Source organism: Lepisosteus oculatus, chromosome 6 (assembly GCF_040954835.1).
Source record: "Lepisosteus oculatus isolate fLepOcu1 chromosome 6, fLepOcu1.hap2, whole genome shotgun sequence".
Classification (NCBI taxonomy): Eukaryota; Metazoa; Chordata; class Actinopteri; order Semionotiformes; family Lepisosteidae; genus Lepisosteus; species Lepisosteus oculatus.
Genome location: NC_090701.1, coordinates 34,771,048 through 34,881,138, shown reverse-complemented (window position 1 = coordinate 34,881,138; position 110,091 = coordinate 34,771,048). Strand labels below are relative to the sequence as shown.

At 37.2% G+C, this 110,091-nt stretch overlaps 3 protein-coding genes across 6 annotated transcripts; 2 read left to right on the top strand and 1 right to left on the bottom strand.

Moving 5' to 3' along the window:
- Positions 1-4,719: 4,719 nt before the first annotated feature.
- Positions 4,720-21,109, bottom strand: cry-dash (cryptochrome DASH). The gene is made up of 14 exons (XM_006634261.3): positions 20,895-21,109; positions 20,204-20,376; positions 18,934-19,027; positions 18,673-18,803; positions 16,390-16,538; positions 14,403-14,491; positions 13,720-13,793; positions 12,535-12,624; positions 11,139-11,218; positions 10,051-10,110; positions 9,677-9,834; positions 7,492-7,611; positions 7,026-7,202; positions 4,720-6,314 (listed from the first exon to the last, which is right to left on the bottom strand). The coding sequence occupies exons 1-14, from the start codon at positions 20,955-20,957 to the stop codon at positions 6,201-6,203; spliced, it is 1,572 nt and encodes a 523-aa protein (XP_006634324.2). The 5' UTR covers positions 20,958-21,109; the 3' UTR covers positions 4,720-6,200.
- A 3,075-nt stretch (positions 21,110-24,184) lies between these two features.
- On the top strand, positions 24,185-96,615 carry map3k22 (mitogen-activated protein kinase kinase kinase 22). 4 transcript variants are annotated; one of them, XM_015354300.2, is made up of 19 exons: positions 24,185-24,597; positions 50,453-50,537; positions 51,149-51,193; positions 52,168-52,212; positions 63,864-63,973; positions 68,010-68,047; positions 72,225-72,324; positions 72,855-72,965; positions 73,766-73,883; positions 80,418-80,551; positions 81,495-81,556; positions 82,981-83,048; positions 84,202-84,276; positions 84,733-84,909; positions 86,823-86,971; positions 89,353-89,484; positions 91,210-91,339; positions 92,300-92,477; positions 93,641-96,615. In XM_015354300.2, exons 2-19 carry the CDS (start codon positions 50,519-50,521, stop codon positions 93,867-93,869), a joined length of 1,920 nt encoding a protein of 639 aa, XP_015209786.1. In that variant the 5' UTR covers positions 24,185-24,597; positions 50,453-50,518; the 3' UTR covers positions 93,870-96,615. The 4 variants fall into 4 exon arrangements, with proteins under 4 accessions (XP_015209786.1, XP_069047319.1, XP_069047318.1 ...); XM_069191217.1 differs by having other exon boundaries at positions 24,186-24,597; positions 68,007-68,047; XM_069191218.1 differs by lacking the exon at positions 51,149-51,193 and having other exon boundaries at positions 68,007-68,047.
- Positions 96,616-100,693: 4,078 nt separating this feature from the next.
- Positions 100,694-109,405, top strand: acaa1 (acetyl-CoA acyltransferase 1). Its single transcript, XM_006634195.3, has 12 exons — positions 100,694-101,033; positions 101,729-101,822; positions 103,005-103,062; positions 104,277-104,356; positions 105,455-105,497; positions 105,933-106,031; positions 106,651-106,731; positions 107,079-107,269; positions 107,771-107,950; positions 108,251-108,306; positions 108,516-108,661; positions 109,279-109,405. Exons 1-12 carry the CDS (start codon positions 100,860-100,862, stop codon positions 109,352-109,354), a joined length of 1,278 nt encoding a protein of 425 aa, XP_006634258.1. The 5' UTR covers positions 100,694-100,859; the 3' UTR covers positions 109,355-109,405.
- The last annotated feature ends 686 nt before the right edge of the window (positions 109,406-110,091 follow it).

Here is a 110,091-nt window from a genome sequence, read left to right as displayed (position 1 = left end):
GCTGCTACCACTAGGAAGACAGAGGTGTATGGAGATATGGGATGATATCAGTGATAAGGTGGAAGGGAAGCATCAGTGGAATACAGTTCTGCGTCTGGGGATTCCTTGTCAGGCTGATTTTCTGGGGGATTTTTTCTGTGTAGGTGACTCTTGCTCAACCAACTAGCATCTCATACCACCGACCACCTAACCTGCACAACCTTCTTGGCCACAGTTCCCTTAACTGCCCATAGCCACCATTCATGTCAGACATCTTTTGAAGTAACTTAAACCACTGCATCACCTGCAAATATGTCTCCAATGTCTCCAGTGCATACACACTGCCCCTTTGGCCATTTTAAAGATCACCTAAAATCTCTCACAAAAAATGCAGAGGAAGAGGACTTTCTTGATTGTTTCAGGAAACATGTCAGAGCAATGAGGATCAAAGATCTCTTTCAGCCAGATGGTTCATCATTTCACCTCTCACTGACCAGGGATTTCAGGACTCCTACTCCAGCAAGATATTAGCAGCAAAGATTATCCTTAAAAGTGGATCACATGTTCCACCTTCTGTCGTAGATGGACTCATTGCTTTTTAGAGCCTCTTCATTTGTTTGCAGATTTCAGCTTTACAAACCTCTACACCAGATATCCCTTCATCTGGATACACTTTCTCTTCTGCTCTGTGCCGATTCTCACCTGCTCTGTCCTTTGTTTCACATGGTTTATACTCCTGCTGTCTTCCTCTCTCTGCTTTACACCTGAAGATGTCTTAACAACAAAGCCATTGTGCCTTTTCTTTCTACATTTCAGTGTGACCTTTTACTTGTTCCTTTACAGCCAACGCACACTGACACAGCTAACTTGTACCTCTGCAGTGTTCCTTCAATGCCCTTAATGTGAAGTGCCCTCAATGAGCAAAATAGCTGTGTTATATGCCATCCATCCAACCATTTTCTAACCACTTTGTCCAGTACAGGGTCATGGGAGACACCAGAGCCTAACCCAGCAGCAATGGGCGCAAGGCAGAAAGTATCTTGGGAGGAATTGCAGGGCACACACAGACAAACACACACACAGACTCACACCAAGGCCAATTTCTCCCTGAAGCCGATGAACCTACCAATATGTATTTGGACTGAAAGAGAATCCAGCACCCAGAGGAAACTCACATGCACATGGGGAGAACATACAAACTCTACACAGACTCTGGGAACTGATGTGAGGCTGCAATGCTAACCTTCAGTGTCAGATTAAGTAAGTACAAAATTGTGTTTGATTTGGGTGTTCTCTTTTGCAAAGTGTTAGGCGAGTATCTTTTAGCTTAAAGCATACTTTAGTACTAGAATTAAACAGTTGTGATTCCAAAGGTTTTAGAACATTGTCCTTATGCCACTCCAGATTGCTACCTCGGCATATTTCTAACACTAGTGAAATGTCACAAGCAGCAACTACTGTCTGTTGCTCGTATCAGCATACAAAGCAAAGACTGCTCTTCAGCTGTGGGCAAAAACATGTAATTATAACTTATTTCAAAATCTTGTTTGCTTTTATATCAAATCAGTTTTTGTTATATCCTTTCATGATGCAAAGCGCAATTATCAGTCCTTTAGAATCAACAAAAAAAAACTTCTCTTTCCAATGTTACTAAAGAAGATGTTTATTCGAGCCATACATCAAATTGATAATATGACGCAAAATTCCCTTTTCTAGGAACGTACTGACCTTTCCACGTATCTTTGGAGCCATTGTTAGTATCGGTACTCATAAAATATCACAGCTCTGGTGTGCTGCAAAATGTATAGAAACAAATACAGAGTTCATGTTGTTACAGGAGGCAGAGAAAAGGGATCTGAAAAAAGGATGTGCTAAAAAAAGGCACAAAGGCCCCTGAAAGTGGTAAGCAGGCAGTGGTTGTGATGAGTTAAAGGGAGAAGTGAAGGTATTCTTGCAGACAGGGGGTGGGGTGTGTCATTTGTCATCTTAGTGTGGCCCAGTGTTTAGCATTGCTGCCTTGTACTACTGCCCTGGATTTAATTCCTGGGTTGATAGCTGTGTGGAATTTGTTCTGTCTGTGTTCTCATAGGTTTCCTCCGGATTCCCCTGTTCCCTTCCACCGTTCCAGGGACATACTGATTGGTTAATTGGCTTCTGAGAAAATTGTCCCTGGTGTGAGTGTGTGCATGTCGGTGTTTGTGTGTGCCCTGTGATTCCTGTCTTGTGTCTGTTGCTTGCTTGGATGGGCTCTGGATAAAGCAGTTAAAAAATGGTTGGATGGATGCACTTTCCAAGGCCTTTGAGGTGTTTATCTAGCTTCAGGCAGCCTGAGAGGCGGGTAAACATACAGTAGATGATCAAAGGAGATGTAATTAAATTAGCTTCTTGGTAAATCATTAGAAGTTTCAACACACTGGAACACAGGATGAAAAAGCAAGGAGGGAGTGAAACTGAGGAAAAGACAGAGAAACAAAGTGGGTGCGGAGAGAGAAAAAGTAACACCATCACCCTTCCCTTCCTCTAAAGCTGAGCTGGACGAGAGGACCTTGTTCTGATCAGTCTTAGAGATCAGATTGTGCCCAAGTAATGTGAGCCTTGTGATACAGAGCTTGCTGTCCTATTTATTTTAGGAAGTTCTGATTTTCTGTTTTGTGGAATCCTCAGAGTAAATACGTTTTTCCTAGTTTGACGATGGATCTTTAGAATAGGAAAACAAATTCCCATTTGTCTTTGTGCATCCATCTTGTAGTCTTGGGTCTTGTGTAGTATAATATTATATCCTTTCATTTAGGACACAGTTCATTTCTCTTTTAGGCCTGTCAAGTATTGCATGGTGTTTCATATTAAAGGGGTATAATTCTGTCTGTAGGATGTAGGCCTCTGAATCACAGAGATGTACATAGTTTTGTGTTATGGATTCATCTTCTCAGGCACTGGCTGCCGGTCTGGCTGCGCAGCAGAGGCGCAGGCCACACAGATGGCTGTAACCAATCACGAATTGACTGGTGTACCAAGGTCTCAATGCCTCACTTCCTCAGTTCTATATAAACTGAGCTCTCATTTCCTTTAGAGCTTAGTTTGGTATGTGTCTGGGTAGAGCTTTGGGCATCACTTGGCTGCTTTTTTTCCCCTGTACTTTATCCTATGTCTCATATAATCCCTGTTCTATTTCATTACTCGTGTTTTATTTCTCATTGGATTGCCTTGATGGTTCCTGAATTTGGCCTCTTCCTGGACTTTAAGGATTTAGTATATTAGTGTTGTTTAGCATCTGTCTGTTGTTACCTGCACATTCCCCTGTTCCCTATAGCTGTCTAGGCTGCCCCTTATATTTTGTATATACAGTATAGTGTAATGTTCAATGTTGTTGTGTAATTATTTAATTTGTTAAGAAATATTTGTCTATCACATTTTGACTGTAGTGTCACTACTCTGTCAGCAGAGCTGTGCCATAAATTGCACATCAAGAACTTCCTCCCAAGAACTAGGCCTCAAATTGTAACCTACCACTTTTTTAACTAATTATAGATTTTACTTTAGTGCTCTATTTTCCTGAATCCCCTCGTTTGTAACAATCTTGAACAAGTTTCAATATAGGTGGTGATCAGAGACAAAGCATTTAATAAAAATTTACTTTACACATGGCTCATCCATTAGACATTTACACAGAACACAGGTTGGTATCTGCATTTCAGGCGTTGTGATTCTTTGCTGACAATAACTGCGATTTCCAAGGTGATCACTTCCAACTGGCTCAAGGTGATGGCAGATTTTATTCCACCCAATGATATTAAATCACAAATCTTTCTACATTTAGTCATTAATTTTCTTCATCACTTATGTATCCTGTACTTATCCTGTATTTTTTGCATAAGCAGGATGAAGATATCGATACAATGTACAGTAACTTACAATTGCACATTACTTTATGTCTTTGGTTTTATAGAAAATATAGTGGCGTATTAAACCTAAGATGTGCCAGAAAAGGGAGTATACGTTAGTTCATGTAGTTCAGGTGGGTAGCTGCGTCGGCATAAGTCGGCTGCAAAGGAACAAGTAATAGGTTTATTCCATGCTGAAAAGAGAAGAAAACCCAACATTTTGCCTGTGGAGCCTTCTTGAGGAGTGTCTCACACCTGAAGAAGGCTCCACAGCCGAAACATTGGGTTTTCTTTCTTTTATTTTCAGCATGGAATAAACCTTTTACTTGTGATGATGTATGTAGTTTTACCTCTGTGATATTCAAATTAGAATGCCTTCCAATATCAAATGAGAAATTCTAATTACGCTCAGTAAAGGTCAGGTCCATCTATTCAAACAACACAGATCATCACTGACTGAACAGTGAAGTGACACTGACAGGTCACCAGAGATATAATACACATCACAACATAATTTCATGACTTTTTTCCTGTGTGGCTTATGAGGGGGGAGCAGACTTCGGCATGACATTATATGTGTTCGGTGGATTTCATTGATCAGGGTTTTTTTAACTTTCAGAACAGCAGCAGCTCACAGGATCTGACGGGCACTCCAAACCTGCAAACTGAAAGTATGTAAACGGGGAGCATCAATGTCTTTCTCTCAGTTCAGAGCTCCTAGTTATATAATCAAGTGAAAAACAATCTGCAATTCCAAACTGGGTGTGGATAAACTAGACAATAATGATTCTGAAATTATAGGACAGAAGATGCGTTTGTGTTATCCCTGCCTTAACAGGAGAACACAAGCAAGGTTGCAAAAGAGTGGAGGCTTGTTTATTATTAGCATCTTATTGAATTAATGAACGAAACTTCCCACAGAGTTTCAACAATGTGGCTTTGTTAGGAGTATGGTTTCAGATTTTCATAGTCCTTGGTGTAAAGAAGCGTCTTCCGGTTTCTGTCATAAATGCTCCTTAAATAACCATGTGTCTCTGTGTGTACAGCCAGATCTGTTTTCAAACATCCATAGACATTCACAATATATATCCTGCTCTTTCAAAGTCATTCTATTTCAAAACTAAGTTTCTAAGTTCAGCAAACACATTTTTATAAATATCCTAACTTAATACAGCCACTGGTCTTCCACAAGTGCCATCAGCAAAAAAGCCATTTCACCATACTTATACAACTTTTTCATTACTGTAACAGACACTTATAGACATATTCTGCCTTGAGTCCCATATAAGAATAAAAAAACCTACTGGAACCAAAACCAACAACATAAGGTATCAAATTTAATTATTACTGTATATAACAGTATGCAGTGTATATATTTCCGATGTACTTATTACAAACAATAACAACAAACCAAATTATGGTTTAATTAAGCTATTTAATTTCTCAAAATCTTGTAAAACGAAAAACAAACTTGACCTATGATTACACTGTGTTGTGTAAGAAAAGAGAAATAACTACAGATATGACAGGAAATTGCTGCTAGTTCACAGGGAAGATGATTCTGTGATCTAAGGAGAACACTTACACTTACTGAGAACAATGGTCATTTTTATCTTTTGTCAGAGTAGGTCATTAAGTTCATAGAACAATGTATTTAGGTTGCTAGCTGCATTCCCATTCACGGCTAATTTGAAAGCTGATCCATCCTTACACTGTTAAAATAACCCATTTTATGTTTCTTGGCTTGACAACACCCACTTTTGGGAGAACACCCCCGCAACACAGATGTGGATCACCTATATTGAGGATAGGGGTGTCAACCAAATCCTGGTCAAAGTGGAGGAAAACCTACTGAATTACACAATGGGGTTTGTACAGGTGTGTGAAGAGTGATTAATATGCATGCAACCCATGTTTCTTTTTTTTCTCACCCGTTTTATATTATGCGTGCATCTATTATTGTTTTATACAACAAAACATACCCTGATTTATTTTCCTTTGTGCAGTAATCCAAAACACGTTAATGGCTAAATCACAGAAATGACTATCTGCCTAATCTCCCTGATGGGTATATAATCCTTTTGATTGAGAAAGAAATCCTCATAGCACTCCTATGTAATGTAACATATTTGCAATAAAGGTAGCTCTGTTAATCCCACTTCAGTAAAAAAATATATTGGTACTGGTTTTCTCTGTGGCTGCCCTGTGTCCCCCACATCCTGTAGTGCCTGTAGTTTCGGCCTCAGTGCTTTATTCCACTTTTCTTGCAGATGCTGTTTGCCTGTCTAAAAGGAATATAAGCATAAAGTCCAACAGTGTTTTCACAGGCAAAATGTTCCCTCACTGCAGTTTTTTATTATTCCTTGAGAAGTAAAAGTCGATTCCTCGATCTCTGTGTTGTTTTGGGGTGTGAGATGGGCCCCTTTTCCCCTTCTGACTCAGTCCCCCGCCACTCTAGAACAAAAAAAAAGAGAAGAAGCATGATAGACGATTCGTGGTGTAATAGCAGGGAAATCTACACATAAAAAAAAGTGTTGTCGAATTATACAATTAGATAAAAAGTCTAATTTAAAATTAAATTTAGATTATTTAAAATTCATTCAATTATACTAAAGGAGAATTATAAAGGGGTGTTGTAAAAATCAAAATAGTACACTAATTGTAAAGTATTGGATACGTGGAACAAACCTGACAATAATATCAAATAAAAAAACAGATTTAAGATGAGTTAAATTCTGAACAATACACTTAAGATTAGTTTGATTAGGTGTAAAGGAGTATTGTACTTGGGTGAATGGCTTCAGTATCAGCATTAAAGTTAGAAGAGGGATTTTCAAAACCAATAGGGAAATCTAAAAATAACAGTCCCAAAAAACCCGCTTAACGTTTATACCATGGTGAAAAGAAAGAGACGCAACGTTGTGTCACTTTCCTTTTTAGGATGGTATAAACCGCTACCTGCTCCTTTGCAGCCTACCCATGCTGATGCAGCTCCATACTTGAACTCTCCCAATTACATGTACATGTTAAAACTCATACACAAACTGTTAGAAGCATTGTTTAAAAACAGAAGAATGCCATAAAATAATCCTATTGATTACCAACAGAGGATGACATTCTGGTTCCTCACTATGCAACGGGAAGGGGATTAAAGTGCACACTCACTGCCTTGCCGGTGGTGTGCCGGCTCCACTCAGGAGCAACGACCACGGGCACGGGGTATGTCTGGTTCAGAGAGACCTCGGCGTCGGCCAGTGAGGCGCTGCTGAGGACCCAGGGAGCATGCACATCTCCTCCCTTCAAGCCACGCAGCTCTGGGACCCATAGCCGCACATAGTCTCCCTGAAGAAACACAGCAGAACAGCCAGGGAAAAGGGAAAACACAAGAGCGTTTGTAGATGAGGGGTTAAAAAGATGAATTTTTCACAGTAGGAATTCATCTTTCTTGTGATACAATAAGCAAAGCAGGAACATCTCGTTTTTGATTGCACCTTTTCTATAGCTTTACCATTCTAACCGAAATTGAAAATTACTGTAGAGACACTTCAATCTTCAATCAATTTCTCTCCATACTGACAAAAAGGCCGAACAGACTGTTTTGCTTCCCAATAGGAGTGCAATCAGAACTTACGTTGTTGTCATAGTCCAGCCCTTGTTTGATCATGTTGAATTTCCTGTTCTCCCGGGGGTCATTTCCTATGCCAGCACTGTACAGCCAGTTTCCATAGTTACTGCACACATCATAGTCTACCTGCATCAGAAAAATGGTGTGTAATCAGTTGCAGTATTTGTTCTGTTTAAACAAAAGAGGAGCTTAAACCACAAGGTGACATTTGGATACGTTTGAAGTAGCAGGCAACACATAATAAAAATGTATTCATTAAAGTTTACTACATTACTGTATGTATATACCATATGTTTACAGAGGACATATGCAATGTTAAAATACTGTTAAAAGGGGAGGGACAAAATCAAGTGCTCACAACGGATTGCTATGTAAGCAAATTAGAAAGATTAATTATAATTTAGTCCCCTAAAGTCGGGGAATACACATATTACAGCACTTGATTTTGTTTGCTCTCCAGCATAGCTGATGGAATGGAATGGAGTGATGATCGGCTATCAAGCTTCAGAAATAAGTTACACACATACAACATTCAATGCTTATCTATAACTTTGATTACAGAAATATTTCAGATTCTGTGAGTACCAGAGCCCTGCCTTCAGCAGCTCTAGAACACACAACATTCTATCCCCACAGCTATAAAACAAAAACATCTAGAAAGGCAGTGAGGTAACCTGAGTACTGTTAAACAAAAGGAAGGATCCTCCCCAAGACCAAATTGCTCTCTCTAAATGCAATGAATGGATACCTATTTCCCTATTCCAAACAATGCATCACTAACCAATGACAGATGTTTCTCAGCCAGTGGATTTTGTAATACTGTACAGGAAATCAGAATTTCCACAAATAAATCAGACAGCAAGCCTGTTCTGATTACCTGGACAGTATCTGTTTTCCCATCTGCTTGAAAGAGGTAAACAATGTCATTAACAAATCTTTTTCATTCCCTCTGATAATGATGACGATATTCCCCCCCTCTCTCCTCTACTCTCCTGTGCTTACTGTCTTGCTGTATTTATCCTCTTTTAAGGCTCATTTCCTATGTCCTTTTCCCATGAAAACTAGGATAATGACCTAAGTAGGAACAGTCTGGTCACTGATAAATATTTATGTTTTAATATGGCTGATTTAATTATTTAAAAGAGAATTCTTTAAGCATCAGTTAACATTTAGTATCATTCTTTTGATCATCAAGATCTTTGGCCATGCCTCAGGAATCAAGGACAGCTGCATAAACCCTTAAGACAATGACCACTGTATCGAACCTGCAAAACTGAGTAATTCATCTGTGAAGTACGAGCATTCAGCAAACCTTCAAACATGCAACAACATTGTTTTGAAAGATACAGAATTTTCTTCTGGTACCATCATACAGTACATCTGAGCTTGCAGAAGGTCTTTTTCTACTTTATAATAATAATAATAATACAGTTATATAGCGCTCTTCTGGACACTCCACTCAAAGCACTTTACATGTAATGGGGACTCCCCTCCACTACCACCAAAGTGCAGCATCCACCTGTATCATGCGACGGCAGCCATAGTGCGCCAGAACGCTCACCACACATCAGCTATCAGTGGGAAGAAGAGCAGAATAATCAAGCCAATTCATAGATGGGGATCATTAGGAGGCCATGACTAATTACACCCCTACTCTTTTTGAGAAACGCCCTGGGAATTTTTTATAACCACAGAGAGTCAGGACCTCAGTTTTACATCTCATCTGAAGGACAGCGCCTGTTTACAGTATAGTTTCCTGTCACTATACTGGGGCATTAGGACCCACATGGACCACAGGGTGAGCGCCCCCTGCTGGCCCCACTAACACCTCTTCCAGCAGCAACCTTAGCTTTCTTCTGCTTACTGTAGCTTCAGTGGGTTGCCAGTTGTGAGTTACAGAGTGATATGGCTGCTGGCGTAATACGCATACGTAATATATCCTGACTGAATTGTACGAGTGTCATTCTCCACAGATACCATTTACTGAGAGCGCGCAGTTTCAGCAGGTTTTTACATTAAATTCCTTAACATCTGCTGGAGACACATAGGGGAAAGTTTTGGCAGCTTTTCAGAAATCCTAGCGTGAGTTACTGAGTAAAGCATATTAGTTGTTTTAGGAATGAATCAATACTACTAATACAATTGTATTTATTTAAAATTGATCACAGAAAAAAAAACTATTCATTCTTACCAGGAGAAACTCAAACCACTCAGCACCCATCCTCCAGTCTATCCCCAGGTCCTTGGTGAGGAAGCTGGCAACATTCTGTCGTCCCCTATTGGACATGAAGCCAGTCAGTGCCAGCTCCCGCATGTTCGCATCTACAAATGGAACACCTGTTTTTCCTTCTGGAAAACATTGGGAATAACAAGTTCATTATATGTTAATATAATGTTAATATATACGTACTGTACTGATCAAACACTAAGGTAACACATTCCCTTTTATGGAATAGTTGCTTGGTTTTTTTTCTAACAGAGGTAAGGGGATGACCAGCAAAACAAGATCAATTTTCAATTTACAGCAAAAAAGGATACAGAGAATTTTAAATGTATATAAAGTACCTTTCCAGGCATCAAAAAGTTTAACATCCTTCTTCCAAGATACAGACTTCTGTTGAAGACCTAAGCAGGAAAGAAATAAGCATTTTATCACATGGAAATAAACAACAGATCCTTTCATAGATATGTTACAACATACCACCTGCCATCATTATGTTTCTTCAGCTTCTGAATATTTGCAATGAAAATATTGCACAGCATTGATTAATTATGCTTACTGAACCCTTAATTGATCCAAATGTTTTATTTTTTACCATTTACTGGCTTCAGTTTCAGAAATAATATACTGTATGTGTATTATTTTCAAGAAATGTAGTAAACAGATTACTATTTAAGCTTGGTATAAAAGCAACTGCTTGGTGACTCTCTGGGACTGGCACTGCATCAGACACTTTTGTGTACAGGCCCCTTGATTAAACTATACCTTGAAACAATAAACCTAAAGTCAGAAATATGGGTTCTGGGACAGGGTTAATTCTAATTTCTTACCTGATTAATGCTCATTTCTAGTCTGACACATAGGCTAAAAATGATTTAAAAAGCAAAGTTTCAATATGCTTTAACAAATTAAGAGCCTAAATTAATCAAGAGCTCAGCTGCAACAAAAAACGGAAACTAGAACCACAATGGGGAAACTGCTTTAAATAGAGCACACTTTTCGAAGGTACAGTACATTACTTAATTCACTGCAGAAATCCAACTTCTGAGAGTGTGTGAAAAGCAGAAACCTGAAGCGTCAACAGGGGTCTTTTATTAATTAAGGTTATTGAGCTTTGAAAAAAAAGTCTAATGTCACATGTCAAATGTCAAATGTCAAATAATGCCAATTGTCCTGTTATCTACTATAGTGCTCTTTTGGTATTTTGGTTTAGGTTCTGTGGTTTCTTTTTTATGTTAAGATACAATTATGAGTGAAGGAAACCACATTATTTCATGTTGGCTACCTGATCCCTTGAATATAATGTCTAAAAATGGCACAGAAGTATCACAGAAAAGGGACAGGAAAATGAGATAATAATTAAAAACAAAAAGAGTCATCTGGCTGAAGGCTACAATGACGTGACTTATCATTTTCTCATAACATATCCCACCTTTTACAGTGAAAATTCTGTTCCCATACTTCACAGCCACAAATCTGAAGTAATCCCTCCACAGTAACTCAAAAATGACCCTGAAAGAAACAAAAAAAGTTATCACTATGAATTAGAGCTGATTATGATTATGACATTAAAACAATTTAAATAATTTTCAATGATTTAACCACAAATTCATTACATTTATCAGTATCCACAAAACATGGAAGCCACACACATTTGAGTCAGAATCTCAAATATTCTTGCAAGTGTAATCTGTAGGCTTAATATTAATATGGAAAAATAATTAATCTCACATGAAATATGAAGTTGGGTTTAGATTTGTCTGAGTAGATTTCTTTGTGGTTTTTAATTTTTAATAATTGTTTCTGTAATTATTTCCCTCAATCCTTCTTTGCCGACAGCTAATTAAAGCTTGGGCTCCTCCACTCCAGCATTACAAATGATACATTTCTTTAATATATGAGTATACTAGTGTGAAAAGAACTATCCACATTATGATCAAGCCCCGATGACATGAGCTGCAGACCTTTTTACTGTACATAAATTCTCTCATGAATTTATACTTTTGAAGAATAAAGCATACAGATTTTGAGTCATTTTGATTAATTGATCTTTCATGAGTGACTGCAAAATGCTCAAATGACTTTTGACTGTTACAAAACCACTAAATTACCTGAACCATGAAAGAGTTACTGTATAAAGATTATTCTCAACAAAAATATTTAATTATAAGGGGATTTAATTTTAATGCAATTAGGTCAAATGTAAAAAAAATACACAAGTATTTTACTGAAGTAGTTCTTGTAGGGAGCTGCGTCAGCATGCGTAGGCTGCAAAGGAACAAGTAAAGGTTTATTCTATGCTGAAAAGAGAAGAAAAGAAACAACGTTTCAGCTTCTTCTTTTGACACCCAAAGAAGGCATCGCAGCGGAAATGTTGTGTTTCTTTTCTTCTTGTTTCAGCATGGAATAAACCTTTACTTGCTCCTTTGCAAGTATTTTACTGACCTGTAGAGTTCTGTAAATGTATGGATATGAAGGAATAATAAAATAGAAATAAGAATTGGAAATCTTAGCATAGCAAGTCCCACCTGATAGTGCCCAGTGATTTTTTAGTTTCAGTTTTACGCTTTTCTTATTATAATACTGCAATATAATTAATCACACTACTTCAATTAATGATTCACAAGGATATGAAAGCCAGGAACGTTTTTAGATCTTAATTCATTTTAAAGTTTTCAGAACCACATTTGAATGACTTGGACTACATTGTTATCCCTAACATTTCCTGTGTAATGAAAATGGACTCTGTTACAACCCACTGTTACATAACTAACCCCATCTGTACTCCAAAGAGTGGTTTACATTCAAGTGTAATGTATCATGCTCACCAGTATGTGCTCTGATTGGCAGTTCTTTCCTTCTCATACTGCTTGATTTGTTCATAAACATACCTGGGTGATATGCAGCCTAAAGCTAACCTGTAAAAGATAAACCAGGATAAAAATAGAGAAGAAAACCTAAGAAACATTAAAAACAGCAACACAAAAAGGGAAACTGAAAGAAACAGGAAACGGAAGAAATGAAAGTAAACCCAGTGCCCTCCAGGCTTATTCATACAGTATCCTTGATAAAACAGTAACAAAAACGATCATATAACACATTGAACTATGGATTAATCCATCTGTTTAAAAAATCTAAATGTTATACTGTAACTATATATTAGCACTGCAAATATATTTTTTTGTCAGTTTGAGAAAAAAGACAAGTCACACTTATTCATCCCTAAGTATGTCTTTAAAAGCCATCAAAAACCATTCTGTTCTTTGAAAACGCAACGGAAGACTTGAACATAATAAGCACAAAAAGTCCAACTATTACAGTACGAATGGGAGAAATGTATCTAGTAGCCTGCAGAAAACAATATATAAAAATGTAAAAATCAAAATATGTTCACTTTCCCCAAAATACAACAGTGAACTCCCAAATATTCAATAAACTGAACGTAAACTCAGCCAATAAAATATGAACAAATGCTATGGTAATATATAGCTCAAACATGTCTCTCACTGCCAGACCAAGCAACAAACAACACATTTGTGTTCTGCATGGATTCCATGGTTACAGGAAGAGTGTTTTAATTAACAGAAAATTGTATAGTGGGGCTGGCCAGTTCCAGTCCTCAAGGGCTGATATTCAGTAGGTTTTTACTGTTTAAATCTCCAGCTTCTTGAGAATGAGGGTAAGCTTCAGTTTGTCCAATTAAGCAAATAACAAGTTCAATTAGGTAGTTAAGAAAAAAGAAAGTGCCCTCCCAGGACCACTGTTTCATATTCCTATTAAATGCTTGGGGGAGATACTTCACAGAACTCTCACAGAACCAACTGAAAAAGTGTCACTTAGTAAAACTGCCTCTGAATTTACAATTGTACATTATATTAATAGATACAATCTAATAAAATCAGGAGAAGCCTTTTTTTTACATCATAGCTAAATCTAAGCTCATTAATGCATAAATGGAAATGGCTGAACAAATACAACTTGCATTTTATATTTTTCTAAAGTACATAACTCACCATGGGGCAAATTTAGTTGAATAATCCATTCCAATCAACCCATTGCGAGTCTCCTTATAGGACGCCACTAGATTCTGCAACAAAAACGTGATTATTTTCTTCTTCAATCCAATTCTAATGAAACACAAAGAGTCCATTTATTTTTACCCTACCTGTGATGGCACATCTCCAACTCCAATAACATTTAAAGCATTTAAAGAGAAAATATTTCCTCAGCACGCAAATTCATTTAGCTGATTTAGCTTATTGAACCCCTTTGCACAGAAACAGACACACCGCTAAAGATTCAAAAGTACAACTATGTTTTTTTTTTAATATTTAAAAAAATCCTTCATTGACCTGGATCTCCATTAAAAAGCCATCTTCTTTAAATATGAAAGTTATGCAACAGTGTTTTCCAGCCATAGAGAGATGCTGATGATTCTGGCATCTTCTGGAGATTGGATCAAAGGCAAACTGTCACAGGTCTGTGTTCAGTGAGGAGTCACTGAACACATTTTAAGCTGCTCTATTATGGGACAATACTTATGCTAAACTAATGAACTTTAAAATTGCTTGCTAAAATATTTAGAAGTAGTTTCATTAAGGATTCATTGGTGTTTCAGTCACAGTTTTTTGTGCCACCCCCAAACAGTTTTTGAAAGCCAGGTCTAATCTTGTTGCTGTTTGCCATGTTTACTCACCGTGTCCCAGAAATAATGCTTCAGCCTAGCTAAGGCTTGGGTCTCTCCTCCAATACAAGGGAAAGCTGTACGTGGGTCTGACACAGCATCTGCCACCAAAAGGAAACCACAATGCTGACTTTTATATTCAAATTATGTAAGGGGACCCATCTGGAGGCATCTTTCTTAATTTTGATTTCATATTGTAATTATTTTTGTTCCTTAATCATGCTGCTCAATTTACAATCCAAAGTATTAACATTTTAATATCATGGTACAGATCTCTTGTGAATGTTCATTGGCAAATAGGCGGAGGATGTGTACTGAAAACAGGAGTAGACTGCAATGCAGCATAACATTTTCAAATTAGATTCTTAATGAAAGATCACAAAGGTACTGTACAACAGAATAAAAAAAAGAACTTCAGTCATATATGTAGTCTGTGAATAGGTTCACAACAGAATCCAACAGAATTTAAAAGATTCTGCCCTTCATATATGAATATGGCATTCATATAACTAAAGAAGGATAACTGAAAACCTGTGTTTAGACTCAAAATATTTGGAGCATCAAAATAACTATCACTTACACCTACAAATAAACCAAGTTTTCAGGAAAATAATTTTTTGTCTGTTTTATTAGGCTGATTAACATTTCTTATCTCCACCATACTAAAGTGAAAGTCAGTATAATAGTACGTGTGGTTAAGCAATTTAGTCTCCCTTGGTTCTCATAAATTCCTCATGGCCCCACTCGATCACGGTGTGCCTCAGGGATCAGTCTTGGGAACTATACTTTTTATTATTCATATGCTACCGATTGACCAAATTTATACGCTAACATGGTCTTCAGTTTCACTCAGATTTATGTTAAAACATCTTCCCACTCTGTCACTTATCTCTTGTTTGTTTGACATCAAACTCTGGTTGACATCAAATTCCCTGAAGCTAAATAGTTACAAAACAGAAACTTTACTGGTTGGCAGCAAATCACAGCTCAATAAACTTAAGGATTTCACAGTAATGGTGGATGGCTTCCCCATTCACACGTCAGCCATTGTCAGAAATCTGGGAGTCACTCTTGATCCTCTCCTGTCTTTCAAGCCACATGTGAAAAATTTGATTAAGACTTCTTTCTTTCACCCGTATTAGGCAATTTTTAACAATGCCCAATGCTGAGTGTCTGATTCATGCATTTAAAGCCCTGATTTCTCCAACTCTTTACACTATGGGCTCCGTAACTCTCTTCTCAACAAGTTGAAACGTGCTCAAAACTCTGCAGCTAAACTACTTACACCAGACATTGGAAGCATATCACTCTTGCAATAAAGTCTCTACTTTGGTTGTCTATAAAATCACATATTCAATATAAGATCTTGTTGCTGACTTTCAAGGCTCTAAACAATCTGGCTTCATCACACATCTCTGAACTCCTTCATGTTTTCTGGTCCTCTATTCACTGTATCCAGGACTAAATCACAGATTTTGGTAACTGTGCCTTCTCTGTCACTACTCCAGTGTTGTGGATTGACCTTCGTTAGACTTTACAAGAGACAACTTCAAATCTAAACTGAAAACTTACCTTTTTACCACGATCCACATCTAATTGCCTACAGTCAATCTGTAAAAACTTGTATGCTCTTGTTTTTTTTGTCATTTACTTTTAATTCACATTTTTTTGTCTTTTTTCTTTATTCATGATGTACAGTGTCCTTGGATTTGGAAAGTGTTTTATAAATAAAAGTTATTATTAATCATGTCAAAAGCAAGGATTTGGATAACACATTTCTGGTGTATCTATTTTATGAATTGATTAATATAAAATACCATTACCAAAGACTTGTAATTATTTACTTAGATATAGCGCACTAAATATTCATTTCTTATATTCAATCTAAAACATACCACGAAAAAATGCATCACAATTAATTTGTTGTGTATAGTGAGTATGTATTTAAATACTATACTATATATGTTAAAAGATGGGAGCTCGGTAATCAGTTTCTTACTGGGTTGCCCCAGGTCTTCAGGTGTTGGGATTGGACCTTCCTCCAGATTGTGTGGGAAGGGCTTCAGCTGCTCAGGCATTCGAATGGTTGGCCGCACTTGGCTCTGAGTTTCCACTGCTTTCCGGAACTGAGTGTACACATCAGGAAGTCTGTAAAGGAGGCACACGCAATGAAACCTGAATGCAAAAGCACACATAGCCAAATCTCCTCAATCTTTTTGTAATAATGTATAAAGGCCTTATCTACACATGTTCTTGGAGACTGAAATTCAGAACAGACATTCTGCAGGCCTACAGTGCCCTTTAATCTCCACTAGAAGTAACAAAGCAGTTGGCTCTTCACTTTAATTTAAGCCATAAATTAGGCTTCTGCTGTATAAACGTCTGAAGATATTACAAAATATTTGAGGGGACATCATACCAGGTGGAAACTGACTCTTTTTCCAGAGGCTAGAAAATGTTAAGCAACTGAAAGGAGACATACTGTATATGTGCTTGAGGGTGCAGGCACCTCTGTGATGGAACAAATCACCCTTCCCTCAGCATAACACACAGTGATCTTGCCACGAGAAACTCAAAGTAGAAATGAATAAATGGTAGGATGTTTTCAAGCAGTATCAAACCAAAGCACACAGGTCTATAGTCTGTTTAGGATTCCTCCACATGGCCAGAGTTACTCAGAGAGAGACTTTCTGGACAGTATGGATCTGTTACAATATCTGTTTTGTAACATGGTAACTAAAATTGTACATAATATTCTTAAATAAGGGCTCTTCAACATAATGTGTTGGGAGGTGTTGCCACTTGGGAGATAGTGGGGGGGCTTTTTGAGAATTTTTTTCCTGTAATATGTTTATATTACCCATTTCAATTTTGTTTCATTTTAATCTAGTTTTATTGCTGCTTAGTACAATATTCCCATAACATCCCTTGATTTAAATTCTAAAGTTGTATTTATAAATACTATTATGTTGTTTTCTTTTTCTATTTCTTCCCCATATTGTCAAGAAGACGTTAATAGCGTTTCAAAATTGTTGGAGGGTTAAGTGAGTCAAAATGGAGATCCATGTTGGAACCATAGTCCCCAAAAGGGAAACGGGATATGAACTCCTGTTCTAAGTCACCTGATCAATTGGTAGAAGACAATTAGTAGGATGACAATTTAGAAGACGAATAGCAAGAGGAGGTCTCCACTGTTCCATATCTGACCGATTCATCATTATTGTGTTCTGCTTACAAGATCTGAAGGATTCTTTTTACATTTCTATGACTATGACAACATGCAGTAGGAAGCCTACAGGAAACAGAACGATAGATAAGACTTTACTGATCCCGAAGGGAAAATGTATATCAGTACTATGTGTGAAAGCATGACATCAAGACATTATGCCCATCCAAGGAATTTTATTACTGTATGTCACTATATATTTCAAAAAGATAAACCAGGGGACAACACTTAGTTGGTAACATCAATAGGCCTTCCCGAAATCTACCACGTTATCACTCTCTTTAGCTACTAGAAACCAAATATTTCCCACAACCTTTCTCATTACCTTTACTCTTCCTAGTATGGTTGTCTGAGTAAAGAAACCACGATAAGAAGTCATTGCAGAAGTTAAAGAAAGTTGGTACATTACAGTACTGCATGTAAGTAAGGTTGCTGCCAGTATGTGGTACTAGAAAAACATTTTAAAAGGTCATATTTTATTTACACTTATCATGATAACTGTTCAAATTATATGAAATTTTCTATTGCTAGCAAGTTCTCAAATTTTTCTGATCTGATTAAGCAAGTATGCCACCTTCATGAAACTTCAGAAGATTGATATCACAGCATCTTCAGGGTAGATCAGTGTCACATTTGGGTGATCCTGAATCATCCCTCTAAAATCCACTGTCCACGTATCATACTGTATATTATAGCTCCTTCATTAGCTATACCTACAGTTTTTTTAAATCATGGAGGAAAGAACTGATTATTTCATTGTGTTCTACTGCAAATACAGTCTTCCCCAGTTAAATGGGAAGAATACTGGTGTCCTTAAATAGGCTATTTAAAATTCCATGGGAGAAAAATAACTTTATTCCTGCTCTTTAAGATCACCATACTTGTAGGAAAGAGGAAAGACAATACTCTGCTGGTACACAAAAAAGATATTCATCACATTTTCTTTACTGTTTACTGTTTCCTTTTTCCCTTATCCTAGTTTTATTTCTCCACATTACACTTTAACACGAATATGTGCTTCATCGCTGATTCTGCACACTGAACTGCCCAACTCACCTGGCAATATGATTAAAGGGCAGATCTTCTCTGTGATAAAGTGTCGATCCCCAGCAAGTGTGAACTCTAACCTTGAACTGGGCACACACACGCGTCACTTCAGTCTCCACATCTTGCTCCTCTTTTGTAACCTTGCCACATCCAAAAGAAAAAATAAAATGAATTTGCCATGCAAGGACTTGAGTCACATTTCTGTAGAAACCTCTCAAAGATTGACCAACAGTACTGTATATAGCTTAATCTCCCTTTTTTATTACTCACCTCCTCATGAAAAGCCACAGCAGTTACTGATCCCAGCTGCTTGATGAGATCACTGACAACGTTCTCTGGCTTTCCTCTCTTCACCAGCAGATTGCTGCAATGATACAGGGATGCTTGGTTATTTGTGCTGTTTCCTGAATGTAATGGGTAATTTTCTTGAAATTCTCAGTTAAGATTCATGACCATGACTTTACACAACTTATGTACTAGATAAAACAGTAGTAATGACACTGCCTTTTTTCAGTTTAACACAATTTTTTTCTGTGTTAATTCCTTAACACGTCCCCTTTAAGGCTTATGTATCTGACAATTAAAAAATGTGACCCCTCATTGGTCTGTGTGCCACTTTTTTATTTTTCCCCAAATGTACCTGGATTTTATTTACCGTCATTTTAGGATCGTATGGTGCTCTTGTATTTTTAAAAAAGAAGCAGGAATACCACTTCATTTTAGTTGTTATGAAATTTAGATTTATTTAAATTTTTGATTGAAATTCTAAACATTGCTTGCCAGAATTAGCAACCACACTGTAAAGGTGATCGTTTTTATTTTATTGAGAAACAAACAGTGTGCTTGGAATTTGGAAGCATGAAATCATTTAGCGAAAGGAAAATGTATGTTTTCTGCTTTGTTAGGAGAATGAGTCTGATATACCACATTGTTTAATAATAAGAAGAAAAAATGATAATAATATAGTACATTTACTGCCATCAAAGTGTAGCACCCACCTGTATGACATGACAGTAGCCACAGTGTGCCTGTATGTCCAACACACATAGCTATCAGGGTGGAGGGAGAAAAGAGTAATGATGCCAATACATTAATGGGGATTAAGGATTAAGATTGAGGAGTCTATGATTGGTAATGGCCAAGAGGAATTTCAGACAAGACCCTGGGGTAACACCCCTGTTCTATCTGAGAAATGCCATGGGATTTTTAATGACCACAGAGAGTCAGGACCTATGTTTTATGTGTCTTCCAAAGGACAGCACTTTCTTACAATATAGTGTACCCATCACTATACTGGGCCATTAGAACCCACACAGACCACAGAGTTATCACCGCCTACTGGTCCCACAAACACCTCTTTCAGCAGCAACCTTAGCTTTCCCAGGAGGTCTCCCATTCAGGTACTTGGCAGACTCACATCTGCTGAGCTTCAGTGGGTTGTCAGTTGTGAGCAGCAGGGCAATATAGCTGCTGGCATAAAGTACCATTGTATGGTAGAACAACTGCCATAGTGGCTGTAGGCTCAAAAAGCTATTCTCACCTGCCATTCTTCTTCAACGTGTCCCTCAGATCTTTCACGCTTTCTAGCAAGAATCTGAGCCGGAAGGGACCCGTCTTTGGAAAGTTGTAACAGTGGGTCCCGAGGTAGTGTCGAGGATCAAAACAATACAGCGGAACAATTTGCTCTGCATTCCCCTGAGCCCAATGTAATAGCTAAAGGAAAAAAAAATCAAAAACAATATCTTTGGCTGAGGACAAGGCACACCGCAGGCTGTTCACGTACTGCAGTAGCATTTTTCAGAATCAGACTGCAGTTGTTTTAAGTGCGTTTTTAAACTTGCACGTTTACTTTATTTCAAGTCACCACAAATGCTCAGTAATGTATAATATTGACGCAGTTTATTGTGCTTCAAATGAACTTGTGTCAATAATGTCAAATTCAATATCAATTAGGAAAACCGAACCAAAATAAAGAGAGTATTACTCGAGACGTCTACCATGCGCGTACACTTGCGTAAACCTTGATGACGTCACTTGCAATGTTATAAAAACAACGCTGTTTTAAACGAAACTGTTGAAAATCAGTAATTGTGTCGATAAAGCCGTGGATGCAACCACGCAAAACTGCTAAAGTCCAAATTCGGAGTTCGGATTTCGATGGTTATTTTTTACAGAATTATTTCTGACCGGCTTTTTATAGTAATGGTAACGAGAGTGAGTCTCGTCTTTACCTCATTATCGTGAAAACGTAGATCATTCCTCAGTAGACAGATGATAGTGCGTATGGTCGACATCAGAAGAGATGATAAAATAAGTGCACAGAGGTTTCGCTTCTTGTGGTCTCGTGTGAGCTCGCCGTGGACACAGAACAACACTCAGCGTGAATCGTGGAAGCTCAGATCACGTTTCTTTACACGAGGAGGCAGCAACATGTCTGTGTTACAAAACAATTTTGTGACCTACCATAGGGGAGATGTGGAATTAGGGGCAGCTTCAGCAATTGGCATGTTGTTATAAAGGTTAAATCATCTCGCATCAAAATGTCATAACCAAAAAAGAAAAGAATAGAAAAATTATTATAATTTCCTTAAACTCTGGAACGTTTATCTAGAAAAATGTTACATCATGTTGACACACTTGGAAGAGAATTGTTGAGGATGTGGATTACTAGTAAAACGATAAAACGTGATGCGTTATTAAAATCGAAACAAACTGGGATCTCTCTTACAAGTTGCAATTCAACCATGCCTATGCAGTACTTGTGGTGCCAATAGGACTTCCAACACAATACATTTGTCCATTATGTAATTCTGAAACTCAGTGGAAATATTTATATTTAATCAGATTTACAAGAAATTATATATTAACGAAAAGTCAATGTGGTAGCTTTTAGAATTTGACAATTAAGAATATCACATCATATCACCATAAATAACTGCTAAATTCAGGTTCACAGTGGTCTGAAAAATATCCCCAGGAAGCACTGAGTGCAGGCTGGATATACCCTGGATAGGATGCCAGTTTATCGCAAGGCACACACAGACACATTCGTAGCAGGGGCAATTTTACAGAAGCAGTTCACCTAACAGTATGTCTTTGGACTGGGAGGAAGAGTCCAGAGGAAACCCACTGCTGCTTGCTGGGATATGCTCTGTATCCCCTTGCGTCCCTGTATTGGAAAGTAGTCCACGTGCCGGGACAAGCTCTCTAAAGCTGTGTCTGCTTTAATTTGCAGTATTTCATCATTTTATAATGCAACAATAACATTTAAGCACACCTTCATCACATGAGATTGGATAACACTCCTATGTTTACATTAACAGAGATACTATCCTGTGGTATGAATGGGGAGGCAGTTTGCTATTTTCATCAAGAAGAAAAGTATTAACGACACACTGTCATAATAAAGAGACCAGAGACCTGGGTGACCTTTGCCTCTACAGAGCTGTGATGTATGCATCTTGGGCATTATATTACTTCATCAACTCATTGGATTGAATATGTTAGACTAACTAACTTTGAAATTAATTTAAAAAACAACTTGACAGCAAAATTTTTTTTTCCTGAATTGGGGAAACAGTCTGTCATGAACTGACAGTTTCAAGATCACTAAGCAAGTAATTGTACAACAGCATAAAAATATACATTTTAAAACATCTTTTCAGGAGATTTAATTGCTATTTCTGGACAGTGTTTTTTGAAGAGCTTATGAATACCTTGTAGTTTATTAGGAAATTTCATGCTACTGTATTTCTATACGTCATGCTAGGAAGGCATGTTATTTTCACTTGTGTCTCATGAACATACTGTCCTTGACATCTGAAATGCCCCAGTAAAAATGCTGTAAGGTGAAGGAAAATCTGCCACTTTATACAATAATCAGATAAAATCATGAAGAATATTACGAGAGGGGGCCATCTGGCCCATCTTACCCATGTCGTATTTAGTAGCTAATTGATCCTGGCATCTAATCCTGCTGTTTCTTGGAGGAAAACTGGGTTTTGACTTTAACAACTTGACTCCATACTCCCACAACCCTTTGTGTAAACACAGGTCTCCGATTGTCATGTTTTTAATGTACTTTCACACATTTCCCTGGTCATGATCTCATCCCTGTTTGTGCTTCACTATTGCTGCTGGCGATGGTTAATAGTGGACTTGGCTCTGGGTCTGAGTTTTCAACCTTCATCACTCAAATGATACCATTTATTAGGAACTTTGGTTTTAATAACTAGCTGCACAAGGAATGGAATTAAGTATTCATTACAATCCTACAGACTATAATACTGCCAAACCCAAGGACTGTCTCTAGTTCAGCAATCAAACACAGGGTCTTCGGAACACTAGTGGGAATGTTTAGTGCAGGTGCATTTAGGAATGAAAATATGAGTTGTTAACAAATCTGGATGGATCATATGGATTTATTTATATCTCATATTTCTTTTGGTATTGTTTTAGTCAAGGTAATACTTTAATACTTTAAGACCTACCCAAATAGTTTGGCATTATGTCAAAAGAGCTATTGGTGTACACAAAATACAGATACATTAGTACTTAATTTTCATTAACTACTTCTAAAAGGCTACTGTAAAACAAAAGCAGGGTCTTCTTTTACTTTTGGCTGTACAGTATGCACCAAAGCGTCATGGTGGTTAGCACTGCTTCCTTGCATTGGTTCTTGGTTTTGATTCTATGCTGCAGTTTCTGTGAAGTTTGCAGGTTATCCCTGTGCCCACTTCTGTGCACTCTGGGTGCTCTGGTTTCCTGCTACCTGCTGTAGACTTTCTGCTTAATTAGTGTCTTTACATTGTGTTTACCGTCTTTCAGGTGAGACGTTAAACTGAGTTCCTGACTCTCAGTGGTCATTAAAGGTCTTCAGGCATTTCTCTATAAGAGTGAGAAGTTATCACGGTGTCCGGGCCAAATTACCCCCACCGTACCCTTTACCATGGCCTCCAAATTGTCCCCATGTATGATTGGCTTGCACTTGACCTGCGATGGACTGGCACCCCGTCCAGTGTGTACTCTGCCTTGCGCTCGTTGCTTGCCGGGTAGGCTCCATATTCCTGCAACACCGTGTTTAATCCGACCTTTCGCCCTATACAGCAAGTCTGTGACAGGCTCTGAGGTGCGGCGGAATGCAATGCTTTGTGACCTTTTACGGATAATTCTGATTTAAAGGCGCACTATGCCACAGATGTTAACTTTGTACCATCATTAGTCTTGTGTCCAAGCTATACTGCATTATGCATATAATGTGAACAACTGTACAAGCACCTAATGTTGATAAAGGCTTCGGTATGTAATTATGTGCTGGCCCACAGATCTGCTTTTTCTTAGCATATTTTTTTCAGCATGGCTATTTTAATAGGTGGTTGACGGAAGATCCAGGAAACCTTCACCCAAGTGTTGTACAGCGGTCTTCAATCCAGCGGAGGGCAGCAGCTCCTTCGCCTGAAGACCAGAGCTGCCCCGAGCCCTGCGTTCGTCACTATTTCCTGGAGCTCAGGTTCTGCTGACATCAGAGACAGTGCTGGAGGCATTACAGTGTTAGCTTCGGTCTTGTGGATGAGTTTACAGTCGGTCCCAGCAGCGAAAAAGAAGAAAAGAAACTTTGATCACTGCTGGAGCATAGGCATGTTGCATCGCATTTAGGACGTTTCTCGGTTTGTTTTAAGTTGAAGTTTCCTTCTCTTTAAGAAATCGCCGGTTTGACCTAAAATGTTGAGTTTTTGCATCGGTGGATTTAATTGATTTCCCATGTAAATTCAGAGCTTGACAACTGTAAGATCTGTGTGCAGCTATCGCAATTTCCGGATTTTAAGTGCCGTACAACGACGGACAAACAAGAGTGTCGGAACGGAATTTTTCATATTGCTGTTCTGTCAGTAGTTTGCTAATTGGAGTGGAAAATGAAGCTACGCAGGTAACCAGGTGAGTGCAGAGACAAGACAAAGCCCTACAATATCATACCTTTCCCACTGATAGCCCATTCAATTCAGAGTCTTTTCTTAGCTTTGCAAGGCTATATATAAAAAGCAAAATGCGCAGGAAAAAAACACACTTGCTTTCGTTTTTTATTTTGGAGGACTTAGCTTTCGTGTGTGTTGGGAGAGCGGGCGAGTCATAAGTCCAGTCATATATTTTTTTACTGCTGCAAAATATTTTAATAAATCAATATGTTAAAAACATCTTTACCAGTGAATACTTTGAACAGATTATCCTTTCCTTCATATTCGTCTTTCAGGAAACAAACTTTAAAAAACTCCAGTCACAACTGCATTTAGACTGCTGTAGTTCTTGAAGATTTCTGTGTTATAATAGTTGGAAAAATGTTAATTGCTGGTATTCGTCGTTTCGATATGTTACCTGAGCAAGCATTTTGTTTGCATAGTATTGGTGCTGTGCATCAAGATTGCTGTTGGGGTCGTCTTTTTTATGATAATGTCGTGTATGGTTCTTTGTTTTGATAGGTAGCCTGTAATGATTTCTTGCTTAATATTCTGATTTAGATGCACTGTATAGTGTCACAGATGATAGCAGTGAAACTTAGCTGTAGTGTATCGTATTTAGGTTAAAAACGTTGTGTGATTAATGGCACAGCACCAACAAATGTGCGTATTATTTAATTTCAGGGGTAGAGATGGATTTGTGTTCCGTTTGAATTATAAAAGTCTACAACACTGTAATATAAATGTACTTTTTTGGGTGCCAACGGAGAACCCTCAAATTAAAGACTTAACCTTGAATCACCATGGAATAGCGGTTTGCTTTAACGGATGCAGCCGGACTTACATCTCTTTTGTGCTGTTTTCATTTCCTCTGCTGTTAATCACGGAATGGCAAATTTACTATTAACAGGAAGAGAGAATCATTCTCCAGTATGTTTTACCCCAGGAGGCAGAAAGTGAAAGGGTCCCGCAGTACTTTTGAACACCATATTCCAACTTCTTTGGTTTTCTTCGAAGATGAATTAAATGTGTGAAGAGACGCTTATGTTGTGTTTGTTATACATGCTTTAGCAGAACCTTAGTCTGGTTGGAAATTGCATTTAGAGTAACGCAGTGTGATGGTGGCGATATTTTCCAGTGCTCTGTTAAACCTAGGCAATGTGAAAATAATGTTTACAGAAACAAACCTGTTCCTTGAGGAATGCTTCCATCTTGCATCTTGTTTCCATCTTCCATTTTCCATCTTGAGTCATTTAGTACATAATTATTTTAGTCTTATCTTACACAGGAATCTAGATGGCCTCAAATTGTGCAAGGACCAGTTGTTACTTTAATTTTTGTTATTGCGTTGTACTTAGATGCGTTCCTACTCTTCCAAACGTAAATATATTCTGACACCAACTTGTTTTTTTGTGACGAGGTTAAAGTGTGCTGTTCTAGTTCTCATTTTGTTATTTTTATTATTAGGAAGCTCAGATTTACGGTTTTTCATACTGTACCTTTAAAATAGATACGGCTTCCTTTAATATGAAGTCCTTAGGAAACAAATGCGTTATCAATTTAAATTATTTCCTTATTGGAACATTCCTTTAACAGTAAGCCATTTACTAAGTGGCTTAGCTCTTGTACTACAGCCAGGGTTTTCCATTCTCTTTTTGAAGGGGAAAAGTAGCAGTGCTATCTGCATTTCAAAATATACAGTATTAATTGCTAAGTAGTAGTTCATGCATCACTGTATAGAAATCAAATTAAAGCTCATTATAAAGTAAATTACCGATCTAGAGTGCTATATCTGCAACCTTCTTTAATGGAGACCTCAAAGTGACAGTTGATACAGTACCTCTGTTCTAGAAGACTGTGTTACAGTCAGGGCTGGAAGCCAGGGGTTTTTATCTTGAGCAAATCATCTAACATAACATCTAATTTCGCTTCTGTTCCTGCTTATTTGGTACTGGGGGTGTTTTCTTGATTGAGAATAATCCAGCATACTACTTTATCTTGGTTGCAGATCAAACATCAATATGTAACACACATTGTGCACAAAGTATACTGTACCTTCCATTCATACATCTAAAAAATTATTTGCAATGCATCAGAGGGCCTGTTCTCTCAAAAACATGCATATCCGTTCCTGACATATACTGTACCCATGGATGGCACAAATATCAAAATGTAATCTAAAATGTTCCTTCAATTATACATGTTAATCCAGAATATGTTATACTAATCCAAAATATTTTGTGAACAAAGCAGTTGTGTTGATCAGATTAATCAGTTTTTAGTCTTTTTGTGACTCAGATCAGAAACATGCTTGAAGAAAACATGAAGAGTTTCACATGGGCTTTTACAATTAATTTATAACCCAAGAATGACAATATGCTTCACTATTCTCTCAGTAGTTTTGGGTGCAATTTGGTAGTAACAACAATAAAAATGAAACAAAGATGGGCACAACGAGGCTCTGCACAAATTAATGTATTAATCATCATTGGAAAGAAGTATGCTTTTCATTTCAAAGTTGAGGACAGTGGTGGAAAAAGTCTCATGCTGCTTTCTGTTTGCTTATCATTCAGGGTATTGAGTCATTAGAGCACTTTAGCAGCAATGTATCTGTCATTTGCAATGAAGTATTTCAGGCTTACTTTGAGAAGTTAAGTGCTTGAGAGATCTGCAGAAGGTACTTTCCTGACGATGAGGTAATTCAAAAGCATTGCATCACTGTAGCACAACATACGGTTTCTTAATAGGTCAGTCTCCTTCCTTTCATGTCTGCAAACACTCTAATTATTTTAAACCCCAAATACGATGCATTCTGTAGCTCCTTTATATCTGCAGAAATCCGATATAATTTGCAAGCCATATTACATAGATTACTCTGTGCTTCATAAAAGGAATTATGTTGCATTAGGAAACACTGTACTCCTTTTCAGTGTAAATCCACTAGTAATTTGTAAAGTATGTGGATAGAATTCAAACACTAAGTAAGCGGTTTTGTTAGGTTTGTTTGCAAAATATTGAATAATGTTTTTTATTTACATCTAAAACTGTTTTTGTAAAGGTAATTGATGCCCTAAAAACATACTATATTGTGTATCAGCAAGTGTTCTGAGGTTTACTGCATTAGCATGCAAATACAATGTATCTGAAGTCACTGTAACTTGGTTAACAGAAAATGATGCTGAAGAATATAACATTAGTAGGTACAGTATGCTGTATTCTGACAAGAGGAAAATGGAACAAAGCATTGCAAATTAAATCATTCGGGCACAACACCATACATAACTGAGAGGAATGCTCATATCAGACTCTAAAGAAGTCAGACTAAAAATATGATATAGGCTACTATGAGGTGTTTATGGTTGATCACCTAATTCAGGTATGAATTATAATTCAGTCTTACAGTGTGCCGTGAAATCAAGGATGTATTAGTAAAGGAAGAAGCAGAATTCATTAGAGATTTTATTTTCCTCCACATTGTTTGGTAAAAACCACCATAAATGTTAATAGTTCAAACCAAAATGGAAGACAAACAGTTCTTTAAAGCACCAACTAGGGAGATATTTTGTGTTGTACCAACACTTTTGAATAATCAGGATGAAATGAGGATAAAAAGAGGTGTGTTTATGGTTGATCACCTAATTCAGGTATGAATTATAATTCAGTCTTACAGTGTGCCGTGAAATCAAGGATGTATTAGTAAAGGAAGAAGCAGAATTCATTAGAGATTTTATTTTCCTCCACATTGTTTGGTAAAAACCACCATAAATGTTAATAGTTCAAACCAAAATGGAAGACAAACAGTTCTTTAAAGCACCAACTAGGGAGATATTTTGTGTTGTACCAACACTTTTGAATAATCAGGATGAAATGAGGATAAAAAGAGGTGTGGAAGCAATTAAGAAATTGTGATTGTAATATGGGATGCTTTGACGTACATTTTTGAAACTGAACAGGTACAGGGTCCAAAACAAAGCAAAATGTTTCGATTCTAAAAAAAGAGGGCAATGATAGAATGAGACAGACCTTAAGAGAATTAGAATAGAACGGTATGGTTTAAGCACAGAGTGGATACCAAGTGTAAAGGAATCCAGGGCTAGAAAGCACTGGCCCAAAGTGTTTAATAAATCAAGGGGAAAAAATCTATGGAGAAACAAAACGTAACTGATTAAAAAAGGTAGAGTGAACTGCAAGCACAGGTAAAAAAATCATATTAGAAAGGTCGAGAGAAAATATAAATATGCTATTGGTGACTAATATAACTAAGTAATAAAGCTTTTTTACAGTAGCTTAAGTAACAGTAAGTGTCTCAGAGATAGAAATGAGAAACATCTAGGTGATGAAAGGGAAATTAGTGTATTAATTGAATATTTCTCTCAGGTTTTCAAGTAAGAAATTAACAATATGCTTCTGGCTGAGAAAAGACAGTTTTGTATTAAATAGTATTAGCATAGAAAAAGTGTAAGTGTTTACAGCATATAAAAAGCATTAAGATAAAGAAATATTCAGTCTAAAACTGATGGTATTCTATCAATTTTAGTTAAAAGAACAAAATGTTCTTCATAGGCTGTTAGCATAAGATTTCCAGTGGTCTTTAAAGACAGGTCATACCATTTGACTGAAAATATAATGATGTAGCCACCATCTATAAATGGTGGACACAACCATAGCAGGTAATTATAAACCAATGTATCTACACAAAGTTTAAAAACAGAACCAAACTGTAATTCAGTTTCAATGTTCTGGATTACATTGAGTTAGCATGGATCTTGGAAAGATAGGTCTTGCTTAACTAACCTATAAAAGTTAGTTGGAAAGATAGGTCTTGCTTAACTAACCTATAAAAGTAACTAGCAGAAACAGTAGTGGATACAAATAAAACATGATATTTCAGGTGGGTAGCTGCATTAGCATGTGTAGGTTGCAAAGGAACAAGTAATAGGTTTATTCCATGCTGGAAAAAAAGAAGAAAGAAAACACAACGTTTCAGCCGTGGAGCCTTCTTCAGGTAAAACATGATATGGCATATTTAGATTTTCAGAAGGTTTTTCGTAAAGTTCCTAATAAAAATGAATATCTTAAACTGCAGTCTGTATGCCTCTGAAATAATCACATGTATTTATAGCCATGCCAGCAGCCATATCACTCTGAAGCTCACAACTGGCAGCCCACTGAAGCTAAGCAGGTATGAGCCTTGTCAGTACTTGGATGTGAGACCTCCTGGGTAAAACTAAGGTTGCTGCTGGAAGAGGTGTTAGTGGGGCCAGCAGGAGGCACTCACCCTGCAGTCTGTGTGGGTCCTAATGCCCCAGTGTAGTGACGGGGACACTATACTGTAAACAGTCCTTCGCATGAGACGTAAAACCGAGGTACTGACTCTGTGGTCATTAAAAATCCAGGGTGCTTCTCGAAAAGAGCAGGCGTGTAACCCTGGTGTCCTGGCCAAATTTCCCATTGGCCCTTGCCACTCATGGCCTCCTACTGTAATAATCCCCATCTATGAATTGGCTTCCTCAAAAGGCATTGAGAAAGTTTAACCTAAGGATTTCTTTTGATTCTCCAGTGCAACACAAGCCACAGGACATAAGTGGAATCTATTAAATCCGTGTGCAAGAGCTAAGAATAGGGTGCACGTTTTTACCCAGAGGTGTAAGAGAGTTGTGGGAGTCTGGAACATTCTACATATCTCCTACCTAGAGCTGGGCGATAATTCGATAACGATAATTATCGCGATATAATTTTCCTCGATATAATTTTAACAAAAGTTCGATAAATGTTCAATATATATGTTTATGCTTTGCGCATGATATGCCCACGCGCACAAAATACTGCACACAAAATACAGACCGGGCTGCTAATAGATTTGTTTAATGTTTCTGCTGTTTGGCAAGTGTTTGTTGTGTTCTTAAAATTAAGAGTTGTTTAATTTACCAATTAACTGTCTGGTTTCTTCAAAAAAAGAAGCCCACTTTCACTCAGGAGAAAAAATCTGCTTTTAAACTTGAAAGAAATAATGATTTGACATTTATCATGATAATTATCGATATCGGCTGATATAAAAAAATTTATTGTGCTAATGTTTTTGGCCATATCACCCAGCCCTACTTCTACCCCATCATTTCTTCCAAGACATGACTGGATAAAATCTTCAGGTCAATTAGCTATTCAAATTCTTCTTATAAGAAGAATCTTCTTAAACTTTTATATTTTATTTCACAAAGACCTATATAAAAAAAGACCAGGCTACTAGACATAAATAATAAATGCAGTAATAAATGGTGGGTTTCACACAATGAATACAAGACTCTACCACACATTTATTGGGCTTGTAACATGCATATGACAGGAGGGTAGAAGTTTTAATTGTATCCATGGTTGGTGTTAACTTGAGATTATTGGCAACTGTCAAAAGCAAAAATTGAATAAAAGCTATCCGATGTAGAGCAAGCAAGAACAATAGGTTCTTATATTTTCATGTGCTGTTGGCATGCATTATGATCTTTTCATCTAGTAAACCACTGTTTGCTTCTGAAAGACAGTGCTTGGCTTAAGGCTTAGCGCTACATGGTGTACAGGAATTTCGAAGTATTTGCTTTATATATTAGAGTGTCACGTTACAAGTCAGTTGGATTTTCATGCAGTACATTTCATTATAAGGATTACGTCAGAACATCATTTAGGGGCAAAGGTTATTTTGGGAATAAAGGTCAGCTATCAAAGGTTAAGGCAGTTTACTCATATGATTACTCATTGAGCCAGACTAGGTCTCTCACATGTAGAGTAGACACAGAAAGATGGGAGAGGAAAGAGAATGAAATGCAGATATTTTCCTCTCACACAAGTGCTTTCTCATCACCATTTTTGCAGTGCCATCCTCATCTACACCATCTGAACCATAATCGCATACAGTACATACATACGGAAATGTGGATAATATGTATGTTAATGTGGAAAAATTGCGATACCTTAGTGAAAATACTCTATGTTTTTTGATCCCTAAGCATGTTAAGAGTCCTTTGAAGAGGAGTAAAGTGTTTTTCTCAGGATTTTATTTTGTGGAATCACTGGTTATTCTTTAGTTGTGAGTCATTTTTGTTCTCCTTCGGATTTGAGTTTAAGGAGTACTGTAGCTTGCCAGTTGATAGATGACTAAAGACATCAGATGTGGGTGTTACAAGTGGTAATTATGGCTATGCCAAACATTTTAGTCTTCAGACAGGCACGTAGCTATATCGATGGGACTTCACCATTTTGCACTTATGGGGATTTTACTTTTGTTTCAGAACAAAACATCAGAGGAGTGTAGAAATGAATCCCACCCACCAATGTTTTGCATTTAAAACATTGAGGTACTTAAATGGATTTTGAGTGGGCCTGAAGGTATTGTTCAAGATAGTGTTTGGTGGTCAGAAGAGTCGTCTTAACACCTCTCTGACCACAGAATTATAGACTAAATAAAATCTAAGTAGGTGTCAGATGAAACAAAAAACAGTACTTTAAAACAATTATGTGCGAAACCAGGACTGCAGAGCCCTTGCATCCAAGTGCATTATGTACAGTATGCATCCAAGTGCATTATGTACAGTATGCAGAAGAGTTAAAAAAAAATTAGAATAACTATTTTTTGTTATTCCCACAAGATTTGGCATAGCTAAATATGTTTTTCAAGTCTTATCTCACAGCTATAAACCCGGCACATACTCATATGAGAGAATGACAAAGAAATGTTTAACTCGTCACAGGCCCAGCTGTCCCATACAGGAGGTTCTGTGCCAACTGGACGAGAGCAGCATCTTTCATTGATAGCGCCACAAGCCTGCCACTGCCTGGCAGGCTGCAGACCACAGGAGTGGCTGAGAGCTGAGAGAGCCCTAGCTGACTAAGCCAACTCCACCCTCAGTGGCTCAACCAATTGTGCAACACTTGTGTGCCATTTGGGGATCCCAGTCACAGTCAGCTAGTGACATGACAGACTTTTTGAGGGCATGTTATGCTCAGGCAAGCACCTTTACCGTTTGAGGCACTCGTGAAGTCAAAAGCACTTTTGTGCCGAGCTGAAATTTCAGCAGCAGAGGAACCCTCTATTGGTGAGGAACTGAAAATGTTCATGTGCATAACACACCCAGTTGAACTCCAATTTGAGTTTTTGCTACAATTAACTAGTTGATAAAAGTTCAGTGAAAAAATGAAACATTCTTTTTTCAGGGGAAAAACCTTCTTTGTAAAATTTCAATGTGGTTAAGACATGACCAACTGCCACCAAAGCATCTTATATCACCATGGTCCCAGACAGCAAGCTAAAGCATCTGTATTATAGAACTTCAGTTGTTGATGTGTGGTGTGAGTTACAATATATTCTACAACAGTTCATCACACTTTAAAAAACATTTTTTTTCTCTACTTTTGTGTCTTTGACACCCCTGTTTGTAGCCATCAGGATGTTGTTTTTAATTAAACCTTAAATGAAATGATTCCTTTGTGTCATTATGTGACCAATAGTGCCTTCATTTTAACATCTTTGCTGTAATGTACATTACATTTTTAGGACTTAAATGGCACCTTCAAGTCACAGAAAGTGAAGTTGAAGTGGCTGTTGCAAAAAAGTAATTTTGCTGAGCTTCTTACTGCGGTCACGAATGCTACCATAAGCATCAAGATGATCTAAACATAAAAGCATTTGTTTATGTAACACTTCTTGATTGTTTCAATGATGCTAGCATTGTATAATATAACATTTTATTTTTATGTTCACATTCAGTGATACCACTTTTATTCCTTAATATATGTTTTTGTATTCTGGAATATCTTCAAGGTCATTGTTAAAAGAAGAAATCCCATCTGAGGTCAGAGAGCTCTCCAAAGGCTGTAGCAAAATGGTCCTTGAAGTTTGGGAATGGCTGTCAAAGAACTACATAATGCTTAATTGAACACTTTCCTCTGTAGTGTTTATTACTAATAAATTGAAGTTGGTGTTTTGGCAACCCTGCCATGCAGAGGATGCAGGCAGAAAACAAAGGTTCCAAATGAGAGATGGCCCATCTATGAAATGGTAGCTATTCAATCTCAGACTGTTTACTTTATTTATCCTAATGATACATTTAGGCATAACAGGACATTGGGAAACATACTTTACATGTGCACACGTGCACCATTGTTATGGCTTGTAAAGGTTTTTGTTTTGTGACCTCATTATTATAAAGAAAATTGAATTAGAAAACAGTTTGCTTTTTAACAAAAGGATGTTCCTGTTACAGTGTAAGAAGTGATATAATGCAGTAGTTAAAAGCAGAAAAAGATTTATTGTACTCCAGCAGTGCGGGTTGTACTCTGTTTGAACTTTATATTTTCTCTCTGGTTCTTATTTGTTTTGAGCGAGTGTGCCATTTTTTGCCTTGCCTCCTCGTCCCACTTTCTCTTTATCTGTGTGACTGCAGATTTGCAAGACTGACTTTAAAACTTGTGTTGTCTTGTTTTGCAAGATGAGAGTCTTCTGGTTCTTTGTCTGATGACGCTTGTAGAATCAAATTACAGTATTCACATTCAACTGGTTACTTCCCTATAGTCTTTCACAAAACTAGACTGAAACTTTAACTTAAAAAATCAAGCGAAAACACTTGCGCAATGCGACAGAGTACATTGTTTAAATAGTGGATGAAGTGAATGTTGGTAGTACAATGTTAGGAATGTTCACACTTCCAGTAAAACTGGTGCTTTATTGCTCAGTCATGTGTTGATTGCACCTGGCATTGGCAAGCAATCGTGTCTTCATCTTATCTCGGTCTTGACTCTGAAATTCATATTGCTGCATTGTTGTACTCTAAAAAAATTAACCTTCTGGTTATGTCAGAGAAACTCAAGGTAAGTGGTTTTGCAACAGCACCTACTTTATTTTTATTGTGAACACGATTATACAGAGCATGAAAAGAAACTTATCACTTATAGCTGCACTGAATTCAAAAAGTTATCAGGAAAATGACAGTGTTATTGAACAAACATTACATAGGTAAATTCTTTATGCCAATTAACATTGTTTAATGTTAATCATTGACAAATTGATGAAGAGAGGGGTCTACTGTGAAAGTTATAATCCGTACGAGCTGTACATTTGTGAAGCATGCATTGCACCTGGTTGCAGATGCTGACATAATGAAAATTATGTCCTAATTTTAATGTAGAACTCAAACAAATGTGCCCAGGTTCACACTAGAAACTCTCCATTAATTGGGATCCCCATTCTGTATGGCTGTACCACACTTGGTGACATTCATCTACACATTTGGTCTACACGAAATCTTTACATATCGTTAAAGGCGAAATTGTTCGTGTCCACCTGATGAACGTGCCCAGTTTCACTTGTGAGGTGGCATGGTGCTTGTACACTAGTAAATGCCACTTCAGTCTATCACTTTCAGTCATCAAATAATCAAAATGGTGCCTAAATATTCAAAAAATATCCAAAATACGTGCACTGTTTCCAAAGAAACATATGCAGAGTAATGTTTATTTTCAATCTGAGTATAGTTTATATGAATATATATATGAATATTATAATTCCAATGGAGAACAGAAAAATGACTCTCACATGCCCCCACCCCCAACCTTCAAGCATCATTAATGGAGTTTATTTAAAGATCGTTCAGGAGGATGACTGCAACCAAGGTCTCCCTCACCTCTGCTACTCTTAACTTGTAATTCTCCATGACATCACTTCTTGATGAACTATAAATTCCAATGTAAACCTCTCTCTCTCTTGCTCAATTTGACTTTCTGCGTGCCTGCTCCGCCTCATCTCCACCTCTGCAGCTGCCCCCTTGGTTATCGTTTCTCTCTGTGTGGGGATCTGGATCTCTTTCAACTATGACCAGGTGATCGGCAGGTTAGAAGGCTCCATATGAATAAACAGCCATCATTGAAGGGTAGCGATTATGGATCTGGACTCGGAACTGGCAGGCAATGTTATCCTGTGGTGTCCTTGAACAGGGTATTTTACTGAGATTAAGTAACACGCCCTGATGTATAAATGAGTAAAAATGTAAGTTGATTTAGATCATGTCAGCCAAATTAATATGACTAAATTAAATAATCCAGGATCCAGTCCAGTGATGACAGGGAAATGAATGTGAAGATTTGTGGTGAAACAGTTGTTTTAACAGTGAGGCCTGTTTTTTTTTCTTTAATGAATAAACTAAAGGTAGCCAAAGGTAATTTAAGCACATTCTAGGTATTATTTAATCCCACATTTTATTGCCGTAAAGAAAAATTATGTCAGTGGATGATGTACTCACTGTTGTGCATCATGCTTTTATAGTGTAGATTAACAAAGACAGCCTGCTGGCATTCATTGTGTTAGAATGTGCTGCTAGTATTCCATTAATGAAGCACATTTTTTAATAGTTCTGGTATTTATAAATGGTCTGAGGTCAGTGGATCAAAACCCTTTGGAGGTTCATGAGTAAGAGATCATAAAACATTTCCTGTAAGGAGCTCTGGTAGCTATGAATCCATTTGAAACAGCTGAAACCAAACACTAAAAAACGCACTGTATCACTATATTGTAGTTTCTTTATATGTCTCAAAACCCACAGAAAACAGAATGTAGGGTTGTAGATTGATTACCTTTCTACTGATTTTGAAGAAAGTGATATTGACTTATTTGAACTGTTGTGCTTTTTTGCTGAAGTTGCTAGTCAAAAACACTTGGTGCACTCTGACACCCTGGATTGTCCAGTTAATAGTTACACAGGTTTTATACAGAGATGTAATCTGTTGTGGAGAAATAGTATGTGGGTGATTGTCTGCATTGCTCTTCTTGTTGTTGTCTTTCGTGCTTTCACATGATAAGATCTACTTATTACGTTAATGTTGTAGCTCAAAGAATTTCATTTTCAAAGAATTGCCTTCGTTTTAGACTGTCAAAGTCAAATGGAAAATGGAGTTTGTATCTCTGTCATGTTCCAAAATGATTTTTCATCAACTCACTCTTATTCTGAGGCTACTCCACATCATCACTGCACAGAAATGATGATGTATACTTTTTGCAAGGCTAGCCATTAAAGTCTGTAGTGATTTTGACCTTTGTCTCTTATATTTCTGAAATATTATGATCTACAGTTCTGTTTTATGAATGTTTTTGAGCACCTGATTTGTAACCGTCTGTCAAGTGTTGAGCCAGACCCGTACCCCTTCATGCATTGGGCCAATGGGTCCATAGAGAATGCTGTTTCTCTTTGCCTTTATTCCATCATAGAGAGCACCTTGAGGCCCCTGCTACCTATTTATTGACTACATCATGGATAACATGTTCCCCCAGCTGCTTGCAAGGCTAGCGTGGGTTAGATGGTTGGCCAGTTCGATGGGAACCATCTGTATCACCCTCACTACTTGAAGTTGCCCTCAGTGTCGTTGTGGTCTTCACCCATATCCCTGGGTTGGGAGTGCATTTATTTGAAAGGCATTTCCTCCTTTTAGTCAGGTGCACCAGGCCTTGGTCCAGTTATTTAACTGCCCCCGGATATTGGGCTTTAGCTCCTCCTTTCTCAACCGGGCTTGCCACTGGCTATGGCGGAGTTTATTGACTACAGCTCAGCATTTAATATAATTGTGCCTCAACTGGTGTCCCCTATGACTGTGTACTGTTACCAATCCTTTAGTTGTTATCCATGAATAATGTGTCTCTTCTTCAGATTTTAATATGTGTGAACATAGTAAAATTTGCAGATGACACAATATTAGTAGGTTTAATTTCTAATGATAATGAAACAGAATATAGAGGTCAGTGCTCCGGCCAAGTTAATGAGAATAATTTGGAGCTTAACATTGGTAAGACCAGAGAGCTGGTGGTGGACACTCACAGGGGTTGAGGTGATGAGCTGCCACTTATCATTAATGGGCAGTCTGTGGAGAGAGTGGACTTCACGTTTCTTGGTACAACCATCTGCTACTAACTGAAGTGGGAAGATAACACCAGCCTCATCATGGTGAAAGTCCCTAAGAAGTGGAACTCCCTTTCACACTCCCTGTGAAAGTTTGGAGTTAATCTGGAAGCAATGCCACACTTCAGTAGAATTGGGATTGAGAGCATGGTCACCAATAACAGTGTGGTACAGCAATGCAGCTGCCCAAGAGAAGAAACAGCTTGAAAGTATCATAGAGCATCCAAGAATGGATCCAGGTGGACCATCCAGTTGGAGGTGGAGAGTCTCCATTACCTGTAAAGCGCTTTGAGTGGAGTGTCCAGAAAAGTGCTATAAAAGTGTTAGTAAGTATTTATTATTAATTATAAAAACATTGGATGTGATCTTCCCATTGTTGCGTCTATCTATGCCAGCCACATCAAACGGAAAGCTAAGAAAGTGTCCACAGACCCCTTCCATCCCGCCAGCTTCTCCCTATGGGGACACAGATCTAAGCCTGGAATATAGAGCTGTTCACTTCCGAAATAGCACCTATTTACAGGGCATTAAATTCTTCAATAATGTAGATCTTGAATGTTGCATTGATTCAGTCATATATACTGTGTATGTGTAATATGTGTCTTATTGTTTTTGCTGTTTTATCTGGGCTGCACAGGAGCAAATTGAATTGTAATTTGTGGACTGAATAATGAGTACAGTTTAAGGCATAATGTTAATCTGTTTACTTATAAGAATGCATATACCTTTTTTTTTATAATTCATGATTTGACATTTTAATCCCATATTGTGCTTGAGTGAATTGAGCCAGTTGTTAACATGTCAACATTTCTTTTAGGGTATTGTTTCGCACTAAATATAATTTTAAGGATCTCTGCACTTTGATGTAATTGTTTACATGATTGTTAGAAACATTTGCAAGCGAAACAAGGGGAGGAAAGCACTAGTATGTTTTAAGTTTTAAAGATACGGTATCCAGCCTTGGAAACATGTTTTTGATTTCGTTACCCGTTAAAACTACTGTAACTCGGTACTGTTTTGGAGCCATAGTAGTGAGAACCAACAACAATGGATGGAAAAACATGAAATTTAAAACAACGTAAAAACCCTAAGAAAAATGTTTTTTACTTGAATGAGGCATGTGCGATTCAAATAGGGCTGCTCCAGCCAGTCTTCTTTTTTCACATGGTTTAATAAAATTATTATGGATGCTATTCCAGTCTGATTTTTTTAGAAAACAAATTGAGAGTCATCGATAGGCCTCATTTTTTGCCTAATGCATTATTTTTTTAGAGTAAATGGGAGATGCATTTATCTGTCTGACACCCTAAGTTGTAGGCTAGAGATGTGAAATTGTCTAGTCTTGTCAATTTAAGTAGAACAAAAAAAAACTCAGGCCTCTAATGTATGATAAATCATTTTACTGGTGTTTCATGGAAATTTAGATTTTACATTAACAGAACTTCTTTCCTGAAGTTAATAGGAAAGAAAAAGTTGTTCTGCTCTGTAGTGACATTTCTCTCTTTATCTTTTACTTACAGAACTCCCTGAAAGCTCTTTTACTTTTATACTATTAGACTATGTAACCTTAATCCTTGAAGATTTGTAGAATGTTAGATTGATTTTTGAAGGCACTAATGTAATTTTGGATTTTAGATGTGGGTTTGTTGAATGAAAGTGTTTTTTTTCCTCTGCCATTTAAAGTAGTATCTGTTCAAAAACATGAACACAGATGCCATGTAAGTTGTCACTGAAGAGATCTTAAGGTTTCTAGAGATAAATGCACTGTTTTCTGCTGGTTTATAGTGAGAATGGGAAGGATATCAGCTTTAAAAACCACATAGTAACTTCTGTCCTTAGTGACTCACCACTACTTTCCATCTAGTATGTATTTAAACATTGTGTTTGTTAGTATTATGAGTGTAGAAATGCAATAAAACTGGTCTTTTACAAATTAGAATACATAATGCACTCCTTATAATATTGTTATAAAATATCCCCAAATAGCCTGAACGTTTGTGTAGATAATTCTTAGACAGTGGAAAACTGATGGTAGTTTTTTTTTCTCTAATTCAGTGTTGCTCTGAGATCACAGATAAAATGAAACTAGCTAGTACTCAGACATCAATAGCATTGCCAAATGATGGCAGTCTTAATGTGGATTTAGGTACAGCTTTTGTTACTACCAAACCTACATCCTACTGGATTGCATGAAAAATTATCTAGGATTCAACAGTACAGTATGCTCTTCCTGTATTGATTTTGCTATTTGGTTCGTATTTGGCTAGCCGGTGTTACTTGATGTTTGAAATATGACATTATCCCATTGACACAGGGTGTTCCACAAGGATCTCTGCCGGGATCTTTGTATTTTAGCATTTCCATGTTGCCTTTTAGTGGGTCATTCTTCATCACAACTTTGTGTTTCAGTGCTGTGCTGTTGGCAGTCAGATTTGTTTGCAAACCAAATTAGATATTACTGCTGCAGTTTTTATCCTGACATTGTGTTCTAACAGACATTTCTGAAGTTCAGCTGTGAGAAAACATGGCCATATGGCAACATTGGTCATTTTGATGATATTGTGGATGATCAACCTTTCTTTATGAAATCAGCCCGTGGGAAGGTTGATTGAATTTGCCTTAGGTAACTTTAATCTCTACAGGTGATCTCTTTGTTCTCTTTGTTCACTGGCAGAAAGCTGCTCTGATTCCTGGTCAGGGTTGAGGCAACCTGGACACATGGGGGACTACTGTAGGTGGGACTGTATGCCCACACTGCCCATCTCAGCGAGCTTAAAGGGACAATGGGAGCACACTGACACAGGGAGAAGGTGCAAACTTCACACATGAGGTGCCTTGCTTTCTAACCGAACTCAGGATCTAATTTCAGTGATACTACCATGTCATCTTTTTTATGCCACTGAACATTAGTATGAGGAAAAAAAAACAACAACTGCCAGTGAGTAAAGTCAAAGGCTGCTCTGATGCTCTTTTTTTCAGTTTAGGATTTAGAATTGCCTTCAAGGGGAAAACGAGTTGTTGTTACTGTGAGATCATGAGCAGTTCTTTTTGGATGGCTGGCTTTCTGTTTTGCAGAGGACGTGGATGAATGCACACCGTTGCATCGAATGATGAAAGGGAGGTGGTCTCTGATAATTTAGTTTGCAAAATTTCCCACTATTACCTACCTTATAATAACAAAATATTCTTTACCTTGCATGTTTTTTCCAGGAAATGCAGAACTGCAAGCAACCGAATATAATGTGATATGAGTTGTTCTACCCAGAACCAAGTGCAGAAGACCCACAGCTGTCTCAGTGTGTGTTTGCCAATAATAACTGTGCAAGCAGCTCCACTGATCTATTTAAAAAAATAACGCATGGCCACACTGTAGGAAGTGTTTTTGACAGATGGTTCATATGTCCCTCTGTTTGTACCATGACTGGAGTGCAGAAATACAGTGTCTGCATCGGTTAAACGATAATCTGTTTATAACTGATTTTAGTGACAAATAAGAATTCATAGTATGCATTGTTGTGGTAAATAGTATCCCATCATAATTCTAGAATTTCTAGTATAAAAATATAATAAGAATACACGCTCAACAAAATAACATTTAATTTAATTAATGCTAGTTATAGACCCACTGATGATAGCTGGCTGATTCTGTTTTTGTGAACATTAGTAATAAGATGCAAAAATTGAATTGTGATTTTAGAATAATTGACAAACAAAATTAAACCTGCTTCCAGAATGTAACCATCTCTAAGCATTCCCAAAAGCTTATATAAATGACCTCATAGCTCCACATTCTACACAGGGAACTAGAACTTTGTATGATACTATCTACATAAAGCAAATTGAAGTGTATTGTTCAGTAATAACTTTATTATTGAGTTCTTATTTCTATTATAATACAAATATTCAAAACAGAATTAGATGTGTGTCAAAAGGTCAGTTTTTAAGTGAGAAAGTCAGTCCTGATACCAGTTTGTCTAGCAAGCATATTTTAAAAACGTTAAAATGAAAATGCTCCAATGCTCCAAGCAATGTCAAATGTTGTCAATTGGTTTCTTTTTGCTCAACATAGTTTCAGAGGGTATGAACAGCATCACTTAAAAGACAAATGTGTATTTATTTACAAGATTAAAAAACTAACTGCAAAATGCCTAGACTATTCTTTGCAAAATGTTTATACTGAGTTTCAGTGCCTCATCTCAGCATTTTACATAACACATAAAACATGTCTGTGTTATGTCTGTCCTTAATCTCATTCTTCTCCATGTGTTTCTGTAGGGACTCTTAGTTTAAAAATCATTAAGTAATCATCACTGGAACTGTGATTAGTTATAAACTTAGAATTATGATTTATAACTTTATTAATGCAGATCATTATATTTACATAATTATAGAAACATATGAAGTAAAACTGAAAATGGATGTACACATTGTATCAAAAAGTGCAACATTGAGGGGTAGGAAATGGAGGGTACAGGGAGAATGTACATTCACAGGGGATGGATACTTCAACTGTGGTGTACCACAGGGGTCTGCATTAGGAACACTTGTACTTGACAAAATAAGAGGATCAATAAACACTAGAAGCAGCAAAGTAAATTAAAAAAATAGAATAAAGGACTGTGAACATCTGGATGATATTTTATGATGGACATGTTTAGAGTGCTAGCCTACATGTAAGCAGCAAAATCATAAAAATTATCAGATGGTGAAAACTAATCTTGAGGATCCACCTATGAAAAATACTTTGATCCTTCTGTTGATACATCGTGCTTATCATTTACTGTAGGTGATGTGGTGAAGCAAGTGAACAGGATATAGTTAATACTTAAGAATTAAAATTAAAGAATAAAATGTTGGGCAGTATAGTGGCACAGTGGTTAGCGTCACATTCAGTGTTTCTTGCCTTGCATCTGTTGCGTGCCAGGATAGACTCCAGCTCACCTGTGACCCTGAATTGTATAAGTGACGGATAGAGAAGATGGATGGATATTAAGTTAAAATTCTGCAATGCACTGGTACAGCTTTCTTTAGAATATGTGTTACAATTATGTTCATCTTGATACAGAAACAGATTTCTGGAATCAGTTTAGAGAAAAGTGGTCTGGTACCATCTTAGGCTTAAAGGAATATCCTTAAGTGACAGAGTTGTAGAAGTGAATGTTTTCATGGCTGAATAGAGAAAAGTGCGTGGAGACTTGTTTCAAGGATTCAGAATCCTTTGACATTTTTAGCTCACATTTTTTCAGAATCAACAGTAAAACACAAACCAGAGGACACAAATGGAAATTACAGTGGTGCTAGAAAGTTTGTGAAGCCTTTAGAATTTTCTAAATTTCTGCATAAATTTGACCTAAAATGTGATCAGATCTTCATCGAAGTCATAAAAATAGAAAAAGAGAACCCAATAAAACAAATAACACGCAAAAGGATATACTTTCCTGAATTATTTATCAAGGTGAGCCAACATTAAATGTCTTTGTTGGAAAAAGTATGCGAACTTATTCTTTAAGTAACTGGTGTGACCCCCTTGAGCAGCAATGGTTTCAACCAGACGTTTGTGGTAACTGTTGATCAACAACTGTTGATTGTAACCCATTCCTCCTTACAGAACTGCTTCAACTCAGTGATGTTGGGGGGCTTTCTATTCTTTATTATTTATTCTAGTTCTATTTTCAACTCTTCCAACCACAGAACATTCTTCTAGTAGTCTTCTGGCTCATCCAGGTGGTCTTTAGCAAACTTTAAACGGGCAGCAATATTCTTCTTGGAGAGTAGTGGCTTCCTCCTTGCTGTCCTCCTATGCACACTATTCTTGTGTTTGCCTGATGGTGGATTCATGAACACTGACATTAGCCAATGCAAGAGAGGCCTGGAGATCCTTAGACGTTACCCTGGAGTACTTTGTATTCTCCCGGTATATTACACGCCTTGCTCTTGGAATGATTTTTGTTTGATGACCACTCCCGTGGAGAGTAACAATGGTGTTGGATTTTCTCCATTTGTACACTATCTGCCTGACAGTGGATTGGTGAAGCCCAAAGTCTTTTAAAAATTGCTTTGTAACCTTTTCCAGCCTGATGCCAACACTTTTTCTGAGGTTCTCAGAAATTTCCTTTGATCAAGGCATGGCATGCGTTCACAAACCTGTGTGGTGAAGACCAGACTTTGGTAGTGAAGACTCAGGTTTATGTTTTTTAAATAGGGCAGGGCCACCCAAACTCACACCTGATTGTCATCACATTGATTGACACTCCTGACTTGAATTATCTCCTTAACTGAACTGATAATCTTAGAGGTCCACATACTTTTTCTGACAAAGACATTTACTGGCTTGTTTTGATCAATAAATGAATGGAAAAGTATATCCTTTTGTGTGTTATTTGTTTTATTGGGTTCACTTTATTTTTATGACTTAGATGAAGATCTGATCACATTTTAGGTCAAATTTATGCACACATTCAGAAAATTCTAGTGGGTTCACAAACTTTCTAACACCACCGTACATATGATAGTGCATTTGAAGGCACTTTTGTAGTCAAATTTCAAACTTTCCACTTCTTTCCACATTGATAACGGATTGTGCAAGTCTGGAATAGGCTACCCATCCATGTTGTTGAAGAGGATACTGCTTTCAAGAAAGCATATTTATGTTCTTAGGGTATTGTGTTAAAGGCATTTGAAGTACATTTTTAAAATGTGACTATTTGCCTGAAATAATGTCAGTTACATGATCAAGACATTCTTACTAATGCCAAATTCAGTACATTTGATAAAGTTCTCCAAAATTTAACTTGGTTTAATTTGTCAGACTTTTTTCCCAAAGGTCTCTTAGCCCATATTTGTAGTTCTAAGCAAATTCTGAAGCATGGTCTTGGAAATATCAGGGTCTGGTCATGCATGGCCCACTGCAACTGGCTTGCTCAGTTGCTGAATTATTGATGGTGTAACTGATGATGGCATCATGAATTCTGAAGTTTACTGAAATGTTTTCTCTACCTGTGTAGAAAACAGAACTTCCATACATAATGGGTGGTGCTTCACCATGCTGCACAATAACCTAAAACATGGCCAATGGAACCAAAGAGATATCATGAGAAAACATGTTAAGCTTGGATTATGTTGCTGAAGACGGAAAGATAGAAAAACACAAAAACTCTGTGTAGTTATTGTTTCAAAGGGATCGATAACTTCATACTGAATTTACAGTTTACATAATTTACTTGATTGATGGGTTGAATACAAAGTGTGTTTTGTTCTATTGTGAATGAATACTGTGTGTAATATGTTGTACTTGTCATTCAAATGCATCTTGCGTAACAAAAATGTAAAGCAAAAAAAATAGTTTTTACTTCCTGCTCCAGTACAGGAACACTGTAGGTTTCTTCAGCCTGTTACCCAACTCATTTTCTAATTTCTGTACATTTCATCTAGCCATCAAAGTAAACTATTCTGTTGACACTAATACATGTTCCTGGTGACCGTTTTAATTTATTTAACCATCGTCCGTAGTAGTTTTGAATAAATTGCATGATGCCATGTCAGTAGCTGTGCATGCCATTATATGTGGATGTTGTAGTTGACTAATTCAGGTGATTTCTGGAATGGTATGATTGCTTTAACAAGATTATATTGATGTCTACATGCTGGAGAACTGAAATAGATGCTAATTAGGAAATTAGCTAAGTAAATCACTAGGCCCTATTAATGAGTGCCCAACTGTAAGTAAGAGAAACATAAAGCCATTCTTATAAAATTTGAATTTGAATTTGAAATTCATATTCAAAACAACAACTTGCTAAGCTAGATGAAACCTAGACCAAATAATGTGTCTCAATCAAACAGAGAGGGTTCTCTTGCCAGGTGAATAGAAAAGAGGAAATATGTCCACAACTTTAAGAAGTTATTTTTCTTTAATTATAAGCGGTCTCTTCAACTCTGAAATACCTGACAATTTTCAGTCCTTCGAGGAACAGTCCCCGAGAGCTGAATGTCTGGTCTTTATATGATGGTATCCACTCTTGGTGGTGCTCCTTTCACCATGGAGGTTAGAGAGGGAGTGAAAGAGGAGCCCAAGTTGTCTCTGAAGTACTGACACCATACCTAATATATACGAGATGGCCAATGGCTTTATGAAGTCCCTTACAGCTTCCAGTTTAGCCATCTTTTCAGTTTCTTAGAGAAGCAAATCTGTTCAATGAACGTGCTGTTAATTTTGTTCTTAGTTATGGAGTTTTGGGTTCTCGTAGATGTTATTTTCTTTTTGTTGCACAGCAGAAAATAATAAGGCTAGATGGAGTAAATATATTTTCAAAGTTGTGCTGTGTTGTGGAGATAGCACTCCCCAAAGAGCACTAGAGTAAAGAAATCTCCTCATCAGAGCAGCACGGAACCAAAACTTGTATACCCCAATGCTCAGAGATAACGAAAACATTTGGTATTAATCTTTCTCAAGCATTTATTAAATATGCCAAATAATTAACAGGCAACCTTTCTTGGCTCATAATACTGCCAGGATGGAAAAAGCAAAATTTTCCAAGAGTTTCCATCATCTTTTGAGTTCTCTGCCGCCTTCCAGAGTCTTTTTGTCCTGTACTGAGGGTTTTTGTTAGAAAGTGTGGGTAGGCTAGATTAAACTGTTTCTCATCTTTAACTGTAATCCATTAAAGATTTTTTGTAACATATCGGGAGTGTAAATTTATGTATAATTGTCTTATAACCCACAGTACATGAAGATAACCTACAGTAATGCCACTTGGTAATGGTCACTTACCGACCAATTACTTGGTAATTAATGGAGAAATTGTGTCATTAATGGCTGCATTGGACTGTATAAGTACTTGTGATTTGCCTTTCTTCAAAAATAACTCCACTACTTATTGCCAGATTTTTTAAACAGTCACTATCCACGGACATGATTTATGCCTGGCGTCCTGTGGCACAGTGAACAAATCTTTGTTACAGAAGTGTATATGATGCTTGCAGACTCCACTCTTGGCAGCCTATCACATCTGATAACAGGGCTCACCCTTTTTCTCCAAACTAAGATTTAGCTGGTTACATTTTGTTGTTGTGAGTGGGTTTTCTGAAATGTAATAAAATAGAGTGAAATTGGAACCCAAAGAAAAAAATGTTTTTGGCACTGTTGCTTTCATTTGGCCACAGTAGTTAACAAATGAGATTTTCAATGTTTTTTTTTTAAAGGGACATTAAATGCAGCTGTGGAAAGTATGACATTTAAATGAGAAGAAAATCTGTATCTTTCGGTCTCATTTTGTGATCACTCATCTTGGTGGCAAAATCAACCAAACTGTATTTGCTAATGTGCATTTGGCTGTTACATACCAAGAACAAAAATCACACATTTATGCTTTGCCTTATGTGTACAATGAGACGGTACTGTTACTTAAACTCTTTTGCTAAATTTGTACTGTTAAAAACAGGCCTTCCTTATCTTGTGGTTTGGGGGATGAATGTTAATGCCATGGTTGTGATTGGCACTTATATGCTATCCCATTTAAAGCCATTCATTTTTGCAAACTGTTTGCAACCTGCTTGTATTCAATACAGCTCAGTATTTTTTTTTAGGGATGTGAAGGTCCTTTGCTGGGAGAAGGCGAGAGTGCCGAGCATTATCTGTGCTGTAGGAAGTGGAGTCTTGTCTCATTCTCAGAGTTCTGTTATTTTAACATTTGTTGTTGCGAGTGGTGAGGCCCTTGGCTCACACTCCGGAAATTTACAGCAACCCTTTGTGGCAGCATGTTGAGAGAGGACATTTTTTCCTATTGACTGTTTTGGAGAAACCTACAGACGCAGCACATTGTACACCATATGAAAAGAGGGATAAGGCTTGGGAGAATCTTTGCTTTTGAAACCCATGTTTTTTTTTAAACAAAGCTAACAGACATGCTTTGATGCGGAGAGGAAATACTAAGAGAGTTTGAAGTTCCTATCGGCAACCACAAGGTTTTTTTCCAGGGTCAGCTTTGCAGTGTTTCTACTGTTTGTTCAGCGTTTGCATTGCTACTCATTTCTGTGTTATAGTTATACATTCTAATTTAGAAGTTTTTCCTGTTCTATTAATTCCACAGTCATAGAATCAATAGCAGAAGTAGAAGTATATAATAAAAACAACTTCTACAGCCAATGAGAAAACAATATACAGTTTAAGGGGGATTTACTGTAAGTGCGATCTGCATTTCTAAAAGTGTATGAACAACATGCAGCAGCTAATTCCCATCCTCCTGTGCATGCACCCATAGCATACAAACTAAGGATGACTTTCTTTTTAAATACAGTTCATGAGGTAAAACAGCACCCAAGAATAAAGTGTATTTTAAAAGTGTTTATTGTTTTTTAATCATATTAAATTTGCCTTAACCCGCTTGGCTGAGGACAAACCTCTAGGAGTTAACATGAAGAATAAAGGGTTAACCCTGGGGCAGCTGCAAATGGGGAGATGGGGTAGGGGAGAGGTACAAATTCAAAGGAGAAGGGGCTTACATACTGTATAGTATTCATATTTTTATCCTGAGGAACTGATGTCCGGAATGAATACAATTTAGAACTTGTGAAGCCAAATGAACCAAGTGGCGGTGTTATCCCCGATGAAAATTAGTTATAAATACACAGTTGACTGAGAAATGTGGTTATTATTGGGTTTGATAAACAGCTCAGTTATTGTAGTATTTTTAATGCTTGTGGATTGTTGTGTTGTTAGGGGTTGATGGAAGTGAAGGAATGAATAAATATATGGATTGATCTTGTTGCAAAGTAAACAAAGGGTGCAAAATCTGTAATCTACCACTATAACTTGCAGTGCAACATGTTCTTAGCCTCCATAACTCCTTAATTAATCAAAAGTATAAAGTTTAAATGTAAAGCTGTTCAGATGATCTCAGTTAGTCGATATGTAGTCATTCAGTTATACAGTGCCCTCTGGATTTATTCATGCTGCTGAGTAAACATGAGCGAAAAACCTCATATAGCTTATATATTATATATTATTATATATAAATAATATTTCCTGCTGAAAAAAACTCCAGAACTATTGTGCTGTAATATTAATAGCAGTGCACAGAGCAAAGATATATTTGACATTAAAAATTTAAGTCCAGAAAACTTGAGGGTCACAATTATTCACATACAGTCTTTGGAGAGCTGTCTTATCTTAACCATGATGATGCATGGTGCTGTTGAAGGTTTTCCTTGCATTACCTCCCTTTAAACCTCAGGGAAACAGGAAGCCTTCAGAGGCCTCTATATTATTGAAGAGGCTCCCATTGCACTTTAGAGTACAAAGAGCAGAACGATATTGTAGATTTTAAGAGGAATTCTGAGACCTTAAAAAGTTAAATACTTTCAGTTATGAATAACCATGACTCTTGTGGTTTCTTGAATTCAACAGATCATGATACAGTAGATATGACTTTTCTCTGAGCAGCACTATTACAATTACAGTATAACATTTTTAGAATTGCTTTAAGCAAGCCACATCATCAGTTCCATAACACATTCTTTTATATGATGTTTTTTGTTCCTGTTTCAAGGGGAGCATGAACAAATCTGGAGGGCACATGATCTTGGCTAGCCAATAGTAAGCTCAGTATTTCTGCCTTTGTAGGTGTAAGTTTAGTGAGGGGGTATGTGAGGAGGCATAAACAGCATCAACTTGGTGTGGGGCAATGGAATTTCCCCTCAGCAATTACTTCATCCATATCGTTAAAATCAGGAAATCAACAAAGAAGTCTGACCTTCAGCTCAGTTTTGAGAATGGTCTGGACTTGGACACTGACTTGACATAATCCAATACATTTTTCTGTTGCACCTTTTGTATGGGTTGCCTCACTCTAAGAGAAATTCCCTGATCTCTAATTGTGACAGCCCCTTTATTTGACTATGATATAAGCCTAGATACAGTATATTTTTAGAATGTTTGAAGTTCAAGTCCTTTCACCTTCTGAATACTGCCCTACTATAACATATAATTCTGGGTTGAAAAGTATCAGAACCATTCTGGCATTGAATGTGTTGCTATTCCATCTTAGAAAGAGTATTCTCTCCCAGAACGCTATAATATTTATCTGGACTGTCAAAAATGAAATCTAAAGGCTTATGGAACTATTGAACCAACTTATATTCTAAATATGCTCCTTAAATATTTTCAGAGTCTTAAAAATCTTTCTTCTATGCATAGTTTGGGGAGATCTTATGAGTTACGATTTCAGTTTGTCAAATGAAGAACAAAATGAGAAAAAAATTAAATATAGTAAATTTGTATCGATTTTAATTTCTGAATGAATATGAATTTGAACCAACTTTTCAAAATAAATGTGCTGCTTCATTCATGCACTGTATAGGCGTGTATGTATTGCCTTTGATGTACTACTTTGTTGTTCTGGTATTCTTTCTTCCTTTGGTGTAGTTGATGCATTAATAATGGAACAAATTATAACAGTTCCCAATCATGTTCCTGGAGGACCACACAACTGCTGATTTTTGTTCTGGCCAAACTCTGTTATTCAATTGAAAACTGAAGTGACTTAATGAATTGATTCGTTTTCATCTCTTCTAAATTGGGGGTATCCTTTTAGCTGTTGGGTGTTCATTAATAAAATAAACTCCCTGAGCAGAAAAACAAAACTTGCAAATCTGCAAATTTTCCAAACTAGTAAATTCTTTGTTCAATTAAGACTTCAGTTATGTACGGAAGCTCAGATAGAATAAAACCCAGCAGGTGTTTGGTCTTTCAGGACCTGTACTATAAACTTGTTGTTTAACATTGTGGAATAGTACAGAGCACAGCTTTTCTCTTATTTCAGTACAATAATGAAAACATCATCCTCTCTAGAATTGTACTATAATTGCTTATAAAATTTCACTTAACTTGAATTGTTCAAATTTATTTACCAGGGTGCAGGCTTTACTGACTAAGGGGAAGTTCAGTGCTGCAGTGAAGTTCAGTGAGCCCAGTTCCTGATGATGACTGTAAACATGGGTAAGCTGCACATTTGTTTCTGTTTCCTTTTGGGATATTTTTACACGTTATTGCCAGTGCAGGTGCAGGCATGCATCCCAGCCATGTAATGTACAGTAGTTTCACTTTTTCAACATTGTGTGTTAAGGGAAGGAAAAACTGTTCATGTCTGGTAAGCACATTCTGGTTCAAGTTCAAGTCTTGTAAGAGACAAGTGTACAAGACAAATATGTGTGGCAAATTTAAAAAATCATAATATTTAAAGTTTAGAAAAAAATTGATAAAAAAGATAAGCAATCAGGAACATCCTCTCCTGAAATGTCAGAATTGGCTTTTTTATGTTCCCTTTTCAGGAGAATCCCTTCCTCAGTCACAACAAAATCAACGCTCTTCTCTGAAATATTATCTCCTTGCACTCCCTCGAAAGGTCTCTTTCAGCAAACCTAGACCTCACACAAAAAGATTACCGTGCACACTGTGTAAGATGGAGAAACAGTGAACACAAAACAAGGTCCCTGGAAAGACTTTACAAAACAGAGCTCTGAATGTGTCAACAGAGCTGACCCACATTCATATCTTTGGGCCTGTAAATCTCACATAAAACTGTTAATTCTCCATTTCCCTTTCCATAGGTCCCACCACACAGAGGACTTCCTCACTCACACACACACAAGCTGGTAATACTTTTTGTTATTTTTTCTGTTTCATTTTGAAAATTGTAAATTAGGAATTATTAGGAACTTCATTCGTAACAGAAATGAGTGTACTCTGTCTTGCCGTCTCTGGGAACTATCTTAGTAATGTTTACATTTTAGTGCAACAAACGCAGTTAGCAGTTCTAGGTCAGATTTGACGTTGTCCTCCTCTTGCCTTTTGGTGACCTTGCTGCAGTACTTGAAAAGATCAAAGGACTACAAGTCACTCATTGTTTATACTTTTTGGCAGAGTATATACTTCCTAAAATGTTTCCCTGATCTTACCACTGTTTATACCACTATCACATGAATATGTTCCCTCAATGATTCTAGGTTTTGTGGAATTTTATTATTTGTTTTCTTCTATAACTTGCCACTATACATATAACTTGGTCTTTGTTCAAAATCTTGATATTGACATCTCTTAACTCCCCAGCAAATGTTCCAGTTATGTCTCTCTTAATTCCCTGGTCCATTTAAACCAAAGGCCCATTCAATGTCTCCTGTTTTCCAAATCTGGAATGTCTTCATCTAATTCAGCTGCATATGGCAGCTCCTAATCTACTTTCCATTAGGCTCCTCAATTACAAGCTAGCAATCTCCAGTGGGGCCAACTTTTCATCCATATGATGAAGCTTCTCCACCTTGTTTATTGTTTCTCTGAGGACACACCATTTTTTACCAAGTTCCAGTCACTGTCACCATTGGCTTACATTATGTCTTGAAGGGTCCAAAAACCAGTTAACTCAGACATCTGCCTTACTTTTTTGCTAGTAGACTGGATGGGCCTGTAAATGGAATATGGTTCATTACTTTTGGACTTCTTTAAAAGCCATTCCTAACTTGGTGTGCTATTCATGCTCATGGGTATTCGGGTTTGGGCTATTTACAGCAAACCTTTCATCCCAAAACAATCTGTGTCGTAAATACAGTTTTAATCATTCTCTGTTTTGTAGAAGACAGTTTCCCCGTTGGACCTGGGCATCACAGGAACATGCAAGGCAAGTAACTTAAATTATTATCATAAGATGTTAATATATTTTATGGTGTGACAGTGTGTAGTATAGATGGAAGAAAAAATGCAGTCATATTTTTGACTTTTTCATAGTGAAGTCATAGTTTCAAAGTCATGTTCTTCATGTCCATTGAAATAATGGCATCTTAGTCTTTTCCAAGACTGTGTCTTGAGACACTGTCTGATGTTTACAATAAAAACACACATTAAGGACAACATATAATAATTATCAACATATAAAAGATAACATAGATGACATAAATAAAAAATGATAGGATTATTTGTCAAAATTAATAATCAAAAGATTGGTTAAGTGGTAAGCATAGAACAATCTTGACAGACTACAAGTCCACAGCATACTATTCTGTAGATGCATACGCAGAACAAACATCTTCTATAAATGTTTCCATTTGGTGTGTGGGAGGGATCTTTCAGGCATACAGTATATACTTCTCTCAAATTGATTTGTGATCTTGACTTTTAAGAGTAGGCTAGGGTCTGTTCCAGCATTCTGCCACCGTATGCTCCATTCCAGCATACTGCACTCTGTCACTGTAAGAGTGACTCTGTAAGAGTTTGGGATATGTTGCCCAGTATCTCCACTTGTTCCCAGCATAGTCACATTCTTTTACTTTGTCCCCAGTCCTCAGACGAGACATGAGGGCCTTACTGCAAATGAAGCTCTGAGCTTTGAGGTTTTTGTGCATATTTCAGGCTGTAATCTAGTGGAAGAATTTTCTTCCAGCCTCTAAAGCCCTATCATTTTTGGCTTTCATTAAGGACATTTGTCTTATGTCCTGCTATGATGATTTTCTCCAGCTGACCAGTTCCTACAACCACTTATGCACAGTGGAGTGTAAACTGAAAGAACAGATTTAGAAAAAGCTATTGACAGTGTTGTGTCTAGGCCTTTGTTATCCGCTTACCTTCTCCAGATTGCATTTTTCTGGTAACCAGGATGAGTTGCCCATTGCAGCATAGGAATAAGGAAAGCCTCAGAAGCAGAAAGTGTTCATTTAAAAACCTCTAAGAACTTTTACCAGCAATGGTATTGTAATTGTTGAAACCTTGGTATCTCCATTAAGCTGAAATCTAAAAAGAAATTGAAAGCAACACTAGTTACATACAGTAAATATTTAATATGTTGTTCACAGCATTCGGAAATGCTCCAGAATTATCACTTATTTATCACCCTTGCCATGAGAAAGCCTTCCCCACACTGCAATTTTGACATAGCGCATCTGAAACATACCAGAAAACGTATGTTTTAAAATAGATTTTGCCACCATGATATTCACTAAACCACCCACAAATGTCCTAAACTGACTCAAAATTCCTAAAGCTTACATAATGACATACAGGAACCACTAAGCACAGGTGATCCTCACTTTTCTTGGTGAACCAGAATCAGAATCTGAAGGAGTTGTGCATCAAGTGTGTGTTGCTGGCCTGGCCTGTGTGGTCTGGCAGCTGTGTGTTCAGCGAGTGATGTAATGCCTTAATTTACTACCCTGCGTCACAGTTGCACCACTCTTCTCCCACACCGGGCCCCTTGTGTTTGTTTGGTATCCTTGGCGGCTGGAGCTCAGGCCGTCAACATTCCTGGAGGAGCTGCGGCTCCGAGCCGTCAGCCATCTCTCATTCTGAGAGGAAAGCACTTGAAAAAGGAAATCGGTTGACGCTAGTGTTTGTGTTTGAGGGGGTGTTTTTTCATGGAACAGGGTTTTCTGCTTTTACTGTATATCCACAGATTCTTCTTTTCTAGGATTTTCAGCTTCTTATAGGTGGTACAAGGGACTATATGGAAGTAGTTGATTTCCAGATTCAAGGATTGTTCAGACGTTCTTGAAGCACAAAATAAGCAAGAAATTGGGTTTTACAATTGTTATCATCTTTAAATTTTATATTACGAATTGCAATGTTTTTAAAGCTCCAAAATAAAAAGATACTTTGTATGTTTGGTTTAGTCCTACCTGAAAAGCCTTTTTAGTATATATACTCACATACTTGTAGTGAACATATTTGATGCTTTTCTGAAAACTGGATATGTAGCTCTATTAAATCTGTATAGGATTCCAATGATATGTACACCTGCTGAAACTTGCACCTTTTCGCAGGTGCAAAGGGAAACTACACTCACCTTATTGTTAGTGTGTTTTCAAGACTACAGATATTGCAGTTATTTTTGCAGAATAACAAGCATTTTTTTTTAAATATGGCACCTAGCATGCCAGGAACAAGCCACCTAACATACCTCTCACCCAATTTTAACTACAGATAATGAGAATGGAGCGTCAATAAGAACTGCTAAACTGTAGCTACCAGAAGATTCCTTGCTCTATACAAGATATGAAGTGGTCAAAACAAGTCAAATTATTATGTCGACTGTCAACAACAATGTATTGCAAAGTGGAATATCCTTATATTATACAGTATTGTATTTTACATTATTATTTAAATTTAAGTACTTCAGCAATTTGAATAATGAACAGCTGTGATGTCTTAAACTGAGTGTGGGATATCTTTTACCTTTTAATCAACCTTGTACTGTATATATTATATACATATATATTGTATTTTAATGTGCTCTGTCTGAATATAATCTCTAGTAAATATCCTTGTGTGTAACTAAATGGTGTAACTAGCTCCCCTCACACACTCACACACAATTTCATATTGGTAAGAAAGTTAAATTTTTCTGCTTTTTCTGTTTAATTCCCTGTGTGTCAAATTATAGTTTCAAGTAGCTATCCTAAGGATAAAGTAATATATCATTAAAAAAAACATTTAGGATGTTTTGATATTTGTTGAAATTCCCTCTAATCTTAATATTACATCCTGTAAAAACCTGCTCTTCTTTTACTTCCATATTGTCATTTGTAAATGGATTTCCACATTCTATGGTTTCTGCTGAAATTGAAAAACTCCTGTTGTGCAAGTACAGTAGAAGCATATGAGCTCAAGGGTATTTTTTTTATTTTGTGCCTCCTTAAGTTTTCAGCTTGTGGCACAAATGCGACTAAGATCAGTTACTTAAATGCAATATTCAATTCATAGTCTTATTGACGATCTTTTTACATTTTCAAAACAAAGTGTTATCTCTTAGCTAAATGGGACCATAATTCCACGTTTGACATTTAATCCAAATTCCTAAAATCCATAAGTTACTGGTTCTGTTGTCGGGATTGGTCAGGGTTGTCTGTTTGAGAAGAAAAAAATGGAAACATTTGGAATGTAGAACTTTCTTGATATCTTGATACATTTAAAGGGAGAAAAGCTTGATCTTTATATTTGGGAAGGTACCAAAAATGGATTAAGTTGCATCCATGGGAACACTACTGAGCTTCACTGATTTTATTACTTGAAACACCCTGAAAGTACAGTAAAGTATATGTTCACTGCCTGGCAACCCTGAGCATGGAAAATAAAGAACTGTACAGCCTTCCACAATATAACTACATAATAAAGTACTACAACGAGAATATTTTTTCTGCTGGAAAAATGTACATTAAAAGTCTAAATGTACGGTGAGTCATGAAACAAGCGGATACATGTAGCAATTGCGGTGAAGTTCTGTAGATTTAAAGCTGAACATGACACTTTTTAATACTTTTACCTGGGAATATGAAACAAAATACCCAGACATGCTATTCAAGAAATAACTGGATGAGATCCTCAGATTCATCAATTTACTTTTTTGTAATCAGTGTTACGATCTGAAATGTTTTCTGAAATGTTTTCCTGTGCATTAGTTAATTAATGGTTCCAAATTTAGAATTTAAAAGCAACAGGTTTATCTGCTCCTTGCTTTTTTTTTGTTCATTCAGCTGCCTCATGTTGGCAATTCACATATTAGTGTTGCCATTTGTCATCAATCAAATAATCAAATCATAATGTAGTATGTTTTCCAGATGATAAGAACAGTTTTTAAAATGTTCTCAAACTTTAAAGAAATGCAGTTATGAAATTGGTATGTAATTCTATTTTTTGAGATGTACAAGACATTTTAGTTAAGAAATGAAACCTGGATGAGCAATTGAAATTAATAAAAATGTACTTCATTTCAACTACACATTTAATATTTATGCTTTAAAATAGCATATAAATTAGCAATTGAAATTAATACAAATGTACTTCATTTCAACTACACATTTAATATTTATGGTTTAAAATAGCATATAAAGTAGACCGCTCTTTATTTAATACATATATGCAAGCTTAAAAAGAAAGAACATGCTCAAACCCTTAAAATTAATGTATACAGTATATTCTCCAAAAGAATGCTCCTTTAGATGCTTCATCTTTAGTGTCATAAAACCTCATTTATTGAGAGGGAGGTTAAGAGACCATAATGGTCTATTTTATTTTTAAAAAATAAAAAAAATATAGAAAAACAGATGACTAAAAATCTAAAATGTATGGCAATGTATACTGTTAATAAAATCCAAATAAAGTTTATAATAATTATGGTAAAGAAATAAAGCTGAAGTTTATCACGAATACTAGGCCACTAGATAGAAAACCCCTAATGAATGGAGTGAGACTTTTGGATGAACAGGAGTTGTGCTCATCTGTCTTAACATTAACCTTTGAAAATAACTAATGGGGAAGTAAGACTTCTTTATACTGTCTGTTCCTTGTCTTTCTGACATTACAGTGAATCAGAGTTTCTGAGAATTTAGTCCAAAACTGGTAGCTTTTCTTCAGAACAGTAAGTCCCCAGTTTTAAAGGTTGTGGGAAAAGAAACTTAGATTTCTTGTTTGAGCTCAGATTTTTATTTTTAAAGGCTGTTTTCATTTACTTCTGAATACTTGTGAATTCTGAGGAGTATTTCCTAATTTAGTAGGGAACAGCTTTATTGTAGCTGGTACAATAATATACCCGTCATTTTGTTAAAAGTGAGACTTTATACATGATTTGAATTTTGAGTAATTTAAATCTATTTTGAATGTCAATGAAAATATAAAGTAGTTGTACAACCATTGATCAGTGCCTACATGCCTTTAAAGGAATACAGGTTATTTTTTTCATGTAGCAGTGTAACAGTGATCTCCTACCCGGGTCTTAGAGAAATTCAGTCAAGTCAGTTTAATAGAGTTTCAATGTTTTTAAATACTGGCATCACCTGTAAACTGATGATGAATTGAAGAGAACTCTGATCCTCGAGGGCTGAAGAGTACTTAGATTTGAATCATAATTTGATAATTTGATGATGATTTTAGGTTAAGTGTGGACATTTCTGGATCATCTGCATAGAAATTTTTTTGCAGATGATTTCTGGATCATCTGCATAGAATGGTAATTCAGACCCGATTTATTTGCAGTTCCTCATTTTTTAAATTCAAAATTCGTTTGGAAGAAATAAGCCATTTACATATCAGCATAATTCTATGTTTATTTTTATTTTTGCCCGTTAAGGTGTATGTCAAACATGCTTGTGAAACCTCAAAATAGAACCAGATGCGAACCTAAAAGAGAAAATAACCAATGCATGCAGTCAACAAAAGAATATACCAAGTAAAATGTAAAAGAATGTACTAAGATTAGAATATAATGCGCTAAATCGAATTATAATCTGTCGCTACACAAATCCCTCATTTGTCATCTGTAGCTGGATTGCTGTCTTTGGAAGATGAGGTCAGAAGCATTTTATGTATTGATATTTGAACATTTTGTACGTCTTCAGAATCAATAATAGTCCATGTAGATAAGTATCTACTGTAAAACACTGAAGTACTGCTGACATTGGTCTCTAGACAATTCAATTCTAGTTGTGCCTCCACCACTCCACCATTCTGTCGTTTTGTCTGAATGTAGAGACATGCAGTATGCATGTTGTTATAGGAGTACACCAAGTTTCCACAATTTTTGTATAATTTTCATTAAGAAAACAAAAAAGTATTAAAAGCTTATATATGGTGATGCAAATTTGGATTTGTTATAAAATATTAGTTTGGTTGCTTATTTGGAAAACAAAAACAAGAAATATAACAATCTTTTGGTGTCAGTCCCAAGTTTTTACATTGTTCATTTCCCCTTGTTTCATCAATTTTCCATGTATTTATGAAAGTTTGAATTTCTGGTTTTGATAGGGTGCATTAAATAGTGCATTAAAAATATTATAAAAATCCAGACTGAATTTCTGGAAAAGGGCCAGAGGAAGGAAGGAGATCATTAAAAACTTAACAGAACATTTAAACAATTTTAAAAAGCACTATATCTAACATCCAGCTACTGTACATCTCATTTTAAATAACAATGATGGTCTTACATTTACAGTATGAAAATGATTTCCTATTATTTAATGTTTAATATTATATTATATGAGTTAATAGAACTACATTTATTGCATTATATTAATAAATGTACCTGTGTATAAATAATCTAAAGCAAGATCTTTTCAGATAATGAAAATAAAATTAAATGTAGCCTTTTGTACTTGAAAGCAATCACATTCAATGTCTAAAACTTGTTTTCATTTTTCCAGAATGCAGTACAAATTAACTGTGATGACAAGAATTGTGTGCGTTTCAATAAAAATAAATTGCACATTCTTCACAGCAGAATTCTTCATTCACACATTTTTGATGCAGTGTTTCAATGAGCGATGCACACTGAAGTGATACCACTTTCAGGTCTAACCAGAAAACCTGCTGTTTCACATCACATACAGTATCTCTGTTCTACATACAGTTGGTTCCTAAAATCAGGAACTACTGAAATGAAAGCTTTTGAGTCCATGATTCAATTGATTTATTGTCCAAAAGCAGCAGTGTATCCTCTATAGTTCTGTCCCCCGAGTACTCCTCTCTGCACAGAAGCAGAGCATTCACTATATTAAGTGTGCACCATGCTGCTCTGCAATTAATGTCTTTCAGACGAGATTACAGTTGCTCCCTTTGAACCAAGCTTGTCTGAAAGTACAGCATGGCTTGTGTGATATAAAAAAATTAAAGGTGTATCTTTTGTGTTAGTGTAGATAAGTATCTAAGACTCTGAAGTACTGCTGACATAGGTATCTAGACAATGCTGATTCATTAAGGTTTTGTGAACAGTATCTGTCAGTAGAAAACCATTTCAATGGCATAATGAATCTAGTGATTTTCTCATGGTGAGAAAAGTATTTTGTTTCTTCTTGATATTTGCTAGATTTTCTAAGTAATGTCCTTAATAAGAATGGAAAAAACTTTTGGTTTATCATACCTCAACAAAGTAAAATGAATACATTTCATGGGTTTACCAATCAAATATTGCTTTGTCGAGTTGGTTGCAGAGCTGCGGTTTTCTGAGAGGGCTTACAGTACTGCTTGTAGGTGTGCTTTTACACTGTAAAATGAATCCAAGCTGCATGAGCTATTCCCACTGGTGTTTAGTGGAAAGCTGCCAAATGATTCGCCTGACAGAATCTTCAAAGTATGCTGCTTTTACTTCTCGGTAAACACAGAATATTAACAAAACATAATACAATAGATTTTATACCTACACGTGTTTAACATATACAGTAGCTAATACTCAGAAGAAATAGTGCAGATTAAGGATACCTCTTTTTTTAATTAATTAAACTTCATCAATAAACCATTTGAAATTTCTTTCAGAAAGCTTCGTAAATACAAACTCTTGTCTTTTGTGCTTGTAGTTATTTAGAAAAGGTGAATCGAGGAATTTAGATTTATACAATGAGAGCTGAGAGCACCATGCAGGCAGGACATGACGCTTTCCTGCCATGGTTAAAGTAAGTTCTACAAATCCATCCCAGCTGCGCACTGATTTACTAGATTGAACCCTTGACTGAAAGAATAACTTGCTTAGTCAGTCCCTTTTTCAGTTTTCAGCGCCTGGGAAAAATGCCATGTTTTAGATAACTCACTTTTATAGGTAAACCTAAGCATTTCCACTTTTAGCACTTAAAATGACTAAAAAGATCAAATTAAACATGATTGCTCCTGCTTGAGAACTTGGCTAGAATGGAGCCCCAGGGACCAGCATGCCCTGCTGTTTGATGCATCCTGTATCGTTTGTTTTATCAATGGCTGGGCAGTGTCTGAATTCTTCGAACACCACAGGTAACAGAGTCAAGTTGCAGTCAATTAAAGGACACTGAAAGGTTGTAAATTCCTACTCATTAAGCAAGCACATTGTTCAGTTATCTCAGGAGAGGATAATTCTAGTTCTAGAAAGTTTACATGGTGTTAAAGTTTTTTTTCCAGATAATCTCTATTAGGCCTAATTAGCTTACTTCAGTGGTTCTCAAACTATGGTATGGCCGCCGCCAGCTGGTATACCATATGACCCTGGAACTTTGTTGTGTGCACTGAAAAATTGGGACCGGTTTCCATATTTTCTATTTTATTACGTGTCAAATACGCAGCCTACGTCCGATATGATACAGCGCACGCTAATTCTTGAGTGGACAAAAGAGCTACTATGTAATTCTATACCATTGTATAGAAATGCATGTAATGAATGTAAGTGACCAAATGTATTTAAAAAAAGTTATTTCTAGCAAATAGGAAGGTAGGATAATGTGCGTGATTTTGGAACAATGCTAACCTAGTAAGCACAGGAAAGCATAGAAATGCATACTACAAACGCAAGTGACCAATTGTATTTTAAAAAAAGTTATCTTCAGCAAATAGGGAGGTAGGAGAACGTGCATGGTTTTGGAACACTGGCAATCTTGTGAGCACAGGAAACTGTGATAGATATCTAAGGACTGTTCTAGGTTAATTTGAAAAAAATACACTGAGTTTCGCTCCCATGTGCATGAAATAAAAACTTCTGAAACGTAAATGGGGAAAATGTGGATTGCTAAAGCAGGTAAGCCCCACACTACTTGTGAAGAACTTTGTTTACCGTTTGCAAAAGAGCTGACACGTATTATGTGTGGAGAAAAAGCTGCTGCCCCCTTCAAAAGACAGTCACTGGTAGAATTACTGGTATGGCGGATGATGTCAAAAGTACATTGATAGAGCGCGTTAAGATGAGCAGATGCTTTTCACTGCAATTAGACGAGTCTGTAGACGTAATTGATTTGGCCAATTAGCTCGTTTACGTTAGATACGAGTTTGAGGGTACGTCCCATGAGGACTTTCTGTTCTGTAAGCCACTACCAACAGGAACTACAGGAGAGCACATATTACAGCTTCTGAATAAATGCATCGAAGAGAATGTCATCGACAGGATAAAACGCGTCGGAGTTTGTACAGATGGTGTTAGAGCGATGACAAGCCGACACAGCGGTGTAGTTGCACAAATTAGAAGTTGCTCCAGATATGAAGTGGACGCATTGCAACATCCACCGCGAGGCCTTGGCTGTCAAAAAAATGTCTGATGATATAAAATCTGTTAGACTCTGTTGTGAATTGTATCATGGCTCGACCAATGAATTCAAATCTGCTTTGCTAGACTAAACAGGCTCACCCCTCTCACTGAAAAGGTGCTTTTTTATTGTTTATTTTTAATTCTTATTTTTCCTGTTGTCATTCTGTAAAGCGCTTTGAGAAGCCACTTTTAAAGGCGCTATATCAAATAAAGTTTATTATCATATCGATAATATGTGTATGTGAGTGTGTGCGCGCATGCGCGCACATGTTGGTCAATAAGATTTTCTGGGGTTCCTATGAGAAGATGACTTGTACAGTATGTGGTACTTGGATGCTTTGGTTTGATCAGGGGTGGTACATGGTCCAAAAAGTTTGAGAACCACTTGCTTACTTCATTTAACATGGGAGACCATTTGTTATTTGGCCCCGGGAATTGTTAATTTAAGCCTATTATGTACTGCTTATGAACGTATATCTATTTTATAAGCCTTTAAAGTGTCCTTTCAGGTTTCAGGCATAGTTGGAGATTTCAAGATACTTTAAAGGTTTTAGGATTACATTAATTTAAAATCTGCAAATTTTTAGGAGCTACTTTTAAACTATTAGGAAGCTATGCTGTACATGAAACTCAATGAGAAAATAAGCTTGAATGTTCTTAGGTCTCAATTATTTATTTGATTCCTAAAAAGGATAATGTGACTGAGGAAAAGGGAGCTAATTATTGTCTGATATGAGTAACATGAAATGACAGAAGCAGCTGCAAAAAGAAATGCATTTTTGTGGGTACTTCTTGTTTTCTTCATTGAAGAATAAAAGTCAGAGTAGGGATTTTCCCATTCATGTTAGTAAACTTCATCTACAAAACTGTAAAAGAATTGCTGTCCTTAGGGACTTCTTCAATTTTCTTTACTAATACTTAAGTTGTACCTCAGCCCTGTGAGATCATAGTGGTTCTGCTGGAAAGTTCCTTTGCCACATGTACTGCTACAGTACATAGATAGTTATCCAATGCCTGAATTATAAAACGTGAGGTTTGTCTGGCTTGCAGAAGATTGTTTTTTCTATGCAGTGGAATTTTTATTGTCCTTATTTCTAAATGTATGTTAAAACATTCAAATACATTATTTTAATTAAGTCAGGTATGAATCTCAGGCAAAAACAACTTAAGATAAATGATATATAATGAATTAAAAAACATGGAAAAATGAGATACTTGTATTACAGAACATTGTATTTCTTCTAATTCTTCTAATTTCTGCTCATTTTGTCTTGATTTCTATTATTGTTGTTTTATATTACAGTAAGGTAAGCCTCTGGCAAACATATTGAACAAATTTCATGTGCTTCTAAATGTAAATTCCCCATCTTTTGGCCCTCTGTCGTTTGTGAAATGGATGATGCAACCAGTAAATATCATAAGAACTTAAACCAACACAAATCACATAGTTTTCTTTATAGCCTTAATTCTATTAAACTTCACTTACAATTGTTTTTGCGTGTATAAGTGAGGATGTGTAAATGTGCACTGTAGTCACCCACCAGAATGTAAAACAAGGTAGAATTGTTAGAAATGACTTATTTTTTAATAAATACAATGTGTGCGGCACGGTGACACAGTTTAATTTCACCCTGGGGTACTATCCATGTAGAGTTCTTCCCCCTGTGTTTGTGTGAGTTTACAGTGGGTTCTCTAGTTTCCTCCCATAGTTGCAAAAACATACTGGTAGGTTAATTGGCTTCTGGGAATTTGGTCCTGGGGTGAGTGTGTTTGTGTGTGCCCTGCGATGGACCAGTGTCCTGGCCAGGGTGTACCCTGTCTTGCAACTGTCGCTTGCCCGTTTAGGAATGCAATTTCAACTGTGTGTGCCGCCATATAAAACACCTAATCAAATTTTATTTTGTACAAGTTGTGTAATCCCAGAAGTCATTTGAAATATTAAAGTCATGCTGTTGAACAAATGTAAGTGGCAGGGTGTACTGATCCATATGTGGTTATAGCAAGATGAGGCATAATGAAGGATCTTGCACCACGTATGCAAGTTTCCATGGCTGGATTTTTCAAGAACTCAGGTTTCTGCGTGTTACCTGAGCTTGAAACTGACAACGGGAGAAACCTGTGGTTTCCTTGTTTCCTTGTAACACTAAACAGAAATAAACAGGCTACAGCTGTCATTGTAGTTCTGAAGTGGATCTTGTATCCAAAACCTGTGCAAGTGCAGTCACAGGTACTGATTATAGTCAATATAAATCATAACAGGCGATGCTTGCCTATGAATGAATCTCACCTTCTTACAATCTTGTTTTTATTTACAGATGACGAGGAAGCCCTCAACTCCATTATGAAAGACCTGGCTGCCTTGGGTCGATGTTGTGCACATCTTAACAGCAATAAAACAAAAAACAACTCGTTGTCCTTCAGACAGGTAAGCTATATGATCCTGCCTCATCTGTTTTGTATTTACATAAGAGCTCTGGGTTGCAGATGGAGGTGAACACTTCTCAGTTAATCTTTCATGTTAATGTCACAATGGTCTCTTAATTTATGGTAAGTTTGAAGAAGAGCATAATTAACAAAAATATATTTTTGTCTGTCCTATGTTTTTGGAATACCAGTACTGCATTATGTCATTAGCAAAATAATTATTATTTTAAGAAAGGACCCTTAGAAACTTGCAAATAGCAGTGTATGGGTATTTCCTGACGAGGTTTTGGAATACTTGCAGTCCTGTGGTTTAGCTGACACAAAGCAGCTTCCTCCAGGCTTCACCTGTGCTCTTGGAGAAGTGCTCTTGCATCATTTCTCCTGGGCATTATACATTCAAGTGAATCTTGCATTATTAGGAGATAATACAGTGTTAACAGAGCCGTTTGTCTCTGTTTTTGTATGTCACAGGCATAGACTTATAGTTATATATATATAAAATATGTAAATAACAAATACAGAAAAATATTATAATATCGTACCACATAGAAAGCCTGAATAGATACAACTCTGTTCTTTTGTGGAGAGTTCGCTTGTTTAAAATTCAATTTCAGAAGCACGTCTGCATCTATAGATGTATGTTTAGTTATCCATTCAAATTACAGTTTTTATGTACCTGACCTCTTTCCCACATATCTTAATTATTTGATCGTCCATTCAGCACAGTATTTTAATGTCTGGGGTAGAGTCTCTTGCTGATGCTGAAACAGCAATAAATCTTTCAAAAAGGGTGTGGCTTGATAGCATTCAGTGGTGTAATCATTTTAAGCAGAAAGCAGCTTTCTTTTTCGTCTTGTCAACTAAAGGCTTGGCTTGGTCTTTAATGGGTGTGTTTCTATAGTTGTCTTGCATGTCAGTACAGCAGCTGTTCATTATTTACATGCCTTTGGGTTATTGCATCATTCCATGCCAGTGGTCATTTAAATCATTAAACAGCAGTTGCTCAAGAACAAAAAAAAAAATCTTAGTGTTTGATACAAATGTACAGTCACAGCTGCAGGCATTGGCCACCTCTATTTTTATAATATGAATTTACAGAATGTAGATAGTTATTTCTGCCACTCTGTTAAAGTCTATGGAGGTCAAGGTCTAAATATCAACACTTTGTATCTTCAATTAGTTTCTACCCTAGAAATCATGACTAACACTAGTTACTGTATATAAATGAATGTTAAATAAACTTAGCTATAGTCAGACAACTATAATTTCACAGGCAGTATCCATTATACTTAATTAAAATGACAGCTGAAGATGCAATTTCTTATGTCTCTCATTGTTTGTTGCTGGATGTGCAGCTCTGATCTAACAGCACCTCTCTTATTCTTGTGACTTTATGGTACCTAATATTTTACACTAATTGCATAGCAGTGTGGTGCAGGTTTATTACAGTGTGTACTCTTAAACTAAAAAGCAAAGAGAACTGTTTTTTCAGGGGCATGACTACATGGTATCCATTGCTGGCTTTGAGCAGTTGTGAGGCTTCACATTATACCACTATGCCACCCTTCTATATATACTTTTGGTGTTACATTTAATGTGTCCCTTAGTTTTTTTGTCATGTGACATCCCTTTAAACTTTTTAAAATATATTTTTTTCTGATTCCCAGTTAAAAACACTAATCATATGCTAATTCCAAAAGAGGACTCTGACAGCTTGTCAGCTGGTGCTCATCCGGGAGCTCACAGCTACCAAGCCTTGATTCCTTCATGGGTGGCAGCTGGGAGTCTACCTATTTAAACTCTTTCAGAAGCAACACTCTCTCTGGCGAATGCTCTGTTGAACCTGGAGAAAGCAGCCTTATTAACTCAGCAGCAGAGGCTTCTGGCTGCAGTCGCTGGAGAAGAGGTCTGGCACTGGCAGTGGAGGTGTTAGAAATACAGTATGTGCTATGTGAGTGTGGTTGTCGGGGAGGCAGTGTGGATAGAGATGTTGTTGGCTGTAGGAGCCATAAAGTGTTGGAAAGCTGGTGGAACATCCAAGCCATCCACAGGGCCGTCTTCAGAGAAACTGGAGTAAACAGTCTTATTGAATGGCAGAGTAGGGCAGCTGTGGCCACAGGAGATACAATAAGGCAGAGCAGTGGCATGTGCTCTATGTACTGTAAGTGTAAGTGACGGATATCCCTGAAGGTTTCTGACAGAAAAAGGCCACAGTAAATGGATAAAAAAGACAGTGAAGCCAGAAGTGTAGAGAGCATACCCTAGTCGTCTGTCAGATTGTATCAGACCTTTTCTCCTGTGTGGTCATGCCTGTGGGTGAATGAAAGCTTGAGTTTTAGTGGTGTTTGCGGTTTTAAAATAGAAATGTAGTGTAAAAAGATTGGGAAACCATTCCCAGACTCTGATGGAAGAAGAGTAGGAGGGGCAGTCTGTCTGGCTTCTGGCTCTGGTGGTAATAAATGCAAGCCTGGTGTGTTTCCACTGGAGAGCCAGAGGAGAGCCGTAGCAGTTTGTGAGTAGAACATTACTGTGAGAAAGTGAACAGGAGTTAGTGCAAGCAGTTAATAGTATTTGAGTTAGTATTGCTGTGAGATAGCGGATGACGGTGTTATTGGCTTAGATGGAGAGTAGTAGAGTAGGAATAATGTGCAGCAGGCCCAGAACAAGCTCACCTGGGAGAGGAGGGGCTGGGACGTCAACAGTGATGAGCCACATTTCACTTAATGTCTCAGCTGCTGATTGTTTAGCTTCTTCATTCCCTCAGGCACAGTTACAGGCAACACTGATTCCAGAGCATAACAGAGATGTGTTGCCAATTTCAACTACGAAACGGGCTTAGTGGTCCAAATGACCTCTTCTCATTTGTAAACTTTTTATATTCATACGTTCTTACCTTGGAATCTAGTGAAGAGACAATCATAGACCATCTCCTTTTAAAAGGAAAGTATGTAAATATAAAATAAAGAAAAAGCGGAATACTAAATAAGAAGCATTTAGTCATGGGTGTGGAGAAATTAGAAGTGAAAAGTTTGTATACAGTACGTAACTGTGTACACAATTAAGGTTTTATTATTTATTTATAGCTTGTCTTGTTTGTTGAGATTTAAAATCTTATGTAGACTTATGTCAGTCTTTCTATGTCTATACTTCTACTGAAACTATTATTCCACACTATTAACTTTGGTACCATATTGAATTTGAATTATTAGTGTGAGAGGATAGTACAGTCGCACGTACTGTATAAGAAATAAATTATGTTTCATGAATATTGTAGCGCTCTCGGGTTCACATGGGTACGCGCCCTCGCTGCTGCCGGCTCTGGTTATCCCCCCACCGATGGGGACTCAAACCTGGGCCTCCGGCATCACTCAACAGGGACCCAGCCTCTTGAGCCAAAGGGAAATCTCCCCTCAGCCCGACGGCTGTGGTCCCTGCTATTCACAGGTCGCACAACCTGCAATGGTGGCCGTATGCGTTACAATATGCAATTTATGTATGAATTTATATTCCTACTACTTTGGACAAAGTTTTCCAATTTGTGCAGTTAAGGCCGAAAGAAAATGTGTAAGAAAAGTTATAAGTGAACAGAGAACTAGATATACCATTAGCAATGGAGAGATCACATCAGGCAAAAAATTTTTGCTACAACTGTGAACAGAATAATGTTGTTTTTTAGTAGCACACTTTCATTGCTTAGTTTTTGTGTTCAGTTAGGATTGATGATTTAGAGTCGATTTTCATTAACTGCCATTCTTATGTTGAATTATATTTCCTTGTCACAAATGTGAAAGAGTAAGGTCCACCCTGAGGAATGTGCCTTAAAAGTATTTGAACCTTGTCACCTGTAGTAATGAAGTAGGATTTTTTTCTTCATTTGTTATTCCTTGTCTTTTTCTCCATTTTGTCTTTGCTGCCTTTAATTTTCTTGACACATTTTATGGCTTCTGAAAAACATGTTGGATATTCAGTATCCATCTAATCATTAAGCACATAGGCTTTGTTCAGAATTTAACATTTGTGTTCTTTTTCCTTAGCAGGACATACGGATCAAGTTAGAACACGAAAGAGAAAAAAGGTAATTATTTTTTTCATAAATGGCTTCACATTTAAAACTAATTTATTTAAGCCTATAATATTTATTGGCAAGTTTCTGAGTATGTTTTCTGGATTTTTTTAGATTTTGATCTTTTAAAAAATCTCCATGAATCTAGCATTTAATTTGAATTTGCCAAATGCGGCTTTTATTAGTTTAATAAAAAAATACCCGTGGATCCTGCTGGATAGAATTAATGTACAAAACCTATAAAAAAGTGAGTAGACTGTGGAACCACCCCGGTGATAATTACTTGTACTAATATCGGTTCATATAGACTTACATGTTTGATCACCTGCCTTGCCGTTGACTTTGTAAAGTGTTTTAGAGTTTCCTGAGTTTTCATGTGGTATTCATTATCCAAAGGATATCACAATATATCAAATGTGCTCTGTTCAGTTACATGCGAATTGAGCTCTGGCTCTTTAAAAAGTGATCACGCTAGCATATCGAGGTCAATGCAATTTCAGTTACTTGGTGCCTGGAACTGTTCACTAACGAGAAAAAAAAGGCTTCAGTTCACTTCTGAAGAGTGATTGTGAAGTTTAAGACAGTGTTAAGTTGTGATTCACTGTTGATGTCTAGAGTGCTAGAGATCTTAAATCGCATTGAATCAAAGAAGCATCCCCTATTAAGAAACCACATTACAGAATGAAACATTTTTGTTAATACTCATAAAGCAGGTTTACCAACTAGGTGTCAAATGCAGTCTCTAGCTCTGTAGTGAGGTGCATATTGAATTTCTGGGCTTAGTTCCCTGACGTTATTAGTGTGCAGAAAAAGACAATTCAGCTCCAGATGTTAGTTTTGAACATGCTTGTATTTTCAGTTTTATGTCCTAATCTTGTGAGATGTGCAACAAAATCTTGACACTCTTTTGCTCTGTTTTATACGACAGTTACACTAATCTAGTTGTGCTCTAAAGATTTCTTTGCCTGATAGAGCGAAACTGTATTTATTCCCTCTGATAGCTAAAAAGATCTCATAGCATACTCAAGTGATGTAAATATATTTAAAATAAAACACATATTTTATTGTCTCTAGAAAAATAGGTTTGGTCCTATGTTCCTCAAGTACATTTTTTAAAGTATTTTAAGCTTGCTACAGTTTCCCTTTTTATCTCATTTTTTAGAAGTCTAAATCACTATTTTTGTATGAAAACGCCCCAGTTATATACAAATAGTAGGCTAATCACTCTAGTGAACGTCTGGCAGAAACAACTGTTACCTTGTGTGGAATAGCACAAATAATGAATATGATTCTTAGCTCTATACAGTAAATCTGACTTCAGCGTGGACAACTGATTTCTGCGGCTGCCATGTCACTGAACACTTTTTTAGTTCGCATCTAATACAAATTCCAGTCATAAACAGAAAAGTAGTTATGAAGTGGATAACCTTTATTTTAGATCTTTAATTGAAGAATGGCTGCAAAGACATTTGCTATATTTGAATCATCTCAGTTAATTAAGCTATATATACAGACCTCCAGATTGAGAATTATAAACCTGATGATCCATTTCAGCCAGTAAATATTTCACTAGAATGATTGTTATTCCATTGTAATTACCTGGGAAGTTCAGTATTCCGAAACATTAATTCAAAGGTTTACAATCCCTTTGACAAAAGTTATAGTAGTAGTAGTAGTAATAATAATATAAAATATGGTCTTCATTTGATATCACCTGGCTCAGGCATTTTTTAGGTGCAAGGCTGCATCATAGTAAACATTTTAGTGTTTTGTAGACTTTAAGGAGCATTGGTTAATGGAAGTATGAGAAAAATGTGTTCATATTAAACCAATATACAGAAAAAAAAAACACATTTTTCAACTTATAGTATAATAGTATAAACCATCTAACCATCCACCATGAGTTAGGTAATTTAACCATGACTTTCATAAAGCCCCAAAGAGATTGGATCAGAGGATTTAACTAGCATTGCAATCAGTGATACTGTCAGCAATACTCATTGCGTTTGTGAATTAAAGCTAATAGGTTGTATATTAATCAGAAAACAACAAAAAAACAATCTGAAAGAATTAGCTGAATAAGGGGTATGAAGTTAAATCTTCCAACACCACTTCTTAGGATAGAATCAGTGAGAAACTATTTGTAGTTATGAAAATAAAGGTAAATTATGCTGTATAAGGAACATTTTCCATTGAGCATTACTCACTTAAAAACTAACTTGAAAAATATTTCCTGGTTCTTTTATGCTGTTCCAGTTATTTCTTTTTCCTCTCAGGAAATTTCCCTTTGGACTTGCTCTAATTCGGGGCTGCTAGTGTTAAACCTACGGCCTGCATTACTGATTAGAAACCTGGTATGGGAGGAGTCCCACAAGAAACAAAACCAGGGTCACTCCCTTTTCCTGACTGTGATTAATGACCCTGGAACACCTACTCCACCAGCAACCTGTGAGATAGGAAAGAAATTACCTTTTGAAACCATTCATGGATCAGGTTGTGTTGACTCTTGCAGAGGAGTACAAACACAGTAGCTGACGTGCAGAAAAGAAACAGAAGAAAACATGCTACATTTTGAAGAAAACAGAAATTTTATCGACCCAGAAATGATAGTGGTTGTTCCATTTTATTGTTTCCATTTAAATTGAGCAGTATGTGAGAGAGTAGTTGCTTGACGTCAGAGTCATATTCTGTAAGCTGAAGGCACTTGAACCAGTGCCTGAGCAGAGCCAGGGCTTAACGTAAAGGGAGGTTATTAGCCTCTTCCCGCCAAGCGAGAATAAGGTAAAAAGGTTAGTAAGGGGAGTTTTTTAATACAGTTCCAAATTTATTATTTAAAATGTTTGCAAGTGACAGATATCATTTGGAATGGAAACAAACTTTGTAAAATGTGTTATTTGCAAAGCAACATCTGTTGTTTTTTGAGACCGTTTCAATTAATCCATTATTTTTTCAGTGAATATGATCAGGAGGCATAGACAGTGATGTTTATTTTACATTGTGTGTGGTAGTTGCTACAATGTATGCTGAACTTCATCAGGGATTTTCACATAATAATTTAATTAATTTATATTGCTAAGATTATACAGTATACAAATCATGTTGTTGCTCTAGAAGTCAATGTACAATAGCATTCAACTTAATTGTATTACAAGCATTGGTAAACAGTACACCTTTGTAATTATTTTTAATTCCTATTGTAGTTACATAATAAGCCTATCATTGGTTATTTATTGTGGATTGCGCAGAGAAAATAAAGTAAAATTTATTCCATGGTTTAAAGAGAAGATAGAAAACAATGTTTCGGATGTGAAGCCTTCTTCAGGTGTGTGTGCACCTCTCTCTTCTCTCTTCTCTTTTCAGTATGAAATAAACCTAGTACTTGTTCCATATCATATGAAGTGTTGTTAAACAAGTACACTTATGTAACATCATATCTTTAAAAGATACATTTTATTCTTTGTCTTCTACGTACTTTAAAGTGTTTTTTTTTAATTCTATTTCAGATATTTTAAAGATGTTTTTTTTTAAAAAACTGTTAAAAAACTTAACAGTTTAGATGTATGTTTCCCGGAACACTAAGATGCCATTTAAACACTGAGTGCAGAAGTATTCAGCAGACACTTTGGACAAACAAAAAGTTGATGCTCGTGCTTTGCTTTCATGACAGATGATTCAGTAATATATAGATATATTTCGGGGTGTTCTTGGAATTGAGAACAAACACAGAAAGCCATTGCCTCAGTACCTAACTCATCATCAGTAGATCACAAACAAGTGACTCAAGTCTCTTCCAGCATAATGACTAGCATAACTTATTTGGGCATTCAGAGTCAAAGAACTAGGGTTTCACTCTAAAGTCTAGGCCGAGGACAGTTTGAAGCATCATTATATTTTCTGAAGTGGCAATGTACAAGCTGAACACTTGTGTATTATCTTTTGAAAACTCAGGGAGAATTTAATAGCACATGAATCTTTGCTAAGGAATGTCCATGGTCACTGATGTAGTATGTGACGTATTGCATCTTTTCTCACACTCAAAGGAGTGCTTTTTGGAACACTACAGAAATGTCCACCAGAATAATAGACCACAGCATGATGTTTGCCAGTAAAAGTTGAAAGGGACTTTCGTTGTCATTGACAAAATGCAAGGCACTTTAAAGACTAAGTTCAATTCAATTTGTTCTTTTAGGATTCTTCAGTTTCGAAGACCATTGAAGTTTATGGAGCTCACACAGAAAGTCACAGATGCCTTTGGACAACAGATGGATTTGTACTACCCTGATAAAGAGGTGCTATTTCCTGTGCCAGACTGTTTGGAATCATCTTCTGATACTAGAATTTAAAAAGATTAAATTGAGACTACACAAAATGATCAGAAAATCTTAGCTGCCATTTACTGTTTATTTGCCGTTATTGTTAGGATTTTTAGGATTTATTAAGATGTTCAGATTTTTAAAAGATGATCTTCTTATGTAATTCCCAGTAACAATTATTAACCTGCATAGCTTAGTGTCTCTTGTATTAATTCCTTTACAGAATGTTTGTAGTAGAAACTGTAATCTGTTTTCCTCATATTTAGGGTCCTAGGATTCTACCATTGGTGTTACACTCTTGGTTCTTAAAGAAGAAGCACCATGGAATGATTTAAAGCTCCAAAGTATCTAGTTGGTTACAAATGAGAAAGTTTGTTAGGGTGATACAAATGTTTCCCTCTGCCCTGGAACTCTGCTGTGTGAAAAGACTCTTATATTAATGAAAAAACATGCAGCATTTTGGCAAGTTCCATTGCTCATTTATAAAACTTCAAATTCGATTTCAGCTTCTCCTTCTGCTGAAATGCCAGGAGGATTTAGACAAGGCTATGCTGTGCTTGGACCGTAGCCCGTCAATGAAGAGCTTGAGAGTATTAGTCAAGACTCCAAAAAACCATGTGAGTCATCTTTATGGCAGGGATTCCAGCTGGGATTTGTTTCAAGCTTAAGAGAGAGATTTTCAAAGCACAAACAAAAAGAGGGTTTCCTGAATTCAATCAAAAAGCATCCTGATCTGGTGTCTGTTAATTCTAGCATTTGACTTAAAAAGTTTTGGATGTGATGTTGTATCATACTTTTTTTTAGATAATTTCCTATTTTTAATGAGTGATGAAACTAAAAATATAAAAATGCAGTCCAATTAAAGTGATTTTGGCTATTCAGGAGCTATTTTTATCACTGATATTGTAACAGTTTTAAAAATCTGGGATACTTTGCATTTATTGAAAAGATTGTTTTGTGGTGCAGATATGTGCTAGCCCTACTCGATCCCACTCAAAATAATAATTCTAGATGATCTTTATTTGAGTTTTGCAACATGAACTTTTTTTAATTAAGAAAATGGAATATTAACTAGGACTGTATTTTTGTGCTTTGGTTAATTAGCATATTATTCAGTACTGTATTTTAGAAATCAGTTTTAGGATGTTCTGTATGGAAAATAGTTTTAAAAATCCTCATGAAAATAATGCTTTTGATTACAGAATGTCACATGGGTGGCATACATCAGACTTTTGCCAAAATGTTGCTTCATATTGGAAACTGACCAACCGGTTTAAAAAGAGCCAGACTTTCACAGCAATGCCCACAGCAGGCTCCACTGTGTGGATTCATGTTCTGTAGACTTGACTTCTGTTGCTTTCTTTCCATGTTTATAAAACTAGTATTTAAAACTCTGTTCTCCTCTCTCTAATTGTAGTTTTTACAGGTTAATAGCAAAGCAGACAAACAGTCAGAGATGAGAATGTCCAAGTCCATGGGAGACCTGAAAGGTTCTCCATACAAAAGCTCGGAGAGAGTGCGCAAACACTCCACAGGTGAGCCTCAGCCTCCAGCCTCTTCACACCCAACCCAGACTAGCTCAGATATTTTCTGTGAGGGTATCCCCCTTCCCTTTCTTTCTGCCCCCTTTCTGTTCATTCTTTTCTGTTGTCATGCATGTGAAACATCCATTTTTGTGCCTGCTTCATCTTGGCAGTAGTTGTCCTCCAATTACAAGCATATTTGTAGCTAAATCCTAATTATGCATTAGCCAGACTTGCTCAGTTACATAATTTGATTTGATTAGTTGAAGTGACATCATTAACCAGATTAGATGGGGATTAATGGGTTACCCTGAGGTTCACTTACATTTGGTTTTCTGTAACAATCCAATATATAGCCATCTGTAATGGTAAATGGTCCTTTACCAGCAATTTAAGATTTAATTTCAAATTAAGCATCACCCTTGCTGGTTCAATCTTTCAAGTCAGATGGTCAATGATCATAGTGTACCAGCTCTTTTAAACACAAGACAAAGACTGCTTTCTTGTTTTCGCACATTTGTCTTGTATGTCTGTAATCAAGCACATGTACAGTAAGTTCTGTACTTTCAACTGAGTGAAAACCTCACAATTTCACTTTACGCATTAAGCTATGCTAGGTCGTTTGAGATCTCTGAACCCATCATTCAAAGCCTGCTTACAATGTTATGTTAAAAATCTGTTCTTACCTGTACTGTTTCTTTGGCTGTAGTGTTGAGGTCAAAAGTATGTAACTAGTATGTGCCTGAGGTTAGGCAACTTTGCTCATTAGAAGTCATTTCAGATATGTAATTCTCACTTGGCATAGATACTCATTTATATGTGGGCAGGATTTCTTCTTAACAAGAAGGTTATTGAGATTTAATTATTGAATACAAATTGATTTCAGCCTAAAATCATATTTAGCCTCTATTCTCCAAGGTCCTGTTGTTGTGTTGGTAAGATAACTCATCACGAGTGCTAGTAATGCCGTACTTATTGCACATTATTCTGATTTTCTGTTGATTCTTGGGTGACTTGAGACATTTCATCAAAGTTTTTAAAGTCCCACCTGAGTTATAAAAGAAACTGAAATTCAGAATGCAAACAAAAAGCAACTTAATTATTTGAAGAATATCCAAATGTATGAAATTGTAATTTGATTCTTCTGGCTGTACCTATTCAAGCTTATATATTGAATATAAGCTTTTTTTTCTTTTGTGTGCTTTCATGAACAATTATCACAAGAAAGTCATTACACAAATTCTGATGATTGGTTCAAAAAACAAGAAAATATTCCCGTAAGAAAACTAAATAGATACTTTTAGCATCTTTTTGATGAGAGACAGGGTATTACCTCAGTAAACTGTTCATCAGCAGAAAGTACACCACTTGGGGACTTCAGGGCTTACAGACACATCCCTCTTTTGTTTCTACTTCTAAAAAGTGTACCTATTACCAAAGGTTTCATTTTGCTCCAGTTGAATGTTGCCTTTTCCTGGCCTTATGCTGATAACATTATATACACAAAACATTGGAATATAGTCCATCTTCCAATCACAAAGAGTGTTACTGTTTATGGGCATGTTGGCAGACTGCCACGTTTAGCAGAAGGGGGCGTCCTCATTAGTTTTCCCATAAAATTTCCTTACTGAGAGAGACTGTGCTGAACTGGAATCTTAATCTTAGTTAAGAAAGCTGGAGAGAGAGTTTTGATTAGGAGGTACATCAGACTGGGATCTCTAGAGAGAGATGTTACAATAAAGCAAAACAGCCTTACTATGTGGTTAAAAATAAGTTTGTAATTAAACAAGCTCGAGAGAGTATTAAAGCAAAATTAAGACTGGAAAAAATAATTTATTATGGAACACATAAATATGTGTGAAAATAATTCCTTGCCTGTGACCAGTGACGTTCTAGAAGTCTAATGCATACAGATAGGAACACATAAATAGTCTTTCTTAAAAAAAGTGTCATGTACTGTATAAAGAATATCCGTGTCCAGTGATTGCTGGTCGCAGCTATGTTTTTTATAATTGATTAGGAGGTACATCAGACAAGGGTCTCTGGAGAGCTATGTTACAGTAGAGCAAAACATCAATTACTGTGTGAATAAAATTAGTTTAAAATGAAACAAGCACAAGAGAGTGTTCTTAAGCAAAATAACATTAGAAAGGAATGCCTTTAAATTTGAAAATGTAGGATAATTCTAAAAGTATCTAGTAAGGACAAAAAGATTGTAGAGAGAAAGACTACAGCTGTAACTTACCCTGCCCTGTGGTCTAGAGATGGGTTGTTATGTAACAGCAGGGGTTAAATTTAGTGTATGGTAAAATGCACAAAGTAAAACTAAAAGAGATATTCAAATTTTTAGGATAAAAGAAAAGCGAAGCTATTCAAATCTAACATCAATAATAAAAGGTTTTTACTACAAAAGCAAAAGAACTGTAAAGGATGAAACAAAATATATCTGGTATAACAATGGATAACTTCTAGACAATTAAAAGGAAGTGGCTGATGTACCAAATGGGTATTTCACTCAGGTGTGCACTAGGGAAAAATTCAAAAGTATGCCTCAGGCAGAGGAAGAGCAAAGTTCTCTTAAATAATACAGCAAGTGGTTTCATTCCTCGAGCATAGCACGTTGTTGAAATGTGCGAGGTTATGGAAAATTAGGAATACTGGAACACAGGTGCCCAAAGTCCCATATAAGCATTGTAGTCCCTTCCTTTTTGCACGTTATTTACAGTCTAATTTCAATTTTAATCTAATTCGAATATGAAGAAAAAATAAATTCAAAGTATGTATATCTTATAACAGTGTTATGTAATAACACTAAAGTAAGCATACACAATTTGTTAAGGGACAAGTAATAGGTTTATTCCATGCTGAAAAAAAGAAGAAAGAAAACACGTTTCGGCCGTGGAGCCTTCTTCAGGTGTGATCAATAACACAATTTGTTATTCACCTTGCCAAACACTCTGACAAAAAATATCTAACAAGCCATACCATAACATGAAAATAAAAGGGGAAGAAGACAAGCTTAATCATAGAATAATCATGAATAATAAATGCTCTTACTCATAAGAAATAAAATGTATGTCACATACAGTGCCTTTAGAAAGTATTCGGACCCCTCCACTTTTTGTACAGTTTGTTGTGTTGTAGACTTATTTGAAAATGTATTGAATTGATTCTTTTTTGCCATCAATGGACACACAATACCCCATAATGACAAAGTGAAAACACATTTGTAGGAATTTTTGCAAATTTATTTAAAAAATAAAAAACTGAAATCTCCCATTTACATAAGTGTTCAGACCCTTTACTATGACACTCCAAATGGAGCTAAGATGCATCCTTTTTCTTTTGATTATTTTTTAGATGTCTCTAGAACTTGATTGTAGTCAACCTGTGGCAAATTCACTTGATTGGGCATGATATAGAAAGACACACACCTGTCTTTATAAGGTCCCACAGTTCACAGTGCATGGAAAAGTAAAAAACTAAGCCATGAGGTCCAAGAAACTGTCCGTAGACCTCTGAGTCTTTTTGTCAATGCATAGATCTGAAAAAGGGTATACAAAAATTGGCTATGCATTGAAAGTTCACAGGAGCACAGTGGCCTCCATCATTGTCAAATGGAATAAGTTTGGAACCACCAAGACTCTTTCTAGAGCTGGCCTTCTGGCCAAATTGGTTATTTGGGCAAGAAGGGCCTTGGTCTGGGAGGTGACCAAGAACCCAATGGTCACTCTAACAGAGCTTCAGAGTTCCTGTGTAAAATTGGGAGAACCTGCCAGAAAGACAACCATCTCTGTAGCACTCCATCAGTCAGGTCTCTATGGTAGAGTGGCTAGACTGAAGCCACTCCTGACTAAAAGGCATATGACAGCCCGCCTGGAGTTGGCCAAATGGTACTTAAAGCATGAGGAAACTCAGAGCATGAGGAAAAAGATACTCTGCTCTGATGAGACAAAAATTGAAAGTCATGTCTGGTGAAAACTAAGTACTGCTCATCACCTGGCTAATATCATCCCTACGGTGAAGTATGGTGGTGGTAACATCATGCTGTGGGGATGCTTCTCAGCGGCAGGGACTTGGAAACCAGTCGAGATTAAAGGAAAGATGAACAGACCCAAGTACAGAGAGGTCCTTGAAGAAAGCCTGCTCCAGAACACACACAACATTGGACTAGGGGAAGATACACCTTTCAATAATCCAAAGCACACAGCCAAGACAATGCTGTAGTGACTTCAGAACAAGTCTCTGAATGTCCTTGAGTGGGCCAGCCAAAGCCCGGACTTGAACCCCATAGAAAATCAGGTGGAGAGACCTGAAGATTGCAGTTCAACAACGCTCCCCATCCAATCTGACAAAGCTTGAGAGGATCTGCAGGGAATACTTATGTGAATTGGAGATTTCAGTTTTTTATTTTTAATAAATTTGCCAAAATTCCTAAAAAGGGTTTTTCACTTTGTCATTATGGGGTTTTGTGTGTCGATTGATGGCAAAAAAAGAATCAATTCAATCCATTTTGAAATAAGTCTACAACACAATAAATTTTGGAAAACGTGGGGGGGTCTGAATACTTTCTGAAGCCACTATATTTTGTCTGCTCTTTGACTGGGTAAGTGAAACCCTCTCTTGCTAAGTTGCTTTCCTAGAAAAAAGGAGGTCACGTTTGGCCTTTATGCCTATGAAAAATTAAAGATGAACAAAAGATAGCATACTTGGTCTCCCTTTGCCTCACTGACACCTGCCATATTTTCGATCAGTACAGTGAATGTGCTAAAGCTGTTTTACATTTTTTTGTGAATTATTTGATATTGCTCATTTGTATTTGCAAATGGTGATTTTGGGAACTTGCTGAAAATGTCTTCTTGCTAGTTTGGAGATCCTCGTGCATGGGATATAATATCCATGTTTTGGTAGTGAAAATATTTTCGACACTCTAGTTAATACAGTATTGCAATCGCTCAAGTGAGCTGTACTGTAAGCAGTATGAATTTCCAGCTTCCCTGAAGGCTACTGGTATGATGAATGGGTTGTAATTGGTGGCTTTTGCAATAAGCCTTCTGTCCCCCAGAGTCTGTAATTGTGCAAGTCTGGTGAATTTGCAGCTTACCGTGTGCCCACATGTTTTAAAGCACACATTAAAGCCCCCAGTAACAGTCACAAGCAGTTTCAGTGATTGATAAAATTGTGCAGTCATTCACTGATGTCAAGCGGGGAAACGCTTCAGTGGAAATGCTCTGTTTTTGCATTAGCTACACTTGGTGAGCACTCATGAAGAGCTTTAATATTTAAATGCGGTCCCTGCACATAATATGTTGGATCTCCAGAAGGCAGTTTTTTTAGTTTTCTTTAAGGTCAATCAGTTTTGATTATTAATAAGTAAAAGCACAGATGCAGTGTATAAGCAATGGAGTGGCTGGTTCCCTGTTCTTATTCTTTGGATTATTTTTTTCTGCCTTTATTTTTAAGTATCTCAAGTCCAGATCCCTGAATAAACACTTTTTACATTTGGCAAGATTATAAAGGTCCATTGGAAGTTGTGTCAGAGTGAAAGTTAAGCCCACATGTTACATAGTTTGGCTGCCACATTTTCCATAGAAATTGAGGAATTTTTAAATGTATTTCTTCTGCGCAACAAAACATCTTAAATAAGATATAAGGGGAAACTTCAACTTTACTGAATCTTGAAGACATGATTATTATGGGGCATATAGGAAACCATATGTAGCCTGTCACAAAGTGTCCTTATCTGTGATATTTTGCAAAACATGCTTAGAGGGTACTGCTAGAGATATGGTCAGTATGTAACATAAATAGTATTGGATGTCCACCCAGATATAAAAAAATGAGCTTGCCCATGACGATTATTCCTAAATGTCAAAAGCAAAATTTCTCTTAACTTCTTTTAAAGTGCACATGTGGTCATAGTTATTATGGAACACATGTAGGAAACAATGTGTCAAAAAATGTCCTTGCCTAAGACCAATGACATCCTAGAAGTCAAATGCATACAATATGGGAACATATAAATAGTCCTTCTTAAAAATGACTTATTATGCCGAAATCCTATATATAGCTTCTTATAATTTTCAAAAAGGGTCGTTGTTTGGGACACGCAAATAAAACTTACATTAAGTACTGTATCAAAAAATGTCCGTGCCCAACGATTGCCAGTCACAGCTGTGTTTTTTGTATTGTAATAATATAGCAAAAGTCAGGAAAGGTATTTGCCCTAGTAGTGTGTGATCGACAGATCAGGCAGGTTCAGACAGGAGGATTAGGGCTCGTAAAGAGAAGGTTGTAGGTTCAGACTCCGGGTGAGGCATTGCTGTTGTTTCATTCAGCAAAGTACTTCACTCAATACTCATAATATATTATTCCGAGCTGTATAAATGGGTACAGCAGTCAGGTATTTTGAATAACCATAATAATATCACTAACATTTTGAGAAGTGTCATGAATAGTGTTCAGGTTCAGCAGTGGCAGAACATGTCGGTGTGTTGCTCAGGAAGGGCTGTGTTCCTTTCCTTATTGCTGCTGTTTTGTGTTCAGGGTCTCTGCAACCTGGGAGGAGCTCCCCTCCACCAGGCAGCGTCCCAGAGGAGCAGCAGCAGATCGCCCGGCAGGGCTCCTACACCAGCATCAACAGTGAGGGAGAGTTCATCCCTGAGATCGTGGAACAGACCGTGAGCATCTCTTCCCCCACTAGGCCACGCCCCCTGTACTCTGCCCTCTTTATTAAGTGTCATTAAATCCCACCCAGGTTTAGAGACACTAAAATCGCTTAGTTTTCTCGTATGGTAATCGGATGATTACAGCTACTGTTTTAAATTAAATTATTTTAATTACCGTTGAAATTGAAATCCATGGGGCAGCCAGATCCTATTCCAGCAAAGCAACACGTGCAAGGCGAGATACGCCCTGGACAGAACGCCAGTCCACCGCAGGGTACACACAGATACAAACACGCACACACTCCCACCAGGGCTGGTCTTTCCAGTCAAGCCAGTTGTTAACCTACCCATATGTCTTTGGACTGTGCGAGGAAACAGGAGAACCCAGTGAAGACCCATGCAAACACAGGGAAAACATACAAACTGCACCCCAGAGACTGAACCCAGGACTCCAGTGCTAACCAATGCCCCACTGTCATGGTTATAATGGGGCACATAGGAAACCATATGCAGTCTGTGGAATAAGTGATGAAATCTAAATAGTGTAATAAGAAATCTAGTTTCTGAAATCCCCTAATCTGTATTTTTCCCCAGTTTTTCACTCAGTCCTGGATTAGAGTTATTTAATCTTTTGCTGTGTTGTGTGCTGATGTAGTGTCGATGTGTGGTATTTTGTCATGTGGCTTATTATAGAAGAAGGTTTAGACATACCAGGACTCTTTAAATATCAATACAGATTCTAAACTGTGTGCAGCACAGACATGGATTCATTCATCCAGCAAGATGAAAGACGAACAAAGAAGAAGGATGTTAGTCAAATTGATACTATGGAAGCAGGCTTTTGTAGGGATTCAGTGTTCACTTAATAGTCTGGTAATTGGGAAAAATAGTGTATAAATTCAAAATCCTGTTTTCAGTATGGAAGCACAATATTGATTTCATTTTTTTACAACAGATCCTGGAACCCTTTGGAAGTGCTGAGGATTCTCTGTCAGACAGCTGTAAGTCATTAGACAGGTGAGTGGCAACCAGCCAGAAAACATGCAAGGAGTTGAGTTATCAGCATCATTCTTGGGCAAATTACTTGATACACTTAAGCTGAAGAAAGACATGTTTTAACCAGATGACTGCATTCAGCACACAATGCACTGCATATACTTTAAAAAGAAGCCAACCAGGAAGATTGGTAGTGGAGGTGTTAGTGGGGCCAACAGGGGGCACTCACCCTGCAGTCCATGTGGGTCCTAATGCCCCAGTATAGTGACGGGGACACTATACTGTAAACAGGTGCTGTCCTTCGGGTGAGACATAAAACCAAGTTCTTGACTCTCTGTGGTCATTAAAAATCCCAGGGTGTTTTTCGAAAAGAGTAGGGGTGTAACCTTGGCGTCCTGGCCAAATGTCCTATTGGCCCTTACCAATCATGGCCTCCTAATAGTCCCCATCTATGAATTGGCTTCATTACTCTGCTCTCCTCCCCACTGATAGCTGGTGTGTGGTGACAAGTGTTATGTGTTGGAGTGAGAAACTCTTTCATCGGTTGAATTCAGGGGGGACTTTAGGGATGCCAGACCGTTAAAGCTCCAAGTGAAGTTTAGCCAATTATCATAGTGCTATGGTATCTTTCATAACCAAGTAATCAGTACTGTGGTTTAGAAATTCTCATCCAAGCAATGGTACTCCATGTTGTAGTGTCATCATACTAGGCCACCATGTTGGTTTGGCAATTCTGGTTCAGTAGGAAATAGTAGTCTTTTTGTCCATCCCATTACTGCCCAGACCTAGCTTTGCTTATTTTCTGAGATCTGACCAGATCAGACCCAAAGGTGATAGTGTCGCATAGCCCATTCACTCTGAAACTGCAATACCTAGGGTAATCATTATCTTAGCCTCGAAACAATGAACAATTAAAGGAAGTGGCTACATAGAAACTTCTAATGTGAACTTGGATAGCTGTTATCTTGGTTTTAATGTCCCTTTGTTATCATGATCTTGAATTATGATGTAAATTTATTGCAGATGAAACGAGAGGACTTAGTGCTTGAAGTGTTACTTCATAAGAGGTCAGCATAAAGTAACAATGTATAATTTGATCCTCTAATTTCTGAGATTGCAGAGGATGGAACTATCCGAAACTGTACTCTTTTCTCTGTCGATGAGAATTATTTGATATCAAATACATTTATGCAAAAACACAAGTGCAATACAAATTACAAATTGAAATGGACATATTTTTAGGCAAGAGGTTTGTATATAAATGTGGAATTGTTTTATTCTGACAACAAAAAAAATGGAACAGCTTTTTGTTAAACTTTTGAAAGCATTCAAGAGATATTGTGTAATAAAGATTCAGCAATGTGTTATACTGTATGTGAGGACTCAAACACTGGCAAGAAAAATATGCAAGCTAAAGACAAAAACCTTGAACTCTATCGTTGCAGCCCTCCGTACTCACAGTCGGTGTCCAACAGAGAGAAGAGTTACATGAACCACAGTTATGAATATGCAGGTGGGACATTTGAGTGCTATGAGTAACTATTTTACTTCATAAATCACTTATAGAGATGGAATTTATAATGAAAATTATAAACTCCATTACATTTTTGCTTGCTCTGTCAGCCTGCCTATTTGCTTCATTGTTGTGTTTTGTCTCCTTCTGATAAGATTAATAGTGAGGCAGCCTTTTAAAAAGCCTAAGATTGCCAATTCAATGGCAGAGAGGTTAAATGTTTAGTTAAATTTAAGAGACTTTACCGAACTGTGAATGACAGACATTGCTTAGATTTCATCTTTCTTGGATATCTCTTTTATTCGGTCTCTACTTTTTATAAAACTTCATTTTTTCCCCCATTTCTACAGAAGGGAAGTAAATAACGTCATCTCCCTTAGAAACGGCAACAAAAACAAAAAAAGCAATCATTATACATAACAGCTGCTTTCAATTGCTCTTGGCCTTCTAACACATTCTTTATGTAAAGCTCATGATTGTAGATCAGTGCTGGAGTCGGCAGTGGTCACCCTGCTACTTAGTAATTGCAGATTATTCAAGTGCTGTGCTGGAGATGCAAAAATTACTTTAAACACTGTTTTTCCCTTATAGACCTCCTCTCTGATAACCTTTTTGTACCATCTTTTAGAATTATTTGTGTTTCCCAGTTATAGTTCCTTTTATGAGAAAAGCAAGTGATGAATACAGGCCTACAGAAGGCACTTTTTTACACAAAGGGTGTTGGGAGTCTGGAAGAGAAGTACCTAGCCATGTTGTTGAAGCCAATACCATCATGTCTCTTAAGAACCAGATGTGACAACCACTAAAAAGAAAACAAGCTTCTCTTGTTTACAAAATGTTTTGTATTCTGTGTGTTAGGTTTATACTTACATTGGATATATGTAACAACATTAATACTTTACTGAGAAAAACAAAGTTTAAAAGATATATCTATTGAAATGAATATAGGCATGAGCTACAGCCATTCATGTCCTTTATTTTATAACAGAAATTCCTTTCTAATAGAATGGTTGCACGTACTGTAGGTATTGGATTTGTCTCCTCAAAAACACTTGCTTTAACACTAGACCTAACTGATTGTACTACCCAACTGCTTTCTAATTCTACGTTCTGAATCTTTTGGTAAATTGGGCTCTGTTCTGTTTTGCTCCAGGTAACAGATATGGCAAAGGTGGCACCTTTCCAAGACAGTTTCACCTGCCCCGTCAGCAGAAGGATTACAACGATGGTAAGTGTGACAACGCACAATGACATGGAAGTACAGAGAAGCTTTCAGCATAAAATAAACATATTACAGCACATATTAGTTAATTATTTTTCAAGAAAGGATTTATTCGTTTATTTCAGGATAATTATAAATTCATAAAAGCACAGATTCAGGAGAGATTTTTTTTTAGATGTGAAATATTACAGTAATGGAATGCTAATGCTAATGAAACGTTTTACCATTATATTGCTCATGTTACCCTTTAGTATCCTTTCAAGAAGCAGTGCAGAAGTGAAGAATGTTTCCATATTTGGCTTTTGACCGTCATGAGTGGGTGCAGAGAGATGAACTGTCTGAGAAAAGGGCAAAGCGGCCTGAGGCCTGTGCCATGGTGACTGGAGGACAGTTAGGGACCACGTTGCGTGGCAGCTGTCCCTTGTCTCACCGGTCGCCGTGTGTGCGGTGACGTCTCCCCAGGGCGCAGGACCTTCCCCCGCAGTTTCATGCCCCCGGAGAACCCCTTCCCGCTGGCGTCCTCCAGCAGGACCCGCAGCTTCAATGGGGACAGCGCAGCTTCCACCCTGCAGTACCACGACCTCAGGACCATCACCTGGAGCCCAGACAAGACCGGCCAGATCTCTGCCCCCTCCAAGTGTGAGTCCCCGCCCGCGGGCCATGGCGGCGCTCTTCACACCGGGCAAGCTTTGGGGGTGGCTCCACAGTCTGTTTTCGCCTCCACTTTTAACTAAAATTCAGCTTTTAATTATTCCAGGACTAAGGTATTTTGACATTAAGGAAGAAGTAACATGGTAATACGGCAGTCTTGCAGTTTTACGTGCCCTCAATTTAGGGGGTCTCAACGTTATGCGGGTGGCTCTGGAAAATCAAAAGTATTGTAAAAATGCTTTAGCCTCTGAAAAATTTATCAAGCATGCCTGCCAGAGCTAGTTAGTGAGCCTATATAGTCATCTTATTTACTTTTATTTACTGTTTCTATACTTCTCTTTAATATCTTGAATTACTGTAAGAAGTTAGTAGCACATTAGTTGCAAGTCAGCTGTATAGGCCTTTGGAAACACCAGGCGGTGGGATCAACTTTGTGCCATTGCTTTGGCAGCACTGTTGAAAACTCCTGCATAAAATATTAAGAGGCTTTTGTTTTCTTGAAACTAGTGGAATTAGTTTTAAATACAAAAATATAGTTTCCACAGAACAAGTTAAGCATGTGCTTTGGTTTCTGTAAATCATTCAAGCCAGCAGAAAAAGATCATAATAAGGGTGTTATTGATGTGATTTCATCTAATAATCCCATTTAAAACCCATTTTGCTTTAATTTTTGTAAATGTACTTCAGACATATGTTAGTACAGTTTGGCTTCTAGAGTAGTAAAATGATTGAACAGAGACATAGAAATGCATATACTCACAACTATATGTCATAATAAACCCACTCTAAATCTGTCTATAGTATTTAAGAGAAAAGCATCATTAATTGGTCCAGTCTGTGTTTATCATGAGAAAGCACCAGAATAACCCTCTGTTGGACTGCAGGGGTATTTTTTTAGTTACCAAAAATGGAGTAATGTTCTGCCTTTTTGTGCTCATTCTTTGTTTTGATTTAGCTTGGCTTTAGTAATAATATTGTATTATGTATTGTATATGTATCATATTTTCAATGTGGATATTTAGGAACTGTTGGTTTGTGATTAAAAAATTAAGATCAGTATCAATCATTAGACTTTACCAAAGTAAACTGAGAACAGGAGAAACTTTTTTATAGAAAGGTCTCGATTAGCAAGATGGGACAAATGTCCCCTTTTGTTTGTAAAAATTCGTCTTTCATATCCTAAATTTTGACTTTGTAGTGTAACGATCAAACTGGTTTAATGGCTAGATTAAGGAGAAAATAAGGAAACTGTGAGCAGTTTCAATATTTAAGAGTTGGTCTATGCCTATGAATTCACAGATATTGAATAATGAAACTTTTTTTCAATATTTCATTTCATAACAGTCATACTTGTATCTTAATGTGAATGTGGTACAACATGATTAGTCCTTTAACAGCTGTACTGTGCTTATCCCAATGAAGTCTATAAAAGGGTTGTACTAGATTATTCACTACTGCCAAGTTGCCTGACAAAATACACAGTAGAGTCCTTGAAAAAATTAATCCAAAAATGTGAAAGTTTGCCTTGTGATCTACATGCAGTACTGTCTGAACACAATAACGTGTTGTGTCAGGAAATCTCACAGAGAACTGTACAGCTGGAGATTCTCCATGATTTCTAGCCAGGATTAGCTTGATGAACTCTGTGTTGGTGAGCACAGAACACACCTTTTTAAAGTGGCCACCCAATTACTCTTACCAAGACAGCTATTCCAGATTATACTAGTTATGCGAATGGAATACTGACTAATAGAATAATCAGCTAACTTCAACAGCTAAGAGAATATGAATGATCAATCATGCAGCCTACAGCTAGTCAGTTGCTGCTGGCTGAACATATACAACTAGCGATGGCTACAGTAGATTAGCTCTCACTCATCTAGGCTTGTTTTGATTTGCAGCCCCTCTTGCGCCAGTGAACTGGAGGCTTGGGAAACTCCTGGGTCGGGGAGCATTTGGAGAAGTGTACCTCTGCTATGACGTGGACACAGGGAGAGAGCTGGCAGTCAAACAGGTGCCCTTTGACCCGGAGTGTCAGGATACCAGCAAGGTGAGAAAACTACTGTGGTCATCAACAGCTCAGCTGCACTCCCACTGCTTGCCTGCTCAGTACTAGGATGGGAGACCCCCCCCCAAATAAACCAGGTTGTTTCTGTAAGTAGAGGCAAACAGCAGGCTGGTGAGGTTTCATGCTGATACGTGCAGAGTATTGCATGCAGGTATTAAAACCAAAAGCTATTAATCCAAAATGGAAAATAAATTGAAAATGCTACTTAGAAAAAAGACTTTATGTGTTTGTTGTGTTAAGTGTTAAAGTTAACCCATTTAATATATTTTATATAGTGTGGGGAAGCAATTTAAACTAAATTGGTTACATGGAAAAAGAGAATTTAAATCAAATAAAGTAATGTTGAAATTGTGCACTGCTCTTGTAAAACCTCATTTAGAATGAGTGTGCAGTGTCTACATTTTTGGCCACCACATTATAGAAAATATAGCGGGGATTAGTTCAGCAAAGATTAGTCAGATACATTTTGGGATCTAGGGGAATGCCATTTTCACGTTACTGACAGGCTAATAGATCCTTGAATTAGACCTGATCCACACATTTAAAGTTCTCAACAAACGGTCAAACCAGTGAACTAAAAAAAAATCAACAATAAAAAACACAAACCAGAGGACACAAGTTGTCACTACTTGTGATCTGGAGGTATTCTTTATGCAAGGGGTTGTCGAGGCTGATACCTTGGCTTCTTTCAAGAAATATATAAGATCACTTTATTGGCCATATACAATTTCTTGTATTAGGAATTTGTCTTTTCTCATACCCCAACTTGCTCTCCATGAGACCCACAGACATACAAACACAGACAGGGAGAGAAGCTTGGGGTCAGAGCGCAGGGTCAGCCATTTATACAGCGCCTCTGGAGCAGTTGGGGTTAAGGGCCTTGCTCAGGGGCCCAACAGAGTAGGATTCCTCTGCCGGCCGCAGGATACAAACCGGTAACTTTCCAGCCACAGGCACAGTTCTTTAGCCACAGAGCCACCGTCACCGCCCCTTGATATGGAAATGGATGCAAACTTATGTGTTGATGGACCAGTAGGTGGTACTCCTCACTCTGGATAAGCATTTCCAGTCCAGTGCCCCAGGCTGGTCATCTGAGAAATGGTTGCCGAATAAGGCTCCATCCTTAAGAGTGGATGTGAACCTGAGATTCTGACTGCTAGATCTGCCAGTGTCCTGGGTAAATATCACTGTATAATAAGTCCTCTGTGCATTTCCCTTTATATACATTGTTGAAGTAAATTTGCACTTGTTCACCAGCTCTGTAGTGGGGCTGCTGGCATTTCATCCAGGTGCACTTAATTGTAGTGCAGAAGCAATTAGTCATTTGGCAGTTTTTTATTGCCAAGCAGCACTACCTGTCTTAATGTTATTGATGAAAGTTATGGCTGTGGCAGTGATTAATGTTTTGCTATTGATCATAGTTTAAAAAAATAGATTGAATTGATCAACAGACAGCATGAAGGAGTAAAAAACAACATCACAATACAAGTTGTGCTGTGCATGACAGAGTGAAACTGTTGGAACTTTACTAAAGCAATTCAACAGTAACAAATTATTGCAGTTTCTGCTGACAGCGCTTGAAATAATAGGTTAATTTTCACACGATAAGGAATTCACTAAACTAGAAACTAGTAGGGAAGCTCTTTACTTGCACAGAACTCTTTTGGCTTAAAATTGTTACAGTGGAAAACTCCAGTGTTCACTCTCAGTAGTGATCAAGCTACATACTGACGTATTGAGCCTACATGGTAGTAACATTAAAACCCTCTTATCTACTACTTGGTCATGTTCTTCATGATAGCTCTTATACTTTCCTTCTAATGTCCAGGCTAAATGGAGCTGGTTGTAAATATGTGCATAACATTTGTCTGTGCTGTGTAAAACTGAAATTTTAATACTGTATATTCTCATATTATGTGCTAACACTCAAAGATACAGAAGATAAAAATCTTCTCACAGGGCTAGATGGCTGTTAGCTGTGTTGTATTTTCCCTGAATGTATACTTTGTGCAACATCAAGAAAATAGTATTATATGCAATAACAAAATACAGTACATGCACTTTGTTGGAAAGGACAGAATCAACAGAGATAACTGATCTTGCATATGTGCTGTTATTGATGTCTACACTTTCAAAAAACCTCTATACTTGAAAAAGATTGTAAAATGTTTTATGAATGACAGAAGTCTCATTCTCTCATTGTGTTTTAGTACATATTAGCTGTGGCACAACACATTCTGAAATTTTGGTTTATTAAGTAAGACATACATTTCCATATTCAGTACGTACAGCACTATTCTAGGGATATTGAAGCCTTAGTAAAAATGGTTTGATGGGAAACTAGTTGTCATTTTTCTGTCCAGGAAGTGAATGCCTTGGAGTGTGAGATTCAATTGCTAAAGAACCTTCGCCATGACAGGATTGTGCAGTATTATGGCTGCTTGCGAGACCCGGAGGAAAGAAAACTGTCCATTTTTGTTGAATTCATGGCAGGGGTGAGTGTCCTTCTCATTGTGGTCTGTCTATAGAATGCTGAACGGAACTCAGTTCCATAGCATTAGAACATAGTTTGACCACTATTTTGTTTTCACTGCACTGGCTTAACATGCTGCTATGCTGCTGACCTTTTCCAATTAACTGTTTAATGAAAAGGGTATTACAAATGCCAAGTTATGTTTTAAAAAATGCCCTGTTCCAGGTCACAGTCTGCAGATGGACTACGACCAGTGTACTGAATGACATCTCATTAGCTTACTAAACGAGTTGAAAATCAAGCATCCGCTAAAGATAAATCATAGTTATTCCTGTCCTTATATCTGCCAAATTGGACTAAACTGCATGTTAATAGGTTAAAGAGGATTTGCCCTACACAATGGTGTTTTTTTAAAAAGGCAAGCGGATATAACATTGTATGAGGAATAGCAGTAGATTCATAATTTGAGTGTGACTGCTTGATTCTCTTTGATATGCATTGTTTAAAAAATCGGGAATGTTTATATTGTAGGAATATTTCTGGCAATGTTACCAGTGGCCTGGGCCAGCCATGTCATTTTCCATTTCCCCCGCACCTCCTTGACCAGTAAACAGTGTGATGAGAGTGTGCTTCACACTGCTGTAAAACACTGATAAGATTTACGCCTTTGAGATTGTGGAGTGGATCGGGTTACAGCTGGAGACGCTTTAGATAAGAAGAACTAAAGAGGTGCTAATCCCAGTTTAACACAAGAGAAAATGAAAAAGATGTTGAGCTCTGCTTTTGAAAAAGTATTTACAAAGATAATGAAGATACTATTTAGCTTTTTGGTGAGTGAGAGTATGTGGTGGAGGTGTGTTTTGACATTGTAAAGTTGTTTTTACACAGGACAGCGGAAAAAAGGGAAGTTGGCAAGGATGCACAGCTCTACATCTTTAGTCTTAAGATGCCAGTAAATTTAGTGGAAGCAATGAGTAAACATAACACCTCACTTTAATAACATTAAGGGTCAGTAGTGTGTAGAAACTGAAGAAAACGCAGCAAAAAATCTGGCTATAGGATGTACTTAGGCACAGGACGCAACACTTTATGGCTGTAAGATATCTGCAAATAAAAACATTACATTGAATGGGAATGGATTATTCTCAGAGAATTTGCAAGTATTATTCTGAAACGTGACATCAGTTACACTCCTAGGTTGAAAATGTGCGTGTAGGCAGACAGTTTTTCTTATATTACTGATGACCTGATCCATCTGTAAACATGGGACAAGCAATGTGGACACTTGGCATCTCTAATCAATTGGATCAAGATCCTAATTGTTAGTTCTGTAGATCTGGCCAATACTGATGCAAACTCCCTCTGGGCAATACTTATTAATATGTGGTAAAACTATACCTCCACAGTGGTCAGGAATAATGTGCATGTTATATCTGGTGGTGCGGCCTTAAAAAAGGATTTCACAGATATCAATCAAGAAGGACCATTGCAAGAGCCTTTCCTCATAAGACGCCACGCCCTTGAATAGCCATCACAGAAAATGGAAACCAAAATGTGCTTGAAAATATGGTCTCTGCTTGTTCTCGTGCACATTACATTTTGTTGAACAAGAATATAATTTTGGGCTGTGATGTTGCAAATTCCAAATTGCCCTTTTTTGCGGATTATTCAGCAAATATACTGTTAAAACGAGACAGTAAATATTATTTTTTCTCTGATTTGTGTCTGTGTTGGTGTTGTTCACCAGGGTTCAATAAAGGACCAGTTGAAAGCCTACGGAGCTCTGACAGAGAATGTAACCCGTAAATATACTAGGCAGATCCTTCAGGGAGTCTTCTACCTTCACAGCAACATGATTGTACACAGGGACATTAAAGGTAAATTATTGTCTCCTTGCAGTTGGCAAAAGTCCTTCGGTATTACAAATGAAAATATTTCTGCTCAAAAGAGTTAGAAAAAAACAGATGAAAGTTATGGTTTTAATTAACATAATGAATATTTAATAAGATTAATCCATCATAATATTGAATTCACACTTATAATGCTTACTTTTATACCATGTTTAGTAAAAGGCAAATCAAGACAGCTGAATTCACAATTCCACCTAAATTCCATGTCTAAAGCAGCACTTTCAAAAGGCCTGGTTTGGCATTTCTTATTGTCAGACAAAATAGCCTGCCAGAAACCACTCTGACTTCATCCTAGAGGAAGGAACAGTCAGAAAGCCATAGCTTGATAACTGTGGAAGTACAGTGCATGGAGTGAGCAGTTTCCTGTTACAAACCGGAACAAACTGGAACTCCAAGCAGCTAGTGTGGTTTCTTTATCATTTCAAATCCTAAAGCACATATTAAACATTACTATAAGTCAAACTTTTAGAGATTTGCTGATCAATCTTACTTTAAATGAATCGTTAAGAGCTATAAGAAAACTTTCTTGAGGTATGATTAGAGTAGATTCACTGATATTATGCAGTGGAACAACTTTTCTTTTCTGGATATGGAATACTGGTGGGTAGGATGAATTAGTCACTACTCAAATAACCACAAAGCTGCAATCAGGCCTGTCTAGGATTGTTCCTCTGGAAAAACACAGTGCTGGGTGGAGACACAAGTAATTAAAATGTATCAGGCTGTGAACTTGTAAAAATCTGCAACATTTTACAAGTAATATTTTTCTGTTATTCTTTTGGTTAGACTATTGCAGTGTGGTTAAATTAAGAAGCAAATGAGATACTGGACTTAAATGAAGTTCAGAGCACTTCAGCCTTCAGAAAAGCTTGTTTTTTTTAGGAATTGCTCTTTCATTTTATTTTTATGTTTGATGTTGTTTTCCAGGGGCTAACATTTTAAGAGATTCTTCTGGGAATGTGAAGCTGGGTGACTTTGGTGCAAGCAAGCGAATACAGACAATCTGTATGTCAGGCACTGGAATCAAATCGGTGACCGGGACACCTTACTGGATGAGCCCAGAAGTTATCAGCGGAGAAGGTTATGGCAGGAAAGCTGATGTTTGGTAAAGAGCTTGTTTTTAATGCTGCTATTTCTGTAGGCGTTTTTAATGTCTTTATTTCACTGTTGATCAGGCCTGTTTAAACAATTCAGAGGTCTGTATATTTTACTATCTCATACATTTTTAATCCCTATAGCATTTTTCAACCAGTGTTATGTTTAATACTCTATGTAATTATTTTTTATTTAAAGCAACAATAACTAATTTAATTTGATTTAATTCTTAGTTATGCAGATGCCTGTTAATAGGAATGTTAAAATGGCCTTACCACTAACTTGGATGGATAAATCTTAATACAATTTAATTTTTAAAAGTATTTTTAAATTGCTAGATGAACTCAATGTCCTCATCTCCCCTGTAGCCTTTCTGCTGTTCAGCAATCGCTACACTTCTCTGATTTAATGTCCCTGTAGACATCAACAAGCAGACAAGCAGTGATATTTTACATGCTACGGGTAGTAAGTCTGGGGGCAATAAATACTGTACATTCACTAGCAGTATTTTAAACAGATCAGGTCAGCTAAATAGCTGAGGGAAATAAAACTAACAGAATCTTGATTAATGAGGAAAGTGATCTGCAATAGTATTGGTTTGTATCTATAATAGTATAGCAATACTAACTTGTTTAGCAATGGAAATTCTGTGGTGTCTGTCGAGAGTGGGATAGCATGATTTGGGTTTTTCCAATTCTGACTTTTCAAATGCTTACAAATGATCTTAGATGCACTTCATAATTTTGGAATGGTAGAGCCCAGTAATTTGGATCCAACTTATTTCTAGTCAGTCACCACATCCTTATAGCTAAGACTACACCATTCTCAGCCCATTTCACACTCCTGTCCCCCTCATCGTTTCCATCTAAGCATTCTTCAAACATAATCTGATGGGGCAAGCTTTCTTAATATCTGTCTCAACTGAGAAAGACTGTTGTACAGATCCCCCCCAGTACAGGAGTTTGTTTGTGCTAGCTGTGATGATCAGTATCACTGCTAGTATTTTCAATTCATTTTCTGACTAGTTAACAGAAAACGCAGAATGGCAATGTGGGAGTGTTCTCTCCCTTGAAATGAAATGTTAGTCACAGTGAGAGCCTGATACCTTGTCTGTTCCTGGTAGCAGCCAGAAACCTGTTGTCAGCTGATCCTTGTGTCTGTCTGATGTGACAGGAGCGTGGCTTGCACTGTGGTGGAAATGCTGACTCAGAAGCCGCCCTGGGCAGAGTATGAAGCCATGGCTGCCATCTTCAAAATTGCCACCCAGCCAACCAAGCCGGCGCTGCCCGACGGCGTGTCGGACTCCTGCAGGGACTTCCTCAGGCAGGTGTTTGTCGAGGAGAAGCGGCGCCCCACAGCCGAGGAGCTGCTGAGCCACCCGTTCGTGCAGGGCAGCTTCTAGAGCAGCCTCCAGTGGCAGATCCCAGTAACCTGTGCACTTTAGCTGCACCTCTGTCGTGCAGTATGGCTGAACTCATCACCCGTTGTCTTCTCCTGGGAGACCAAGAATGTTAAAGAAAACCTCCAGTTAACCAGATTATTTACATGGACCAACGCTTTGCACTACGCTGTGTTTACTCCCTGCTACAAGGATGAAATGGTGATACCCACTGGCAAAGAGCACTCCAAAAACCACACAGTCGTCATCAGCAGGAGCAGGTGACCATGGGATGTACAATGGCAGAACTGAGGTTTACACTACTCAGCCGTCCCACCAAACAGGCCTGGTCTGACCGTGGAGTTAATGCATCCAGTCTGGCCTTCAATACAGAGTACTGGTGGCATTCTGCTAGTGGTGACAATGTCTTCACGCTGGGTTCATTCCTGAATTGTCAAAATGATTGTATTTGTCTAGCTATGGACAGAAAGTATTAATCATCATGGTCAACAGTGTAATGATTTTTTTAAATGCCTTGTTTCATAAGACCTACATAATTCCTGAGTGGCAAAAAAAAAGGAGAGAATAATAGAGATTTTTTTTTTTACACCCACTGATGGGGGAAAAAAGTGTGTCCAGTAGCACCTTAGAAGTGTTTCATTAAAAATAAATTGTATTAATCTTGAATAGGATTTTTATTCTGCATAGGGGATAGCTCAACTTTATCAAACTTCGAAAACGATCAAATGAAACAAAATGCGTTTTTTTTTCATATTTCTCAGTCTGCTCGGGAACTTGTGTTTATATTCTACTATTGTATTATTTAAAGTATTTTTCCCCCAGGTGTTGGGGGGGAAATCAAAGCCTTTTTGATGAACAGAATTTGTACCCTAGCAAGCACAGTCATTATATTTGTGGCACTTTTTGTACTTTATATTTGTAGGGAACAAGAATTTAGAATAATTAATTAAATAAATGTATTTTACAATAGAAAAAAAAGCATTTCTAAATAAATATTTTTTCAATGTATTTTAATGTTTCCATACCAACCGTACACTTTGCATTGTTTCAGTTGGTTTGATAAACAAGCAATATTATGATATAGAGATTTGCTGTTCATGTTGTTGTTGAACAACATTTTTATCATTATGATATCATGATTATGAGCTAAAGCAAGTGCAGCTGATATATACAGTACAGTGTTGTAAAACTGACTGCCTTTCAGCTATGAAGGAACTCCCTTGATTTTTTAAAAACAAATCTTTAAAAAAAAAACAGATGTAGCTGAATCTGTGAGAATAATAAGATTTAAGTAAATACAAATATCAGTGTGATAATTATAAAAACAATTCCTTCCATTTATGTGACACTTAATCTCAGTGGAAATAGATATATAGTTTACTTCTCATATGGTGCTTTACATTCACTTTATCCACAACAGAAGTCTGACACCCACCCGGGTGATAAACAGAAATTGCTTAATCTAAAACAGCAGACTGTAACCCTTGCTCTGAAGCCATATCACTGCATTCTTTATTAGGAAGATTGAAATTCTCTGGGATGTGGCTGTTTCTCTTGAGAAAATACTTCAGTTTAGTAAATACCCTGCTGTATAAATCAGACTTTAGGTTGGCTTCAGAAATGAGAATTAGTCATCAATTAACCTATTGGTAAAATAAAGGAATATAAAAACAACCGTGATTAAGTAAGTGTACGGTGCTCAGATGTGCTTGTGAATCCATTTGAAGCTAACCTCTGCAGGTTACAGGCTGGTTTATAAGAATGAATCAAAACGACTTTGAACCTCTTGAGTATTTTTATTGTGGTCGAGCATATTTTCATGGCACAGTCCTGATGATATGATTAGGAGTTTTAGTACGTTTATTATCATTATTCAGAACTGAACTTTGTAGAATGTGGGAAGCATAGATAATGTAGATTTTTTTTTATAATGCATGAATTAAACAATCTCTCAGTCCTCTTGTTTTGAGGTTGAGGTTATTAAGAAGCCATGTCAATTGATTGTTTTGCAGATTTTCCCAAGTTCCAAAATCATTTTGTTACAAGCTACACCATGACTGGATCATATATATACTGAATCGAAGGAAACTGTAAAAAAAACAATAAATCAGCTTGACAATAAGTGTTCCAAGTATTTGTTAAAGTAACACTAGTCCTGAGCTTATTTTTGGAATTTACCTCTGTTGAAACAATAAAAAATGATATGTTCAGAGAAACCACATTTGTTCACCACTCTGTTCATAATGTAGAACTGGTAGAAGTTCTCAGCCTGTCAAATATGATTTGTAAAGAAAGCTACAGAATATTTTTTAGACAAAAGAGGTAATAATGCACTTTTGTGTTTTTGTGACCTGAAACAAACAAACATGCATTCCATTTCAGAATCCAAAGTATAAAAATAACCATTTTATTTTGTACATCGAGCAGGTTTCACATGACTCAACTATTTTTTTAATGATTGTATATTTCAATACATATTGTACTGCACTTTTATTTTAAAAAGAGAAATAGAATATGTTAAGAGTATGATCTGCCAAATGTAAACATGAAGATGAGGATCAAGCCAACGGTTTGTAAACACGCAGTGGTTCATAGTTCTCATGAATGAAACTGTAGTGCATACTGGTTATCGTACAGGTTATGAATGAGGCCATGTCTGAAGATCAGAGGCCTTTATGAAAAAATCTGGGAATATTGTGTAATTAATTATTGTACATTTAAGAGCATAAATTAAACATTTTTAAGACTAGCCTAGTTGTTTCTTTTTATGTCTTTTTGTAAAACAGGTGAATAACAAATATAAATACTGGAATTAAAAGGCTTTTTCTAACTTTTGTGAATACTTATATTGAGATGCAATAATTAACATATTGCTTAGTTCAATGCCTATGTAGGTAAGTATATTTAGAATCTCCAGTTTACTACGGACTCTCTGAATTTAGAATTATCAATTATCTTTACATTCTGGCTCTGGGCAACAGCTCCTGGAACCACAGTGGAGAATGAGGAACTGTAGATGGGCAAATGTGACACATTTGCCCATCTACATCTACATTTGCCCATCTTCAAGCCATTCATCTTTTCAGACATCTGCGTCCTGCAGCAATTTCCAGGAGGTTCTGCGCTGAGCGCAGGACAGGTGCATCACTGACAATATCAGGAGTCTGCCAGCTGGTGCAGAAGTTGCAGGTGTCAGGAGCCAAGAGAGCACTAGGTTCCCAGACCTAGTCTCTATTCCCAGGACTGTCTCTGCTTGGTGGTACTGAGTCAGTTGTGTGCAGTCACTGAAGGAACTGCCACAGCTCTCCAGTTCGAGTAGGGAGCTGTGTCCGCACGTGTGAACTACAAAGGTAACAGGTAAAGGCTTATTCCGTGCTGAAAGGAAAAGAGACACAGCTCTTCGACTGTGGAGCCTTCTTCAGGTTAGCCGAAACATTGTCTCTTTTCTTTTCCTTTCAGCATGGAATAAAGTTACCTGTTCCTTTGCAGCCTACATGCTGACATGGTTCCCTACTTGAAAGTTTTCAACCTATTTGTGCTACGACCCACTACACCTTCCGCTACAGTATATCTTTTTCTAGATCTCTCTGTCGTTCTTTCTCCTCCACCCCAGGCTCCTTGCTCCCTTCTCTCACTAAACTGGCATTCTGGCTCTTCACAGCCATCTGTTCCAAGACCAGGCTTTCAACCACCTCCTATTCCTCTAAGGATGTCATAATATAATTCCTAAAAGATCACACCTGAAGAAGGCTCCACAGCCCAACAGCTGTCTAGTGAAAACCCTGTAGTTAAAGCATGTGTTTTCCTTGAGAGAAAAGGAAGCCCAAATCCTGCCCCCCCACCTCCCCCCTTACAACTTTTTAATTTAATTTAAAAGGAGAATTGTAAGAGTACACATCCTGTTGACAGCTTGAAACAAAATCTGCTTTTAGAAAAGCATTCTTTCTTAGCAACAGAAAGGGAGACCCCTTCTGGCTAGTTATGGCGTATATCTACAGAACCCTATCCATAACAGGCATCCATTACAAGATGTCCTCCTCCACAGCAATGGGTTCAAGCCCCCATAAGAATAGCAAATAATCAATAATAATAATAATAAACTTTATTTTATATAGCGCCTTTAAAGGTGGCTTCTCAAAGCGCTTTACAGAATGACAACAACAATAAAAAGAATACAAAAGATAAAACACAATTACAATATATAGAGGAGACCGTGGATGCTGGTACTAAGAACTGGAACCAGTTAAGTAAAGGCTTTTCTAAAGAAGAGGGTTTTGAGTCTGGATTTGATGGAGTTTAGAGAAGGTGACTGTCTGATATCCTTGGGGAGAGAGTTCCAGAGCTTGGGGGCATAATAGGAGAAGGCCCTGTCACCCATACAATGTTGACGGGCTTGGGGGACAGTAAGGAGAGCAGAATTAGAAGAGCGAAGGTTGCGAGGTGGGGAGTAGGGCGATAATAGTTGAGACAGGTACTGAGGTGCCAAGCCATGCAGAGCCTTATAGGTGAGCATGAGGATTTTAAAGTCTACACGGAATTAGACTGGAAGCCAGTGCAAGGACTCCAGGATAGGAGTAATGTGATCATTTGCACTAGACCTGGTCAGGATTCTGGCTGCTGAATTTTGGACATATTGCAGTTTGTTCAAAGTAGATTTAGATGCCCCAGTGAGTAGAGCATTACAGTAGTCAATTCGAGAGAACACAAATGTGTTGATCAGCTTTTCAGCCACAGTTAGTGATAGCATAGGGCGTAGTCTAGCTCATGTAAACTCATATACTCTACCTTTTCCACAGCCACGCCTCAGATTCAGGGAATGATAGCAAGATGCAAGTATGATTTTTACATTTCTTTTCCCAGATTGATTTAATTTTTAACTGATCAATAAATGCAAGGAATTACATAGTATTTGTCATTCCTGAGGTTCACAAAGTACTTTTGACATAAGAGCAGATGCACTTGCTTCCCCAGTTGTTCTGCACCAGCAGTGAAGGCAGTGAAGTTAAAACTAAATTCTACAGAGTGGTAATGGTGCTGCTACAATATTTTTTTTCATCTCTGTTCATGTTTTCTTATGCTTTATTTCTTATTACTTTCTCTCCAGAAAAGTTTGCAGTAATTTGCATATTGTTCGCCATTGCTGCCAAATTTTAAATTCAGTGTCAAGCTGTGGTATAATGGTGTATACAATGCTTAATTAGATAGCATGTTTTTTTTGTTTCAAGATAGTGAAATGCAGTGTTTAAATGATAACCTGTCAAACCTCTACTAATGATCATTTTTTAAAACGTTTTACAATCCTTACTTAGAGACCTAAATCCTTTCATCACTTAGATCATCTGCTATCATTTAGTTTAGTAATCTACAGTCTGTGGGAAAAAAAAGAGAAGAACAGGGAATTAAAACAATACAATAGCTGCTAAGAATGAAAAAAATCACTGCCTCTCAGTGTGGTGTGTCAAAAACATGTTTGTGTAAAACCTTTCGATAAGAAACGACAATTCACAATGCAACTTTCCTGTTTTTAAATCACTGGGGCATTGTTTCAAATCAACCTCGTTGTGTATAAAAGCTGGCTGTGACCTGCAGAAAACGTAGGCCTCCAGAAAATTAGCAGTACAAAACATTGTAATACTTGTAATAGAAAACACATGTGACACAAATATGATGCAATATTTGACGTTTTCAAAGCAATTGTTCAAACTGTACACAGACCATAGTGATTTAGAAAGACAAAACCTTGCTCATAGGCTATTTTTAAATGAATACATGGAGAACTGGAGAGCTAAATCTTTAATTACATGTTTTTTTTCTTTTAAGAGGAAATTTCATTCTAAATGTAGAAGTTAATTAAGGGATGGAGTATTAAAATGCTATGTAAAATGAACAAGTAAGACCCCATTTAGAAGACTGGGGACAAATCTGGATAAGATGATACAACAAATGTATTGCTGGAATCAGTCCTGAGAAAAGCAACCAGTTACATTCTCAAACTCAAACAAAAGTCCTCCACTGACATAGAGTAATAAAACTCAACCTTTTTAATGAACAGAGAAGACTATGAGGGAATTTGATGCAAGTATTTGAAATCCTCAGTGAGTGAAACGCAAACCAACAAGTGAAAATTACATGGAAGTGCATTTAATAGAGGAAACACTTCCTTTGTTTGGTTGTGAGTATATGAAGCTGCCAAATCTTGTTCAAGCTGCAGCCCTGGCTTGTGTCAAGAAATAGCTGGATGAGATCCTCAGATCAATACGTTATGAATTATCAAACAGGTTAGAGGGACCAAACAACCACCTCTCGTTTGTAAATTTTCGCAAATTCTTGAGACTGATTTAAGCTTGATTTTGCCTGATGGGCAGTCCAACCACAGCTGATCCCAGAAAAGATGTGCTACAATGCTCCTCATAGTTTTGAGTAGAGAAATGCGGCTATGAAAAATACTGTAATAATGTGATTCTCTCTAAGAAGAACTGCTGTGTTTTGAACTCATCAAACTTGACATTAAACCTAATAATTAAACCTAATAATGCTTGTGATCAGAGCTTATCACTGGCCCTACATATATGGCTTTACAGCTCCTCCATTATATAAAATCAGTTATCAACAGTAACACGACATACACATTAAAAGTGCAACTTAGGAACCTAATTAAGGACAAACAGTACTAGCCATTTAATTGTGATGCCTACATGCACACAAACCTGCTACTACCTCGATCAGCTAGTATTAATGCATTTAAACGCAGAAGGATAGCGTAACATGTTTGTCCCACTGTTCTCACCGTCCTTCCTCAGCCTATCAGCTACACACAACAATGCAAACCAGGAAATGATCATCAGTTGTTATGATACAAAGTTCATCAGCTTTGGAAAAGAAGACGTAATAAAGAAGCAGCACACATGAGCATTTGTTCCAGATTTTAATGAGGCATATATCTTCGATTTTTTTCCTACATACGAAAGACGTAACGGGATCCTTTTTCTTACAATGCACAGGGCTAAAGTAGTATTTGGGCACTTGTCTCCAGCATCTGCTTTAGGACCACAAACATGTATAAAAAGGGCAGATTGCAGTCATTCTTTTCCAGCCAGTCCTAATGATATTGTTGTGGTCCACGGCCTGAGAACAGCAATCGGCAAGGCCAAAAGAGGAGCATTTAAGGTAAAGGTGGGAGAATTGGAGAGGACAACGTAAAAAGTGCTTCTGTTCAAAAACACTTGTAATAGGAGTTGGGGGGCAAGGGAAAAGTACGACTGATCTTATAAACCATTTTCTTACGCTCCCAAAGAGCGAGCTGTACAGTATGTACAAGTACCTGAAGTTATTTCAGTCTCCATTGTACTGTATGTATGGAGTCGTCTCATCTCATGTTTTACAGATACATTACTTTATTTCAGAGTGCAAATTAGAAACTGGTGTTGACCACTATTTTCCCTTTAAAATTATAGGGGATGTATATTGTCGAATTCAGTTTTCGAATACCCTTCTTAGGTGAAATTGTGATGTGCTTGTGATAACTGGCAACATGTGCAAGTCTCCCTTACACTTATTTTTTATTTAACAATGTTCAGATTATTTCATGCCATCACACTTTGATAGTTGTCTCTGTAAAGGAAGGATCGGATGTTTTTATTACTGAATGTTTAGCAAGTCAGAGATTGGTCACGTTACAGTAGTTGCTCATGCAGTACACATGACGTTGCGGTGTGTATAGTTTATATCACCACTTACAGCAATGTAGCAGTTATTCAAGGGCTACTTCAGCCCCAGCTCGCTGGTATATAGAGTAAAACTAGTGTACAGAGGTTCAGCTGAGCACTAAGAGGCTATCACTGTGTTTGTGCGCGTGTTCTTAGGACACCACCCCAGATGAGCTGCTCAATGCTGTGATGACAGCAGTTCTGAGGGATGTGGGCTTGACTCCGGACAAAGTGGGAGACGTCTGTGTTGGTAAGTAGAAATAGAGACACACTAACCTCCTCTTCCAGGAGGAGTTAAAGGGTGTACAGTTTTATTTGAATTCCTCATTTCCTAGAATACAGTTTCTGCTTGAAAATTGTTTTTTAACTTGAAATACTTTTTAAAGTAGAATTGAAGACTTCACTTATGCATTACTTTTGACAACCTGTACAAACGCATATCTTTTTCATTTTACTAGTGAATCCAGAGCAAGGGGTCACAATTTCAATCACAGTGCACAGTTGGATGAATGTGAGAGACAAATGCTATGCCTGGTGATATTTTGCTTATTTTAAGTGCCCTGTAATATTCTGAGATTTCTGATACAAAGTTGAAAGAAAGTGACTTTACAGCTTTAGGAACATTAAGCTGACATATGAGAGAAGGCCATTCATCCAAAACACCATTCATGAAGAAGTGTTTTCTGTTCTTTATTGTACATGCCCTTCCACTTTGTTTCTTCTTGGGTCCTTTCATTTGTGTTTAACCGTTTATTCTGAAGAAATCCATTAGGTTCACTTTGAGTATTTGGAATACTTGGATCAGGTGTTTTTCTTCTGAACATAGTGAACAACATTGTTTGCCATATTCTGAATGGGATTTACTAGTGATTTATATGCTATGTTTTACACTATACATTATAATCTGCAGTATCCATATATCCATATTTGTATCTATGCAATATTGATAGACGATGCTGAAGAGAGTTAAAGTGGAATAAATAATGATTAGCCCTAGACCTTGACAACAAAATTCAATTTTGTTTTTAATATATGTTAAAAACCAATATTCTGTTGGCCTTTTTAATAACTTCCCACACTGCCATTAATGAAAAGATGTAAATGGTGTGTCAGCATAAACACTGATCCTTTGTATCCGTAGCCTCTTCAAGAATGGTGTTTTCATTTTTGTACAGTATTGTACAGTGATACCTGCGTGTAAAACGGCACATCTCTACCTAAATGGCATCTGCCAGGTGGTTGCTGAGTTTGGAATTCATATTGCTTAGATGAGGAAGGAACCATTGTGATGTTTTCAGTGCCTCTTATTTTTGTCCTGGATCAGCTGGTTGACTTTCTCTTCGGGACCTGTACTCCTCTTATTAAGAGCCAAGCACAGAGCAGCTGAGTGCTGTGTGTGATGCTGTTTTTGCCCCCTTTCTGCTCTGTGTAGGCAATGTGCTGCAGCCTGGAGCAGGGGCAGCCATGGCAAGAGTGGCTCAGTTCTTGAGGTGAGTGGTCTGTTTGGGGACTAACTGCCTTTCAATAGCCCTCTGGAATTTTGTGGCTTACCTTTATACTCTGAAGGAGCCTGAGTAGCAAATGAAAAGGTCATGTCTGTATTGTTTAGATCTAAGTAATATCCAGGTAACAGTGAAACACCCTTATACAGTATGTACCTGTTAACAATATAATGTCTTCTTTAAGTGCACTGTGCATTTCTGTTCTTAAAAGTGCATTGTAGTGGTTTTGAAATGCACTAATTAATAATGCACTGCTATCAGATTAACTTGTTTTGAGTTTGATACTATGCAAGTTTCTGAATAGCCTGCAGACCTGGTTGGGATTGTCAAGACATGGGGGTAAAAAAGTGTGCTTGTAAACTTGGATCTGCAAAAATGATTGCCATGTGTATGGCATACAGTCAAAATCGGAATCCATCTGTACTGTCACTGGACTCTAGCAGTACTATTGATGTATGGATCCAGACCCATGGAATGGTGGCTAACAGCCATAACTCAATGGGTGTCAGAAAAAACCCATAAACTTGATTGCCGTCCTCAGGTGACTTAGAGCTGCCAGTATCTGACAGAGGCACCACCAGAAAAAAAACTTTATGAACCATCATCACTGAACTATACAACAGCAATTTCCTTTTCAATGTCCTGCAGATTCATTATAGAATGTGTTTTGTGATAAATCCTGAATTTCTTTTTGAAAAATTACATTCTTTTAGTGGATGTATAGTAATACTTGTAGGGGTCTTTCTTGTGAATGTTGGCCATCTGTTTGTTACTAATAGCACTGCAAGCATTATTTTCACTGTATTCCTGGGACCTGTGTGCTAACTTTTGTTAGAGCAACAATAATTCAACATACTGTAATCTCTTTTGTCACAGTCGTATGTGATCCCACACAGAAAGAATTGAGAGGATCTGATCTCAGTTGACTGCTCTATGCATGATTTTTTTAAGTTTAATGTGCGCAAATGGTGCTAAGATGTTGCATCCGAAACAGAAATTACTAGTCTGAACAAACCAAACCTCATGCTCTGTTCTTTATCTTGATTCTTGGGTTGCTTTTCTAACCATTGGCATTATTGTACATACGGATTCAGTAGAAAATATCTGTAAAAACTATTTCAGTGGAAAGGTACATGATGCTGTCTGTGTATGCTTGTGTACTGTAACCTGGAGAACAGCTCAGTGTCTGATTTTCTCTGCAGTGGATTCCCTGAGACAGTGCCAGTTTACACAGTGAACCGGATGTGCTCCTCTGGGTTGCAGGCCCTGTTCAATGTGGCAGGTCAGATTTAAGACTTTTTCATGTGGAAACGAGTTCATGAAAGCATGTTGTAAAGTTCTGCTCCATAACAAGTGAAGAAAAGTAAAAGACAAATCTGCATTTTTATTTTTTACGCAATAATTGTATTGTGAAACTCTTTCTGTAACTTTGATTCGAGTGTCAGTGTGGATGCCTTGAGCACCAGTGATCAGGATATGATTACCAGTTTCAACTAAGAAATATATTTTTATTTTATTTATTTATGACGAATTAAGCTATTACGAAATAATATTTCTGAGAAACAATTAGTGTCCAATTAATTTGACTGCATGAAAACAATGCTCTAAATCAGTGATAGTTTATTGTAATTATATATTATTATACTTTATCTTTGGAACTGTGTTTAATGTCATTGTTTCTTAATTTTTAATTTTAAATATTTCATGCCAAAAGGTGTCACTGAAAATGGATACAACCCTCTTGAAATATATTAATTCCAAAAAAGAGACAATGCCACCAACAGTTAAACTAACAACAAATTAAATCACATCTCTACCTATTTTACATTTTCTTTACGCAGTGCCACATAAATGGCAAATTATAGATAAATATTTCTAGTTCTGCAAGTACTAAATTAGTACATATACCTCCTGCATAACAATAGTGGTAAATGTTTCTTAAACTTCTGCCATGCAAGATGCATAGATACCAATTTCTGACCAAGTCTGTGGCACCTTTTCTCTGAATCCCGATCATCAGACAAATTTGATAAATGTGAGCAGTAATGTATTCAGACTGTTAGTGACATTCTCATTATCAGTTAAACAGAGTGTGAATTAAAACGACTTGAAATAGCGGCAAGTCTTATCTTGCAATTAGCATTTGTTAATAAGGCCATTTCTGTTTTAATATATTTTTGTTTCAGATGATTTTAATAGAGAACTTCAGAAACAACTTCATTTGTAGAATAGTGTAAAGGGGTCAAGGGTTTGATTACTTGCTTAAATTAGTAACCATTTTATTTTTGGGGGGAGTTAATTAAAAGAAGCCAAATAAATCTAATTTACCCCTTTTGGTTGAATATTCTTTACATAGAGCAGTACTTTATTACCTTTTTAGGTGGCATCAGGAATGGTTCCTATGACATTGGTCTTGCCTGTGGGTATGTAGTCCTTCTGTTTTTCTATATGCATAGGCTGTCAGGATAGGACTTAAGTATCTCATTTGTTTTCATCTTGGATATGCAGTGCATCTCACATCTTGTACACACAGTTATTTGCTGATTTGGCTTGAGTATTGCTGGGATTAGACTGGATAAAACTTCAAGAGTGAATCTTCCACTACAAGATTTCAATCTCTGTATGACAGAATCATCACTTACAAACATGCAACTTACATGAAATATGAAAATCTGCTCCCAAATAAACTACCTCTCCTTAACCAGAAGAGACTGTCCAGTTAAGCTATCAGGGCCTATACCTACTTGTTTAGAGACAGGGACTTAATGGCAATGCATGTTGTTTCTGTTTTGAGCTGGGAGCCGGTGATATTGAGACTTCCAGACAAAAGCAGTGCGGAATTCTGGTTTGTGCTGCAGGGTCGAGAGCATGTCTTTGCGCTCGGTGGGGAACCCAGGCGATGTCAGCTCCAGGCTGGTGGAGAATGAGAAGGCCCGAGACTGCCTCATCCCCATGGGGTAAGACTCACACTGAGAAAGTCAGAAACAAATCTACCTTGTAGCTGGGACCTTTTCTACACAGTATCGTTTGGATTTAATGAATCCTCCCGTGGATGTTGTGTACAATGCAGCTATTATAATGCCTTATTTATTTCATATTTTAGAGCCGAACAAAGATGGATTGCAAGTTAACATCATGAAAACATTTTTTGCTTTTAAATACATTTATTTCTTAACGGAAGGTTCTGTGGCAGTAATATATTTGTTGTTTTTGTAGAAACTGAGCAGCCTGTGGAAAGAATGAGAAAATGCTCAGCCAGAGTCTAGAGTTTTATATAATCTCTTACTCGGTGGATCCTGACAGCACTTGTCAGTATACCTGCTGATCTGCAAAAGGCTGAGGGAGGGCTTCTTGAAAAAGGGTCAGACAAACAGAAAAGGTTAAGTACCCACACAATGACTTTCTTGTCACACATTTTGTTATTTTGCCTACCTTTAGTGCTGCCTTGATATATTGGACCTTCCTAGACCTTCCTTTGTGCTGAACATCCTGCTTTAAACAATCTCTGGTATTAGCAACTTTGAGACTGCACTATTCCAAACCAGTTAATATGCACATTTCACGTTTCTGTGACAGAATCACTTCAGAAAACGTAGCTGAAAGGTTTGGAATCTCCAGACAAAAGCAGGATGCCTTTGCTTTGGCTTCACAACAGAGGTAAGAGTGAATAAAGGTGTCACAATATTTTTGCAAAGCTGCGAGATGTGAGATTCTACTTGTTTACTTTTTATTGATGAGTTCCATTTATGTGTGAATTTAAAAATATGAATCTGAGGTAAAACATTTAATCCAGAGGCTCCTGCAATTAAAATGTAATGATTGAACTGTTAGGGCTGTAAAAAAGTAACAGCTGTCTTATCAAGCTCTTGCCAAGTGATTTACAAGCCCAGACACCCCTTACAGAAGTGTTCAGCAGTATAGAAGTGCTCAGAAGTTTGCAATGCTTTTTTAAAAGGCAAATCTGGGGCACAGAATTTCTTTAATGACTAGAGACTGTGTTTTAGAGCTGCGAGAGCTCAGAAGCAAGGGCTGTTTACCCAGGAGATCACTCCTGTGACCACCAACTTTGTGGAAGATGACGGGACACAGCGGATAATCACAGTGACCCAGGACGATGGGATTAGGCCAGGAACCACACTGGAGGGTCTGGCAAAACTAAGGCCTGCCTTTAAGGAGGATGGTAGCACCACTGCAGGTGAGGGCCTGCACCATTCCCTTCAAAGGGACCTGGACCTTCACTCACACTTTTCTTTTTTTTTCTTTTAATGAATAAATAATACAGTAGGTTAATGTTTTGGCCACCAGGCTGTTTTAGTTTTAAATGTTTTTTCGTCACGTTTATTAAAACTGGGGAAAGGTGTAAATTACCAAATAAAATTGAAGTCTTACTCATCTAACAACCCATCCCACAGTCTCAATGAATTTGTATTGTTATGTACAGAGTGAAATAATACAGTAGGAGTGCTTTGCATTGATAATGGTAATTAAGGGGATCGGGATTCAGTCAAAGTGGCATTTACACTATGTAACGGCGGTCTAAAAAATGACTGAAGATAGCCATGAACTGATTTGAGACACATTTAGACTATCTAAAGACTTGTGCTTTTCCACACCATCCCGTGGGTTTCATTAAGCACCAGTGAGGAAAAGCACAGCATTCCAGTGCAGTTTAGCTGGCTTCTGTTTTTGCCCACAGGTAATGCCAGCCAGGTGAGTGACGGTGCGGCTGCTGTGCTGGTGGCCCGGCGGGCAAAGGCAGAGGAGCTGGGTCTGCCGGTGCTGGGAGTGCTGAGGGCCAGCGCTGTAGTAGGAGTGCCCCCCGATGTCATGGGCATCGGGCCGGCCTACGCCATTCCTGCAGCGCTGCAGAAAGCTGGTGAGAACAGAGTCGAGGAGGGTATCAGCAGGATCAAGCGAGGTCTTTAGTGTGTTTACAAAGAAGCCTTCTTATTGTACTTTCTTATACTTTTTAGATTTTTAAGGCAGTTTCACTGCAAGCTTGTGTTTAGCTCATTGTAGTCTTTCTCTAAAGTGCTGCATGTCAGAGACTGGATTGACTTGCTTTAATATATACCGTACATGTTCAGGGAACAGTCTTGCCACCATTTAAACAGTCCTATTGAATGAAAGTAGATGTGTTCATCTTGATCATTTCAAAAAAATCTTTTCCCCACAGGTCTCACTGTGAAAGATGTTGATATATTTGAAATTAATGAGGCCTTTGCAAGTCAGGTGAGCTAATTTAATTTTTTTTCCTATCTAAATGATTATGTCTCACTTTGTGCCTCTTACAGTGCCAAAATGTGTCAGTTCTTGTGAAAAATGCCTAATTAGGTACAAAATAGATTGTAGTTAAGGCTTAAATATCTGTAGTTAAGGCTACAAGACATCATTAGTCGTGTTGTTCTAGTCTTTAATGCAAGCCTCTATGTGTGCTGTAGGCTGTGTACTGCATAGAGAAGCTGGGCATCCCTATGGAGAAAGTCAACCCTAATGGAGGTGCTATTGCTCTGGGACACCCACTGGGCTGTACTGGAGCCCGCCAAGTGGTCACACTGCTGAATGAGCTCAGACGGAGGGGAAAGAGGTGAGTTCACCAGAACACCTTTTCTGAGTCTTTGAGATTGGTAGTGCTGGCAATTGGTGAAATGTTGATAAGTCAAAACATAATAATAATGTCATAAATCCTCTAGGCCATATTATTTATTTGATTTCCATTATGAGGTGTTCTTCCTACTAGATGATGGGGAATAATTTAAAAATATTTTGTGAAAATACAGTGAGTCCATGTTGGCCTGTTGAAATAAAAGCATTCTGAAAACAGCATTATGAAGCAATGAAGCAATGAACTGTGGTGATAAGTGGAAGACAGCAGAACACATCAGCTATAACACCATAGTGTGACCAGTACCTGTGTCAATGATAATCGTGGGCAAGGACTTAGCTGCATGAAGCTAATCAGAGCCCACTGCTGTTTTCACTGGGAACATTTTACTCTTGTCCCATTTGTATGCGAACCAAATTTCATTTGCTACATGACAGTTTTCGTGTCACAATAGTTTGAAAAATCCTTTCTAAAAATCCTATATGCTCATTAGTTAACTGTAGACGTTAACAGAACAGTCTCTTAAAAAAGTGACTTGTCCATTGTTAAGTATGATTGGTTTGCTTCAGTTACATGAGAAAATGCATCTTGTCTTTCAGAGCATATGGTGTTGTGTCTATGTGTATTGGAACTGGAATGGGAGCAGCAGCTGTGTTTGAATACCCTGGTAGATAGTCTTCAGTGATGTGGTACAAGAATTGGTATAAAGGAGTAGAGTTTAATGATTTTTTGATTCACTTTTGAATACTTTGAATTCTATGATTATGATTACCAAATTTCATTTTTAATTTTTTACATGTATTACTTTATAGCATCTGGAAACACAATTCAAGAACTCCAGATCATGAAACGATTCTGCAAGTGTAGTTCATGAAAAATGCTAAACAAATGAAAACATCCAAATGTCAATCACTAAAAGTATAAGAAGACAATATTAGACATAATGAGATGCACAACTGATGAATGTTGTGAAATGAATAAGGAACAGGGCATTTATATACCCTGTAATGGTTATCATAATTTGGGGGTTACTGTTAATAATATTATAAAGCTGTTAGTATAACGTATAAGCTATTTCTTATCAGAATAACTAATATCAATTCTTGATTATTTGTGCAAACTTTAGTACAAATGTCATGGTTATAGATCCCCATTTGCTTTTCAAAGGTACATGTATTATGTTCATAATTGCAGAGGTCAATGTTGGTTATTAATTACATGCATGCACAGTTTTTGATATAACACTGTTACAGACAACGGCATTTAAATGTAACCTGATATAGGTCATGCAACGTGAGAGTTACTGTACCAGGAAGACTTGCCTCTGATTGACAAGCTGAGAGGATTTTGGAAGCAAGAGACAGATGAATGCTGTAACAACTAAAAAATACAATTTTGTAAATTTGACACAT

Excerpts from the sequence above, each read along its gene's own strand:
- cry-dash (XM_006634261.3), bottom strand. The coding sequence starts at position 20,957 with ATGTCGACCATACGCACTATCATCTGTCTACTGAGGAATGATCTACGT. Across the intron at positions 10,111-11,138 it reads CAGAATTTTCACTGTAAAAG|GTCTTCAACAGAAGTCTGTA; the intron begins GTGGGATATGTT and ends TTTCCTGCTTAG. Across the intron at positions 6,315-7,025 it reads GGCACACCACCGGCAAGGCA|AGTGGCGGGGGACTGAGTCA; the intron begins GTGAGTGTGCAC and ends TTTTTGTTCTAG.
- map3k22 (XM_069191217.1), top strand. Across the intron at positions 52,213-63,863 it reads GCATCACAGGAACATGCAAG|ATGACGAGGAAGCCCTCAAC; the intron begins GCAAGTAACTTA and ends TTTTATTTACAG. Across the intron at positions 68,048-72,224 it reads GAACACGAAAGAGAAAAAAG|GATTCTTCAGTTTCGAAGAC; the intron begins GTAATTATTTTT and ends TTGTTCTTTTAG.
- acaa1 (XM_006634195.3), top strand. The coding sequence starts at position 100,860 with ATGCACAGGGCTAAAGTAGTATTTGGGCACTTGTCTCCAGCATCTGCT. Across the intron at positions 101,034-101,728 it reads CCAAAAGAGGAGCATTTAAG|GACACCACCCCAGATGAGCT; the intron begins GTAAAGGTGGGA and ends GCGTGTTCTTAG. Across the intron at positions 106,732-107,078 it reads GCTTTGGCTTCACAACAGAG|AGCTGCGAGAGCTCAGAAGC; the intron begins GTAAGAGTGAAT and ends ACTGTGTTTTAG.